The 107,694-nt window shown below is 40.9% G+C and overlaps 9 protein-coding genes across 16 annotated transcripts; 4 read left to right on the forward strand and 5 right to left on the reverse strand.

The window, feature by feature from the left end:
- The first annotated feature begins 4,808 nt into the window (after positions 1-4,808).
- LOC133923804 (phosphoglycerate mutase-like protein) lies at positions 4,809-9,313 on the forward strand. 4 transcript variants are annotated; one of them, XM_062369067.1, is made up of 11 exons: positions 4,809-4,964; positions 5,076-5,223; positions 5,392-5,488; positions 5,616-5,677; positions 5,772-5,879; positions 6,674-6,753; positions 7,433-7,595; positions 7,817-8,091; positions 8,426-8,545; positions 8,843-8,887; positions 8,999-9,313. In XM_062369067.1, exons 3-8 carry the CDS (start codon positions 5,458-5,460, stop codon positions 7,961-7,963), a joined length of 591 nt encoding a protein of 196 aa, XP_062225051.1. In that variant the 5' UTR covers positions 4,809-4,964; positions 5,076-5,223; positions 5,392-5,457; the 3' UTR covers positions 7,964-8,091; positions 8,426-8,545; positions 8,843-8,887; positions 8,999-9,313. The 4 variants fall into 4 exon arrangements, with proteins under 4 accessions (XP_062225051.1, XP_062225052.1, XP_062225054.1 ...); XM_062369068.1 differs by lacking the exon at positions 4,809-4,964 and having other exon boundaries at positions 4,978-5,223; positions 5,389-5,488; XM_062369070.1 differs by lacking the exons at positions 4,809-4,964; positions 5,392-5,488 and having other exon boundaries at positions 4,979-5,223.
- Positions 9,314-9,548: 235 nt separating this feature from the next.
- Positions 9,549-17,208, reverse strand: LOC133923741 (uncharacterized). The gene is made up of 8 exons (XM_062369014.1): positions 16,978-17,208; positions 16,671-16,913; positions 14,863-15,158; positions 13,514-13,859; positions 12,819-12,994; positions 10,398-10,581; positions 10,119-10,225; positions 9,549-10,034 (listed from the first exon to the last, which is right to left on the reverse strand). The coding sequence occupies exons 1-8, from the start codon at positions 17,206-17,208 to the stop codon at positions 9,953-9,955; spliced, it is 1,665 nt and encodes a 554-aa protein (XP_062224998.1). The 3' UTR covers positions 9,549-9,952.
- Positions 17,209-23,462: 6,254 nt separating this feature from the next.
- On the reverse strand, positions 23,463-30,097 carry LOC133923806 (fatty acid amide hydrolase). The gene is made up of 19 exons (XM_062369071.1): positions 29,740-30,097; positions 29,582-29,642; positions 28,951-29,141; positions 28,733-28,862; positions 28,500-28,577; positions 28,264-28,411; positions 27,971-28,083; positions 27,807-27,882; positions 27,431-27,502; positions 27,192-27,243; positions 26,799-26,879; positions 26,643-26,726; positions 26,151-26,254; positions 25,856-25,948; positions 25,562-25,630; positions 24,973-25,037; positions 24,359-24,420; positions 24,077-24,172; positions 23,463-23,762 (listed from the first exon to the last, which is right to left on the reverse strand). Exons 1-19 carry the CDS (start codon positions 29,959-29,961, stop codon positions 23,703-23,705), a joined length of 1,857 nt encoding a protein of 618 aa, XP_062225055.1. The 5' UTR covers positions 29,962-30,097; the 3' UTR covers positions 23,463-23,702.
- A 6,715-nt stretch (positions 30,098-36,812) lies between these two features.
- Positions 36,813-42,832, reverse strand: LOC133923807 (uncharacterized). 5 transcript variants are annotated; one of them, XR_009910659.1, is made up of 5 exons: positions 42,572-42,830; positions 42,081-42,256; positions 38,114-39,876; positions 37,122-37,659; positions 36,813-37,041 (listed from the first exon to the last, which is right to left on the reverse strand). XR_009910659.1 is itself a non-coding variant. In XM_062369073.1 (5 exons), exons 4-5 carry the CDS (start codon positions 39,869-39,871, stop codon positions 37,300-37,302), a joined length of 2,118 nt encoding a protein of 705 aa, XP_062225057.1. In that variant the 5' UTR covers positions 39,872-39,876; positions 40,327-40,425; positions 42,081-42,256; positions 42,572-42,831; the 3' UTR covers positions 36,813-37,299. The 5 variants fall into 5 exon arrangements, 4 of the variants coding, with proteins under 4 accessions (XP_062225057.1, XP_062225056.1, XP_062225058.1 ...); XM_062369073.1 differs by adding an exon at positions 40,327-40,425 and having other exon boundaries at positions 36,813-37,659; positions 42,572-42,831; XM_062369072.1 differs by having other exon boundaries at positions 36,813-37,659.
- A 9,308-nt stretch (positions 42,833-52,140) lies between these two features.
- Positions 52,141-55,881, forward strand: LOC133923808 (protein SICKLE-like). The gene is made up of 2 exons (XM_062369077.1): positions 52,141-52,572; positions 54,983-55,881. The coding sequence occupies exons 1-2, from the start codon at positions 52,245-52,247 to the stop codon at positions 55,624-55,626; spliced, it is 972 nt and encodes a 323-aa protein (XP_062225061.1). The 5' UTR covers positions 52,141-52,244; the 3' UTR covers positions 55,627-55,881.
- An 8,976-nt stretch (positions 55,882-64,857) lies between these two features.
- Positions 64,858-68,168, forward strand: LOC133923810 (probable glucuronosyltransferase Os04g0103100). The gene is made up of 4 exons (XM_062369079.1): positions 64,858-65,939; positions 66,368-66,620; positions 66,950-67,162; positions 67,834-68,168. Exons 1-3 carry the CDS (start codon positions 65,218-65,220, stop codon positions 67,118-67,120), a joined length of 1,146 nt encoding a protein of 381 aa, XP_062225063.1. The 5' UTR covers positions 64,858-65,217; the 3' UTR covers positions 67,121-67,162; positions 67,834-68,168.
- Positions 68,169-68,443: 275 nt separating this feature from the next.
- LOC133923809 (uncharacterized) lies at positions 68,444-71,925 on the reverse strand. The gene is made up of 9 exons (XM_062369078.1): positions 71,519-71,925; positions 71,295-71,433; positions 70,983-71,195; positions 70,728-70,872; positions 69,517-69,667; positions 69,301-69,410; positions 69,095-69,192; positions 68,904-68,973; positions 68,444-68,760 (listed from the first exon to the last, which is right to left on the reverse strand). Exons 1-9 carry the CDS (start codon positions 71,748-71,750, stop codon positions 68,671-68,673), a joined length of 1,248 nt encoding a protein of 415 aa, XP_062225062.1. The 5' UTR covers positions 71,751-71,925; the 3' UTR covers positions 68,444-68,670.
- A 1,522-nt stretch (positions 71,926-73,447) lies between these two features.
- On the reverse strand, positions 73,448-76,563 carry LOC133923811 (rhomboid-like protein 19). The gene is made up of 8 exons (XM_062369080.1): positions 76,263-76,563; positions 75,758-75,876; positions 75,612-75,672; positions 75,225-75,391; positions 74,730-74,844; positions 74,391-74,593; positions 74,195-74,305; positions 73,448-73,894 (listed from the first exon to the last, which is right to left on the reverse strand). Exons 1-8 carry the CDS (start codon positions 76,374-76,376, stop codon positions 73,798-73,800), a joined length of 987 nt encoding a protein of 328 aa, XP_062225064.1. The 5' UTR covers positions 76,377-76,563; the 3' UTR covers positions 73,448-73,797.
- Positions 76,564-94,435: 17,872 nt separating this feature from the next.
- On the forward strand, positions 94,436-101,743 carry LOC133923812 (zinc finger CCCH domain-containing protein 24). Its single transcript, XM_062369081.1, has 14 exons — positions 94,436-94,918; positions 96,240-96,332; positions 96,414-96,695; positions 96,793-96,865; positions 97,779-97,911; positions 97,985-98,138; positions 98,236-98,319; positions 98,429-98,551; positions 99,309-99,473; positions 99,550-99,684; positions 99,855-99,950; positions 100,099-100,605; positions 100,972-101,015; positions 101,286-101,743. The coding sequence occupies exons 1-14, from the start codon at positions 94,469-94,471 to the stop codon at positions 101,527-101,529; spliced, it is 2,583 nt and encodes an 860-aa protein (XP_062225065.1). The 5' UTR covers positions 94,436-94,468; the 3' UTR covers positions 101,530-101,743.
- The last annotated feature ends 5,951 nt before the right edge of the window (positions 101,744-107,694 follow it).

Below are 107,694 nucleotides of genomic sequence, written 5' to 3' on the forward strand. Positions count from 1 at the left end.
CCCCCCTTAACATTAATGTAAATGCAGTTATCCACTTCATTTTCTTGAAGCCGAACTTTCTTATGACTTCATCGAGCTTAAGGTATCATTGTGTGGATGCCTGTTTTAGTCCATAAATGGATTTCCTAAGTCTACACCCCATATGTTCCTTGCCTTCTACGATAAAACCTTCTGGTTGAGTCATGTATACATTCACATGTAAGTCATCGTTAAGGAATGTAGTTTTAACATCCATCTGGTGTAGCTCAGAATCATAATGAGCCACTAGCTCCATAACAATTCTAAATGAGTCCTTCGAGACAGGTGAAAAGGTGTCATTATAATCGATCCCTTCTCTCTGAGTGAAGCCCTTAGCAACGAGTCTTTCCTTGAACCTTTCAATATTTCCCTTAGAGTCATGCTTAGTTTTGTAGACCCATTTACAACCCACTGGTTTGATTCCGTTAGGAATTTCTACTAGGTCCCACACCTTATTAAAACTCATTGACTCCATCTCATCCTCCATGGCCTCATGCCACTTGGATGAATGCTCGCTCATCATGGCCTCCTTAAATGTGGCAAGATTATCCACCTTTCCTATATCGTTCACATCTTCATTCATGTAGATGACATAGTCATTCGAAAGAGTAGATATTCTTTCTCGTTGTGATCTTCTTAAGGGTTCATTAGCGACCACAGGAGTCTGATCTATATGATGCTCATCGTTAGGTATTGTGCTACTAATTCCAAAATTTTCTTCTTGAGGACGAACATCTTAAGGTGCAGTAACAACAGGAGGTGCAGGGCTATTAGCCTCTTGATAATCGGGATAGGAACATAAACCCGGTTCTCGTCGAGTGAAATCTTTCTTCCCTCAAAGCCCCCACTGATTTCAGAGTTTTCTAAGAATTTAGCATGTCTCGTTTCTACAAACTTAGTGGTACAATCTGGACAATAGAGGCGATACCCTTTTGATCGTTCTGGGTACCTAACAAAATGACAACTAACTGTCTTAGGGTCCAATTTTCCAATGCGCAGATTAAAGACTTTGGCTTCAGCTGGACAACCCCACACTCGTATATATCTTAAACTCAATTTTCCCCCGTTCCACAATTCATAAGGTGTCTTAACACTGATTTATTAGGGACCCGTTTTAGTATGTGAGTGGTTGCCTTTAATGCCTTCATCCACAAGTTATCTGGCAAACTGGAGTTATTAATCATACTTTGTACCATATCCATAAAGTACAGTTTAGCCTTTTGGCTACTCCATCTTGCTGAGGTTCGCTAGGCATTGAGTATTGCACAACTATACCATTTTCCTGAAGGTACAATACAAAATGACCAGAAATCTGCCCATAGGGAGCGTGTCTACCATAGTCGTTCCTCCTCGATCTGACCTTACTGATTATGCTGATTTTCTATTTTAAAATTATCGAGTGATTCAGATCGTTCGCGAATAGGAAAGATATATCCATAACGGGAGTAATGATCAGTGAACGTAATGAAGGAGTCATATCCATCCACACTGGTAACATGAAAAGACCCACATATATCAGTGTGGATCAATTCTAATAATCCCGTGCTGTGGGTGGCTCCCTTATTATCTGTTTAACATATTTCTCCTTAATACAATCAATACAGGGGCCTAAGTCAAAGAAATCAATAGGGTGGAGAATCTCTTCTTTAATGAGATGTTTCATTCTCCCATTCGAAATGTGGCCTAAGCAACAGTGCCACAGTTTCGACGAGATCTCATTACATTCATTAACCTTATTGCACACATTCAGAGATTCAGAGGGATTAAGTAATGCAAGTCTATAAAACTTATCTTGACGAAAACCATAACTAACATTGTCATTGCTAAGCTTTATTACATACTGATTGTCCCCAAAAATACATTCAAACTCATGATCGTTCAAAAGAGAAATAAAAATAAGGTTCCTACTTAAGGTGGAAACATAAAGTACATTATTCAAATGGAGAGTAAAACCATCATGTAGCACTAATGGAAGATCTCCTACTGCTTCGACTTCAGCCTTATTTCCATTAGCCACTCTAAGACTTTGCTCCTCTTTCTTCGGGTACTCACGGAACAAAATCCCTGTAATGAATTACATACATGCACAGTTGCACCGGAGTCAATCCACCAAGAATTAGGGAAAAAACTAACAAAAAGGATTTCATCAACAAAAGAAATAACATCATTACCCTTCTTGGCAAACCACTCCTTGAAACCCGCACATTCCGCTTGAACATGCCCTTTACCCTTACAGAATCGACATATTATTTCATTATGTCCAGAGGATGCAGGTGGTGCAACTGGTGTAGTAGGAGACTTTGGTTCCTTAGACTTTTGCTTGCTTGAAATCCTCTTGGAGGTGAAGTGCGTCTTCTTCTTTGACTTGAAGTCCCCTTGCAACTTCCTCTTCCCCAGACTTGCACTAACTTGATGCACACAGTCCTTTTTCTTAGCCTTCAATCTTTTCTCCTCCTTAACACACATAGCAGTGAGCTCGCTCATGGTCCACTCCTCCTTCTGAGTATTGTAATTAATCTTGAATGGTCCAAACTCATAAGGAAGAAAAATCATAATGAAATGGACCAAAAAGCCCACAGAGATCTCCATCTCCATGCCTATAAGCTTAGTAGTCATGTGATTCATCATCATCACGTGCTCTCCGACACCGCTAGTCACATCATATTTGGTTGTCAGCATCTTCATAATTAATGTGCTAGCATAAGCTTTTGAAGAGTCATTAAATTGCTCCTCCACTGAATCCAAGTTTTAGCACTCTCGAAATTAGAGATTGCTCCCCTGATCCCTAAGAGTAATTGTGCTCTTCATGATCATTAGGGACATGCGGTTAGACCGTTCCCACTTTTCCTTAGCTGCCTCATAGGCTCTCTTTCTCTTAGCGAGTTGTCTTTCACAAAGCATAATCAAGCCATCACTCCTAAGACAATCAAAATCTGTTCTTTTAAGGATGAGAAGTTAGTCCCGGTCAATTGCTCAATTCCGTTAAGGTAACTGGTGACAGTGGAAGGATTCATTGTTGTAATTTAAATATTAAAAAAACTATAAATATATAATTACAACAATTTAAGTAAAGTCTGGCATGAAATTAACCCATATTGGTTTGATTAATAACATGCTAATGACGGTTCAAATTTTCGCATCATCGTTGGGCAGAGATGAAAAAAATGAACAAAATAACTATTTAGTAAGAAAATAATTTAATGGCACATAATTATAATCAATTTTGGTCATAAAATAATTATGGTCATAAAATAATTTAATTAATATCCTATAAAAGCTTCTCGCCGGTTCCATTTAAATTGGAGATAAATATTCATAATTTATTTTGTCGCACAATTCAAAATTTTGCATTAACATATATTATAATAGTACAAAAAATCAAGATGGAATAAGTTAAAAGGAAAAATAAAATGTAAAGTACATTAACTGGGCTAAAAAAATATGTAAAGCATCAAAATACAACATAAAAGGAAAAGGCCTAGGAAAAAGAAAACGCGTGGCCCAAATTAATGCGCCAGTCCAAAACGTAATGCCGACCCAAAACTTCACCTGCGGCCTAGATTAATGCACCCATCGCGGGCCACCACCGTGCAACACGGCCCATCATACATGTGTCAGGCCATGAAAATCCTCGCGCCATCTCGTCCGTAGATCATGATCGTACGGTCGACATCACGCGCGAACGGATCAAAAACCGGCAGAAAACCCTAACTATCTCCCACTCTCTCATCCGCTCTTCCGAGAAACCTAGGAGCAAAAAAAGAAAGGGCGACGGTGGAGGCGAGAGCAGAAGCAGCAGCGACAACGATGGCGTGTGCGCAGGGAAGTTGATCCCGCTCACGGCGAGGATGAAGTTGGCTATTGCGACGGGCCCGAGAAGCAAGGGATGCACATCGACGACACATGCGCGGTTCGGATGGAGCGCACTCCCGAGGTGACAGGATGAGGTGGCAAGGCCACCTGCGACAACCACCGCCCAAGATGGCCGACAACAATGGCAACAGAGAGATAAGACCCAAATTCCCAAACTAGGGTTCGATGTTTTCGGTTCAACCCGATTTAGGGTTCTAGGCGATTTGAGAAAACATGGGGGAAAAGGGATCCAAAACTCTCGGATTTCGCCTAATTTCCTCTCCTTCTAACTGCTTATCCATCAATCCGAGAGATTTAGGGTTTTGGAGTTGGGATTTGGGATTCAAATTTGGGGATTTTGCGTTGGAGTTCCATATCCGAATGATCCCCTTATTCTTAATGCTAATCCTAAGCCTAATTGCTCGTAAAACATGAAAATCGACGATAAACAAGGACTAGAACAACGTAATTAACATCACATAAACAATAAAAAATATGCCTTGTTCGACACATATTAGGATCTAAACATGTTTAATAGACATAAATTTAGGGCTTAACCGACTCAATTGACAACAATTTGATCACAATTCGGACTTGATCAACATCAACTGAAGCAAAAACAACTTGATTAGAACAATTTGGACTTGATCGACATCAAACCGAAGCAAAAACAACTTAATGGCTTCTAATTTTGATTATGGCTTGGGTTAGGTTAAGATGGCTTTGATACCAAATGTTAAACCTAATTACTTAGCCTAAGCACTAAGCACATCATTAGGCAACAAAAACATTTAACTAGCCGTGATTAGGAGAAGCCATTAGTTGATTTTCGCGAAGACCCGTGTCTGTTTGACGCAGGCGTGATGCAGTTGTTGTTGGCAATTGTCGGTGTTGATGTACAACATGAGATGCCGTCTGTCTAGCCGTCGGCGATGGGTCAAGGTGATAGTCATCCTTCGGTCATCATGAGCGTCACGATTTAGATCGGGATTTTTAGGGTTTACACAAGCCTATAACATATATGGTGATCGATTGGCCGCCGGTTCCCCATTTTATTTGTGGCGTCACGTGATCGGGACTAAAACCAAAACAAGGTCAAGTCCACTGATCACCGGCACATTAGTGGGGCCATTATCCCCTAATTTTGGCCATATTGATGTATTGTGATGGCACTAATAGAATCATTGATGTTATGTCGTATTAAGAATTCTGAATCTAGAACCAAGGACGACTATCAAATGCAAGAATCGCCTTGATTTGGTTTTGACAACGGAGAAACCGAGGAGAAGCGCCGACGTGGAGAGATCCAGAGCGCAGAGTACCTCCGCCGCCGCATCCATCTCCTGCATCAAGGTCAGGGCAGGCTCCTCCGATCTGGATCTCCTTCTTCCTCACTGCTCTGCTCTGCTCTGCTGGAGTAATACTCACTCAGGTATGCACGCACACGTTAACTAACTCTTCTCTGCCTCCATCTCCCTCCTCTGCCGGGGCCATGTCATGGGCGGGTGACAACGCTAGCAGCCCCAAATCTGTAAGGATAAGGACGAGGTAGAAGGAAAACCTATCTTCCAGCTTTCGAAAAAATTCATGACACAAACTAGGACACTCACATTCTACGGTACCATCTTCCATTTTTTTACGTATTTTTTTAATAATCAAAGGGGCATGAATCAGTCAAAAACTAATATTGAAGAATGTTCTCTGCCTAACGCTTCTGTATGGATTAACGAATCTACCTTGCTCAGGAATGGAGGGCAACTCTGGCACTGCTGTGTACCCTATGCACCGCTGCAAAACCATACACCTGGTACTGGTACTCTGCTTCCTCGACACTGCACCAAGACCAAATTAATATGTTGAATTTGACTGATAATAATCATTCCAATATTTGATGCGTGCAGGTGAGGCATGCTCAGGGTATTCACAATGTGGAAGGCGAAACGGATCACAGTGCATACATGAAACCCGAGTTCTTTGACGCTCGCATTACTCCTCTGGGCTGGAAGCAAGTAAGTTTTTACTGCTTTTTTTACCTTTTCCAGAAACTAACAGATCCGCAAGCATTGCAATCACTGCTCTTAACTATATTTAGAGTTATCAGTTCCTACTAACGAAAGGTGTACATTGTGGACTGCTAAAAGTTGTGCTTCTTGTCGAAATTTTACTTTCATCGGTCAAATCTAATAAGCTGTATCCTAAAGGCATCTGTTTCTGATGTGCTAAAAGGTACAATTCAAGAACAAATTCTCGCATATCAATTAGCACCGTAGGAAACCTATTTTTCTTTCATTTGTCTCTCGAAATTTCACAGCTCAAGCTTGCAACTAGCTCTGTAGAAAAGTTTGCCACAATGCCTTCACTGGTTGTTATGTGGAACTTCCATGGCTCAAGCCCGCAGGAATTGCCCCTTTGTATGTCTCTGGCACTGATGGAAGGTGCCAAGTTCTCAATTTCCAGAGTCTTTTAAATGCAAAATATTGTTACTGTAAATAATTTGAAAGGTTCCAATAGTTGGCATCGACTTTTGGCTAAATATATTAGTCCTTCCCCTAGTTGCTTCGAAATGGAGCTACACTTTCCCTTCTGTGGATGAATTTGAGCTGCCTTTAGTCAATAATTTGTAACAGTTGATTCCTATTGTGGCTGTGATCAAATTTGAAGTTCTAAGTCTTTATGTGTAACCCCGCATACTGGTTGAGTTTCTGGGCCTGCAGGTAATTTTTATCAAAAATATCAATCAAGTGTTTTCATATGACATTTTCAAGTTCCAAATTCGTTGAGTAAGATATACCTAAATTTATAGGTTGACTGTCTGCGAGAGCATGTGAAAAAATGTGGACTTGCAAAAAGGATTGAGCTGGTTCTTTGTTCCCCTTTACTGAGGTATAATCTTATATTAACTTTTTTGTGTGTCTTTAGTATTCTGCATCCTTTTCTAAGCTTCCTAATGTTTGAGAAACGGTTGCCATTGCTGTCTTTTAGTCTCATCAACTAGCATAAATTTCAGCTTTGCTTAAAACAAGAGACTATGTCAATCCTCTGAACCATATTATCTTTTTCTTGAACTACCTCTCTGCTATGTATGTCACTTGTTTGCTCGGTGTGTTTATCTGTTTTACCATATAATTGTACACATTAAGTTGTAATAAGCAATGGACACAGAAACCTGGTTTGACCTAGAAGACCAAAGCCCTACTTGACTCTTTTGGGGATAGAGTCAAAACTGTGCAGTTCTGGTTCTCAGGGTTGCAGTAAAATCATGAGATTTAGATCTACATTTCTGTTTACAATCTTGACTTTTGTGCAATGATTTAAGAATGAATTTCAAGCTTTGTTTTTTAGTTTCATTTAAGAATGAATTTCGAAACGGGCATAGCTTGTTTTTATTTTCTTTGTTAGTGGAAATGGTGAACACAATTTAAGACATTCTATGTGTGTCGTTTGTGTAGCCCATGTGTCTAGGATCAATGCTGAGGCATAGTATACTATGAGAGTACATTGCAGTAGTATGTAACTATTAAATGAGCGTCACTATATTTAACCCTGAAGCAAAATCCCACAGGACTATGCAGACTGCAGTGGGGGTTTTCGGTGGTGAAAACTATACTAACGGAGAAAATGCACCTCCACTGATGGTGGAAAATGCTGGACATAGTAAACGTCGTGCAATTTCAAGTTTGAACTGCCCACCATTTCTTGCGGTTGAGACCTGCAGGGAGCGCTTGGTACTTCCTTTTCCTAAAGAATACATGTAAAAACATGAACACTCGTTTGATTAAGATGTTCATGTTATTTGTATCTTGCTAAATAATGAGACGATATTTCGGTGCCCCGTTTACATTGGTTTTTCTTAACAAAACAGATCATTTTGCCGTTCCTATAATACCTCCTTTAGAATACATTTTATTTATATTTCATTTTTTTTTTTTTTTTTTGTTCAATGCAGGGTGTCCATCCATGTGACAAGCGGAGGAGCGTAACAGAATATCGTACTCTGTTTCCTGCCATTGATTTTTCATTGGCAAGTTTCTTTCATTGTAAATTCATGAATTGCGTTGTGGACCTCTTCATTTCCAATGGTGTTCCAAACTAGCAATGTTGTATCATTTATATGTACACGATTTCTTTACAGATAGAGAATGATGATGATGTCCTTTGGGTACCAGATGTCAGAGAAACCTTTGAATCACTCACAGAGAGGGGTATGAAGTTCATTGACTGGTAATTTTCTTTTCTATGATCAATTAATATGTTTTCTATGAGTATATGATCGTGAAACCTTATACCTATGGTGTATCACTCATGTTTCTGCTGCCTGTATCATTAAAAAAATTGTTCATTCAAGTATACCATTCGATAATGGTATGCTTAGCATTTTTTTTTTGTCGCAAAACATCTAGGCTAGACACAAGTCAAATTAAGTTTTTGTGGCAAAGACTTCTTGGTTCCTCTTTAATTTTGTTCTAGGACCTGGAATTGAACACATATTATTTCATCCAAATTGACATACATGAAAATGGATTTATTTGCCCTTTTATCTTGAACATACTTGCAGGTTATGGACAAGAGAAGAGAAAGAGATCGCTGTCGTCACTCATAGCGGTTTGTTATGGCATACCTTGCGCATGTACAGCAAGGAGTGCCATCCAACCGTAAGACAGGAAGTGAGCAAGTAGTAAGTGTCTTCACATTGACACCCCTTTTTTTTGCCTTGTAGTTGTCAACTAATGAATTATCAGCCTAGCAACATTCTTCGAACTAACTTGATGTAATTACTGCACTTCAGACTATTATATTAACAAGTTCTTAATCTAGGTTGCATGATAATATGTGCAGGAGGATGAACATTTTAAGTTCCCTGTTTTTTTCTCAACATCTCACTGTAATTGTCCTTGCACAAAACAGTAAAATGTTTAAAGCATGTTAAAAATCATCAGAAGGATGTGTCTGACTTTCGCATGGTTTTATGCAGCTTTGCAAACTGTGAGCTTCTGTCGTTGGTGTTGGTTGACAGGAGGTCAGTTCTGCCTCCCTATGTGTGAATGTTGTGCTTTGCTTTTCTCTGGTGATTGCTTTGTAAATAATGTTTTACAACTTTGTAACAGTAATGATATTTTCCATGATGCAGTATGCTTGGGTCAGATTCCCCAAGTTGCAACTACCCAGGACAGATTCCAACCGGACTCGATCTGCCTAACGATGTTGCGGATAAGAATCACCTTGATGAAGCTCACAAGATCTGAGCCTGCCTGAGACTGTTTAGTGTTTAGCGTTGATACTTCGATTCTTTTGTCAATCCATTTTGGCATTTTTCAAGTTTCCATTGAATCGAAGATAAACATCTACAGATAAGAGTCGTCTTCGGCGCATGCTATTTTCATGTATGGTGATAGGATTGATACTCTTCTGTTGTTGATACTTGATATCAATTATGCTTCATCTATTGCCGTTCTGGCGACGTGTTTTATTGATCGTAAATTTAGCTAGGTTGGGTCTTGACTAACTGATGACAGACTCCGTTGTAGGGGAAGTTATGTACCAGCAAGTGTTACAGTTTTCTAAAAATAAAAAGCAGGTCCTAGTTTTCTCAAAATGTATCTTGTGTTGTATATAGTAGTGTTCGATAAGTAAAGTCATTCTGATGCTATTTTCACTTTGAATGCGATCCGTGCAATCAATTTGATGATAATTTCGATAATTTCTTTGTGTTTATTCCTTTCGATATCAGCATTCTTGATGGTTTACAAAGTAACTACACTGCAAGACGCAACAACCCGTCTGTCTATATACACAACATAACTTGCGAAGCCTTTATTTCCCTCTGATTTTCACCTTGCTAAAGAAATCCTTACTCTCAAATTCAAGTATTACAATCACACAACCGATAGCACCAAATAATGACACAAAATTGGACAGATCACGGTGCAGCAACCTCTGGATTATTTGTTAAGATGATTATTGACTTCTCCACAGGCAAACCGCAAACATCCCAATTGAGGTTCTACTTGAAGCAACAAGTTGCAAATAACAAAGTCCATAGTGACGATAAGTTACACCGCAACATGTCAAAAGCATCAAGTATCTATGTCTTATTATTCTTTGCCATCTCTTCAACATCAAGCTCTACTGCCAAAACTGGTGCATCCTGGTTCATGGCCATGCCACTGTTGCACAGACAGTAGGAACAAACATTCAGTTCATGCATAGGTGAGATGAGAGACAGCGCTGAATTTACAATAGGAACCGACCTGTTCTCGACTGGGCCGTGATCAACAGCTGTTCTTAAAGAGTATATCACTCGGCCAAGGATGTCAGTCATAGGCACAGGTCCAAACAAACGGCTATCCCTAGCTTCCTGTTACCAAAACAATCATGAAAAACTTCAGAAAAGGATTTTGCTGAAATGCAACATACTTATTCACTAAACCACACAATCTTTCTTTTACATCAAAGATATCTTGGGATGAAACAAACGAACAAAATTATGCATATTACTTGATGCATCAATAATACAATGCCATAATTACCTTTGGCTTTAGTGATTGATTGTCTGCCAGTACCCAGCATTGGTCTTTGTCAAGTACAAATGGCTCATCCTTCTCATCACTAGAGACCATCTCGTAGCCTTCCAGGGCAGCCAATCGTCCAACAATCAAATCATCAGACTTCTCTGGATCTTTTAACAAGACGACATCTCCAACAAAGACTTGTCTGTGAAGATAATTTGATGCATAAATGACTACGACATGGACGTTAAAGCTGACTCAATAGGTATCTTTGAATAATTCTATTCGAAAAGACGTACAAGCAATAGATGATGCTAAATTACACAAAAAAAACCCGCATAATAATACTTATTCCATGAGATACATCAGTTTATTTAAAAGGACATATCAGGTATTCGTCAGTTCAACACTTAAATGATAGAAGTTGGAATCTACTAAACGTCACATAATCAACACATTTGAAAATCATGACACTTTATACAAAACACAAAAATATATCACTAAACGAATAAGATCCAATGTCTGAAGTGATCTGCATCAAATTTACATTTAAAAAATGGCACCACCGATTCACAAAGATGTAAGATCAGAGTATCATGGTACATCAAAAGTAATATTATACTCCCTCCAGTCGGTTAAAAGTGACATTTCGGAGCCAAGTTCGCAGATGAAGGTGCAATTATGAGCTAATAATAGTGACCATGCTGCCCCTATTCTCATTTGGTGTGCATCTGTCTTAATTAATCCCAAGGCTCCAAAGCTATTAACTTCAACGCATGCTACCCCTGTGCTTGGACTTGGAGCGCAATGTTGATAACTACGCACATGCAGGCACATTATTTAGGGGTATAAGTGCAAAAGCCAGCCTTGGAGACTTAAAATGTCACCTTTTCCGTGATCTTTAGTCTCTTAGCATAAATGTGTGTTATTTCCGACTGGAGAGAGTATCTATGTACTACACTACTAGTTTGTCTGTCATCATATGGCAGCAGAATTAGTGCACAAACCAGGTGTGCAGGCTTTGTATTCGAGTTTCATAGAACAAGGATACTGTATTAATGTAAGTTCTCCTATTATGATGGCACATCAGATAATTCGCAAATTAAGCAACATTACTTGAAAGAAATGATCCCAAAATAGGCCCAGGCAGGGGCAATAGAGATTTGGGAGAGGGGGGGGGGGGGGGGATAGTCCCACCTTCCTATTGGAGTTGGTAAAACAAACATATAAAACTTACAAAGATGAAAATAAATTGTTGTGTGGTCTATCCAGCATGGGAGTGGGCCTGATCCTCGTATATCATCTATTGGGGTAATCCCAACCCCAAGAAGCAAATAACTTTACCAATAACCACATGAGTTGCAGCCATCAACAGCAAGCAAAACACTAAAAATGCAGTACTTCTAACTCTCAAGACTCTAGAGACCCTTGTTTGTTTATGGATAACTATGCGAACTTCCAAAGTTATTCTCCCAGGAATATGTAACATTTTGCTATTTTCCATGGGCAAAATTTCAGATTAAATTTCATATTCACGTAGTTGAGCTGTGATCAGATTCGGAGTGCATATCAGGTTTTTGTTTTTCCTTAGCTGAACCCTATTTCAAAAGTTGTCTAGTTACAGAGGGCTTCTTTACTATACTGTGCAATATAGTTTGTAGTGATGATGTATTTACCAGGTCCAGTATATTGTTTTGGGGGTTCTCAAACAGAAGTGTTTAACTGGTAACTGTGTGCAGAAATAGAAAATATAACTGTGCTTAAAGAAGTCACTGAAATGCCAAACAAAGCCTAAGTGCTTCCTTAGTTCTATATTAGTTTTTGTGGCAGTACATTTAACTGATTTAAGAAGCAAGTCACAGGGACCAATGTTGGTCGATTACTATATTCGATTGTATTCGAAGCTCGATATCATATTGATCAAGGCACCCTGATTCCCTGATTCCTGGTTCACACGATTCATGAGCAGCACCAATAAACAATCTAGCAAAAATCTCAGTGCAAGAAAGAAAAACATATAAATTTATGAAAAAATTGAGTCAGAACACTTAATAACTGAGGCAGAAATACTTTTAGAGTTCACAACGTATAATGTCATATGGACTAGTTTAGTGGGTTGTAGATGTTAAGAGGGTCAGGCAAGGTCTAAAAATGTGAAAGCGGGGCGGCAAAGGGAAATTATTGGAGTAAATATTCAAAGATGGCACTGCCAAGATTTCAATCAAAATTATGGAATGGACTAGTATTTTATCAATTGTGATTTAACCTATTTCCTTTTAATTGATTTTTGAACTAGGGTGCACATTTATTTTTCAGCCACAATATACAACTCTGGGACAAGCATAGATTGATTGCTAATGAATAGCATGCCAGCAATTGACAACATTGAAAAGAGAGCGCTCAGCTAACAGAGGGTATAGGGTAAGGAAATTAGGTGATTACGTGGGGCTTAAATTTGCGAGCTTTCTGACAAGGAGGGTTCCTCCAGTTGTAGATACGATGGGGGCCATGGCCTCTCCCCCTTTGGTCCAGTGTGTGAATGTGAGCTTGCCTTGGAAGAAGTTTTTCCATATCGCATCAGTTAGCTCCGTACTGTTGATCTGGCCAACATTATACTTCTGCATAGAGATGGACTCAAGGCAAAACTATTAATGCCAAAAAAATTGATCTACAATGTTGTCCACGAATTAGCATAAGATGATGCAAGAAAACGAAAAAGTCATCACACTGTGCTTAAATGAGTCCATTTATGGGATCCACACAAAAATCGCCAGTGAGCAAGAAAGGACCGTATATATAATCAAGGTATGAGGAGGAGGGAATAGAGTAAAGGGTATGGAACTACTGCTTAGTTGAGGCTGCCGGTGGATGGTTGGTTGCAAGGTATAATACATGCAATGTTATACTCGTTTGATACACTTTCCTGTGGTCTAGTTATTCCCTTGGTTAGCTTAATTAGCTCGAAATCCATGTGTGTGGTAGTGATCTAATCAAGGACAAATCGCACAGTGAACAAATGACAGACAGACAGGAGCAGCCAAAAGGAGGACGGAGAAAAGATGTAGATACTGCTAGCTTTGATGGATCTAGGGAGGAGAAGGAAGAGGAAGCATGGGATAGGAGATAGAGACATATACCTTCCATGAGAGGGAGATGGAGTACTCGAACTTGTGGGCGGCGTAGCGGAGCCACGTTGCCATCCTCCGCAACCTCTTGTTGAAGGAGTGCTTCGCTCCTCCTCCTCTGTACTGATCCCCTCTCCTTGGGGGATTGATCTCCTCCTGCTCGGTGGCGGCGGCGGCGGCTGGTACTCCCCAACCGCCAGTCAGGAACCTCCGAAATGACCCGGCAGGAGGACGACCGGAGCAGGGGTGGGGACTGGAGGAGGAAGAGAAGAGGAGGCGGAGGCGGCGGCCGCGTCGCCAGGAGAAAGATGTGATTTTTATTAGAACCCTTTTCTTTTTTTTCGCCAGTACAATATTGCTGGTGAGTTTGATACAAAATACAAAAGTGACTACAAACGTGATCTACTTGCTAAAATAGATAACGAATCGGTATATTTGTAAATCTAGTATATGTATTTAGCATTCAAAAATCCAAAAATCTGATTTCAGATCTGAAACATCGAAAAAACTGGCCCGACTGTATTGGACCCCTCAGGTGCCGAATACGGCATGTGCCGTGCGCCACGTCAGAAACTGAAACTTAATTCACGATTTTTTATTAAAAAATAGTTCAAATATTCTAAATATTTTTATGAGGAAACTAGAGATCACTGGTAACCATTTTAATTAGTTTGATTAAAAAATCTGAACCAATATTTAATTAAAATTCTCCAAATAAGCTAACTTTTATAAATTCTTCTAATATTTAATACCTCAAATAAATTCTCAAAAATTTAAAAAATTCACTAATATTCTTCTCATATGATGTACTAATTTATAAAAATATTTTTAATCCTATGTTATTTGGTGAAAAAGTAAATTCCTTTATAATACTCTATTTATATGTATTTTTATCATTTCATATGATATTCTCTTCTTAATTCAATTTAAATAAAAATAATTTAACATGCACAAAACATTGGTTCTCATATTAATATTAAGCCTTTGTAAAACTATATTTATATGTATTTTTATCATTTCATATTAATATTAAACCTTGTTAGAAAGAATTATGTAAGGTAATTTGGTAGTGAATTAACGTTAGGAGGATACAAATTTTAATTTATCGAACATTAATAGTTGTGAAGAACAATTATCATATAACCCAGCATAAAGATTACATACGCTGATAACCTTACATTTGATATGAGATTTTTCGTCGGTGTGTGAATAGACACTAACCATAAAGAGATGACGAAAACAAATATTGGTATGTACGATACGCTTAACGACTAATTTAATAGCGTACCGCTGCTAAATCTAACATACCTTAGAAAATAAAAATAGACCAGATTACAAAAGATGGTCTCTACTGAGTGCACCTAGGATATTTACTCTTCCTCAGAGCATCAGGGCCCGAAGCCTTAGCGCGACAGGCCTTCTCCCACTTTCTTTCCCTCTCATCCTCACGAGCTTCAGCCACGGCGCGCTCCTCCGCTGCCTTCCTCATGCGCTCTTCCTCCTGACGCTTAAGCCGTAGTTTCTCCTGCTGTTGCTTGTACTTCCGGCGTTCGTACACTCCCCTCCTCCACCGCATGCTCATTTGGACCCACTGCTTCTGGTCGTCACTTTGCTCCATATCTAGCCATTCTATAAAGTCACATAGAGGTGGAGGAGACTAGACAAATAAAAGAATATGAGAGATTAGTAAGACACTGCATGAAATCACAGGGAAAGTATCACATGAGTGATATATGTCGCTATACCGGTAGGTACTCATATGGTCCATGTCAAGACTTGTCGTACTAGTAGTTGGCACATATGAAGAAGCGTAGAACATTTGTGTAGGAGATGTTCTAGGACTCGCGAAGGCTACAAGGGTCGCTGCAGAAGCACATCGGCGGTTCGACCCTCTAAGGGATGAAAATCCTCCAATGTTTCTTAGGTGGGCTTGGTGGAGCTGAGTAAGGCATTGCAGTTGAGAGAGTTGAGGATGGACTGATCTATCCATGGATGAGGGTAGGGTTATTTATGGTGGCTGAGAGCTGGCGCATGGATTGAGTGCATGGGTATGGCTGGGGGCTGGAGCATAGAATTCTCTGTGAAAGCTGGAAAAGTTATGGCACTGATGCTTTGCAGAGATTCCCTGCGAAAGGTGTTGCTTGGTGTGGTTATTTTATTCTGAAAAAATTTAGCATGAGTTATTGCTGCCTCTGCATGGAGGTATGGATTCCTATGAAAACTGAGTTGTGTAGTCACTTCATGTCTATTGCATGACACACGACAGAGGTGTTGCCATTTCATGGTTAAAGCTGAGTCGTGCCGTCACTTCATGTCTAAAGGGTATCTCACAATAAATGTGTTTTTTTTAATGCTTAAAGCTCTATCATGTGATTATTACAAACATTAGATAAATTAAAGTTATGTGCCACAATTATTTGACAAACATTAGATAAATTAAAAGTAATTACAACAATAATAACAATAAATGAGATATAATATGGCTGACTATTATATTATAGTGAATAGTACATGTGTCATAAAGAATTATAAGTACTCCGAACAATAGCACTGCCTTCTCAACGACGACGATGATGACGCACGCAGTCTCTAGGAGTATAAGCGTCTGGCGGATGTGTGGCCCTCATCTCAGCGGCCTTTGTTGGCCCCTGCCTCATGTCCCCTTGATCGTCGTCGTCATCATTCTACCCTGTGTGATCCTCACCGAACGTGTATTCAGATCCGCTAACTCGGCCCTGCATGTACCATGATAACGGATCCTCATACGGAAGTGTCGACACTCCTAGAACATGCTCTGATGGAGTTCGGTGTCCCGAAGGCTCGGTCTGCTGGTACCACTGTGAACCCCCAGGTGCATCAGGATATTGGGGGTACTGTCCGCTGAGGAGATCGATGAAGCTTGTGACCTGCATTGCAGCAGCCCAGTCAAAATCATATGTACCGCTCCAACTAGGCGTTTGCTACGTACAGTCATGACGTCCTCATGATGCATCAAAGCTGCAGGCGGAGGTGTCATCGTAGCATGAGGAGGTTGTGTCCACTGGGGGGTCTGTGAACCCAGTATACACTACTCAGGCTCAGGCGCCTGCGTGCACTCCTCAGCGTCAGCACCGGAACATGACACATGATGTTTCGAAGCCGAAGGTGCCTCTCGTGACTGTGTGCTAACAGGTTCGTCACAAGCACTGGACGAGCGCCTGCTGTGGGAGGCATGAAACGGGTCCATTGCTGGTATGTCATACCCCCTCCAACGCGGGTCACAAACACCTAGACCACGTATAGCAGGAAGGAAGAAGGACCCTCTCATCCTCATGTACTCCCGGAGAGGGTTCCGATCCCTCCGCGTTGATGACCTGTTTGGTTCCCCACAAGCTTGCTCCACCTGCGTATGCATCATGTACGCCTCTTCAGTCTGTATGAGATGAGGAATATGTTAGTAATACGGAGGTTTAACCAATTAAAATCGTTATAAGTACCACATCACCTATCACAATATGAAGAAGGTGGGCACGGTTCTCAAGGAATGGTCTGGGGCCTGGCTCCACAAGTTCGCTGAGTAAGGTGGCATGCATGCGCGGACGGTACCACAAAAGGTACTCCCAGTAGGTGCTATCGTCGTATTGTCCAGCAGGAACAACGACATCTACCGCGGCTGACTCCGTCCACCTCTGTATGTGCTCAGCATTCACGGATGCCCAGTCCTGCATGCCTCCGCCCCTCTGTGCGCTCTCTTGTACGTGACATACACAGTTATAATATATTGATATTGATCACCTTGGACACTAATGATACCTACAATAACACATTTACTCGTGCGTTCGACCGTCGTCTCGTGGGAGAGGTACTGACACCACCTGTCAGTACCCGAACTGGCTCTGTACACGCTTAGAAGAATATACTTCTATGTTGTTCATTTACAACAAAAAAACATCTAGTCATCCATAAACCTGAGTCACGCCAACAACATGATGCGATGAGCCCGCCAGTCGTAATTTCAACCACTCATGCCATACGCCATGGATCCCACTCTACGAGATCTGCGCTAAGGACGTTCAAATCACTGATCACCCAAGAGTAACTACCATGGTCTTGTTGCTAACTCAATCTCAGCCTAGTATGCATCCACTGATACCCCATCATAGGTATCATATCATCTGCAATACCATCGGAGATGGGGACCGGATAGTAGCTCTTGAGCACCCAAGGCCGACAAACAGGAAGGTACTCCCAACTCCATAGCTGTAAGAGGTGTAGGAAGCATGTTACAGATCCTTTCTTAGCCTGTTATAGATGCTTTATTCGTTGATTGTTGGGTTGCATCACATAATCCTCTGTAGGTGGCAGCCAGTACAGCAGATCTCCAACTGTAAGATATCGGCTCATAAGGATGTGAAGTGAGCTGACTCGCTAACCATACAATATGGGGAACAACATAATCATCAGCCGTGTTACAGAACATGATACCTGCCAGTAGGACGTACAAGTATACCTCATAGTGTTGTATTACTGTAGCCTCGTCTGTATCTGGTGGGCATGAACCAGACTATGGCTGCCCATGAATCCAGGACATAGAGAGGCCAACATCCTTTTTGTTATATGGCACACCAAACCTACAAGATGCAGATGATCAATGAAACTTGAATAGCACTACAATATTTGAAATGCAGTACATAAAAAATAATTATATGCCCTCAACGTAACATTTCCATTGTTCCTTTGTTGGTTGTGAAACTACTAACGGGGCGCCCCTAATTGGCAGCCCAGTTAGCATGGGCATGTCCCTCAATGTTATGATCATCTCGCCAAAAGAAAAGTGGAACGTGTGCGTCTCAGGACGCCACCGGTCGACGAGACCTGCAAGAAGTAGTTCCTCAATTGACGGGAGAGGAGTCCTACCACCACCCGTCATGGGAGCTCTAGTCATCATGAGAGCGAAAGGTAGTAAGTCTGCCCGTGCGAGTGGCTCGTGGAATCGAGGGTCCAACTCCTTAATCGTGTAGACACTTTAGACTTGTAACGGAAGCAACTGTAAAAGGTATCTAATAAATGTACTGTGTTAGTTACATTATGTTAGCAATTAAAAAGCACATATAATCGTAGTACCTGCTGCCCTGTGAAAATCATCCGTTCTCTATGGTTCTAGTCGTACCGCTGCTGAAGAAGCTCAGGAAGACCAGCATGAGCCATGACAATGATTTCAAGCTACATGGTTCAATAAGTAGGTGAACAACAAATATGAATATATTACAAGCTTCATGGTTCAATACGTATGTGAATAACAAAAAAGAATATACTGCACTCTTTATGGTTATATAAGTATGTGAATAACAAATTAGAATATGTTACTAGCTTCATTGTTCAATAAATAGGTGAAAAACAAGCTTCATGGTTTAATAAAATGCAACAACTCTAAAACACTACATTTTGATAGTGCATGATAGTTTACTGCCAGGTCGGGCATATCCTCTTGTCATGACCAGGTTGTTTGCAAAGTTTGCACTTGCATAGGCCGTCAACAACATATGCTTCATCCATGTCACCTTGCAGCCTTGTGGATCTAGGCCTTCCAGGATCCGTGCGTCGTGCTCGGGGATACGGTACCCACGTAGGCCCCTCGATCGCTTTGTAGTTTTTTCCAATGTTGAAGGACCGCATCTTTGGCAGCCATGTGCTCCTCAATGCATCTATCGAGAAGTACCATGCTACATAATGTGATCCGTCATTGTCGTCCATATCCCTGCAAGCGACTAAGACATACGAGCATGAGATATGGTGCAATTTTGGTTTATTGCATGTGCACTTCGCCTCGTGAGGTCTAAGTTGACATTGCTGCACGGTGTCCCCTACGCTATACCCTGAAGCATACCTATAACAGCATATGACCTCAAAGTCATTGTTAGCCATGTCGTAGATCCTCATCCGATGAAAGTGTGCCTTGTTCCTTCTGGATAAGGTTGCCTCCACCTTAGGTGCGAAATGTGTGCTGCAATTCATAACAGCATTGCCACGGTCTTAAAAGTAGTCCGTCGTTCTATAAAATGTGAGCTCAATGATGGCACACAACGGGAGGGCCCGTACCTCTTTAGGATATTGTTGAACGCCTTCGCTATGTTCGGTGTCATGATGGTGTACCTAACATGGGATAAAAAAAATTAGAAGGCCTATTTGCATAAGATAGAGTTCAATATGATCATTTAAATTCTAAGTGCTAACCTGGCATCGTGAGTGTCATGGATTAGGGCCCAACACTCCACCGGCTTCCCCGCTATCCACTGCCTAAACGTAGCACGTGAATGGCTAACGATAGTTTATCCCCCAGCTATTTATGTTCGTAGATGGTCCTCCTGTTCTTGTTGATCTATCATCATCTTACGAATGGTCTCATTTAACTCTATTTATATCTCGTTGAACTTCGCCTGCTGGTTTTGCAGACACAAACCTTTGAATCTCTTTACAAGAGACTTGCTGTGGTACCTTGTGTACAGGTTCACTCCCAAGTGCATGCACCACTTTCTCTCCACATCAAGCCATACAATGGAGTAGTTTGTGTTATCATGCAGCACATCCAACGCATGCAGAAGGCCCTTTTTGCGATCAGAGATGATGCAAACTCGTTCCCTGTTGCCCACGACATGTATCCTCAACAAAGTGAGGAACCACAGCCAGCTATCATTGTTCTTACTCTCAACCATTGCAAAGCCGAGACGAATGATCTGATTATTTGCATCCGCCGCCATCGCTGTCATAAGGGTACCATGATACTTGCCGCTCAGAAATGTGGTATCCACGCACAGAACCGGCCTGCAATGTCTGAAAGCTTCGATGTATTATCCAAAGGACCAGAATAACCTAATGAGGTATTGGCCATTGATGTTGTATGACCCATCCTCTAGCTTGATCGGTTCATTCGCCATCGGTCATTGAGTACCTCGATTCGTCATGGCAATCTTCTGCAATAGCCTCGGAGCATAGTTGTAAGACTCCTCTAAGCTTCCAAATAACATCTTCAACGCCTTCTGCTTCGCTTGCCATGCGGTGTGGTAATTGATCAGCATACCCGTCTTAGTCTGTACCTCCTCCATAATGGATTTTGGTGACAAACAAATGTTCATGCCAACAAGGGTGATGAGGAGTTGGACTATGAACCTCGCATCAATGGTGTGGCTCATATTCCTAATAGCCTCTTCGCTACATGTATGTGGGGTGTGTCTACTGATCACAAAATAGTTCTCACATTTCGTCTTATATGCTCATACGAAGTAATGACAAATCGGGTATTTGAAACAACTAACCTCATACTCTGTAGGGTTAGATCGGGCGCACTTGTGTTCCCTTCTTGTCATTACATCATAGTTGCTAATAAAGTGGACGACTTTCCCCTGTTATGAAATTGTTGCCCGACTTAGATGTCTCTATTCTGGTATCTCCAGTTAGATAAGGTGTTATACTCATCGACGGCACAATCCAGCAAAACAGCACCAAGAAAGTATTGGATCGTCGGCACCGGATCGTCATTGTTAACATCTTCTTCATCCCCGCTACCACCGACTTCATCATCCATGCATCTTGCATCTACATCAGAATGGTCCACTCTAGCTCCATCTCTACCGGAACTGCCCTCCCTAACATGCCCTTCATCCTCTTCATGCATTACCTACTGGCCTGATCCTTCCATGGTACTCACTGCATCACCATGCATCAGTCGTGGCACTATATTTACGTATATCCCCATATCAAAGTTCTCCTCCAATATCTTGCGCGAGTACAAAGCCTATGCGTTGTTTCTTCTCATCTCGAACAACGTATGAACAACGACCGAGCTGTTTGGAACAACCTATGGCCACACACCCTCCAGGATAGCAATATGTGATTGCTGGTTTATAGGCAAAAGGCTCATAACATGTGATTTCAGGTCATCTAGGTCATTAGATACCTCAACCAAACTTATATGTGCTGGTAGTTCTGAATTATTATGAGCATCCCGTGCAAAACCGCGGGACGTTCTCTATAATAAATATGAAAAGTCATACCACATATGGTAAATAAAGGTACATCTAATAAAATTACTACTTATATGTTTGCGCGCTACACATGCTAAATATATAAGTAATTAACAATGCTAATTAAATCATCATTATTGAATAAAAATGAAATAATTAATATTCAATATTGAATTAAAATATTATTTAAATTAACATGAAAGTTACATCGAGTAAATATTCAATCTTATTATAAATTGACACTACACTATTAACCTATTCATAGATTTCTTTGTGCTGAGTGAGCTGAGCTGATGTGTCCCAAGTTTTTTTGACTAATCAATTTCGCGCTAATTACTATTATACAATCTACTAACCTAAGCAAATAATTATTATTACACAACACACACTAATTACTATTATACAAATTCACACTAATTACTATTACACTAAGCAAATAATCATATTCATATAATCAAACTAAGCAAATAATTGAACAAATGTAATTAACAGGTTAAACGCTCTATTACTATTATTGCTACAAATACTAATTAAAAACATAATTTAAGTACTTATTGTATCTCGCGCTGTTGCTTCTTCTCGTCTTGGGCTGATTCTACTCTCCTCGTGCTGCTGCTACTTCTCACCTCGCTGCTTCTCCTCTCCTCTCCACGCGCTGCGCTACTGCTTCTCCTCTCCTCTCCTCCTTTGCGCTTCTGCTCTCCTCTCGCACTGCAGCTCATGCATGCACATCAGCTGCCCTCATTTTATAGCAAAGAGTGGAGAGACAAAAAGTGATAGCGACATGACACGATTTGACCGGGTGTCGAAAGCAGAGACAATGCCATGTGCGCTGAAAGCAGGCAGGCCGTATTCGGCACCTCAGGTGCCGAATACGGTACTGTTATCTATATTCAACATCTCATATAGGAAATATTCAGCATCTGATATCGCACTGTTGCCTATATTCGTACCTCAATTGCCTAATATGTCCCGGACTCATGTTTTCCAAAATTTGAGATACCGAAGACAAGTATTAAATTTATAAATACATCGATATATTATCTCTTTTAGCAAATACGGTGACATATGGTCCATTTTTTCCAAAATCTGGGCAGCAGCTAGATACTGTTACGCAGCGGCAACCTATATTTTTTTTACGCTTACGCAGCAGCTAGATACGTAAAAAATGAATTACACATTGCCAGGCCGCTTTGCCAGCCAGGCAGCCACCAACGACAACGAAAAGATAGAAACCATCCCGAGCATCCAACAACAATCCGTACATATGTATAAGAAAGGGTTTTCAGGTTGTGACCAATTACATCTGAACTTAATAGGTCATATATTTAACGGGTTAGAACACAAATTTGGATTGGATTCATATATAGGCTATATGTATAGCGATATGTGAGGGATTAGAATTTTAGTGGGTTTCTAACATGCTAACCTATTAGCATGCTCTATATAAGTGGAAGGGTGATAACCCATAATTAATTTTAGTAACAAAACGTATTTCAGATGAATTGTCATGGAGCAGACAGTGAAATGAGTCAGAGCTGGAGCCATTGTTCCAGGAATAAAAAAGAAAATTCAAACAATATGAATGAACTTGAGACCCCACCGTATCTCCATACAAACTCCACAGCTTGTCCCTCTGTGGTATCCTGGAGCCTTCGTGGTGGAACAGCCTGCTCCACCATTCTCCTGCTTGCTGGAGATCGAGGCCATTCACCAGAACGTGTTGCATATATGCTGCCTGTGATGTTGTCACCGAGGTGCAGCAGGAGGAACTTCCTCCCTATGTTGACAAGGCTCCTATATTATGTTGACAAAGATGGAGCAATGTATTGATTTTGCAAGGCTTCTATGGCCCATTTACAGATTCATTATTTAGCCACAATACTAACCTTATGCACAAGCATATATAGATTGTTCGCTAGCAATAGCTAATATGGTAGTGATCTGACAAGGATGGTTCCTCCTCCTCCAGTTGCAGCTACGATAATCTTATAAAATAAGTTGCTATGGAGAATTGAGTTCTTGCTACATTACCATTATTATAGTTCTAGGGATGGTCTGCAGCCATGAGCCATCCCAATCGGAGTGATTATAATATTATTACAGACAACTTATATGGAGTAAGACGATAACACTCTTCTCAGTCACTATCAGCGACCCTTCATCATCCATGTCTCAGCAGAATTATGTACCATGACATTTCAGGCCTTCAAAATGTCATAAAACGCAGAGGGTCGGTTCCGTTTCTTCAGACAAATCTCCTGCAAGTAGGGAAATTATTGACAGATGTTTAATTTTCCAGAGCTCCATAGGCAGAACAAGAGAATACTTCTCCACCTTGTAAATAGATTAAATATATTTCGATGTAAGTACCAGAAGTCCAGAACAGTGCTACAGATTACACAACATACTTGATACTCATGGTGCTCGTGATAGTCATGTTAAAAATAATGCGGCACCAAAATAAATCTAGACTTACCGAACATGAGCACATTCTCCGAAACCCCAAATATGGAAAGTTCCATCTCTAAAAAACCCTTAAATATGAAAATTCTGTGATTCACATGTACAGTACCTCCACCGCAGAAGCCACCCTCAGTAAGCTAGCCTCGCCCCATGGACGACCTATCAGTTGCAAACCTATAGGAAGGCCTTGCTTGTCATGACCAACCTGAGAACAGAAGCAGTAGCATATCAAGTTATCAACGAACTACTCTCAAATTTGTCCTAGATTCTTTTTAAACTTCCACAGAAATTGTCTATCAGAAATAATGCCAATGTTATGCCTGAACATTTATGCATCAACAATCCAAAATTTATCATCTGAAAGATGCTACATGTTTATGACACCACTTACAGGCACAGTAATTGCTGGCAAACCAAGAAGGTTCCCGGCTATGACGAATCGCATCAGGTAAGCTGCAATAAAGGGTGGTATTAGAAAATGGGTACTTGATATCTGTAGCACAAACAAGCATACTAATACTAAGCATCAAAATGGGCATATATCCTTTGTTTAATAAACTGCTCAAAAGTAATATTGATGAACTTAGTGGTATTACTTCCATATTGCATAACTAATTTTTCTAGGACTTCAGATAGGAACAAAGCTACCCAGGTCCCAGTATAATGAGCATGATTCCCTCTACATAACGAAATTAACCCCTGCGAGTTCTTCTTTCTTCAAACTGAATGTCTCATTGAGCAAGCAAAAACAGATAAAATGACTGTAGCCCTATAGGGGAACCATGTTTTTCCCCTCTTATACCATATTGCTTCTCAATGTAAAACAGCATCACTCACTACCTGTGTCAGAACAACTATCTTAAATCCAGATTTCAGCAGCTTTTGTCCGGCATATAAAGTGTGAATTGTAAAAAAAAAAAAAAGAGAGATTAAACTTGATGTTATTTTCACAAGTTAAAGAACTAATTAAGATGCCTAAAAGACAATATCCTGCTCACAATTTACCTGACACAACATAATCAGACTCTCCTGACTTCAGAGCGCTTGGTGGTATTTTTGGAGCAGTAATGCTGGAAAAACAGCACATTTACTTAGTTCTTACAGCAAAGGATAATGCACTTCATAAAAGAGGGAAGGCATACATAGCGTTCTTGAATATGGTATAAACAAGTAAAATTACACATGCATCATCATTCTAGGGAGTATGCATAAATACTTACGGATTAACTGTGTTAGTTATTCGTGCCTATTCTGAACTTTGAATTGACAAAGATCAATTCAGGGGTGTTGTTAAGCATGATGAACATCATTTAGGTTGGAAACCGAATACTTTAACCATTTCTATATCACAACGCTTTACTTCCATATAGCTCTAGAGATCTCTCTTAGATTATACCCAACAGTTCAGAAGTATATGACGTTTAAGAACATGAGTTGTCAAACTTCCTCAAGTTTGACCACATATATACAAAACTATTTAGATTAGTCACAAGAAAACATTACCTTTATATTTGTTGTGAGAAGTACTTTAGAAATATAATACTTTTATATGAATATGCAAGGATAAATTATAAAGAAATTTGACGTCTATTACCCAGTTGTAGGGGTCGCTATGAAATCAACCTTCTTGAAAGCTTCCATGTGGTAGTACATTATCCTTCTCCTACATTAAACCCATCAACAGGTACAGTAAGCACATATTTAGCACAATATAGGAAGAAAGCAGCATGAAGTAACAAGAAAACTCAAGTTCCTGCAACCCTCACTCGTTTCCATGTTAGGTCAGCAACATATGCTTTACAGTTTAGACTTTTGACTCAATTGTGTAAATCAACATTAGGGAAAATAGCACAATGAATTCATCAGCTATATGTGTGGTCATGTTCACCTTATGCATTGAGAAGCAACATAATCTGTTGCAGTGAATGACCCAAAAAGTGCCAGACTTGTTCGAGTATCCAGTGTAAATTCAGTCCGCCTTCTGGAAGAGATAAGGAGAGCAAGATCAATAGTACAGAAAAGGAAATATTTTGTGATTCAGAGAGCAAATTCTAGCAAACAACTTAGGTTTTCTGCATGTTGGGGCCCAATAATTTCAAGAATTATTCCTTGGAAGGAAAGTTTTTAACAACTATTCATGGGAAGAACATTGAGAATCTGTTATCTGTCAAACAGATAGGTACCCTGCTTTGTAATGAGGATTCAGATCACAGAATGATTCTGAGCCAATTGAGACAACATGGGCAGTACGCATCTCTTCAAGCTCTGGTAATATTATATCTGCTATCTTGAAAGAAGTAAATCAACCCTTGTTAGCTGAGATTTCAAAGAAGAGTTGAACATGCATGTATAATAGATACCACATCATCAGCGCAATAATCAGTTATGTCTTACAAGAATTGTAAACAAATAAACAATGACATTTTTCAATTTACACTTTGTGATAATCACTAACTGAAGTAGGATGGCATTTATTGATATACACATAACATATTTGTATACATGGAAAGCCACATCAGAAAACAGATGCTTCCATTCAAAAAAGAGATTGTTCATCTTAAGGTGCATGACCTACTGGAACTGCTGTATCTATATGTAAATATAAATTGATAATTAGACTAGTAGATTCATGTATTCTTATCGTCTAAGGTATGTTGGGATAGAAATGGGCTTACTTGACATCCGAAGGTGCTGCAAAGAAGGTTAAGTGCATCCTCACATGTATTTGAGATCTCACAATCAGAAACATCATGAAACCACTACAAAAACGAATTTCATTTAAGAACAGATATATACATACCAAAATAATGTTTAATGTGAAAAAAATGTACCTCTGTATATTTTCCTATTTTCACTGATCCCAGGATATTGCTGCTGTCGGGAGACACCAAATTTGGAACACAAAGCTGTGACTATAGAGAAAAAATGGAAAGAAGCTGTGAGCTTGATGGAACGGATTAAAGTCAACATCAAATTTTAAGTTATCCTGTATTACTGGGGAACAATGGAGAAGGTACAAGTATAACAGCTCCCTGTAGTATGATTGCCACACTGTGGGGTTTAAATTTAAGTTTTGGAAAACAAGAAAGTTCTGTTCTGCCATCTTTTCAAAGAAAACTGGCTGAGACTGACTAGTACAGTGCAACGGCATATAAGTGACATGAAAGAATTTTCAGCATCCCTGGTATTTAGCAGGCAGGAAGAACTAGAACATAACATCTTACTGGTCTAAGGTTAAGCTTCTCCAAGGGTCTAGAGCCTGCTATTGCAGAGTACCTGAAATGCCATACAGTAAAGTTTACAAATACTCTGTTGTCAACAAGATAGTCAAACCTAAGGATATTTTATATCCTGAAAGCGAAAAAGAGCGTTGACAAATTTCCAATTTTACCAAAAGATAGCTGTCCTTAATGAACTTATGCAAAAGATATCATGGTATCATACAGCAAACCAAACTGCTTACACTAGCATTGCGTCCTCGACTGAGGCTGCAAGAGGAGAAGCAACTTCAACAGTCCCAGAGTCACAAAGCACCCTGCAAACAAGATGTCTAATTATATAACTAGCAAATGAATGGAGTTTGAAATACTATCTAATCAGATCCAGTGCAAGATAACTGCTAGTAGCAACTAAGTAGTCCGACCTAGTTGAATGTTGGGCAATATCATGAGTCCATGACAAATAAAGGCATAAGCAGTTTTGGAACACAGTGGACATTAACTTGTGACAAGAGCAGCTTATTTACAAGATTTTGAATGGTAGTATGATCCAAATGAATTATGATGAAGAAAAGAACAGCCATGGTAAGTATCCAATGAATTGGAACTTCTCTTTATTACCCAGTCATATCTGTTCGGCCATATGTTGTCTTGAAACCAACAATACCACAGAGTGACGATGGAATTCTAACTGAACCTGTTACCAGAAAAAAGGGGTATTAATGAGAGACTAGTACCGACAAAAATATAGTACCAATGAACCTCATGGCTTTATATGTACAAACCTCCACCATCTGTTCCAATCGCTACCGAGCATAACCCTGATGAGACTAATGCAGCAGGACCAGATGAAGAACCACCAGTATATCTATCAATTGAATGTGGATTTCTTGCTGTCCTGCAAGAAAGGTCAAGGAAAAGTGAAGATAAAGTGACAAACATCACAAATAGAAGAACAATAAGCTGGATAAAGATTATGTGATGAATCCATATACAATTTGGGTTCAAATAGAAAAGCAACTACGTAAGGCGTAAGCATTTTGAACAGAATGAGCAGCTGTGCAATTAATAATCATACCCATAATTTGGATTGTTTCCGGTTACCCCAAGACCTAGCTCATGCATATTCGCTTTCCCAATAAAGATGACACCACATTTCCGCAACCGAGCAACACACACTGCGTCTTTCTCCACGGTGCGGATTTGGTCAAAAAATGTTGTAGCACCTGACATCCAAAGAAAAACATAATGTGGAATGTGCTTCTCAAACAGCAACAGAGCAAGAAATGGCAGGTGCAGTCAAGTAAAACTTACCCTTGGATGGATATGGGAAGCAGTCAATGTCATCCTTGATGGCGACAAAGATCCCATCTAAAATGGAAATTGGGTTTCCTGGGCACAAGAAGCAGTGCACGTCATGAATTTGGATAGAGAGGAATAGAGTATTTACGTGAAGCCACTTCAATTCAACAAAAAGAGGATTTTGGCAATCATGAACTGGTCAAATATTAATAGAGAAGAACCCAAGTAGCCAAGTCGGGGCAAACCTTGCTCAAATCTCCTCGTGGAAGCCTCAGCTTGCTTCCTCAGATCATCTGCATTGAAATGGATCAGCATTGGCATTGGAGGCTTCTTGTTGTTCCACTCTTCGACACCTGCAATGACATGCTCGGCAACCTACGCATGTATCAGAGTTAAAACACCAAATAAGATGCAGGAGGGCGTGAAAGGAAGCAAGCAACAGTCTGTCCAGTGAGCTACTTACAGCTGACGGAGTTGTGATAGCGGACCGGTACGCATGCGCAAAGTCACGGATCTTCCAGTAGAGAAAAGGGGGCTTCTCCTCAGTCATCCAACGCGCTGAAGGGTCATACGGTGGGAGGCACTGCAGTGCCTGGTGAACTCTGTCCACTGGGTCCCTATCTTCCCCCACAAGCACAACTCCCAGCTCCGGGTCTGAAGAATTGGGAGGAACAAGAGCAGAAATTGACAAGACATCATGAGCAAGATAACATAGTTGTAGGCATAGAATACCCAGAAACTGGGGTGCAAATTAGACGTCCGTTGCAACATCCTAGTGGCTGAATTGAGCACAATAATGTGCTTTACTCTAACAGGAAAAAGTTATGGTTTTGCAGCATGTTTCGTGCTAGTAGTGCTGTTCTAAATTTATAAACCTCTCAAGGCCCGAATGAGATGAGAATGAAGAGAAGTAGAAGATCTGCCTGCTTATGTTTTTTTTTTTTTTTAAAGGTAGTACTAGTTATGTGCAAGTTGCTCATGTTGGAAGAAGGATAAGTCAACCAGTAATTTTGTTTTCCTTTTTCTAGTTGCTTGTTTGATGAAGAATCAATCAATGAATCATAATTCAGAATGAGAAGAAGGTTGAGGCGTACCCTGCGGCGGGTACTCCGGGTAGTACATGGGGCGCTCGGGGATGAGCGTCTGCTGCAGCATCTGCACAGGCACGCAGAGAGAAAGAAGAAGGATTAGGATTTGGGAATGGGAATGGGGGACAGCAGCCAAGAACCGGGGAGGAGGAGACGACGAACACCTGCTGCATGTTGTTCTGGGACTTGAGGAGGGAGGTGACGAGTGGGCCCAGCAGGGGGGCCTCCATGAGCCAGAGGAAGACCCTGAGGGAGAAGCCGGTGAGGTGCGGAGCCTGCATCGTGGGCGACCTGTAGCGCACGGCGGAGATGTCCACCTCCTCCACCGGCGGCATCGCGCGCGGGGATGGACCCTTGCCCCTCCCCGTGGAATTCGAGCCGCCCATGATTGCTATCTCGATGGAATCGAGGAAGCAGACTTGTGGAGGAAGAGAAGAATGGGGTGGGTTTATGGGAGGTGGGCGGGGGGGAAAAGGAAGGAATGACGCCAGCCAGCACGCCAGCCAACCAACCAAGACGACGACGATGGCTGTGCAGTAACCATGCAGTCCAGGAGCAGCTCTCCTCACTCATGTAATCCAGTCAAGTCAGACCTTCCGATCCTACCAGCAGCCTCCCCCCCTCTCTCTCTCTGATTTGCTTTGGTGCTCCATTCCTCTAGAAGCACTACTAGTATATTACTCCATCCATTTAGAAATAGTATTTATATTTTTTTATTTTCAAAGTTAGTTTTAATTAAAAAAATTCTACAAAATATATCATTTAGAGCTATAAACATATATAATGTGAAATCATTTTAATTTGTGAATCTAGTTGTATAAGTTTTATTATAATTTAATTAAATATTAGTTAAAGAATATTAAATTTAATTTTTCTAAAAATACATCTACTATTTGTATTTGTAAAGGAGGGAGTAGTAGCTTATAACAAAGGCAGTATTTAGACAAAGGCGTGCGTGATCCCTGTAGAACAAAACAACTATACTTGGTAGTTGATACTACTCCATCCATTTAGAAATAGTATTTGCATTTTTTTATCTTCAAAGTTAGTTTTAATTAAAATTTTCTTACAAAATATATCATTTAGAGCTATAAAATATATATAATATGAAATCATTTTAATTTGTGAATCTAGTTGTATAAGTTTTATTATAATTTAATTAAATATTAGTTAAAGAATATTAAATTTAACTTTTCTAAAAATACATCTACTATTTGTAAAGGAGGGAGTAGTAACTTATAACAAAGGCAGTATTTAGACAAAGGCGTGCGTGATCCCTGTAGAGCAAAACAACTATACTTGGTAGTGGATACTTACCATAAAAAAGCCAGATATTCTTTGCTTAACAAGCTGCTTAAAAGGCGACAAAAGCAGCTACCCAAATACTCCCTCTCATTGTAAATGTACGTCGTTTTAGACTTGTGCACAGAGATTAAGAAAATAGATCAAATGACCTTGTTGCCTTTTTATTTATTCTGCATTGGAAAAGATAACGCATTTATTTATGAGAGTGATATCATTTATTAAACAAGGATAAGAAAGGAATAAAATAGAAAAAGGTGCATAGAAATTCGAGAATAATTTATATTTAGAGAATAGTTGATAAGGCTAAAATGACCTATATTTACAATCAGGAAGAGTAACAAATATCTTGCATACAGATCTCAGCGGCTTTAGTACAGCATATTAGCATGAATATGAGAAGAAGATCGAACTTGATGTAAAGTCTATTTTCACATGTTAAAGTGCTAAAAGTTTACCTGACACAACATATCAGACACAGGGTTCGAAAATTCGATCCATCACTGGAATTTGCTACCCAGTGAATTTCCAAATTTCAAGAATATCAAAAATTCACTTAAAATTTAGTGAGGATTCCTTCAAAATTTACTCGGTCAAATCTATAATTTGGTGGAAAAATTCGGTCGATTCGACATTTGGTAACCGCTCGATTTGAACTAAAAATTGATCAAATTTGTTCGAAAACCGACTGAATTAACCGCTTTTTCTGAATTGATTGCATTGACTAAATTGGTCACATTTCAAATAATTTTGTAGAAAACCGGTCAAATTTTAGTGAAGTTCAAGGGAAAAAAAACAGAAAAAGTCAAAAAAAAAATAGAAATAAATATGGCATGAGATTTTCTATGTTTTGTTTAATCATACTATCTACACCATGCATATATCATACATAGGGGAAAATTTGTAAAAAATTAGGAAAAATTTTGGCATGACATTTACTATATTTTGGATATTTCTAAGGACACAAATAGATATTAATAATAATATGAGCATGACCATATAATTGTTTCATCGAATATATTCAAACATTACATAATTAGCACCTCTAGTTAACAAATATATCAAATTATCCGTACAACAGCTAGAAACACAATCGCATGCCACATAAGCTTACTTTATACTGGTATATTTCCATCCACACTCCAGTTCCTCTCACACCCACTAGATGAAGCGCACTGGGACATTAGACGTCTGGCAAGCATCGTTAGTGTAGGTGTAGACGAACTGAACATAGATCACCAGAGTGCTGCAAGTAAATAAAGATATGTAACGTTTAGAAACGTAGAAAAAGTGATGTAACAGTTAGATATATCAATGTAATAGTACCAAGTTGAGTCTTACTGTCACATGCCGTCTGTGAAGCGAACTAACCAGTGAATGATCGAGACTTTGCCTGATATATTTTAACCTAATCAAGTGCTTCCGCAATAGTATTAATATCGGTCATCCCCTCGAATGCCTCCCAGAGATCTTCGAACAAGGTTGAACCCATGCCATACACGTAGTGTGTGCAGGGATGCAATGCAGCTGCTGCAAGTTGATGATCAAAGCATTAGTACAATAAACATTAGTACTATAATAATGCAAGTGGCAAGAGTATATCACCGACATTCACGTAAGTCCCATACGTTAGATCATACATTGTGCGATCGACAACTATCACGTAGGTCCCTATCATTGTGGTACAAGGAATCAAACTCCTGCTTAACAATGTTGTATCTCTGGAGCACCTCACTCAATGTCAGCATCTTGTCTTGATCAGCAAATCAGAGGAAAGTATACAACGGCTGAATGGATTTGACAACCATTTTAAGGTTGTCCCACCATGTTAAGCTGGATAGGCAAGAATGTGCATACCTCCCAATGTTAGAAACAATATAGCAAGACTGATGCATCTCACTAGATACCATCCATTGCATAAACCTATTGTAGGATCAAGGATACCGACTAGAGGGGGGTGAATAGGTAGTTTTAAAAAGTAATTGCTAAGCGATTAAGAAAACATCCAAAGATAAACTAGGGATCACTAGAGCAATAAAAAGAACAATTAAGACCTAAGTTGAGGTTTGCAAACCTAGAGTGACATGTAATAATTTATAATCTAGGAAGATAAATTATTTGAAGTAAATTGCTTAAAAGTAAATGATAAGATAACTTGCTCAAAGATGACACAAGAGATTTTTTTTTCCCGTGGTCTCGGTGATTTGTCAATCACCTCTAATCCACGTTGAGGTGAGTTCAAGCTTCAAACCGCTTCTCTATCAAGTATTCAATTCTCATACGAGAAAGACCTCATCCGAGCAACTTGACCTTAAGCCGGCAATGAACAAGAACTACTCACAACCTCGATTTCACTAGGGAAGCATTTTACCACTCTGGCAAGGCGTGCTCAACCTCTCACAATTACCACCGTGGCACCTTCACAATCTTTCTTGAAAGCCTCGTCGGTGCTGTAACCTCCAAGCCGTCTAGGAGGCGGCAACCTCCAAGAGTAATAAGTTGACGATGCTTGCTTGAAGGATCACAAGTGCCAAATTGCTCAAACCTTTGAAAATTATGCACTAATTACTCTCAACCTCTCAAAGATGCAATCGCGAGCTAATGAAGAGGGAGAGTGGAGGGCTAGAGCTCAAAGAGTTGTATTTATGTGCTAGAGTCAAGATGTGCCATCAATGAGCCAGCCAACCCCATATTTATACCCACATTCACTAAATCTAGCCGTTACTGTCAAGCTGACAACTCTGCGCAAGTGGCCGTCAGACCGCTACCGTACAACAGTTACAGTAACGATCGAAATAAATTCTGACACATCCTGGCGGTCAGACCGCCATTTATTTTCGGTCAGATCGGAACACTCTGGGCGGTCAGACCGACGAACCCTGCGGTCAGACCACTAGAGTAAAAACTCTCTGTGTGATTCTCGATCAGACCAGCAGGGCCCACGGTCAGACTGAGACTAAGTTTTGCTCAAGATTTTATGGTTCTTTATACAGCGGTCCGACCGCCCAGAAGGACGATCAAACCGCCACTCTCATAAAGGCAAGACTGCACTGGATGTTATACAACAGTCAGACCGCCAACACGCAGTGAGCTCAAAAGAGCAGTCTTTTCGATGGTTTTTCTCAAACTATAAAATTTAACTGTAAATGATATGTAAGTTTGAGCAATTTGGTACCATAGAAACTAAAAGAAATCACTTCAACCCCTCTTAATAGTACGGCACTTATCCTATTAATCCAGTCAATTTTTCTTCTCTAATCTCCGTAGACCAGTAAAAGAAAAATGCCCTACACTTATACCTTTGCCTTGAGCTAGCCTTTCTTCATGCTTTTTCACTCATGAAACTTCTAGCTCCGCAACACCTTTGTGACTAACATTTTCATAACTCATTCAAACATGTTAATACATAAAGATATATTATCATTAATTAACAAAACTTGAATTAGGGGCCTAGATGCTTCACCTATCCCTTCGGCGTATAAAGCTTCCAAGAAATAGATATTTTGTGCCAAATCTTGTTGCATTCCACTTCACTAACTCTCCATCAATCGCGGTCTTCATCATTTCATGAAGCTTTTAATGATTGTAAAGCCATCGCGATATAGACCTTGCACTTTTAATGACAATGCTATGGTCTCTAAATTCACCAATTAATTTCAACATTAAATTTATCGTATGTGCCACACAAGGCTACCACACGATAGTGGGATACTCCCTTTTAAGAACCTAACAGGCCTTCTTATAGTTAGACCCGTTATCGGTCATGATCTGCACAATATTTTGTACCCCCACATCATTCACCACTGATATTATCTCCTGTATAAATGAATCAATCAAATAAATATGCAACAATTGCAATACTAAGTTACCAACTCAGCAAAACAATGTACCTTGTTTAAATACTTGGCATCTTAGTTGTAGCTAGTCGCATCTATGGACTTGTGAAAAAACATGCGGCCATTGCAATATAAAAGGAAATTAATAATACTCATATGCGTCGGTCCAATCCAAGAATCACACATGATGATCACACCATACTCTGGCCATTCTAGCTTTCACTTATCAAAAATCTTCTTCCAATCTCTCTCGTTCTTGTCCAGGTACTTACCATCTATATCCCAGCCAGTTGGAGATGAGACAACCTCTCCTGTTATAGAACAGATGGTCATAAGTAAAAAAGAAAGAAATATGACAACAATAAAATTCATTACAAGCTTTATCACTCACCCTATTTCTATGTTTCTCTCACTGCAGCAACAAAGAATGTGTCGTCCACCCTTCTACCAGGAATACTTGAAGTGTGAAAAAATTTGGACCATACCAAACCAATAGCTATCTTTGCATTCTTTCCCTTCGCACTCCATGGCCTGGTGTTAATCCTCTGCTGCACAGAAGCTTTTGTTGCAGCAACATTATAATCCCTGACATTTGGTGCCTCACTAGTTGAAGATGCCCTCCTAAGCATCCTCTTCAAAATATTGCTTCCTCTGGCACTTCCACTACCACCTCCATGTTCGTAGGAATCACCTGCCCTCCTCCTAAACTCTTCCTCCTCCCTAGACTAAGCCATGACACAATGCACATGTTCCTCTTCCGTCTCCTCTCCTCAGATCTTTCCTTCCTCTTCTCCCTTGTCCTATCAAGCTTACGCTTGAAGTAATCACACATATCTGGAGACACCCTATTGCAACTTATAACATTTTATCCACGCTCTGCCAAATGTTCTTTCAACCTTGTGGCATCATCACCTTTCTTTTCCTTATGGCAGTAATTGCACCTAAACTCCGAGCACAAGTTGTCCCCGTGCTGTTACACCATATCTCTATCCGCCATCGATTACTGCAAAATAACATATATCATCCTATTAGCACTCCACAAATTCCAACAATGAGTAAACATTGAACAAAATCAAGTACAAGGCGCTAACCAACGCTATCGGGCACTAACCAACCCTAACAACCTAAAAACGAACCCTAACCGACACTATCCAATTTGTATTGCCTCTGTTGAAAGAAGAAAGCTCAATGGTTATCCTACTGAATATACTATGTGAACAAAATATATGGATCTATTTTAAAAGAACCTTCAAGCTAAATTAATTACGTCCATGCTTGTTAAAATAATAAACATGTGTTGTCATATTGCTAACCGAGCGCACAAGAGCTAAAACTGACCGCATCGAGCACTAAATCGTTCGGTTTCACCGAATCGATAATTAACCGCCTTGACGAGCTCCTACGATCGCATACCGACCGCATTATGCAAAAAAATCGCTCGGATTTAGACTCTTACCGCTCGACTTGTGTCGATATTCGCTCAGTTGTCAGGCGCTCACGACTCCCTCTGCAAATCGCGAGAACCACGTCAATACGGTCGGTAACTGTCTTGTACTGACCGACTTCTTCGCTTTCTCCACCGCATTTCTTCAGCTCCACGGTGGATCTAGCTGGGCTCGCGGAGTTCGTGTGATTTTTGCTGTTGGCCGACGCGAGGGGACTAAGGGAAGAGGATAAGGACCTCCTGCCTTTATCCCATCGAGCTGGGCCGAAATGGACCATTTACACTGTGCATTAAGCTTGTTTCGATCTTTTCTATATTTTTCAACTTTTTTTCAAACTTTCAATGTTTGACCACATATTTCCTAATGCAAATGATATTTTTGTTAAAAAATTCACAGATATTTTAGAATTGTCTCTAGTTATTATTATTTTTTATTTTTTAAATCCGATTTAAAAAATTTTAATTCAAATTTAAATACTGTTCAACTTCTGAATGCGGACCGTGGCCCATTAGCCGAATACCGAGCGGTTTTATCGGACACTCCTAACTTCTGAGCACAAGGTGCGATTTTTAAATTGGTGCGGTGATGCTGAAGAAAGCAGCACATTTCCTTAGTTCTTGCAGCAATTAAAAAAGATCCACGTCACAAGGAACAGGGATGGTAACATGAATAGGAAACAGCGAAGCCACAATCTCTGTTGGATACAGTGTATTTTCTTACAGTTACACAACAATGTGCAAATACAGGAATTGCTGATATCACATTGGCGGCTTGCCACACTGCTACACCAACGAAAGAAAATATAGGATCAAGCAAGGCCGGTCCTGAATCTCCTGATACATGCTGCACATTTCTTGCGCCACCAGCTTGGGCGCGATCAACACTAGCAAACATATCACACATGTCAGGCATACACAACCATTGAACTAATATATCACACATGTATAGGCACGCTGGACTCACCTTGCAATAAATCTTTGAATGCAAAGTGGAAGTTAATCTTGCAGCATGTGGTTCTGTTATGAATCCCAGTACTTACTATGTTTGTTTACAGATAACTATGTGGGTTTCGTTAAAGTGGTGAATCCTCAGTTTTTCCTAGACGGAGGGGCCATTTCAGGTGACAATGGTGCAAATTCATCTAAACCATGTTTTCACCATTTTCACTTATGGAGTTATTTTTACTTATTGAGTTATTTTCACCAAGGTACTTAGTGCCCCTGGAGACCCTAGAGAAGTACTTGAAGTGGTGTGCCAGTAACGACACGACTGTAATGAACTCGCCGCCATTACTGAGCTGCCTCGCATGGGACTCTTGGCTGCAATGCTCCGCGGCATATAACAGCATCTCCACCCACACACCTAAGATCAGTTCCAAAGGGTCATGCTGCTCATGCCAGCGCAACTCTATGCTGAGAAGCTCATTGGCAAGCAAGACTGCATACATATTAGCATTGTCACGGATGGATGCCCCATGTGGTTGTGGTGCCCTTACTGTTCCCTGAGACAAAGGAGGCCGATTAGGTAAAAATAGTGCACATTTAATCAGGCGTCGACATGCACTATCTATGCCAATCTTCCATGGAGGTAAAGTAGTGCACATTTGAATATGTGGCTGGTATCATAATGCATGTGAGCACTACGAAATTCAAAATGAAAATTCGCTCAAAGAAATCAAATTGGAACTGCTTTTTAGGTGCAATTTTGACTATAGGCATGTGCTGGTTCTGTTAGTAAAGTCAGCAATTATGAAAACGAAACTTGTTTAGGATCTTTTATATTTTCAAACATATTTACTAACGAAATGTGTTCAGTTTAATTGTCATGGGAGGTATATTCCTGCAAATTGAAATTGCAAACAGGGAAATGAGGCAGAGCTTAAGCCATTGTTCCAAGAATAAAGAAACAAATTTTCAAACAATATGAATGAATTTGAGGCCCCGCTCAGAACATACCAGTGCAAATTGAGAGAAACTCCACACCATCTCCGCAAGCTTCTCCCTCTGTGGGATCCTGGAGGGATTGGGGCCATCGTGGTGGAACAATTCCTTAAGCATACAGTACGGGTTCCAGCTTACGGGAGATGCCACCACTGGGTTGTCCTTATCACCAAAGCACATACGACATTGTCCTTCTATTTGTTCGCAGGAGGCGAGATGTACATTGTGGCGTGCAGCGCCAGGCAGCATGTAGGGTTTTACCACCAGCAGGAACATCATGTAATTGGATAGCACCTCGGTAGCCTCAGTAAGCTCCTTTGCATGTTTGGCCTTGGATTTCCGGATGTACACCTCGGTTGCAATGTGCCAAACAAGGATGCTCTCATCAAAGTCAATGTTGACACTCCAGCGAGCAAAGTCAACGTAGACTTCCATACTTTTCAGTATAAAGCTGCCCCTTGAGTTCAAATCGGTATCTTTGTATTGCAGCGCTTGCTCTTTGTCTTGCAGCGCTTGCAAAACCAATTTCTTGAGATCTTGTATTGACAAAGAGTTGGTGCGTAAGAAAGTGCCAGAGAAATGCATCATGTTCCACCAGTCCTGGAGCCCCAATTTCATTGCCAGTCTGCTTCCTATCTCGTTCCTGTTGTGAGTGCACAGGTGGAACAAGTTATACTGCCCAATGGAGCCTGACCACAGTCTCCTACTTGCCGGATGGACACGCCGACTAAGGGAAGTGATAAAATGGAGAGGCCGCTCCCATCCCTTGCCCCTGCGGTGCAATAAAGAACATGTCCAGGTGGATAGTAGAGCTCTGCACACTGATATGACCTCCAGGACCAAAGCCCCAACCAGCAAAACATAACTGATAATCACATCTACTCCACTGTACCCATTTCCTCGACTGCTGATGGTGAGTTGAAACAACAGGAGCGTGGTGGCTGTGCCAAGCAGCGAAATGAAATGAATGCAGAAGCCATACCATGTGTGGATTACCGCCGCCTTGGTGTACAGGAAGTCATACATCAGAGACAGCTCCATCTCGACCAACTTGTATAGATCCTCCCCCAAGTAAGATATTACAGAACGCGGTTTAGATTGTGAAACAACTGAGGGATTTGGTGACATTATAATATCAGCGAAGACACCTTTGCAGATATCGAATTGGGAGTGGGCTCCAAGCAGGATTTCCTCTTCACTAGTACCCATACTCAATAAATGATAAGGGTTAGCCTTGAACTTTGACATGCTGATGCTGCTGCGGATGCTGCTGATGTTGCCACACTTGAGTGCCCATATCCTCTCACCATACTTGAGAAGACCGGCAACAAACATGGAGATGGAGGCCAGCAGAAGCAAGGTCCCGCTGCTGGCGATGTACATGTATATCACATAAGCAGCTGCTAGGACCTGCACAGCGAGAGTTTGCAGGTGGCGCAGCCAGAGCGAGTTGTCTTCGAGCGCATATGCTGTGATGTTGTCCGGGCCACCGAGGTGCAACAGGAGGAACGGCGCCCAGAATGCCACCAGCTGGTGCTCATCTGACCTGTTGTCAACGGATAGGTGGCCCAGGGTGTATATCGCCGTGGAGTCAGCCAGCAGGTATGCCGACCAGAGGAAGAACTTCAGCATGGTGGAGGAGCTACGCCGGCGGATCCCTCCGACAACGAGGAGGAATACTTGCAACATGAAGCTTACAAGGACCAGGATTTGTATCCCCCATTTGTTCCACAGGTGCACTAGCCGTCCAGCTTCCATTATTCCGCTCGTCATAATGTCTACAGTATCATGTCAAAGAACCCAACAATATTAGCAACTAGATCTGTAGATATGTGTTCTGTGCGTACAAAATATGCAAAAGATCGGATGTGTGACAGGATGGTTTACATAAGTGATCATAAGACAAGTTATAATGGATGTCAATAGTTCGCAGTGCATGAGGAATGAGTTGGGAGAACTAGCTTGGGGCATCTTAATCTAACTGGTACTTCTCGATGCAACAGTCAATACATAGTTAAATAATCAACTCCCAAGTTTGAGATTAGCTTCCCAGTTGGAAAAAGAACCAAGGTACCTAATGAAAGATTAAGCATGTATTAAACATACTAGATAAAAGGCGCTATCTCGTTCAGATGCAGCTCCTGCATTTTCATTTCGCAACAGAGGCAAATCAAATTATAACAATCTTTTGAACTAATAATGCTTTATACATCACTGTAAAAATGCACCTGTAATTAGTGCTTCCCAATTTCAGACTTCAAGACATGTTACATAATGTTTGGTATCTCCTCCTATCAGTTGATCTGTTGATGTGCATGTGCAGCTAGCTAGAACGAAATGGAGAAAGAGTTATGTCTTGGCTGTATAAGGCCATGAATTGCAAATAAAGTCAAACTCTCCTGAAATAGAGCTGTCAATTATTTATTCAAGCAAATTAATTGGAAAGATGGGGCAGATGGTGAGTTGGAAATTCAGATGCTACTCCTTGTAAGCTAGGACGACCTGTCAGCATCTTGGATCGTTTACTAGGATCTAGGCATCTCCATACACTTACATATGCAAATCGCTCATGGATGTGCGTGTTGCATTTCTCAAAGATAAGCGATTATGAGCTGTAGATGCTCGACAAAGAACAGGACTTGATCAAATGTCTCTCAACTAGATCCAGTCTTTCCTATCTAAAGATAAGCAATTGTTAGTGAATCAAATGTCTCTCAACTACCGCTAAAGAAAAGGACACGTGATGCCAATTTCTCAGCAATTAAATAGGCTCAGCCAGCTGGTAACTTGTGATGGTATTGAGACACATCATTAGAAGTATAACTAATGCGCATCAAAAACACAGTGTGGTTGTTCTAAGATTAGGTGCATTGAAAACAATTAATCCCTTGGTTCTTTTCTGGACTTTTTTGAGTTTAGTAAATTGTGACATAACCTTTAACCTGTTGCTGCCCGTAATAAACTGTCAAGAATGTTACTAATGCTGCCGTCTTGTGGACTGGAAAAGTTGTAATGCCGTGTTCAATAAGCAGGACTGGTCCAATTTGATACAGAAATGGGCACAAAGTGTAAGCGATGATCAGTAAATAGTGGCCCATTTACAAGGCTTTCTATGTTGACAATGATCGCAATGTATTTTGTATGATTGCAAGATTTTGTATTCCACGCCGCATCTGTCCCCTGGCTAGCCACGAACCCTAGCTCACCCTAGGCTGCACTAGGAGGGTGTTATTTGTCTTCGAGAAGCCAACGAGGTGGAGGAGAATAGGGGGCGTGTTGTTGCAAAAGAAAATTGGGTGATTTAGGGACGAATCCCTGTGAACCCAAGCCGTGGCATCCTCCACATTGTCTGCGGTCGCTAGCAAGCCGTTCTCCATATCAGCACCGTCCATGCGGGCTCCCTGGCTCCGTTTTCACATGACTGGTGAGAAATATCAGTGGTCATCATGGGAAATCTCAGTTTAGCAACAAATATGGGCCACAAATAAATCTGTTTTCAGGCATTTTGAGGCAGAAACACTTCCAGTGCGATTTTAATCTATTCCACAATCTACAAATTGCTTTTCCCCTTGCCTGCCTCCCCATGACGAATCCTTGCCCCCTTTCTCCTCAGTCCACAGAGAAGAAATATTCGTTCCTTAGGCAGATCAGTTTGGCGGGTTTAGATGTTAGAGGGTTAGGCAAGGACTAAAAAGGTAATAAGTAAAATCGTATGAGTAAAGCTTCAAAAGTGGTACCGCGCTACTGCCATGGTCTTGATCAAACTACCGGAATGAACAAGTATTCCTTTATCTGCACTTAAAACTATTCCCTGTTATTCAATCATTGAACTAGGGTACACGGATTCATTATTTAATCAGAATATTAACCGTAGCACAAGCATAGATTGCTCACTACGCAATAGTATGGCAGTGATTGGCAATAATAAAAGGAGAGGGATGGTTAGCAAAAGGGTAGGAGGGAAAAGAACATAGGTGATTACATGGGAGCTAAATTGGAGAGCTTTTCGACAAGGAGGGTTCCTCCAGTTGCAGCTACGATGAGGGCCATGGCTTCACCCCCTTTGGCTCAACGTGTGAAGGAGAGCTCGCCTTGGAAGAAGGTTTTCCATATGGCATCAGTCAGCTCTGTACTTGTGACCTGGCAGACATTATACTTCTGCATGGAGACAGATGCAAAGCAAAACATGAATAAACAAAAGATATTTCTTTTTAACAAGAAGGCGAATTATTCTAAAGAAAGATTGATGTACACAGAATTAGCGCATGATGATTGCAATCTACTTCTGCGCAGGGGCGGCGTTGGGCATGGGTGTTTACCTTAGTCGAACGCCCAAAACAAAAATAAAAATTCTTTTTAGAAAATTTTGGATTTGATTGATCGTAGAAGCAGGCAAAGAGATCTATCTCCCAGTCCCAGAACAAATAAGTCTTAGAAAACGGGGGGGGGGGGGGGGGAGTTAGGGATTCTTACCAACGAACCGTAAGTTGGGCGGAGAGGAGGCCTGGACAGGGGAGGGGAGGGGAGGACGATGGAGCACTGGCTCGGTCCAGCCAGTTGAGATTCTAGGGGACCCTGGAAATGAGATTTGAGGGTTCCCCACGCGCATTGCATCGTGCCCTTGTTCTTTTCGTTTGCTATCTCGTACTACTCGCACTCAGCCGGACTGGTAAAGCAGTGGAGGGAAGCAATCCTCCCGAGATGGTGGCCACAAGCTTCCTCAAGACAATTGTTTTCTGCGTACGTACCTTTTCTGTTCCCTGATTTTATTCCGGATTCGCATCCTCTCGTGTCACCGATGAACAGTAACAGTGGTATTAACCTCAATCTACTGGTAGATCTCAAGATTATCTGCTACAGTAAAGTAGTATATACATAGTAAAATCGCTATATTATTTTGCTACAGTAAATAATGTAACGATACTATTTAGCCAGTCTCAAATCACTGTTCATCGGTGACATTGCTCCGTAGTGTCAAAGATACAAGTCCAAAATTCCAGACCCAACCAACTTTGTTTTTTAGCCTTATTTTTAAAGTATATTAACTCACATATATACTTATTAACTCACGTATATACTCATCCCACACACTCTATACGCCAGCTAAAACCTATAGTTTATACTCACGCACGCGCAGCATGCCCTGGTGAGACATCCAAGTGCCGATCCGAGGAATGAACCCGAATGAATAGCCTACTAACGAGTAGCGATACCATCGAGCTATCATCTCGTTCTCTAGACCCAACCAACTCGCCTCATTTCCGTGTCCCAAACTATCATGCATCCAAACGTCACATAACATTGAAATAGTTTTCTCACAAGGGCTAAGATGATAAAAGGAAATAAAATCAAGAAGACAATATTTTGAGTGGCAATTCTGCAAACCTGTCTTTGATGTTTGGAGAGTAAAAGAGAAGCATTGAATAGAAAATGAAAAGAGTATGAGTGTACGGTATGAATTTTTTTGGAACAAAGATAATATGAGCAACGAAGTACTAAGTGATCCTATGTTATTGTAAGCGTGTCGTCAGAGTCGATTTTTCTTTCCTCCAATCTGTCTCCGGCGATGGCGTCAACTCCAGCGTGCTCTCCGGTGCTCCAATTGTAAGGTGTGTTTCCGCAGCCCTGGTGAATCGATAATGATTTGCAGCCTGTCAGGGAGATGAAGGTGACGGCCGATGTTCTGTCAATGGGCTTCATGCGTCCCTGCCTTTCTCGGCTCAGGCCGTTGTCTCTTGCAGCAAACCACGGATTGGGGTCCCTTCCTCGATTTGGGCAAGTGTTGTTGTGTCCCATCTCCCGTGTTCTTCGCCATGAAGCGTCAGCTCAGGGAACGTTTGGGAGTGGAGAAGATGAGCAAGAGGATCCCGGTGTTTTTCTACGTAATTTTGATCATTTTCATGGACTTTCTTGTAAAGTCAGGGAATGTAAGCACAATTATCCCTCTAATATAATCTAGGGCTTCCGGCCCCTTTTTAAAAAAAAAGAAAAAAAGAAAAGAAAGGCCCAGCTGTGCAGCAACAGTTCATCTCTATGGCTTTGAAATGGAAATCCCTATCGGTGGTTGACCGACGTATGAATGAGTAAGCTTTAGTTGCAATGGAAATCGCTATCACCGGTACTGACATGTCTCTTTACGAACGTTGCTTGTAAGGAATAAAGGCCCATGCCCAGCTGGGCACATGTTCACAAATTCGATAAAAACCGTGAATTTTAGTCAATTCGCAGCAGTTCAATAACTAAAACCGGTGGAGAATTTGGTAGAATTCGATCAAATTTAATTTTTTTTCTTAAGATGAGATTGACAAAGTAATTCAGCAAATGCCAATTGATAAATCTCCTGTCCTGACGGTTTTAATGATATTTTTCTCAAAGATGTTGGCATATTATTAACGTTGACTTTTACCAACTATGTCATGATTTCTTCTCGGGTTCTCTAGATTTAGAAGCCATTAATATTTTTTTTTCATTGCTCTGGTTGCTAAGCACAACAATACTTCTGGAGTTAATGACTAGGTCCATATCTTTTCTCAACTGCATTCTAAAGCTTATCACTAAACTTAAGTCTAATAGACTACAATCGGTTATCATCCCTTTGATACACCAAAAAATTAGTATGGTTTTATCAAAACTAGAACTATTCAAGACTGTATTGATTGGGCCTTCGAATATATTTATCAGTGTCAACACTTCAAAAGAGAAAGTGTAGTTCTTAAACTTGACTTTGAAAAGGCTTTTGATACCATTGAACATTGTACTATTCTCAGTATGCTGTCATATTTGTGCTTTGATGACATTTGGTGCAATTAGATAAAGAGAGTCTTAAACTCTGGTTCTTCCTCTATTCTTTTGAATGGTGTGTCAGGTAAATTCTTCTACTGTAAAAGAGGAGTTAGACAAGGGGATCCTCTCTCCCCTTTATTGTTTGTATTAGCTCCTGATCTTCTTCAGTGCATGGTTAATAAGGCCAAGAACATATGTCTCTTCAGTTTGCCCATTCCTTTGATGCAGGATGAAGATTTTCCAATGGTCCAATATGCTGATGATACTGTTATTTTCATGAAAGCTTCACAGCAAGAACTTTTCTATCTGAAGGGTATTCTTGAATCTTTTGCTCAATCTACTGTCTTGAGATTTAATTATTCCAAATCGTGTTTAGTCCCTTTGAATGTTTCTGATGAAAAAGCTAGGCATTTGGCTAGTGTTTTCGGTTGTAACTTGGGTGATCTTCCATTCACTTACTTGGATCTTCCTACCGAAAGTTCTTCTATGCTTATTATGGCTGACAGATATTATGTGCTTCCTTCAAATTCCAATTACAGTTTTGGGTTATATTGACATAGCTAGACGTCATTGTTTGTGGAGAGGTTTTTATGTCAATGCCAACAGTAAACCCCTTGTGGCTTGGAGAAAAGTTTGCAAACCCAAATCAAAAGGTGGGTTTTGGAGTGATTTGCAAACCCAAATCAAAAGGTGGGTTTTGGAGTGATCAACCTCAGGACTCAAAATTTTGCTATTTTGCTTAAGCATTTGGGTAAATTTTATAATCAAAGAGATCTGCCTTGGATTAGGCTTATTTGGAAGACTTACTATAGAAGCTTAACGCCTCCTCATGTTTCTCCTAGTGTTGGCTTTTTTGTGGAAGGATGTTCTTAAGCTTATTAATCTTTTTCAATGAATTGCCTCTTGCTCTATTGGTGATGGTTCAACATTTGTTTTCTGGTGTGATGTTTGGACTGGTCATGTGTTGAGTGATTGCTTTCCAAGACCGCTTTCTTATGCAAAAAACAAGAAAATATCATTAAAAGGTTTTCTTAGCAATAACTACATCCATGAGCAATTTCATATTCCTCTTGTAAGCAAGCATATATGGAATATCAAGCATATATATGGAATAAGATTGTAGGACTCTAAATGCTCGTTCCACATCCTTTCTATCTGCTTCATGTGTCTTGGCGAAATATTTTCTCTTATTACCTTGTGGAGATGGTATGATCTTCACAAGTGTAATCCAGTTAAAATATATACCATCTGTAAGGTAATACCCCATTATATAATTGTGACATTTATGATATAATTTACTTCTGGAGCTTTCCCTTTAGCTAGCTTTACAAAATAGATGAGAACTATAAAGAACATTAATTTTATTGTGAGACCCTTGTAAACCAAAGAAGATATGCAAAATCCAAAGATCTTGTGAAGCAATAGTTTCTAAAATGATTGTGAACTCATGCACATGGCTAGTATACATGCCTTGCCAAGCTGCAAGGTAATTTTTTTTACTTCCAATACATACAATTTATACTCCCAAGCATTTCAAAAAAACCTCTTTACTCTCCAATTGCAAGTAATCTAGCTGTATTATTCTTATTTAGAGATCTCTAGTACTCATCTCCGAATACTTCAATAATAGTTTTGACAAACCTTCTAAGACTCTCTAGAACAATACTTTCTCCAATATGAACATATTGATCAGTAGAATCCACTGATACTCTATAACTAAACCTTCTAAGACTCTCTAGAACAATACTTTCTCCAATATGAACATATTGATCAGTAGAATCCACTGATACTCTATAAGTTAGCATCATGAATATTGCAGTAATCTTCTGCAAAGATAACCCAAGACGTCCAACACTATCTCTTTTTTAATTAAATATTCATTATATTGTTCTACAGCTTGGACCATGTAAAGAAACAAAAGATGAGCCATTCTAAACCTAGACGATGAAAGAGAAATGAGCCATATCCAAGACGATCAACAGATAAGACAAACATAAAAGGACTAATTGCAAACCTGTATCGAAAGAAAGTTAGGTTATAGGTCATTAGGTTAGTTCATCTGAGAAGTAGTCGTTGTATAGCCTCCAATACCTGGTTTCTCTATTGTGATAAATATACTGACGTTCAGACACATAACTGCCATGTCGTGGAGCATTCATAAGCTAATATTGACAATGTGCTTGGTGTAATATAGCAAGAATGAGTTCGTTGTCATCATCATCCGACGACGACAATGACAATGATTCTAACAGAGATCAGTGACTCATTTCGTATATAAAAGGAACTATGGCGAATGATTTAGTGTAACAATCAGGTGAATATAGAATCATAAAATATAGCCGTTAGAAATATAGCCGTCGAATATAAAACGGTTAGAACTATTTGATACTTATAAGATATTAATAAAATATAGATGAGTGAAAAATAGGAGCCAAATTTAGGAAGTGGTTTAAAGCGCGTTGAGAAATAGGGAAATAATTAAGATTGAGAGTTTTGTATATGAAGGAAATATAAAGACAAATTTAGAGAATAGATTGAAGATGCTCTTCCGTCTACCTTGAAGTTTCAGAATAAGACATTGCCAGAAATGGTTGCACTCGGTACTTTCGCTAACACGAACAAACTTTACATATATCTCAAAGGCTAGACTAATAAACAACTTTAATGGAAAAATAGTAACGTAATGTTCACTACTAAAAAATGATGCCACTCATATCTTATGACTAACAACCGCGGTTAAATTCGAGTAGCCAAATGTCTCGATGGTTAACTAGATTGACCGTTTACTACTTTTATTAATCAGGAAAAAAATTGATCATCTTTTGAAAATATTAGGCTACAGTAAAACCCTACCACATCCATGTAGATAATGTTTGGTAGCTTCGTATAGGAAATGATCATATATAGAATGATTCGGCTGGATAGGTTGATCATAGATAGATTGATACATGCCTGATGTTTGGTGTGTGTGTGTGTCTGTCTCACACCCAGTTTTAACGGACAAAATCAAGTGCGGCTTATGTGTGTCCAGAAAGTTTAACACACATAAGGACGTCATTAGGTGAAGTTTTTTATTTGTAAGAAGTGAACGTTTATTTAATTAAAGTATTGCTTTTGCTACTTCACCTAAGCAACCTCAAAATTATCCTAAATGATAACATCTAAACGACGGCAGCGGGACAAAAATATTGGCGACCAACACTCCACAGGCACCGACTGGAAGACACGCTCCTTAAAACACCAGGTCGTCGTCTTAGAAATCCTCAAAGTTTTCCACTGAGCAGCATATATTTTTTAGGAGAAAGCAAGGGTGAGCACATAAAGTACTCAGCAAGTGTGGGAAAATAATGACATGTAGGCTTATATCAAAAATAGGCTAACACATGGTAATATTTACGTAAATGTGAGTAATGAAAACACATTTGGACTCAAAAGCATTAATCAAGTATTAAATAAATGTAACACAAACAATCCATCATCTAGCATACAAGTTTCCCCACCCTGCATACCACATCCGCCTAGTACTCCCTGTACTATGACCAAAATCACACCACCTGGTACTCCTTGTACCAGAATCAAAACCATCCACCTCCTAATCATGTGAGGATCCAAGTCTCTCATGTCCGTGAGCACGGCTATTATAACAGTTTTATACTCTGCAGAGGTTGTCCAGCTTTCCCCACGAGTCAGTAAATTCCATGATGCCGTGTTTGCAAGACATTTAACACACGCCAGTGGTGTGCCGCCAAGAATCATTGTATGAAATTTTCCACTAACCAGAGACTAATCCAATATGTGTCTGCCCACTAGATTTCACTGCCAGGCTTTACGCAAGCAAAGCTCCTACCCAGAAGCCCCCTTTTGTGCTGACCCAACGCACACTGGACAGACTCTAATCAGTATGTCACGCCTTACCCATATCAGTCTCGTGGTTGGTACGTTACTTCTTGGGTTGTCGCTCCACGAACCGGTCCTTACTTAGGTTATTTGAGCAAACACTAAACCAACATCATAACTATGACAACCATCAAAGTTACTTTGCTCAAGACCTAAGGTTCCATGTTGCTAGACCATTAACATATTAATCATCATTATTGCATATATTCATTAGTCAGATTATGACACTTCCCAATATCCCAAAAGCATGGCTAAGCAGTCTACCCATAAAAGACATCTAACCATAAACCATCTAGATTCCAAGGGATGATAAGAAAAAATCTAAGAAAAACCCTAACATAGGTAACTAACCATCATGTTGACAGATATTGCATGCAATTTTATAAAACAAAGCATTTAAAAACATAAGTTCAATATGATCAAGGACACTTGCCTTCTCCTTGCTGCTGCTCAGTGTATTCTTACTCCTGGTCTTGATGTTCCTCAAATTGATCCAGGACGTTATCGGCTAATCGCACAATAATCGGCAAACAAATAAACAAGATACACTAAGAACAACGAGATAAAAACTGTTTAGAAAGAAAGAGCATTGAAAAACGAATCCATCAACGCAAGAATCGCTTAAATCGGAGCTACGATGAAAAAGTTAGGGCTAAAACAAGTCTAGGGTTAAATCTGGAAAAGAAAATGGCTTATTTTGAATTAAACAAAAAGTTCAGGGACCTTTTTGTAAAAATAGAGGGACATAAATGTAATTATGAAAAAGTATAGAGACTTAACTGTAAAAAGACAGGGCTCTTTTTTATTTCAGAAAAGTCTAGGGGCTAAATTGCAAAATTACTAATTAAAAGAATTATCAGATTTATTTTTATACTAAAAAGGCTTGAAATACTGACTGGGCTGCTTTGGCTGATGTGGCATGGTGACAGAGACGACACATCAGCAGAGAGGGCTAGGTGGCTGGATGACATGGCATGGCAGCTGACTGGATTAAGTAGCGACACGTGGCAGCCTCAGATTGGTCAGCGAAGGGGTATAGATGCGATCTAATCTGGGCCATGGGTTTCGAATCCGAAAGCTGAACTCAAAGGGGACGGTCGACGGAGGGGTTCTAGGCAGAGCTGAGCTCGGCACGGTGGCGACACGCCGGAGCAGGGGGAAAAAGGTCGCCGCTGGCTTCAAACTTCGACGATGAGCGACGAAAAAGATTCGGGGAAGCGCAGGGTATCCGTTTTGAGGCTTACCAAAAGCGGCGCGGCACCGGAGAGGCTCGGCGACGACGGCGACGACTTCGGGCGGTCAGAGTTTCGCGGGGAGGGTGCTACGGCTTCGGGAACTCGTCGATGAGCTGAGGAATAGTTGTGTGGTGCTTCAGGGGAGGCGTAGGGGCGCACATATATAGGCGGGGAGGCTCGGGTTGGCCCGGCGAGTCCGAGTAGGGTTCGGCGGTGGTGGGGCCAAATCCGAGCTCGGTTTCCTTGTTTAAATGTGCAATTTTTTTGGGATAAAGCCGGTTAGAGATAGAGGAGGTCTAGGGCTTTGATTTGGTAATTTTCTAGAAGGTCTAGGGTTCAGGATGGCTCGGATTTGAATCGGGAGGCGGCGGCCGGCGCGTGTTCGTGTCCGAGTCGGAGTCCGACCGAAGGAAGAAGAAGGGCCTGACAAGCGGGGCCCGCATGTCGGCGGCTCAGGTGAAGGGGGCTCGGCGCGGGCGTCTTCGGTGTGTTGGCTGGCACGCGAATGGGCCAAGGCAGGGGCGCGGCCTAGGTGGAAGAGAAGGCCAAAGCGGCTGCTGGGCTAAGGCCAAAGAGGTCCGGGCCGGGAAAAAGAAAAGGCAGCCCGAGAAAGGATTTCTTCTTTTTCTTTCTAAATTCAAATCCAAACTTCAAATTTAAAATCAAAGCAAAATCTCTTCAAATAAATTTCATCAAAACCCAAATAAAAATCCTATTTGCCTAATTCAGCATGAATGCAAAATAATCATTTATATCCTATGTCAAATATATATTATTTCATATAAAATAGGATTTCTCTCTTTTAAATTATTTAAACTCATTTTAAATTTTAGCAAATTTTAAGAATTTCTAAAGGTGGAGAAATGTTTGGTTGGTTGTATGAAATAAGATGACTTAGTATAAATTTATGTTTGGTTGATTGAATAGGTTGATTATGGCTTGGTGTATAGGATGATAAAAATGTATATAAATTGAGTATTATAAAGCAACTCATTTTTTACCATATAACCTAAGACTGAAAATAATTTTAGAAATTAATCCATCATATGAGAAAAATATTAATGAAAAATTCAGATTTTTGAGAAATTATTTGAGGTCCTAACAATTGTTAAAAGTTATAGAATAACATTTTTTTGAGAATTTTGTTTTAAATTTTACATAGATTTTTTTAAGTGAATCCAATTAAAATAGGTTATATGTGGATTATGGAACATATAGATTTTTTTATGATTTTTAAAGTAACAAAAGACTAATTTTCAAGTACTGTTCACAACGGATAACTGGTCCTTGATGCCGATTTTTCTGTACCAGCTAGTTCAAGATCCGAGAGAATATTCTAATAATTTTGAACCACCTCGTCCTGCATGGAATGGTTGCATTCACTGATCCAAACATCGGATCGGCTGATATCTAGACCGCTTCGTCCAGGACGGAAGCCATACAGTTTGATTGATCAAGACTAAAAATGGCCGGTTTTAAAGTACATGGGTTAATTGGACTAACACAGTAGTACAAGCACCTAAAGTGGACATTTTTTTCTTCCGAAAAACAATGGTGCTGGTAAATGATCATGTATGGTAAAATTGAGGTATTCAGTGCAACATGAGGTTACATATACGGCCCAACGTACATAACCTTGTCTCAATAGTAAGGTATTTGTCACTGAGAAGTTGGTGTTTTTTCCCCTGTGATAATGGCTGCAATTTGGAGCAACGAATATGACTTTTCTGTCGTCCCATCTTCTGAAACACGGTACATGGCACCTTCAAATTTCCAAAACACCATCACGAGATTGGCTCCCCTGTTCCGCTTTACACCATGGTGTCGTTTACAATAAATAAATACAAGAAAAAGGGTCTGATATCAATATGTTTATCTATACTTTTAAAATCCCAACAAGTTTAATACACTATCTCAATAATTCAGTGCTTCAACTAAATTATGTATAAAACTATCGAGCATGCTATCATAAATTATTGAATATGACGTTCAAAAATGTTAAATAAGATCTTTTTAATTGTTAAATTAGGATTCTCAAATTAATTTTTAGTGGATTTTTTAATCCATACGAAAAGATAAAAAGTTTAAATTACAAGTGAAAAAAGAAAAATGTTGCTGCATGGGCCGGCCTATAGACTCTTCTTCCTCGTCACCTCCCACCGCTCCCCTTCCGGAATCGCCCAGAGCAGCAGGCCACGGCGTCTCGGCGAGAGAGAGAGAGCAGAATCGAGATGGACGGCGGTGAGCACGACGAGGTGGAGGAGACCTCCTCCATCCGCCGGGAGCGCCTCCTCGCCCTACGTTCCGCCGCCAACGCATCGCCGGCGGCGGCTCCTCTCCCGGCACCCGCGGGGAGCCTCCTCCCGGACCCTGACCTTGCGGGCGACCACCAGGCCTCCGCCCCGCCCCCGCGCCAGCCTCACCGGTTCGACTACTACACCAACCCCGCCGCCGCCTTCTCCTCCTCGCACACCAGCGGCGGCAGCGACCCCACGTGGTCCCACAAGCGCAAGAGTCCTCCCAATTGCTACCCCCCGTCTCCCGCCCCGCCGCCCTACGGTCCGTACCCTAACCTATAACCTACTAGCTAGGCTGCTGTTTCTCTTCTCCCTACTATTGTTGGATTAGGTTACATATATGCATACCGTGCTTTGCTTACTTCTTAGGGTTTAGTTCAATCGATTCTATTTTCAGGATTCCACTCCAGGTCCTGGGTCCTGACAGTTTCACTTCAGGATTAGTCCTAGCCTCTAATCTCTAGTATTCGATGGGCAGCAGTCATTCGATTTTGCCCTACTCCTAATTGAATTTAAATCTTACCAAAGCCTTTCCTACTTCAAATCTTAACCTATAGGCAAAGGGGAAAAAGATAGATGCAGGCTTGCTGGAAACCTACAAGTTGGCTATGCCGAACAATACAGCTCAATCTTGGCTCATAGCGTACGCACGCGTACGAAGGCAATAAACTTAGCTTGAAGTTAGTGTTTAGGTTCTGTTGTTCCATATGGTGCATATGGCAGTTCCCAATTGGGTTGTTACCTGCATACGTGTTCTAGATCATAGATTGGGTGAACCAACAAGTGTTACAGATGAATCAAAGCATCCTACCACTGTTTCGATGCTATCCATCATCTTTGCTTTCAGTTCAGTCCAGATTATTCGTCCGGGGGTTTGCATATTCTTAGTATTAGTGGTGTTTTTTTTCCTAGTTGGGTCATTCAGATTGGGCATTTTCTATGCGTTCTGGTGGCCTTGGCCGAGCATGCGCCTAAACAAGGCAGTTTTTTATACGAACTGGACTGTCAGGAATCAGGATAGCGTGCATGTTGTTAAATCAAGAACTGCCTTTGCTTGAGATCTGTAAATTTTATGTAGGATAACATAAGCAAGTAAGCACCTACTTCAGAATCTTGTCCTGACCATTTTCCTGACTTTGCTTGTTTAGCTGAACCAAGGGGCTATGGTAGTTACTATCCTCAGCACCAGCACCAGCACCATATGGCCCAATCACCCATTCACTACCCATCCCTGATGCCACCAGGGAGCAGCCCTTAGCAAAGTCCTATGCAGTTCCAGGCTCCAATGTCAGGATACCAAGGAACGCCAACTGGTGCTCCACCTTACTGGGCCCCACATTTTGCATCTCCAGCTCGAGGTTCATATCCAAATTCACCTAGCTTTGGGTTCAGACACACAAATCCTAGCCAAGGGGGTAGCCAGATAAATTATAGGCCAAGAGGTAGCCCATACTCGTCTTATGGACGAGGTAGAGGCCAAAACTGCCACAGAAGCACAGGTTCAAGGGGGAGAGGGAGAAGGTGCAGTGCTGGTTTTCGAAAACGTTCTGGATGGCAATACCAGAGGAGCTACTTCAAGTGCATGGTTGATGACCCTTGGATGGACTTGCAACCTATTGTTGGCAATATACTAATACACAGAGATGCTTCAAGTGTTAAAGGCGAATCAAATTAACCTACCGCTGTTTAGATCATCGTTGCTTTCAATTTATTCTAGGCCATCTGTATGTGGCGTACTTATTATGATATAACAAACTTATTATTAAGGATAGTGGTCTTGGTTGTGTGATGCATATAGTGGTGCCATCTGGGGTTTCTGCATACATAATTGTGCTTGAATGTGGCTACATTCAGATTTAATCTCTACAAGTGTTACAGTTGAATTGAAAAAGCTTGCTACTCTCTGTGATGTCTCTGTGTTTGATCTAATCATCTCTTGAGCATAATGTAGATTCTTTCAGTCGATCAGTTAGGAACCTTTATTCTGCAATTTTGACTATTGGCCTGTGTAATATTTGTTAGCTGAGGAATGAGATGGTTAGGCAGCAATGCATAAAAACTACTTCACCTCAGACTGATGTTATAGGATTCCATTTTAAAACCTTAAGCCCTAAACCCTAAACCCTAAAAACCCTAGTTTAACAGTATGTGTAAGAGAGATTTCTAGGCATTTAGACATGTTTCTTATAACACCATTTTCCTGCAATTCGGTTAACCAGAGAAAGTGAGAAACCAAAAGGATGGTACTAAGAATTGAATTGCAATTATGAAAACAGTTGCCTACAGTAGTGGCATAATGGATAATGGATATTGATTGATTTAAAAAACTTAGAATAGCTTTTTAGGTTAATGATTTTGATCCTTTCATTTTACTTATACTGTGTGCAGTAAGGCTGCTTACTGTTTTGGGTGGTTGATTCCATTAACATGTGACGACTACCATCATCTAGTGGTTCTCACGCATTTAGAACAGTGCTGTTTTATCCTTTGGTTATTGTTATGATTTGATCTTTGCTAATGACTCCAGCTCCTTTTAGGAGAACCGGACTGTCAGAATAGGGAGCATAAAAGCATTTTGTTAGATTGAGAATCTTCTTTTTTCAATCTTCCTTGTGGGTGTCACAGCTACTGCTGAATCTCATCCTGACCATTTTTTTAACTTGGCTGTTCAGCTGGACCAGGGAATTATGGTAGCAACTATCCTCTGCCACACCAGCACCATATGGCTCCGTCACCAATTCACTCCTCATCACCGATGCCACGAGATGCACCAGGGAGCAGTCATTGGCGAAGCCCTATGCAGTTCCAGGATCCAATGCCAGGATACCAAGGAACTCCTGGTGCTCCACCTCCTTGGGGCCAACATTCTGGTTCTCCAGCTCGAGGTTCTTATCCTAATTCACCTGGCTTTGGGTTCAGGCACCCTCATCCTGGCCGAGGCAGCAGCCCGATGAGTTATGGACCAAGAGGTGGCCCACAGTCATCCTACGGGCGAGGCAGGGGCCAAAACTTTAACAGCAGCCCAGGTTCATGGGGAAGAGGGGGGAGGGGTGGCGTCGGTTTCCAGAACCGTTCTGGATGGCAAGACCGGAGGAGCTTCTTCAACAAATCCATGGTTGATGACCCTTGGCAGGACTTGCAACCTATTATTGGCAACATACTGATACCTAGGGACGCCTCCAAGTCCTGGCTTCCAGAGTCGCTGCGTGCAAAGAAGGAAAAACCTGCTCAGGGACAAATCAAGTCGCCATCATCAGGATTGAGCCTAGCGGAGTACCTGGACTTGTCTTTCAATGACGCTTCTAACGAGACATGAGCATTTGTATGTATCATTAGAATTGCAGATTTGCTGTTGTTTTCCCTATCATGTAATAGATTTTTCTGTCTTTTAGTTCGTGTTCCTGTTCTGTTTCACTGCTTCCATGGAGATTCTGTTGATGGGTGTGAGAACTCCACCCCGTACCATTTGTTACTACCATTTATGCAACTTCACGATCCTGCCTTATCTTGATATAAGGCACTAATGCGTGGAGGAAACGAGATGGATTAACACTTTTTCTGTTTTTGTGCATTCTTGCTTGTAGTACTTTTTAGATCATGGTACCGAGCGTTTGGCATCGGGAGCTGGATGTTAAGTTGCACCCTTTGAAAGCATTTGCATGCATTTGTCAATTAGAGATCAATAAAGTTTGTCTCAGAGACAGACGCTGTGCAGAGGGGGAAAGTAAAGACAAAAGAAAAGATGGTTAGGTAGCATTATATTATCTGTGATTTTTTCTTGGTGCATAGTATGTCCCTACTGTTTTCTTGTATTGCATGTGGCTTTCAGAGGCATTGCAGTTGGCTCTGTAGGCCTGGGGGATAGCATCAGCTTTTGGAATGACCTTTTCAATGGAAACATCTTTGCTATGCAATATCCTAGGCTCTATTATCTTGTCAAGGACAAATTTGTTTTAGTTAAGAGAGATTCTAGAGAGAAACTGAGTTACCATATCTCTTCCATCTTCCTCTCTCAGAACAGTCATATGAGGAATATTTGCAGCTGCAAATTGACATTGAGGCGATTAGATCATCAATGTCAGAAATTGATCAATGGACATGTATCTGGGGAACTGGGGTGTACTCGGCAAGACAATATTACAACTTCATCAACAGTGGCATAAATCCGCCAGTAACCCTTGCATGGATATGGAGCAGCAAATGCATGCATAAACTGAAGGACTTCTTTTGGTTACTAATGAATGACATGCTCAACACGAGAAACATCCTTCGGAGGAAAAACTTCCACCTGGAATCCGGCTGTAACTATGTCTTTGTGCATGCAAGATGCGGAAGAAACTTTGATTCATCTTTTCTTCGACTGCCCCTTCAGTCTTGCCATTGGTATTCAATGGGACACTGCTATACACATGATGCTGCAGCGTGCAAAGGAGCAATTCACATCAGATCCATCATGGAAATATTTATTGTAAGGGCATGGTGCATCTGGAAACAACGCGATGAAATGACCTGTGATAACAAAGTTCCTAGCTTCTCAGCATGGAAAAGAACTTCAAGGAGGAAGTGATCCTACATTTATATAGGATCAAGGAGATCTATCACGATAGTATTTTACAATGGCATGATGCTCTAGGACAACCTGTGTATATTCTTTCCCCAAAATCTTGTACATAAACTCCTTTTCTCTTTGTATATAGAAAATGCTGCGGGGAACTCCACCCCTGTTTCGGTTCCAAAAAAAAAAAAATCTGGTACAGTTGACAGATTTGTAATCAGATTAGCGTTCTCTCCTTTTGTAAATGGTATTACCTGGTACCTGCCAATATAGGAAGTGATATTTTTTCTCCCAAACAATAGTGTTGGCACTAGTCATTTTAGTATATCATCTACATAAACAGGAAGATCAAGCATTGCAAATAAAAACTCTGAAACAGTTGAGGCAGATTTGTAGAGTGCCAATGCTATGGGATACGATTTTGCACAGAGACATGTACAATATTATCACCAGAATACTGAGAGATCAGGAAAAAAAATAAAGGTGCTGAGTCAGGGCAAACAGCAAACTCTCGTTAATTGGTGGCAGCAAATTTTGGATCACACCCAAAATATCAGATGCATGATTTCCACCAGACTTCTACCGTTTGAAGGGAGGCTGACAGCAAATTAGGAAGCTGCGAGCCAATGGCGAGCATTGAAACATTTTTTATCGCACTAATCGTTTCCATGCGACACAGCGAAGGGAGAAACTCCCCTCGCCGCTTGGACATGATGACAATGCACTGATGTTAAAGCAGAGTAAGACAGAGAAATCAATCAATTGAGAATGGCATCGTGTATTGGTAATTTTGAAGGTAATGGTTATCGTTGCTGATTTTTGTAAGGAAATATGTACCTATTCGGAAATCTACATGTGTTACCTTGTGATTAGATTTAAGGAAATCTTTAGATGAAAAGATGTGGATGCATTGGCAAATGATTGTGTTGGAGAGATAGATGCATTTGAGAGTAGGATTAGAGTTGAGTTATGGCACGGTAAATTTGACTGGAGAAGTGAGGATGGTGGCGGGAACTATAGTATCGGGATCTGTCACGGCACTATATATAGTTTCAGCAGAGTCCTCATTTTCTCCAACCATGTTTGCCCTGTCAGAACTCAGTGGAGAAGAGAAGAGAATAGGATTAGAGTTGAGTTATGAATTTAAGTTTCAATTTATATAGCAACTTTAGTTTGAATATAAATGTCGTTCATGTTTAATTTCAGTTTAAATTAAGTTAGAAATTTTAGTTGCATTGAATAATGGATGGAATGGCAGGACCCATGGCGAGCGATCGGATCCGTGGCAATGGCGGTCGTGGAGACGGTGCCTCATCTAGTAATTTCAACCTTGTCCCCCCCCCCCCCCCCCTCCTGCGTCAAGCGCTATGACGTGGTAAACATGTTCAAATTATTGTGCTCACGTTTATGCTATTATGCTAGATTAATAGCCGGAATCATGACTTCAACATTTACTGTTGATGTAGGTGATTCCTTTTATGTTATAGTTCATTGAAGTAATTCATGAGATGGGTGGTTCTACACCTTCGGTGAGATCCATGGTAGCTGATGATAAGAAATTGGAGTTTAATATCTCTTTTGAGATTATTGGAAGGGAAGAAACCAATGAAAAGATCGCTATTGAGGCCTCTGGCGAATTCGCATCAAATAAACTTGAGGCTGAGAGATCCGCTGTGATGGCTAAATTGAAAACGTTTGATGATCAAGTTAGGCACTTTATCCTTGACTATAGTTATTTCAAAATGGCGGTGCTGGAGGAGGATGAGGCAGATGTGGCTTCGATGGATTACAGGCTTCGCGATTATATGCGAAAAAAACGGTACATTAAACTTGTTGCTATTGCCTGGATATCTTTCAGTAAAATGATTTTGTCCCTCTGTGTTACTCTTTTCCTGGAGGATCTTTCAATAATATGATTCTTTCCCTCTGTGTTGCTCTTTGGTCGTAGGATTTTCTGCGTAATAGCTTCCTGCACACAACTATTAACCTGTATACAATCTTACGTTATGTTATGGACAAGTTTGTATTGGATAAAATAATATTTTTAAGTTTAACTTAACCCATAAATGAATCATGAAAATTATATGATAAACTAGCACTATTAAATTGTAGCAGCATATTTTAGATATGTATGTAACCGGGCTATATAGATCTCTCTCTAATATACTTGCTAATAGGAACATCATGATACTAAGCATGACTGCAATGACAAATATAGAGATTTGATCACAGTGAATGTACCGATCGTTCATAGAGGAGTTAGCAGCAGAGGCAGATGGTTGCATGGAGGTAGCGAGTAGATGGCGAGATCGAGAGACATGACGAGACGCAATAGCTTGGGGAGGAAGTTGAGTCGTGATGATGTTAGTGAGCAGTCACGCGGAGCGTTTTCTAAAAACCTTATTCGCCCTCTCCCAGTGTAGGATCTCGAGAGCAGTGAGTTTTGGAGACTTGCTCTCCCGTTCGCCGGTGCATACTGGCATAGATGGATGGAGTAGACTATGAGCGACAGCGCATTAGAGAGGAAGAGACAAAAACCCTAACTCAAATGTGCGTTGTGGTAGCGGTCAGTAGGTATACATAGGGAGAACTGAGATGTGTTGCAATTGAGCTCGTGAGCAAGACATTGGGTCCAGTTTCGGTGGACCATTCACGCAGGTATCGTGCACCTGCACCCTTTGTCCCGCCCCGCCTCGGCCTCGGCCACGGCCACGACCCAACCCAGCAAGGCGAGATGAGGCGAGTGAGCACACACATGCGTTCTTTCTCTTCTCTCACCCACACACAAGCTAAGGGGTGGAGTACAAAACTCTATTTAAATTAGTCTCCCTCCACATCTACTAGTAAGGTGGGACTAAAGAGTGGCACACTCTCTCTTGCATGAATGAGCTTTTGAGATTTCTTAGGAATCATATGGGCTTGGCCTATATAATCTATAAATCCCTCACCAGATCTCAATGTCCCATTAGAGATTTGCCTATTCCCACTACTGTTTGATATACCAATATTTTAGTGGAGATTGTTAAGTTGAATATCCACCTAGAATATTAAGCTATACTCATTCACAACTTGAACAATGGGCTAAGTCTTGAATTGCATGTTTTGTGCAAATAAGTTTCAATTAAAGTCATAACTGATACTTGACTGCCTATAGGCTACCCCACGCGTGGAGCATATAAGTCGTACTCCTTGGTCTCTTCATGAGTTTAATAGGGATCTCCCAAGTCTCGCAGACTGTGACCAATAATCGGACTCATATAGGTGTGTTCTTTGAAGAATGCTCTCCAGAACAACATCTTTGCTAATTAAAGCCAACATAACACATTAAGGTAATAGCCAAGATCTTTGAGAGCATTTCATTATCATTGGAGTAGGTTGTAAAGTACTCTCTTTCAGTTAGACCAATAGCTTATTCTTCCCAGGTCTTAATTCAGGATATCCGATCACATAGGTTGGGTTACTACTATGGTATAAGTCACATGGGTCGCATACCCATCTCTCTCAATGTATTATCTATCATATTCCATATTCTGTGATAACCCTTTTGTGAAGGGATTTCATAGGTTCTTAGCTATTTGGATATATCCAAGGTTATCACTCCGAAGTTTCTCAATTTTCTGACAGACTTCAATCATCTCTTTACATGCTTTGATGACTTATTATTATCCTTAGAACTATTTACTTTGATAATAACGGTTTGATAATCACAGTTCATAAGTATAGTTGGTATTGTTTTCTCAACCATAGGCAAGTTTATCAATAACTCATGCAACTATTCTATCTCAACAGTGGTTGTATCTAATATAGTGAGTTCTACTTCCATGGTTGACCTGCTTACACATCTATTTGTGGCATAAATCTTATTATCATCACTTCATCAGATATTCAATTTGAATCACTATAACCCTCAAATGCCGATGGATACCCTGAATAACAAAGTCCATAATTCATAGCACCTAGCAAACATCACGTGATCTGCTCAAGCACACGTCAATGTTCATCACCCAGATTAGAAGTAAACCGGCTTAATTTTCTCACAGCAAATGAGATATCAGACCTTGTAGCATTAGCTAGGTACATAAGTGATTCAATGGTCTGAGAGTATCTCAATTGGTCCCTACAAATTCTCTTATTCTTTTGAAGTATCACACTAAGATCATAAAGTGTTGGAGAAGGCCCATGTCCTTGTAGCCAAAATGGCTCAAGACCTTTTCAACATAATGGGATTGTATAAATGTCTCATTCGATCTAGACTAATCTAGGCCTGCTATCTTAACGTCCATCTAATGAACAATAAGATCACATGAGACAGCCAAGGAAAGTAGAGCTCGAATAATGATCAGACTAGCAATAGGTGAATAAGTATAAAAGAAGTCTTCATCTTGTTTTTGGGTATAACCCTTGGTCACAAGCCGAGCTTTATATTTTTCAATAGTACCATCAAACTTATGCTTCCTTTTGAACACCCACTCACAACCCACAGGAGATTGTTAAGTTGGATTATTGTTGGTGAAAGGAAATATTTTTCACGAATAAAGTATGACGAGAGCCTAACTCACTGGAGTGGCTCAAGCATAGAGAAGTAGTGGAGAAGAAGTAATTGCCTATATTGATCAATGAATACTTGATCGATCGCTGACTAAGGAACTAGTCTAGTTTAGCGTATCAGGCCAGCCCCCGATTAGACCAGTATTAAATACCAGTCACATCGTGACTGAGACCCACATGGCCAGTGGGCCCTCCTTTCGCTGATCTTTCTGGGTGACCCCTCACCCCCCGGTCTCCAGGGGTTAACGGCCTCCGAAGGTCCGAGCCCCAAAAGCTTGATCTCGTGGCGGTTCTGGAGCCTGAGCCCTCCGAAGGGGTTCTGAACCCAATGACCTTCGGACTTTAGGCCAGCGGAGCCAAAAACGTTGAGGGTATTGATAGCGATCCCAATAATTATCATGCTCCCTTGCACAATAAGATCTATTTCTTTTAGCTCCTACTTGTCGAGAGTAGTTCTGAAATCCGTCATCATCCCCCGATTCAAATTAGCATTACTCTTGTCTGCCTAACCTTGGTAGATGAGCCTTTGGTCTGATAGAGAGAAGTAGTTGCTGCGACAAGCCAAAAGGATACCTTCCTTGTGCAGGCAAGACAACAATTATCAATGCAATGAACTGATCACCCACTATTTCCAACAGGATACTTCTGCTACAACAGCTAATTTTCTCAACTCTCTCACTGCATTTTTTTTTCACTGAGAGAGTTCAATAACTCCTTTTTTTTGGATTAAGACTTCATGAGCATTTTGTATGAAGGGTTGTTGCCTAACCTTGCACTCCGTCGAGTTGGAGTTCAGTGGTTGTGGCGTTTGAAGCCTTTACTGTTTAATTTGGTGCATTCTCAGCAGAAGCAGCAGTTTTCAAATCAGGGTACCTAACATCGGGTATCGTGGAGCCGGGTGTTGAGTTGAAAAGCATTTGCATGCACATGTTAAATTACAACTCCATGAACTTTATTTCAGGAATAGACATCTGTGGCGAACAAATTGAAGAAGCAAATGTTAGGTAGCATGTCTGTAATTCTGTTGGTGCATAATGAGTCAGCCACTCTTTTCTTGTTCTTGCACTGCATATAAAGTCAGCTGAAAATGCTGATTTGGAAATCACAGTTTGGTGGCAATCCATCACAGACTGTTTGCGATAGTTCTGTTGTTGTTCTGTTGAAGCAGGCCAAAATCATCTATTATATTGCAGTTTGACGACAAGAGCGAAAAGTTGGCAAATTCTGTTAGGAAGAGAGAAGGGGTCGATGATCTCCTCTCCACCTGCTGCTATCAAATTGAAGTGTCTTTGACACTGATTGACTTGGAAGCGTCCGAAAATGAACGGAAAGTCTCGTCGTTTTTTGTGCTCTTCTCCAGAGTCATTGTGTGGTTTAAGCAGAGTGAGATCCTCTTGGATGATTGCTAAAAACAGAGAGAGAGTGAGATCCTCTTACGAACCTCGATCCATCATGTATGTGCTGCTTCCACGTATGAACCATTTGACTATCTTGCTCCAAGTGCAATCATCTGCTCAAACCACACACTTCTTTTCTCTTCTTTTGTAAAAAGAAAAGAAAAGAAAAGAAAAGGACAAGGAACAAAGGATAGATGCTCAACTCGGATGACGAACGGAACGAATGACAGAAAAGCACGGATCTGATGACCCTTTCCCCTTCAAGCACAGCTTTTCTACCATTCCATTTACATCTGCGCCAGACGGAGACTTTTAGGCTATGTTTGGCTGGACGTATGAGCTTCGTTCTGGATCGGATCGTCCAGTATCAGTATGAGCCTTTATCCTGCGTTTGGTTAGTTAAATTGAACCAAACCATCCCGTACGGAGCAGTATAGATGTCAGTAATATTCCATCCGGATGTTGAACGGTTCCATGCGAGAAAACCGGTCAAACAATCCCGTACAGGTTCCATCAACTGCGCTAATAACTTACGGTTAATAATAATTAGTAATTATCAGAGTTATTAAGAATTTTTAGTTAAACATTAACCATAACTAATTATTATTGTAATAATTAGAGATAATTATTGACAATTTAAATTATAATTAACTAGAATTAATAATGATTAGTACTAATTAGTATAATTTATTGATAATAACATATAAATTATTATTTCTGTAAAATAATTAAGTTATACATAGATGTAATACATAGCTTTTAAGCAACTAACACGTTCTCATATTATACCATACATCCGATCAAACATATTCCCATATAATAGCATATATCCAAAATAATAACTTCTAGAATGACAAGCAAAGCTCAATCCTGACTTGTCAGTGTAACATAGGTTTGTTAACAGAATACAAGAATTCCATATAATTATTTTCTTTTTAAAAAAAAGAAAGTTAAGGGGATAATATAATTGAACCCTACCAGAGTTAATCGATTGACAAAAATTCAGCCCTCCTTATCAGATTGTCTGGATGACGGATCTGTGTCGCTATCTGCGCTTAAGAATTTTTTCTCCAACTCCGGCGAGGTTAGAATTTGAGGTTCATCGGAGTCCGGCAGGCCGGGTCGGTAATGGTGGCGTTTCATGGGCGAGGCGATGCCAATTGAGTTTCATGGGCGATGGCTGGCGCATGTGTGGAGCTGCGATTTCATCGGTGACACGACGCTAAGGTTTCATCGTTGTGTCGAAGTTGTCCCGTATTGCGTCGTCATCGCCAAAGATACCAAGGCGCGTGGGCGGGGTGGGAGGAGGAGGAGGAGAGGTAGCGCCGCTAGCTTGGCAGAGACCATCGTCGCAGCTAGGAGCCCACCGCCCCTATCCGATGCCGTCTTCTTCCTGGCCCGACTCTCTCTCTCTCTCTCTCTCTTCTTTCTCTGTTTGTGTGTGTGCACACATTTCGTCAGTGACTTTTTTCAGATGGAAATGAATCCACGGAGTAGCGATCAAATCAAGCTACAATACCTCAAGTCAGTGATGAGGAATGGCTCGAACTGTAGGTGGAGATTCAAATGCGGAGCGATTTGGTGGAAGAGTGTCAGAGTACATTGCTACAATTCCCTACTTAGCTAGTAGGGCTCAACCGTGCTGTAACATAGACTTGTTAGCAGAATACAGAATTCCATAAGATCATTTTCTTTAAAAAAAGGAAATTAAGGGGACTATATAATTGAACCCCTACAAGAGTTAATCGATTGACAAAAATTCAGCGAGAAAGCAATAAGAAGATCTGGCAGAGCAGCGACCCTGTTACTTACGTATTTATTTGGCTTGACCGGAATGGACTGCTGCTGCTGCTTACGGCTAAAAATACTTGTAACTTGTCTACTCCATCCCTTTCTTTCTTTCAGGTAAAAGGAGCACAAAACTTGACTCAATTTCGTTTCTTTTTTCTGCTAAAAACTTTCTTGGAAATTTGTTTTTACTTGGAGCTGAATAAAACAAAACAGGCGCCATTTGGATTTGAAGGGTGGGTGGCTCCTGTCTTCTTCATTCCTTCCTTCCTTGGTGCCTGGTCCACGGCGGAGCGTCCTCTTCTCTTCTTCCTCCTCTCATCTCTCTCCCCCACGCTACCAACCCACGCCAAACTTCCTTCCTGCCTCCATCCGATTCGAGGCCCAACTCCTGCTGCTGACTTCAACATCCCCCGCCATTCGCGCCATCATTATTCCTCCCTCCCTCCCTTCCTTCCTCAGGACAAGAGCAAGAGCTACTTCCAGTTGAGTTGCCGATCCCCTTCCCTTCCAGGCTTCCACCACGACGGCATCGCCGCATAGCCAAGCCAAGAACAACCCATAGGGGGAATAGGAGATATTGATTCTTGCCGGAGAACTAGCTAGGCAGCCGGCAATAATGGCGTCGATCCGGCGGCCGCACTCGCCGGCGAAGCAGCACCTGTTCCGCCACAACCACCCCTTCGCCTCCTCGTCCCCGCCTTCCTCCCCTCTCCGCTACTCCTCGCCGAGAACCCACCACCACCTCGCCGGCTACCCGCACCCCTTCCTCTTCTTCTCTCGCCGCCCGCTCCCGCGCTTCGCCGCCTTTTTCCTCCTCGGCTCCTTCCTCGGCCTCCTCCACATCATCTCCCACCTCCCCCAGACGCCGCATCTCCGACCAGCTTCCCACAATTCCAGCCTTTCCACTCCCAGTCTCCGCCAATTCAACCGGCAGCAACTCCCGATCCAACAAGACGCCGACGCCGATGCCAGCGACCAGAAGAAGATACTCATCGTCGTCACGCCCACGCGGGCCCGGGCAGCGCAGGCCTACTACCTCAGCCGGATGGGCCAGACGCTTCGCCTAGTGCAGCCGCCCATCCTCTGGGTCGTCGTCGAGGCCGGCAAGCCCACGCCCGAGGCCGCCGCAGCGCTCCGGCATACCTCCGTCATGCACCGCTACGTCGGATGCTGCGACAAGCTCAACGCCTCCGCCGGTACTTCTGTCGACTACCGCCCGCACCAGATGAATGCCGCGCTCGACCTCGTCGAGAACCACCGACTTGACGGCATCGTTTACTTCGCCGACGAGGCGGGCGTCTACTCCCTCCAGCTCTTCCAACGCCTGCGCCAAATAAGGTACTGCACCTGCCCATCTTCTGATCCATTCAATTCTTGCGTCCTCTAGATTCAGTGATGCACTTGCGAAAGGGTGCAATCCTTTATGAATTTTCTTACTACATCGTTATGGTCGGATAAGATTTCAGCCTTTGGCCCTCTTCTTTAGGAATTAGGAGGAATGGCAAAGCGAATTTCGTTATCTAGTTGTAAAGAAAGGAACCTCCTTTTGCTGTTATGTTTAATCCAGTTGAAAATTGCAGGTTCAGTAAACATCAATGATTTGCTTTGCAGCATTTCCTTGGTAATCTGTACAATTTCGTACCATTCAACTTGAGAAATAAAGTTGAATGCTGCATAATTTGTGCATTGAAACCTCATATTTTGTGTTACAGAGAAAATTGTGATGCTGCATAAGTTTTTGACTTATCGAACTCTGTCATGATTAGGAGGTTCGGCACATGGCCTGTTCCGGTGACCTCTGAAAACAGAAAGGATGGTGTGGTGCTGGAAGGCCCAGTGTGTAAACAGAACCAAGTTGTGGGATGGCACACAGGTGAGGATGACAGCAAGCTCCGCAGATTTCACGTTGCTATGTCGGGTTTCGCATTCAATAGCACCATGCTCTGGGATCCCAAACTCAGGTCCCATTTGGCCTGGAATTCAATCCGGCATCCGGACACGGTGAAAGAGGGTTTCCAAGTAAGTTTCTTGTTTCTTTTGCAGTCTCCTGAGTTACATACCAAGTCCTTAATGCTCTAGAGATCAGTACTGCATTCTTATCCATGCTGCGAAGAAGCTATGTAGGAACTTTATCAAAATTGTCTTTTTGAATAATTATACCCACCCTGGATATGTGAAAATTATAAAAAGAGGAGGTTGCAGTGGAATAAAATAAGAACAAATAGCTGTGTAGCCATCAAACACATGGTGATCAACAAGCGGGAGACCTTTGTGCTCCCTTGTTTGGACTTTGTTTCTAATGCCTTTCTGCATGTAGTATAACAAATGAGATGGCTGTTGCTTTGCAGGGAACCACGTTTGCAGAGAAACTAGTGGAGGATGAGAGCCAGATGGAAGGCATACCTGCTGACTGCTCTCAAATAATGAACTGGCATGTGCCGTTTGGATCTGAGAATCTTGCCTATCCTAAAGGATGGCGAGTTGCGACGAATCTGGATGTGATTATCCCTCTTAAATAGTATCACCAGCTATGTTCATCAATGCACTAACTCCTTTGACAGGTTTGTTTTGTACTTTTCATGAAATCTGCTTCGGTTCTTTACACATGGATTCTTAGTTGTTACCCATTTCTTACATTCTTCAACCTGACGCTAGCATATATACAAAAGGGTTATTCGGTCCCCTTCACTTGTCTTTTGTACCTCGATGGTACCGGCTCCACAAAATCACAGAAAGTTTGTCATCTCAGGGCACACTGTAATAGATTAATTGGCTTCTGATTGCTACGCCTTTCACCTTTCATTATCTACCCTGATCCCATATTGTTGATTACAGCTGGCTTTTACTTTCTATACCCTCTTTGTTAGGTTCAAAACATTTGTGTCATGTCACCTATGCTTTTTCATCTGTGTAACTTAAAGTATTTGCTAGATTAGCTCGACTTTTTGGAAATATAAAAGAATTCAGATATAATACCCATTTCAAAAGCATCCAATAATTTGTAGTAGATTTGCTAACATGATTGATTAGGAACGTGATCCAAATCTCTAGAGTGCTCTAGTTGAGTGATTAATTGTAAATGAAAAACAAGTTATCATTACGTTTTTTAGTTTCCCAGAATTGGGACTGTTTGTTTGTTTCTTTCCAGTTTCCACCTCTGTATAAGTTTACTTCATATCGTAAATTCGTAATACTGTTTGATCTCAGCTAATTTGTTGGTACTGTATTTCAGGCATATACTGTAGAAGTTAAGCCGTTGAAGCCTTGGCTTGACCAGTGCAGAGGAATCCCAGGTTGACTCCTTTCGAGAAGCAGCTCTTGAGGAGGGTTAGGTTCTGCGCAACCTCGCGTGGAACTCTGTTATTGTAGTCGAACTTTTTGGGAAATATTTTGTAGGATGAATTAGTGCAGCATCAACAAAGAAGCCATCTAGCTGCCGTGTATATGTTCAAGAGCCAAAAGGCGATATATACAAAGTTTTCAATCTTCTGCATAGTTCTCCAGTAATTGTAGCAGTCTGAATTAATTTTTTGAGTTCAAAAGCTAAAGTACTGAGATTTTCTTCCAGTGAGATGATTATGTAAAATTTGTTATCGTAGGGAGTAAAATTGACTCTTGAGATTTTCTTCCAAAGTACTGAGATTTTCAAAAGCCAAATTTTTTGATTATGTAAAAGCCAAAGTACTGTGACATTTGAGCACAACTCTCGGTACAACCATGCCGGAAGCAAAATTCGAGGCAAAGCAGTAAAAATTTAGTGCATCTAGACAAAGCAGTAAAAATTGACGCACCAGAAGATCCAAACAAACATATGAATCATCAGAATTTTGAAAAGATAAGCATTAGCAATGAAGGAAAATTATCATGACAATCTGCCATCCTTTCAAAAAAAACTTGGTACATGTGCAACAGCTGGTTTGATGTTGATTAGCGCATGCCATTGCAACCCAGATCTAGACACAGCATGGTCACGGTGATCTAAGCAGCTCACATTACAAATTGTCTCACAAAAAACGATTGCTCATCTAATCTCTCAAGCTATAATCGCAATTCAGAAACTCTGCTTCGATCAGCGGATCGTCAAGCCTTGCATCCCTTGTGTCCCCTCTTCAGTGACCTTGCTGGCTTGGATTGTGCTGATAGCACTGGCAATGTTTCCCTGGGATCATAATTTTCAAACAAAACTGAATCAGGAGCACCGTAAACGATAGCAGTTAACAGGTCAATGTACCACAGTGGTCTCTCTAAATAAAATGCTTGAATCAAGTTACAAATTCGATATGAAATAAGAGGTTACCCTACCCTCCAAACTCCAAGCTTTGTGCGCAGACCCTGCCACTGTGGCATTCCAAAGATCCTCTCAGTATGCCGACTGAATTTGCACAGAAGATCACATGTTAACTGAAATAAGAAAATAATATCACAAGAACAAAAACATTGATCCACAGCTAAAATATGAAGATCTTCTGAGAAAGTCTTAGAGAGGTCAATACCTGACGACAACAGTCTGGTTAAGCTGATCAACCTTGCAATCCAATATCTTGTAGGTAATTGCTTTCACAATCCAATATTCCACCTCATCGTCATTGATCTAACAAATCATTATAAAAGTCGATAAAAAATTTCAGCGAGAGAACAATAGCAAGGTCAATAAAAGTCATTGATTGAACAAACAGAAGCAAGTGAAACAGTCAATTACCCTGAGTACATCTGTGATTGCAGAATAAGGGATATCGCCAGAGCAGCGACTGCTCAGATCAAGCAAAGACATCAGCCGCATTTTGGTTATGCACTCCTCATGAACCAGTCCTATAGATTGTTCATTAAAAATAAAAAAATTAAACCAAAATGTTTGAGATACTTGAATTTACACAGGGGAAAAAATCACTAGTACTGATCCAGCAGGTGAACATACCATAATCTTTCAGCAAGGTAGCATTTGCAGTCTGAAACTCCAGATAGGAATCGAGCCTTTGAGTAAGGAATATCTTTAAAAGCTCATAAACCAATTGGTATTTTTCATCCTTCTCAAGCTGTGCAATAGCTGGCATATTGAGCAGATCACACTGCAATAATAATATATTTCCATCAACCAGCACACTTATCCAAAATATAAAGCAGGTGCAGGGTTATAAAGCTCCATTACAACATATGTATAGTTTGACAAGATTCAAATTTGATAATAACTCGGGATATATTCAAGTTACTGTTGACAAGCATGAGATAAGTCCATATAATGCAAGAGTAGTGGAACAAGTTGATAAAATAAATTATCCATCCATCCCAAGTAGAAAGCTTTGAAATTCTACTGCTATGTCAACTCAGTTAATTCATAATCACACAAGGTTTGAGAAGACAGAGAGAGCACAGACACACGCAAACTATATGTAAGTGGATGACATTGGAGTATCTTTTTTCATTCGTGAAATTAATGCTGGCATATATTAACCAAATTCAATAGTCTGATCAGCCAAATTCACATTTGGTTAGTTGATATGAGAACAATATGTTGTATTGCAATTCTGAAGGGGATATCCTGATGAATAGTTCAGGACAAATCATCATATTTAGGCACTATATCCCCCGAATTTTTTCCCACAAAATTAATAATTACAGAAACGTAAACTGGAGTCAAGTAGTTGTCAAAATTAAAATTTGATAACTAGATATATTTACAGTTATTGTTGATACACACGAGACAAGGCCACATTATGGAAGAGTAGGAAAGTAGTGGAACAAGTTGGAAAAATATATGATCCCTCCATCTAAGCAGAAAACTTGTAAGTCTACCAATATGTCAAATGTGTCAATTTATAATCACACAAGTTCAGAACTGAGAAGATACTGAGAGCACCAACACACGCTAGCTACATGTAAGCAGATAACATTAGAGCATCTTTTGTCCGAGACTAATGTGTCATTTTAATAACCAAATTGATTCTGATCAGCCAAATTCAAATTTGGTTAAATGATATGAGAACAATACAACAATATGTTATATTGCAATTCTGAAGGGGGGACAATGATGAATAGTTCAGGACAAATGATCCAATTTAAGCACTATATCCCCTGATTTTCCACCACAAAACTGATAATTACATAGACGTAAACTGGTGTAAACAATACCTGAAAGAGAGTAGGTGACTTGACAAACTCAATGATTGCCGCAACAGCCTCTTCCTTTGCATCACCAATTGTATCAGAGTCATCATCTGATCCCTTGAAAGTGGCAAGGTACTTGTTCAGAAAGTTAAAAAACTCCTTGCTCATGCTGTCAACCATAAGAAAAAGATTGAATTGCATCAATTCAAAATCTCGCCAGGTTTCTAAGCAAATGAAAGGAGTGAACTTCAAAGTAGTAAAGAGCAACAGGCGCCGCACCCCTTCTGGTCTTTGAGGATCTTGGTGACGGCGAGGAACAGCTCCCTCTGCTCCAAATTGCCAATTCCCCAGTCGCTGACAAAGCTGTCGATGTTCTTGAAAGATGGGATGATGAACTCGGCAGCCTTTCCGGCAGTGGCGAGTTCAAGAGCCTTCTTGTAAACAAATGCCTTGCCATAGGGGCTCGGGAGCAGATTGTACAAGCTGAAGAGACTACACACATACATACATTGGGAACAACCCTGTAAGCCGACCTTGGATCCAAGAAATAAGCAATCCAATTGATCGAATGTTCTGTTATTTGTTCCTTACACTTTGAGGCGAAGGGCCGGCTTGTCGTCGGGCTGCTGGGTGAGCTTGGCGCAGATGAGCTCGGCGATCTGCAGGGCCTCGTCCTCGGATCCGGCCTTGGTAACGAGGCTGCAGATGACGGATAGGATGCACTCGAGATCTACAGCAACGGAAGAACAAGGCTCAATCCAAGAACAAGCAAGTCTTTATTTGGAATCGAGAGAGCAACAGAAAGAGAGAGATGCCTTTGTCCGGGACGCGCGGCGGGGAGGTGAGGAGGAGGTCGGCGGAGGCGAGCATGAGGGAGGCCATGTCGAGCCATCGGCCGGCAAGGATGTGCTCCTGCGCCTCGATACAGAGGCGGGTGACCTCGGGGTCAGCGACCTCGGGTCCCGCGTCGGCCCAGGCGAGCTCGGCGGTGAAGCGCACCACCGCCAGCATCGGCTCCTCCTCCGTCGTGTTCACGATCGTCGCCATCTTGTTGTTCCTTCGCTGTGCGTGAGCCGGAGCTGTTGCTGCCGCCGCCGGAGAGGGTAAGGGAGGAGGAGATGGATTGCGAGGTGGCGGCGAGAGGAGCAAACCCTAAAACCCGATGCGATGGCACAAGTCAGGCAACGAGCCTCACACTGCAGCCGTCAGATCAACAATCAACGGTTGGAGTATTATTTATATAGGAAAGAGCGGTGGTTTAGAATTTAGAGATAGCAGGAGGAGATTTTTAGTAGGTTTGATGGTTTATACATGAAAGAACCATGGGATGGGTGGTTTGGTGGTATAGATTAAAATCTCATAATTCCTAATAATTAGGGGTTCATTTTTCGTATTTTTATAGTTGATGGAGGTTTGATATCTTGATGAGTTTCTAAGTTCGGGATGGTTTGGTGTTCGGGATTGGGGAGGTGGTCCTTAGGCATATAGGGATGCCCGAGGTAGCAGGTTGGTCCAACGGTGTCGGCGAACACTAGGTGGGGCGATAGGGACACCACCAATTGCAAGAGGCAGAGGAACACCAGTGATAGTCTGTTGAAGCTGGATTAGCACGGTTAGTGAAATTACTCAGATATGAAAGTTTCAGGTTTTCTTGTTTTCAAGTTAATAAGTTTTCAAGTTTTTTTTTTGTCAAAGTTGAAACTTCTGTGTTCAAAGTTTTGAGTTCTAGTTCAAAATCCTAAGTTCGATTTTTTTTATCGAAAACTGAGGGGGTGTTCCCCACAGTGCAAACCATTTTATAAGTTTTGTAGAGTATATATATGTACAAGCAAGAACAAAATAAATAAATAAATAAAGGCTTTAGACAAAACAATCTGACCATGATTGAGGTACAGATGCTAAACTTGATTTTGCTCTAAGTTCAATTTTGGAGGCTTCTTCGGTTTTAGTTCAGAATTATCATATTGGATGTTTCTGCTTAGTCAGAATTGAAACTTATATTTCTTTTTACTTTACAAGTTCATGTTCTTTTCCCTGTGTAGATAGCTTGAACTTTTAAATGTCATTAATATGCTCGCGGGAAAGGGGACGCAAAGGAGCATGAGATTGGAGGTTTGCTACAAGATCTAACCTTAGCAAACTATTGCTATGGGCACTTTTTAAATTAAGGACTCGTATAAAACCTTTGATCTTATTAGTAGCTTAGTTTGTATAACCACCGAAGAAATTTCATCATGAACGTAGTATAAGAGCATCTCTAATATTATAGTTAATTACTAGTTATAAGGGTTATTCATATCATATATAGTATGATACATAACCCTCTAATGCACTGGCTATAGCATGCTTTTCAAGTTTAATATGAGTTCACATATAACAGGATGTTAAAGTCTCTATACGTTTTGAAGTGCTATATAGACTGATTATTAATTAGTAGCTGGTTTTTCTCACTTCTTTTCTCTTCTCCACTCCACATATACAAGAAAAAACTGAGTGAACAAACTTATAATCTGACGTGAACACATTTATAGGGATTGTCCATAACTACAAATTCTATCAGTATTGACTATACCGACCCCCATCCGTAACATATTAAGGCTCCATCTTGACAACCGTTTCTGAACCCTGCTGTAAATCAGAATAAAAGGTCGCTTCGGTAGCTTCTTGTCTGAAAAGGGAGCAAGCCCGAGTTGTTTGCAAAACAACAATCTTGAATTCTTGATTCTACACCATAAGCCCACAAATTCAAGGCAAAGATGGGCACCATTTTCATCTGTGAACCCTATTATCGACTCATCACGTTCACCAGAAAAAATCATCTCACAATGATCCAGACAAGCCATTCTACTTTCTACATTACATCTGGCTGGGAATGTCACCCTTTTCTTCTTTCACTATAATAGTAATCGGACTAGAACAGAATTTAACCAATAAATCTTTGCAACCGAAGAAACAAAAAGGAGAAAAAAAGAGTAAGACAACATATTATTGGTTCGCTGTAAACTGAATGCACTCTCCAGAACACAGATCTGCAGAGTTATGACGGTGGAGGGAAGCCGTGACTCCTATAAAGGTGTTGAGCAGGAGAACGTTCTCAATCTTCTGCGGTGCCATGGCCGTGAGCTGGGGCTTCTGTGTCATCCGCATGATCAGCAGCCAACCTTTCCTCAAGAACCCTCTGGCCACGCTCCCTGTAACAATTAAAATGGATATGCTGAGCTCTAAAGCGATAAGAAATTCTTTCTGAGGCACCACAGTTTCCAAATTTTCAGTCACGCAGCACCAGTATCATTGAGCCGCCTGTAATTGGTTTTGCGCTACAGTTTAACACTGCTGTTATGATTTTAGCTATGTTAAGTCAAATACAATATAGATGCCTCACTCCCGTCATCAAGTATTACCATTATAAATTTATAATCGAAGAGAAGCATGAGTAGCAAATATGATTGGTATGCATAACCATCAAACATATATACAAGAGAACTATATACCTTCTTCTTGATGCTTTGGTGGGATCTGAAACAGGGAGGGCCAGTTCAGAAGGCCTAGACCTTGCACACAGCATCCGACCAAATAGGTTGGCGACAGGGTCTGTGACTGGTCTGCAAGGAAAAAAAGAAGGGGAGATATCAATACTGAGATCAATAGTGGGAATTTGCTGGTGTAAATGAAAGATTGAATATTTACCGCATGGCATCTGGGAACAAACTGGGGAAGGAGAAGTCATCGCTTGGATCACCCTTAAGTCCTGTCAGTGGGTTCCTTTGGAAGTATCTCAGGTAAAGCCAGCTAACATACATCCCGGACACCAAAGTTGGCAGGAAGTTGATGGAATCGGGCACAATGAAGGCCATGATAGTTGAGAAACATACAACAAAGAATGGCATCCACTGCAGTTTAAGAGAAACAAAGAGATAAGAGAACTCAATATCGACAAACTTGTAACTTGCTGTGGAAGAAGTATATAGTAATAGTGCAATACAGTTGCAGGCTTGGAAATTGCAGTACAGTGGTCCATCAATATACCTTTGCCTTTATTTTCCAGAAAAAGCACATGGGGAGCTCAAGGTTTGGTAAGAGTTGCTTCAGGGCCACAAGAAAACCAGCAAGGCAACCATGGAAGCCAGAAAGTGGTGTGACACTGCACAGCGTGGCATAGCAAGGTCAGCTAGTGATTGTAACATACAACACTTCAGACACTAATGTTATTTTCTCAGGCAGTACTGTACTGTGTTACTTGAATGATGCCAAAATAACCAAGAGTAATAATGCGGTCTCAATATGTCCAAAGACTATTCACTAGAAGAGTAACTGCATGATACAGAGTATTCTTAATTTCTTATTAGCAGACCTAAGAGTATGGTTTTAACCAATAGAACCAAATGTGAACAAGAGCACATCAACTGGCCATTTTATGCAAAAGGACATGGGACAGAAGCACATCAATAGAATTAAGAGCAACGCCTGGTAAATGGTAATCAAGGCACATTTTAATAGAGTGAATGATGGCTTGGAACTTACAGGAAGCTCTCCTTTCCAGTGACATAGTACAGTGCAATAGCAAAGCAGAACGCGAGGACGCCGCATATGGAGTTGACCAAAATAATGAACTTCAAGAACTCCTTGCGGCCCCATGCTGGTTCAATGTCCTTCCCGCAGAAGAGAAGACCAAGAGAACTGCCTATAGCCTATAAAAGCAAAATTTTGTCTGTTACCATTAGGCATAGTCGCATAGAACAAAGAAAAGGGGCTTAATTTATGCTGTGGTGAGTCACTCAATTTTGCGAGCATATGTTTTGCTTCAGCTCAAATGTTTTATTTGGGGTTTTGTTGTACAAGTACTTACGATCTTACAAATATTTGACAGTAATGACATAACAGAGTAATTTGGGGGGAAATTTAGCTCACCCCTGGAAGGACTTGCTCGATGTAACCAGCCGTGAAGACGGTCCATACATATGGGATTGTCCTGCAGGATGCATAAAAAGTTTAGAAATGTACTATGCGATGTTGTTTCTTTAGTTGAGATGAAATGCTTTGGTTGGCGTACGTACTTTGAGGGGATGATGGCGAGGTAGTTGAGGGAGGAAGGGAGGAGCTGGAGCAGGACGTATCCGCCGATGAGCACGACAACGAGGCCCTTGCAGGTGCGGGTGAACTCCTTGCCGGGAACCTGTAGACGCGCCAATAAACATGGAAACCATCATCAGAAGGCAAGCAGTTGGGATTCGCAATGCAGCAAACACAGATCTCATGCATCTCAATCGGTCAACGAGTGCGAGCTCTCAGATCCCAAAGCTATCCCGTCAGATCTCAAGGTTCGCAGCAGCAGCACCAAGAAACTTGGCTGGTGAAAGAAGTTGGTAGGAGTAGGACAGACAGGGTGGGTGGTGGAGCAAGAGGAGGCAGTGCAAGCCACCAGATCTCTGTGCTGGCTGAATCTCTAGCAACGCAAGATCCAATCCCCTCCGCGGCCAGGGTCCGGATGAAGGCGTCGCGGAGCTGAGCAAAGCAAAAGGAGTTGGAATTCTGACAGGACGGAGAGGCGGCGGTGCTTACGACGGCGGGCGGAGCTCCGGCTCCGGCTCCAGCTCCAGCTCCAGCTCCGGCTGGTTCTACTCCTGAGGCCGGAGCCGTGGCCGTCGGGTCCTGCAGGGGCTGGCTCTCCATCATCACTGCTCCTCCTTTCTCAAATCTCCGGCCTCTTCTTGCCTCGTTTGTTTGGTGGAGTGGAGGCAATAAGAGCTAAGAGGAAAGGAGGGAGGGTTGTTGGGGGTCAACCACTCAACCCTCGCTTCCTTCCTCCCCCTCGGAAGCAGAAACCTTTCCCTGCTTCCTCCCCCTCGCTCTGAAAAGAAAGCAACACCAAGACAAGACACAGGGGAGGAGTTCACGGAAACAAATTTTATAACAATTGGTTCTTCAAAGAATTCTCCTTTTTAATGTGACATGTAACCTTATTTTTTTTCTTATCTTTAAGAGTTTCTTTTAAAAAAGAAAGAGAATCTTAGATAAAAAGTAAAAGAGAATCCTTCTATGAAAAGAATGTCTTCACAAAAGAACATAATTCACGAAGAAAAACCGTTAAAAATAATCTTACACTCGTCACATGACCTCGACAAAATTCCTTAAATTTCTTTTTTAAATATCAATATTTCAACAGGCCTCTTTCTAAATAAACCACGTGATAATATATAGTTAAAATTTACTTATCACATTAATTTGCTCTATCATTTTCGCTTTTCAAGAACAACGGCTGATCGTGCTGGCTACGTGAAATGGGTTGCGCAGTGTTCCTTTCAAGAGCATTGCAGGGAATACATATTAGCTTCCCTTTCAAGTGTTATTTTCACCTTCAAGTCATCCCGAAAACAGTCATATAACAAACAGAATGGTTTTAATCTCATCTGCCAACATTTTATTTTACTTCAGTCAAAACTCCCCACTTATCAATGGATTACTATCGTACGTACTAGCCATCTAAAAGCATGGTAATCGGTTTTTTCATTTGTACTGATCAGTTTTTCTAAGTGCCATATATACTCTTGTTATATAGTAAAATAGAAACACCCTTGCATAAAATCGACCAGAATTAAATTTGTGAAATGAGACGTAGACTAAGCATGGAGGAGAAGAGGGAAAAAGGTTGATAGTGAGTTGGGAAGCTTTTGCTTTCCTGATCCTAACTTTTCCTCACTTTTGTTTCTGTGAAGCGTACAGGCCACCAAAAAGTTATCATTTTCTGTGACTTTGTTTAACAAGCACTCCTACTGCCCCAAAAAATTTGTTGTCTTCTCCTTCTTATATCTCATTTCTATGCTTATTCCAGATAATACTCCCTCCATTTTAAAATATAGCACGTATTAAGATTTGAAAAAATAAAACTGCATAAAATTTGACTAACAATTAGTCAAATTATACATATGTTTAGTGTAAAAAATTATATCAATAGATTCGTATATCATATATCTATTGATACAATATGGATTTTATAGTAATTGATAATATGTTGTTAGTCAAAGTATATTTTTAAAACTTTTTTCAAATCCTACTTAATACACCCTGTATTTATAGAAACGGAGGGAGTATAGACAATATCATTGGTCTTCTAGTTGTAAGAGCATCTTAGCAGGGTGGTCTTCCGGCGCACGCATCTCAAATATTCTAGTTCAAAACGAGCTCTAACAGAGTAACCAACCAAATAGCTATAACTGTAGACACACTATCCACTAGAAAAGAGTGGCCATATTTGATTGCCCCGTGTGGCTTATCATCTTTGTCTGCCTTCGTTCCCTCACGCCTTCACACGTAGTCTTCCCTGCGTTTTTTCGTTCCAAGACTTCTAATGCCTTCTCTTGTTATTGATTATTTGATAACTGCTCTTATAACGTATGTGCTTATGTGATAACTGCTCTTACAAATTCTTACAGCATGTGTGCTTGTGTGGTAACTGCTCTTACGGATTTTTACAACACGTGTGCTTGTTTGGTAACTGCTCTTACAACGTGTTGCTTGTGTAGTAACTACTCTTATAAACTTTTACAATACGTGTGCTTATGTGGTAATTACTCTTACAAATTCTTACAACACGTGTAATTATGTGATAACTGCTCTTACAATGATCCGGTACATTGTTAGAACTACAACCAGATGTCTACCCATGTATAAAGCAAAGATATAGCCGTTAGGAAACTATTTGAAAAAGTAACCGTTGGAATATAGCTGTTGAATAAAATAATAGTTAGAATAAAGTCGTTATAAGAAATAGTCGTTATAAATAAAATAGAATATATGAGATATGGATAGTAGGATTTAGTTAGTCTGTTAAAGTGTGAAAAATATAGAAGGGAAATTATTTAAAGTGAATAGCTAAATAGAAATATAACTAATCAAATTTGACTAATGGCCTGTACTATCAGCATCACCAAACGTGCGTGCGAGGTTGGTGAAATCAAACGTTTCAATACTGAAACCAACACGCCGTCTTCTAATTAATCATTTTCAATGCCCGTGCACGTGTATATCGAGAAAATCCTAAGGACTAGATCATTATTGGTTTTGCATTCCCACTTCCCAGCATCAAATTTCCAGTAAGTACATAGTGTCTATAGTTATTTTTAAGAGGAGAGAGTACAAAAAATACATATTAAGAAACAACATTTCCAATGCATAATGTCTACTACTTGTATCTAGAGAGTTTTTTACCAATAGATAAATACAAGAACATATATAGATGACAATATCTTTCTCTCAATACATATTTTGTTGTCTATTCTGCCTTTGATTTTGAGCTTAGGTTGTTTCTTTCATAAGACACTAGCTCTTTCTCTTTTCTCATTTAGTTGCTTGTCATATCAGTTTTTATCCTACATGGACGTGTATTTAATATCTAAGACATAAACAAAGTAAAGTATTAGAAGTAGCCTTACTATACTACATATGGGAAAATTGGAGAAATTGAAGCAGAGTGTTGTCACAAGTTTGAAGAGGAGAAAATGACTGCTCATCTACCTGTTGCTGGTGTAGAAAATATGTTTATTTAATAGTCTTATAATTAGCATAGTAATTATTTAATTGTCCATCAGTTTGATTAGACTACTTTTGTAGAGGAGTTTTTTAAATACAATTTTAAGAGGAGTTTGATTAGGATAGATTGTCTTGTTCCTAAAAATCGATGCCACGAAATTAGATAAGAGGGATGAATGTGATGAGGAGGGTACTGAACTTGTTAACCTAACTCTTGATCATCTTTGTGGTGACTTCACGGAGGAGGTTATGGATGAGGATGGGAACATATAAGCTGTGATCCTTAGGTTGGCCTTAGGAAGAAGAAAACCAAATCCAAAAAAAAAAACAAATCTATTTCTAAATGAAAGAAATTTTCTGTAATAATAGAGGTCTTTGAGACTTGACTAAATATAGGTTTCTCTTGGATACTTCGAGAGAACAACAACTAGATTTTATTGGTATTTTAGAGACAAGCGGAAAGAAATTTTCTAACACATGTCTGGATATGTTTGGTTGGGGAAGAAACTCCCCATGGAAGGTCTAGGGGTATCCAGCTACGTGTTAATCTAGAGGTGTTCGATATTGGTGGCATTTCGGAAGGGGATTTCTATGTGAAGTTTCATCTCAGAAATAAAAATGATGGTTTTCTTTGGATTCTGGTGGCTATATACTTTCTCATTCAGAAAAAAATCAATTAAAAGTATATTTTCTTCTCTAACCGTTTCCCGTGGCTCTATAGAAACATGATGCAACTCAATCAGAATACAAAGGCTGCCTTTTTTCAGAATTTCTACACTCTTGTAGCATAGAAAAATGGTTGTTAATGATTGAAGGGTATTCTAATATTGTAAGGAACCCTATTGAGAAAAATAATGATATATATGATGATTGCTGGCCATTCTTGTTTAATACTATAATTGATGCATTGAACTTGAGAGAGCTAGATCTATTGGGCCGAAAGTACACTTGGGCTAACAGAGGTACCCACTTTTGAGAAGCTTGATCGTATCTTGTTATACGGAACACTCGACCTTCTCGACATAGAATTTGGGTATACCATGAAACCCGATGAAGTATATGAACAACACACTGCTATGCAACACGCCTTCACCTCAAATTCGCATAACCACACGCTATGATGGATAAACCCACTCGACCATGCATAAGTGGATGAATTGCTTCCTCAATTCCTAATGGAATGGCAAGAACAATCGACGGTAGCTCCTAATTCCCTATCTAGTTTTTGGTTTGCAAGATGCTAAATTCTAGATTAGAACAAGAGCAATTATTGTGAGTTTTTCTGTAGAATAAACATAGTCTGACCTGAAAGTGATGTACATGAGTTTATATAGCATGTAGGACATTTGGGACTGACTTGGACTCGAATACGAAACAAAATAGAAAACATAGGTTACAACCGATACATTATTTTGATGATTGTGACCGACTCATGATGAATATGATAATAGGGCCAAATCTGTTGGAAAGCTTATGATATAATCTTTCCAATGAGCACTTATACAACCTAAACGAACATCTAACATAAGGTGGAAGTCGAATCCGACTAGACTTCAAATCTTCTTGTCTCTAATTTTCTAATTTGTGTCAACTTGAAGCAGTGGAGAATGTGGTAACAAAGGCTCCCACGCCCTTGGAAAGCCTTTGTATAGGTGGACATATTCCTTATATGCACTGCAACCCACGGACTCATCTTGTAAGGATTATCATGTGTCCTCCTAAACAGCCCACACACCTTCTATTTAAATTAGCACAACTCTTTGTAGAATTATCCAAATAATATGTTGTTTGATCCGTTGGAAAGTAGACTTTGAATCATTTCCAAATATGTATTCTTTTGCACACTAGAATGTGTTGAAGTAGAATTTACATTGAGCTTCATAGACAGAATTGCATTACTTGTGCGCTCGTACCTCCCTCCCCTTTGGCTGGGTCAACAACTTATATTTGCATGTACTCTCAATTTTGAGCACAATAGAATTACAAATGTTAGGTAGCATCAAATTCTCATCAATCTCAAATGCATATTCAGTAGGGATAGAAATCACCTTAGTATACATGCTTCCGATAAAAATCACCTTAGTATACATGCTTGGCAAATACACCAAATCACCATAATAGATTTTACAGCTCTTTTTGCGAGTTCATGACATTCTTATGTACTTGAATGATTGAACACAATTGATGGAACATCAACACTAGAAATATCTGCATCACATGCAGTCGATGCCTCCTTAAAGATGAGGTCAGTAGAGCTGCCTCCGTATGGCTCATAACCATCATGGAGTAATAAAAGGCATGCAGATAAATATCAGGTAGGTAATTGTACCCGACAAGGAAACATCCACATACCTAATAAGTCTCTCTTAGGTATCTAGAGGATCTGTGATTTAAAAAGATACGAGAGGAGGAGTTCGAATAGATTACACCCACCTTGCCTTGACTATAAAAGGAGATGAGGGGGTACGTCCAGGTAGGGATGGAATTCGGGTATGATGAGTACAGTTAGTGCTCACCCATACTCGCCCGCTGACAAAGAGCGAGCACCAAATCTGTCACCCGCGGGTATACACATTTACCCACTGGCCATTTGCACTCATGTGAATACAACAGTCAGCAATACAGGCATACATCACATATAGCAGGACATAAGGTCTGAATTTATTTATTTAAATAAGCCTACATTAACTTTTTGCTTGCATACACTTAATATTTCTTAATCTAATTATGTCAAAACGTTGGTTCTAGAGAAATACTTTTCTAATGAATGCATAAAGAAAAGTCTTAACTCTTTGACTTGCGAACAAGTTAATTTAACAGAAAAGCTGGAGCTCTTTGACAGTTTGACATGTGAACAAGTTCATCTAACATCCAAATAAAGGTTAGAATTGAAACTTCACATATAATTCATGTGGGTACAGGGAAGTACTAGTATTACCTGAGATGGTGGAGACGGGGACGAGGTGGTAGAGCTTGAAGCCGATGCACTTGAGCGCAAAGGCGGCGACAACAGACGAGTATCTGAGCTTAATGGATCTATGTCGAGGCGGTGGATGACAGACGACGACTGGGCAGCGCACTCAGGTGGGCGGTGGATGGGATCTGGGCTGGGCGGGTCGGCGCTCGAATGAGATCTTGGCTGGGTGGGTCAGCGCTCAAATGAGATCTGGGCTGGACAATGGCTGATAGGTCCCGGGCGATGAGGGCTACAGACGGGTGGTGGCGGACAGGCAACATGGTGGTGGATAGGTGGAGTAGTGGAGGATGAAGGCAGGGATGTAGGATGTCTGGTGGGCTTTGGGATGGTGTGTCTGTGTCTCTGTGTGTGAGTAGCGGGCTGGCAGCAGGGGTGGAGGGTGGAGTGCTGGCGGGTTGGAATATTAGGGTTAGGGTAAGCCGAGCCCACCTATCATACACACACACACACACACACACACACACACACACACACACACACACACACACACACACACACACACACACACACACACACCGGTTAATGGGTTCCACAAGTATGAGTATACCTTACCCATACCTTTACTTGTAGACCCGTCAGGTAGCGATTTGCGCTTATGAACATACCCACGTGCAACAAATAAGGAATAAATCGGACCCTATTAGGGTATTTACCCATGGGTAAACGAGTAAAACTATCATCCATACGTCCATGGCATGCCAACACAAGCATTTCTAAGCCTTTCAGCAACATAGCATCTCGCGCATTCAAGATCTACAAAGTCACAAAACCCTAGAACAAGCCTAGCCATGTAGAATTTAGAGACACCCATTGAAGATCCAAAACAGAAACCATTGTCATCCGACTAGGGCTTTAGAACCAAGAACACATAGAAATCCGCCTAGAGCATTAGGACTATATCTATATACCCCCTAGTTGTAATAGGTGGTCTTGAGGTTAATGAAGGCATGACATGATATAGAGTTGTTATCTTCTTGGAGGCCTTAACCTGTATAAAAATATGTGTCTTTTTTTGTGATATTCATCTGTGACCAGCATGTATCCCTATATTACTTATAAATATTTGCATTCACTTTCATAAATTATTGACAATTGGCACTGTCTGTGGGGATACGAGTAGATCGATCATCAACAGAGAATATCACATCTCCAATAATGGGTTACATAGATCTCAAGTCATATAGTGATTTTGGACTTGACATATATGTCAAACCCGATGAGTTACCGAAGATTAATCAACCTCCAAAAACACCTACGACCAACAAACTCCCAAGTTTACTGATCAAGATGATCACCCAGGAGATCATGTGTGTGGGGGGTCAGAGCACCCAATCACTGAGCCTTTCCCACCTTCTGATGGCATCTGCTACCGAAGAGTCGATGACTTCAATGGGGAGATCCTAGAGGACGAGCCTCAATTTACCGAGTTTGACACTTCCTCCTCCTCTGATGATGAGGAGGAGGAGCATTATAAAGCCAATGCGCTTACGGCAGGGGGCTAGTCTGGTGATAGCTTTGCGGAGAGTCCCGCGAATCCTAATGGCTATGGCAACCTACCCATAGGAAAGCCTCGTCTAGCACACCTTGCTGCGAATGCTGGCAATAGCCAAGGCCATGCCAACGAAACCACTCCTATTAACCAAGAACTTTTCTGAATATTCGATGGCCAACAATCTGCCTCAAGTACTATATGACAATTAGAGTGCTCCTCCTCAACCTTCCTCAGGGAGGATTGAATTCCCTAACCGGTGCATGCTAGGTGCAAGAGATAATGGGATGCATTACTGGGGCCCAAAACAAGCAGAAGCCTCGACTACCTGTGTCCAAAGGGACAATGCACCTCAGGGCCGCTAGAACTCATCCTCGGATAGAGGGTGTGGAGCAAGGATTGCCCCTGAGAGGACTCCCTCTTGTTTCTAACAGGAACTTCATTCTAAGTCCCACATGGAACACTTAGGGAGGAATTATGCCATGAAGTCGGAACTTCCACCATTAATAAGTATTTGGTTTACCTTTATAGTTGTTAATGGTGGGATCAACCACTATCATATAGCGGCCCGTATGGTTGATGATGTTGGCGCAGTCAGACTAGTCGAAAAAAATTGGAATCTCCACCCACTTGAGGGTCTTTGGCAATCTAGGCATTGTGGCGTAGACCTCATGCTCTTGTACTACCTCTTGGACTTATAGCTAGATGAACCACCAAAAATGTGATCAAGTATGTGCTGATCATTTTGGATTGGTAGGTCATCATCCTCCCCGTCACAGTTCTGTGACTTGGAGCCGGTATGTTTGCATGAGGATTTTTCCTTATGGTTCTACTCCTACCGCTTGAGCACTACCCGATAATTAGCCAAGTCATGAGTCTTCGACTGGTGAATATGGCACCACTTTGATTTGGAGCCGTACTCTGATGAAGTTTTTTTTGCCTCTGTTGGGAAACTTTCAGAGCTTGAAGTCCTTGTTTTGAGACACTACCATAACATTAGGGGTATCCATCATTTTTTCTTAGCTTTGTCAGAATTCTTCTTGAACTTACACTTCCCAGTTGTTTTGGAATTACCAGATTCCAAACTGGGCTGAGGTAACTTCTCCCCTTATCGAGCGAATGGTTCCAAGTGTCAGCCTCATCTGTTATTGTGTAGCAATCGACTAACCCTAACAGATAATTGAAGGTCTGAGGTGGGTGCATTACCATGTCCTCAGTTAGTCTTCTGTTCTGAACACTTTGTCGGAACACCCGAGTACCAATGAATCAATAATTTCTGGAATCATATTCCTGATGTTGCTGAGCCTCTTAATGAATTATCGTAAAGATTTGGTTGCTCCTTAACGGAGATGCTGGAGATCGCCTTCTTTCCTAGGACACTCTTAAGTCCCCTAGAAGTTGGCCAGAAAAAGATCACACAGGTGCTCCCATGAGTAGACCAATTCTTGTGGTAAATTGGTCAGCCATGATCGGACCAACCCTTCAAGCGATGTGTGGAGGTAATTGGATATGACCTTCTCATCTCCCCCTATGGCCTGGATAACTGTGGTATATATATAAAGGAATTCCAATGGATTAGTGCTTCCATTGTACTTCTTGAGCATACCAGTTCGGAACCTGGCCAGCGCATGACCTGATGGTTGAGCGCGAAAGCCCAACACCCAGTGACTATAGGAATCCTCCGATAACAATATCCATTGCCCTGACCCTCAGGAGTCAAGCAGTCATGAACCTAGGAAACTTGTCAGAGTCTTGCAGAAGATCTGGATCGATCTTCTAACCCACTACAATGTCTTTCGATTCCATGGCGCATATCTTCTTTTGGGTGTTCCTCTTTTGGGTGTTCCCTATGGGAATTGACCTCATATTCCTGCTGGAAATGAGAAGGAGGTTTCTCAGTGGCAGGTTTTAGGCCATGTCTCTAATTTGAAGATAAGCCTTGGCTGCCCTGAGGTATATTGTTCTGACGGACATGGGTGGCTGAGTACTGCTAGGCTCTGGTGATATACCTTGTCATCTCTTGCATCCAATGTGCACCAGCTAGAGACTCTAACCCTCCCCGAGGAAGGTTAAGGAGGAGCATCATTGCATGTTCCATCTGTTGTGCTATGTCAGTGGTGAACTGTTGATTGTTATATACGAAACTGAAGAGTACTCAGTTGATGGGAGTTGTAGGCTGGTTACGGCCTAGGCCATCACCAACAGTCAGGATGGGGAGAGACAAAGGAGGTTGAGCCCCATGTAAGTTATCACCGCTGGTTGGATGGACATGATTGTCCCTAAGATCACCGTATGAATGACCTCCTGCAGGGCCAGTCGAAAGCACACTGATCTCATAATGTTCCTTGTCGTCATCGGAGTAGGAAGTGCTGAACTTAGTAAATCGGGGCTTATCATCTGGGATCTCCCCATCTGAGTCATCGATTCTTCGGTAGCGATCACCGCCAAAAGGTGAGACTAGTTTGGTAGTCGAATGTCCTAACTCCCAGTGCATACGATCACTTTAGTGATTATCCTAGCTAGTAAACTCGAGACTCTACTAGTCGAAAGCTATCTTCGAAGGTTGATTAATCTCCGACAACTCGTTAGGCTTGGCATAGATGTTGGATCAAAGTCATTGTAGGACTCAAGATCTATGTTGCCCATTATTAGAGACATGATACTCTATGTTGATGACGATCTGCTTGTATCCCCACAGACGACGACAATTATCAATGATTAGTAAATTGACTACCAAATATTTATAAGTTGTATATGGATACCTACTAGCTATCACTGAATTGTACATCTATTGGATATCTAGAAGTGTCAGGACCCCTACCTCGGGTTCCCCTATACCTTCTGTATCAGTCCCTATATTAAGTAGCTGATATGCACAAAATTCAATAGAATAGTATCAAAAACATACTTCGAATAAAATAAAGTAAAATAATTACCTGAACGACGGGAAAGATGGTCTGGTGGACAAGGATCCATGACAGACCAGCTAGGCAAAAGAGCCTACAGAGGAGCGGAGCAAAACAAACGATGCACCTAATGCCACAGGCAACTCGGGTGCGGACGTGATCTTAGACTTCTTCTCTTACCTTTGACTGGGTTTAGGTTGACCTTCATCTTGACAATCTGAAAGTGGCAAGACTGAGTACAAAAGATACTTAACAAGTCCTATACTACTTCAAGGGGTTGATAGATGCATAATGGGTATTTCAAGGATAAGACTTTACGGTATAGTTTTAAGCGTAAAGTAGGTTTTATGCAAGTATCCAGTTATATTATCTACTGTAAACCTTTTGAAACAAAGGTAACCTGGCAACAAAGCTTTTGAAATAGTTTAAAACAAGGTAACAAACCTTTTGAAATAGTTTAAAACAAGGTAACAAACCTTTTGAAATAGTTTAAAACAAGGTAACCTGATAACAAAACTTTTGAAATAGTTTAAAACAAGGTAATCTAATAACAAAACTTTTGAAATAGTTTAAAACAAGATAACTTGGTAACAAAGCTTTTGAAACAACTTAAAACAAGTAAATTGGTAACAAAGCTTTTGAAATAGTTTTAAATCCAGAAAATAGTAATAAGTTATATCTGAGGTTTTTCGGTCCTAGGAAGGGCTACACCACACTCCGCAATCGCTTTCTCACATCCGATGTACTTCTAGTACCACACAGATCCTGGCGAATTGAGCTAGCAATCTCATTACATAGACATATAGTTCATACACTCACTCATCAAGACACACGCACCTAGAGTCTAGTCAAAACGGTTACTACTGTCGCATGTCTATGACTATGGACACGGCTATTTAAATAGGTTTACACTCTACAGAGGTTGTATACTGTACCCACGCGATATGCTCAGCCTCCAACCATTGCAAGCGGAGGAGCGAATCATACCGAGACACTCCAATCACCTTTCCTGTCGGACTTTTCTATGAGATTTACCTTGAAGCGCCAGATTCCATGTATTGAAGGTCAGTCTCACTTTTTAAGCCTAGACTGGTACTATCAACCTTCAAGCAGAGGCACAGATGGTCACTTGACTACTCGGTGCTCTCAGCCTCCCAGTATGATGCCTAACTTAGTCCGGTGAAGGAGAAGTCAAATCCTGCTCATTCAGGACGTATGGTTGCACAGAAGTGGCTAAGCATGATGACGCAATAACTCGGTCTTTAAATGGTCAGGGCAGGTATCTTTTGGCAATGAACACCATAGAGGTAACTCAAGTCCCCAGGAGCATCCACATCGAGGGTACTACTCCACCCGCCTCCTCCAAATAGTTTTCACTCATTTTACACATCACCCACCATATCCCATATGACATTAAGGATTTCACTACCATCACGGAATTCACAACCATCAAGGATTCATAGTATATGAGTTATCATTGATAACTGTAAATCTTATCTCCGATGAGAGATATTTTAAAAGTGACATCTCCGAGGAGACGTATTCAATCCTAGGCATGCTAGATATCAAGACATCGTCTATCATTAATATATATATATATATAATAATAGGTAATCATAGAGTGATATATATTGTGGATGATAACATTTAAGTGTGACAAGTGTTGATAGGATTTAGCTATTATAAACAGTTTAAAGAAAACGTGATACATAGCACATGCGATAATAAGTTAAGTTCTAGTTGATCATGTAGATTATTTGAAAACATGGGTTCAATATGATCAAGTAAATATGACTTGTCTTCACGAAAGCCAATTCATGATTGGTCTTATCGTTCGAGCATCCCGGATTCTTCATCATCAAGCCTCATCTTCAGTTCCTTCTTTGCGTTCTTGCTTAGATCCGTGACTTCGAGCATATGTAGATTAACAACAAAAAGCGCACACCGACTAAGCAAATGAACACCAGAATAAAACCAAAGGAAACATCAAAGCGAAAGAAGAACGAATGAGAAAAACGACAAAAGCTAACATAACGGGAAGACAACGACAACACTAAGCTGAGCGAAATTAACATACAGAGACTAGCAAGATTATCTAGTAGAGCTAGGTTAGTTGTTCACCTAGTTGTTTTATTAACTTAAGAGGAAACCTAAACAAGTTACTAACGACTAGGTGAGTGTTTATTAGCTTAACTACCGAAGGGCGACAATTATGATTTCTACATCTATATGTATGTGAGCATGTATACATATATACGTAAGTATAACTCTAGGCGACTATATATATGCTTAAGTGTTGAATTAAACATTCTAACATTGCACTAACTAAGGTTATCCAGTAATTAATCTTAATTACCTAGTGTTGCTTAATTGCTACTCTAATTAAGCTATAAACTATTGTTGTTGCTAAAGCATGCATGTAATTAATTAATTAGGTTAATCTAATTAATTAATTATTAAAATTATATTCAATTAATTAATTATCAACATTAAATGATTCTATCATATTCTAATGACTAGTATTTATTTATCTAGCAACTACATGAGTTAATCTTATTACATTAATTAAATCAAGTTTAATTTATAAACTACAGTATGGAATAATAAACCATTCTAAACATTAAGCAAAATATTAATTATTTAGTTATTCTAATTCTAAACTATACTTTAATTATCATAAGGATTAAACATATACTTTAAGCTATATTAACATACGCGACTAAATTACGATCATAGCCTAAGCATAGTTATTTAATTATCTAAATTCACTTTATTTAATAAAAGGCAAAATATAATTCTAGGTTAAAAACCATGATACAAGGTAAATACCGAGCGAGAAAATAAACATAGCTCCAAAAATTACAAGAATTGGCAAAGAGATAGGTTATAATTTTAGATGAATATCGGTGAAGGAATCGCCAAAATCAGAGTTAAAACAGAGGAGTTATGGCTATCAGAAGATTTGCTAAAAATGGAATTTCTGGAAAAAGAAAAGGTGCATTGTGCTGTGAACTCAGTTTATGTGTCTGTGAACTGGAAGGAAGCTCGTGAGTGTGGTGCATGATGGACCGAACTCGTGGGCTGCTGGGGCTTTGTGAGGGAGTTCACCATGGACTGATGGGGGACTGTGTGGTGGGCTTGGTTCACGGGGTTGTGGATCGGGGTTGGTTTGTTGGGCAGTGCATGGTGGACCAGAGCCATGCGGCTGCTGGCCGGCCTGACTAGTGGGGTCCATGGGGTGAGGATAAGGCCCGCCGGGTCTTATCCTGTGGGGCTCACAGGGAGGGAAGCTGGAGAGAGTGAGAGACAGAAGGGGGGGGGAGGGGCGACTGGAGGAGATGGGCTCAGCCGAGAAGAAAGGGGTGGTCGGCCTGGGAGCAGGAGGCCGGATAAGAGGGATAAGGCGACACTGGGAGAGAGGAAGGCGTGTTGGAAGGAGGTGAAGGCCGGAGGAAGATGGTGGAAGGAGGTGAAGGCCGGATCACCTCCTCCACCCCTCCGGCTTCGTCCTCCGCCTCCGGCATCACATGTTTGTCCGTCTCGCCTAGCACCAATGCAGCCTGCAGCTGGTAATGGGAGTCATGTTCTTGTGATGTTTTGCATTCGCATTTGTGAGTTGCAAAGTGATGATGCAACATGCGAGTACATAAACGGTTAGCGTGCGTAGCAACCTAGTTCAACTCGTTATAGCCATAAGCTGACATTCTTAGCCTAAATCTTAGGGCCTGTTTGGTATAGCTCTCCCTGATTCAAATTCTCTGCGGGGAGTGATTCTCTAGAGGAAGTGGTTATGTAGCTGAAAGTGATTCTGTAAAATAAAATATATGGAGGAGGTGATTCTCTACGGGAAGTAAATCAGGGGAATGTGCTTTTTTTAACTCTCCAACTTCTAGTTCATTTCAGATAATCACTCCCACGGATTCCACTCAGGGAGCTAAAAGATGAAAGCTACTGTTTGGCAAAGCTCCCCTGATTCCAGCCGGGAAGCTGCTTTAGGAGCTCTGCCAAACAGGCCCTTAATAGATCTACTATATACACATGCTTAACGAAAGTCATATCTAAGGTTTTAGACTAACTCAATTTAAAAGACTAATTTGATAAGTAAGAGATCCTCCACTTTTTATGTTATACTCCTTCGTAACTCTAATATCACTGTTAGGATACATAGCAGTCTGGACCAGCTCGCTATGCCCATGAGTCGACGCCCTCTGATACCACTTGTTAGGGTATGCAACAGTCTAGCCTAGCTCGCTATATCCACAAGCCAACACCCTCTGATACCATTTGTTAGGGTACACAATAGTCTAGCCCAGCTCATTATATCCACGAGTCGGCGCCCTCTGATACCACTTGTTACGGTACGCGGTAGCCTAATCAACTTGCTATACTCACGAGCTAGCTCCCTAGCTTAGATCTCAATGAGCCTGATATACACATATGTTTAACCGGAGCAACAACTAAGTTCCTGAGCTAACTCAACTAAAAAAAAACTAGTTTTATAGGTAAGACTAAACCCTATAGGTAAGAGATTCTCCACCTTTTAGGTTATACTCCTCTATCATTAAATTTTTATCATTAATTTATGAGGTGAAACTAAATTCGACATGAACATATGTAAACTAAAGTGAGGTTGATCTGAGCTTGATTGAAGCAAAGAGAATCTTCCTGATGCCCCGCCGAGGTAAGTAAGTCTGGTGTTCCGTTGACGACGCCACGTAGCGACAGGGCGGAGGAGTGTTGGGCTTCTGCTTTCTTCTCGTTTCTGATTCTGGCCCTGCTGCGTGCCTGCCGGCCACGCATCCATAACTCTGTTCCATAGTACTCAGTGCAACGCCAATTTGCCAAAGCCAGCCAGCTTTGCCGATTGTACAGAGTATTAATGTCCTCCAAAGTCTATAACTATTGCACAGTGGACCGAACTCGTGGGCTGCTGGGACTTTGTGAGGGAGTTCACCATGGACCGATGGGGGACTGTGTGATGGGCTTGGTTCATGGGCTGTGGACCGAGGTTGGTTTGGTGGGCAGTGCACGGTGGACCAGAGCCATGCGGCTGCTGGCCGGCCTGACTAGTGGGGTCCATGGGGTGAGGATAAGGCCGGCCGGGTCTTATCCTGTGCGGCTCACAGGGAGGGAGGCTGGAAAGAGTGAGAGACGGAGGGGGGCAATTGGAGGAGATGGTGGCTGGTTGGAGATGGGCTCGGCTGGGGAAGAAAGGGGTGGTCGGCTTGGGTGCAGGAGGCCGGATAAGAGGGATAAGATGGCACCGGGAGAGAGGAAGGCGCGTCGGGAGGAGGTGAAGGCCGGAGGAAGATGGTGGCTCGCCGGAGAGAGAGAGAGAGAGAGAGCAGAGGGGGCTTGACGCGAGGGAGAGGAAGCTCGGCGGCAGAGAGAATGCCATGATGGCAAGGCTTCTCGGTCGGGCTGGGGCGAGGAGGAGACGGCCGACCGACGGAAGTTCAGCGATGGCGGGCTCCTTGGCCGAGCCCGTCGGGACGATGACTCAATAGGGAAGGGGCGCCTAACTGCGCGGTGGATGGCGTGTGAGCATGTGGCGCAGCGCACATGACGGCAGAGCAGCGTGATGTCACGGGAGACGGGCGGGCGAAACGATGTGGGTTGGTGGTGTGATGTGGCACGACATGCACGACCTGACACGATGCGCGTGGTGCGGAGGGAGACGCCGGAGATGAAGAGGGAAGGCTCACAGTGGCTGTCGGCACTGGGGAGTGGCGCGGTCGGGACAGTGCAGCTGCGGGCAGCGTCCTAACACCATGGCGGCGCAGTGTGGCGCACGGGCGAGCGGTGGCACGTGCGGGCAGGAAACGCCATGAGATGCGGTGGCCTGGAGGTGGTTGAGCACGGTGACGATGAGCACGGCAGCGGCAAAGAGGGGAGCGGCTCACTGTTGCGCACTCGTGGCCGAGCGGGCTACTGGCCAAGGCTGCACACTCGCGAGAACGGTGCCATGGGTGAGGAGGAGCATAGCACAACGCCGGCTTGGACGACACGAAGGGGCAGAGAGGGGAGGCAGTGGTGCTCACCGTGTTGCTTGTGTGTGTATGTGATGTATGCATGTGTATGCTTGTGGTTGGGAGAGTCTTACAAGTGAAGCAATAGAGGAGAATAGAAAGGGAAAGGCAAATTTGCCTGCTGCTCTGGGGTGAAAGATCAGTGGGAGAGAGAGGAGGAAGAGCAGAGCTGCTGCTCTGAGAAAAGATCAGAGAGAGGGACAGAGAGATGCCAGAGAACAATGAGATGAGAGAGTGAGATATTTGTGTGACAAACCAATTTGATGTATTTGAATTGTAAATGGAATGTGTGATAATTCAAATAAAGGTATTCAAATTTGAATTAGATTATATGATAATTCGATGAATGACTTGAATTTGATATGGATTGTACTGAAACGAATTTGCGAAAAGATAAAACTGGAAAGTATTCAAATTTGAAATCGAATGAATGATGATTCAATTGAATGATTTGAATTTGAATTGAATCAGGCAATTCAGATTGGATTTGAATTGAATATGTCTTGAATTATTCGAATTGCATTTGAGTACGAAATCAACGAAGATTTGATCAAATCTGTATTTGAGATATTTGGAATTAAATTCAATATAGGTGTATTTGGATTTATATCTAAATTTTGATTTGGCATTAATCCAAATAAGAGTATTTGAATTTAGGATTTGAAATTGATTCAAAAGAATATTTGAAGTTGGATTGGAAGATCGATTTTCACGGATGGATTTGGATTAGGAAATTGATGAAAAGAACTTAAACGGTTATGAATTTGAGAGACATTCAATTTTGAATTGCCACACAAAGAACCATTAAATTAAAAATGCATATGCTCAATTTATTACAATGATTAATTTAGAAATTAGTTTAGTGATCTTTGGAATAATATATTTAATATTTTTTAATTTATAGTGAATTTTGCTATTTTTCTAAAATTGTAAAACTCAGAGTGTTACAAGAAGATTTTTACCAAATACGGAGATACTTTTCTTATCAGATATGATTATATACCTGATACTTATCTGCGCGCGTTGATTACTACATGGTGGCTACAAGCCATACCGGAACAAATAAGGGATACATGCTGTGTGGATACCCTTTATAGATATACTGTATTTATAGAATATATGATAAATAATTTTATATCCTCATCATATTAAATGGGAAGTACTCGGTGATTAAGAAGGAAAATGCGAAGATGGGAAAATACTTGGTGATTGCGATTTATGTCTGATTAAATGGGAAGTACTAGGTGATTAAAAGGAAATGCAAAGATAGAAAGTACTCAGTGATTTATCTTGGAATAAATGGAAAGTACTCGATGATGGATCATTTGTGATTGATCTCTAATTACATGAAAAGTATTCGGTATTAAGAAGGAAAATGCAAAGATTTTTGGTCTTTTATAGAGGCCTGTCAAAAAATCGTCCATCCAACAGGCGATCCATTTCCTGCACAATGGCCTTGGTGGCAACTGTGCAAGCCACAGTGGTAGGTTAGTGGACTATCTTCGTCCTCTGATTAGTTGAGGATATGAATCGCTCTCTCATAGGATGATATTTATTCTTCACTATCTGAAAGGATAATTTTTATATATCTCATCTTTTCAGTGAGTTAGATTTATATATCGCTCATTGAACAAACTAGAAACGCTTAGTTTTGTAATTTTTGAAAAGGGACGCATGTATAAATGAAAAAATTCCCCACACCCCGTAGATCAGGGAAAGAATGGAAACTGGCGGCCCAGTACGTTGACGGCCCACTTGTTTTCCAATAAAAAAGCCCAAGACAAGCCCTCCTTTTCGTTGCCCTGCAACGCTCCGCGCACGCAGCCGCCAACATCGCCATGGAGGACGACAAGACACAGCCGCCGCCGCCGCCTGCACTCGCCGGAGAGAAGCACAAGAGGGAGGAGGGTTCGCCGGATGCGCCCACCGAAGAAGGACCAGCCGCCGTAGCTGGTGGGGAGGATACGGCCAGCAGCGGCGGCGGCCGTCACCCGATGTGGAAGACGAGCCTGTGCTCCTACTTCCGCCGCCGTGGCGCCGGCGCCGACGGGTGCAGCCACGGGGAGTCCTGCCGGTACGCGCACTCCGAGGAGGAGCTCCGGCAGCGGCCAGAGGGGACCTGGGATCCCACCTCCGACCGCGCCAAGAAGCTCCGCAAGGTCACCGCGGAGGCTGAGGAGGAGGCCGAGGAGGAGGTGACGGTGGATGAGCAGTCGCTGGACAAGTGTCTCGTCGGGCTCCCTAGGGGATGGATGGCCGATAGGCTCAAGACCTTCCTCCAAGACCAGGCAAGTAGTACTAGTGTTAAATTCCTTCTTGGTTTTATCCAGTGTCTCGCAGTGTTAAATTCTACCATGCTTTGTCGGCATCAAGAACTAGCATTAGTTTGAATTTGTGTCAGAGCTGGAAATGATTGGTTAATGATTCTATCTTGCAGTCGGTTCTGTGTTTTCATGATCCATGAGTATTTCAGGAAGCTGGGGGGTGATTAATTTTGGTATCTTTACTTGACATTCTATGCATACGACCGGGCATGAACTAGTGCTCTGTAGCAAATCCTTGTAAATTGGCAGTAAAGAAGTACCATGCATGAATCTCTGTAAAGCATGTCAATGAAATTAGAATATGATTTCTCGCATATACATGAGAATATATAACATGTATATATTCTGTGACATATGGAATCTTATTGTTTTTGTTAATCTTTGTTCTTGGTTGTTTGGATAAGTAAATGTGATACACATCTATACATCGAAACTTTGAAAATATGTAATTTTTTCTACTTTTGTTACAACATTTTTTATTACTTTTTTGACAACTTTTGATGAACATGGACCAATTTGGACTGTATTGAAGGTTTAAAGCCTTTGCCGATGGGATTAACTACATCCCAACAATCCTATTAAGTGCATTTATCACTTTGGGTAATATTGTCTTTAGCTTCTTTTCAGCTGGCCCAAAGTTGAAAATGTGATTGGAACTAGTAATGCATAAAGCATGTTTGTGTTGTGAAACTTGACGGGAAAAACCTTTGAATTGCATGCTTATCTTGTGCAATATACTCTTGTGATGCTTCATGACCTTGGCTGAACGTTTTCTTTTCTTTCTGTAAGAAACGGTATTAGTTTGCATCTGAACTATCAATGCGTAGAACTTATTCATGTGCTGGGTGAAAGCCTTGAAATAAAATCCTAGAGATAGCTTTGAAAAGAAAACTAAGAATTGCATGCTTATCTTGTCTAATAAATCTCATGATATTTCAGGACCTTGGCATTTTTCCTTTGGCAAAATTTGCTATGGGACACTTCGAATGTGTGCAATTTCTGAGGCACACTGTTGATTCCATATTCATCTATGGGACACTGCAAAAGCATCGCTATTTGCTGAAAAATATACTCTAGTAATCAAATTTTCGTTTTCACTGTGTCCATTAGCTAAATATCGGTTTTACAGTGTGACATAGCAAATCCCACACATTTGGAGTGTCATGTAGTTAATTTTCCCTTTTTTCCTTTCTAGAAATAAGGATATGTTTTGGCATTTGTGAATCCTGCTGTTTTATGCTGAGTTTCTAACCTAATTGCTACAAGTCAAATGATGGTGCTGCAGGGAATCTCGTATGCGACAGCAAAGAAGAAGAAGGGAATGACAGTTGGTTTTGTGACTTTTGAAAGTATCGAACAACTGAAAAATGCTGTTCAGGTAATTATCTGTCTTTTATATTTGCGACCTGTTTGGTTGTCCTGGCAAGGAACCTTGACTTTTACCTCTTGACTTGAGTAGGTCCTTAAGGAGAACCCTTCTTGCGGAAAGGAAATAAAGATAGTAGATGCCAATCGTAGGTCTCATCAGAAAGTGCATGTTAGAAGGCCTGTATCCGATAATGGAATGGCAATTGAAAATGGTAGTAGTCCTGCTACTCCTGCCGGGGAAACATCTGCACCTGAAGCGGCTGGATCAAGTAAAAAAAGTGCCCGTGATGCTGTTACTCCCCTTGCCCATATGCCTTACAATGATCAGCTAGAACATAAAAAACATTCAATGGCACAGATACTGAAGAGACTTGTAAGATCACTTTCATATCCTTGTACTGTTTTAAACAATGATCGACTATGTTTCTGCAGAAAATGTTAATCGCTTTTCTTATTTTCTTCTAATGTAGACTCGCAATGCTAGGAAGGCTTGCCCACCTGCCATTCCCCTTCCTAATTGGATCTTTAAATCAAAGGAAATCGGTAACCTCCTAATCTTATTATGTTGCATCTGTACATGCTATTCTCAGTAATTGTGATGATCTCCAGTGATGGAGGGCTTTAGTGCTTAGTTAATATTACTAATGATCTCTAGTGATGGAGGTCTTTAGTGCTTAGTTAATATTACTAATAAGTAATAATGCAGTCTCTAGTCAAAACAGAAGTATTAGTAGACAGGTATATGTATGTGATGATGGAACAACTTCTTGTCCATTGTGTTGTTTCTGTTTATTATATTTTGCAGTATTACCTACGGTGATTAAGTTAGCCCATCTGAATGTCGAGGACTCTTCCACTGAAACACCGCTTCTACCTTTCAGACTTCCATGATCCTATTGTAGTAGCAGACTAACTCCTCCAGTTCCACTGACGCATTTCTTCTATCTTCCATGCTTCCATGATTCACATCGGTAGCAGACAAACAGTTATAATCTCTAGGCAAAGACATAGAAAATGTGTTGCTTGAGTGTAAAATGAGTGTCAGACAGGATTTATTTTGGTGAGTAAACATAAATAGCATGCAACCCAAAAATGCTCTTAACAAAAAAAAAAAAAAATTCTAATGTATTTCACTTATCAAAAAATATAGAAATATGTTTTGGTCCAGTATCTGAGATTCTGAGCTGCTTGGCAATTAATCTCAAATATTTGGAGACAAACAGGATTGCCTTCTAAACAAGGAGGTCTGCAAAAGATTGCCTTTTCAGCTTTTCGATGTATTAAACACTTATTTATGTATCAAATCATGATGTTCTTCATATGGTAATTGATGTTGACACAAAAAGGATGCACTTATTGTGGTCTTTGCAATGGCCTTTTGTGCTTCTATTCTTGGAAATGGCCTTCTTTTGTCTGCTCTATTTAGCCTGTACTAATGATATGTTCAATTGTCCAGGTGGTCTTCCTTGCAAACTTGAAGGCATTCTGGAATCCCCAGTTGTTAATGGATACCGTAACAAGTGTGAGTTCTCTGTAGGATATTCCTTGGAGGGCAAAAAGACGGTAGGATTTATGCTTGGAAATTTCAGGTTGGTGTATCTCTTTCTCATTTTCTTCACTGCTCTTACTCCAGTAATAATGACTGGTACAACAAAATTCTAGGGAAGGTGTGACTGCTGTTGAGGAACCTGTGAACTGCCCAAATGTCTCAGGAATTTCCTGCAAATATGCTCTGATGTTCCAAGATTTTCTGCAGTCATCAAGCCTGCCTTTGTGGAGCAGAATTGATAATTGTGGGTTTTGGCGCCAATTCACAGTATGCTCTCTCGAACTTTTAAATCCTCAGCTAGATGCTTCTATTTTATGTTTGTATTGGGATTCAGAATTAACTTCTTACGCTGGGATTGTATTAGGTTCGTGAGGGAAGGAGTCCAGCTCAAGCTGTTGTTTCACAGAATGCAGAATCACAAATATCAGAAGTCATGCTTATTGTGCAGGTAATTTGGACTTCAGAGTGAAAATGCATTTGTAGTGTTACTTCAATGCAGTATAAACTTTCCTATTGGTGATCACTGATGTTCTATCTAACTTCACCTATACTTTCAGGTGTGTTCAACAGGTGTTGATGAGGTTCTAATGAAAGAAGAGTTTGACAAGCTGTCCGCTGCCCTGCTACAAGGAGCAGCAATATGCTCACCTCCATTTCCGCTGACAGCTATTGTAGTGCAAGTAAGTTTGCCCTGCTGCTTCAGAACTACGGTTTCTGTGCATGTTTCCCTTCATATGTTCTATGTAATCTGGATATGCTGTTCTTTTTAACTTCATCTCTTTTACCGTCTTTGCTTGTATAGTCTATTATATTTCCATATGCTGTCCAGTAAAAGACGTAGGTTGTTAATGAATTACTGTGTTATGGTGGTATCTGTCAGCTCAGAAATCTTGATTAACATTAAGCTGGGAGTACTTTAAGAGCGCTGGTAGCATTAAACTGAACTTTACATAGTACTAATTTGTATGGTCCTGCCTAGCACTGCACACATTTCTTGATTTGTTTTTAGTGGTTGTTTGGATCATGTGGTTAGAAATAAGTTTTCAGAGAATAGGTTTTTTAGGATTTTTAGGAAAACTGATTTTTAAATCGTTATTCTGTCTTTATAGAGCATTCTGTTTGGTTGAGTTGTTCAGCAGTTGAGAACGTTAGACTGGAACTGATTTCATGAAAAACAACTAGGGTTGGTATTTCATAAAACTCATAATATGAGTGTTAGCAAAAAATTGATGTTTTTTTATCCTGGCTTTATTTTTCCTAACCAAACCAGATTTTAGGTTGTTAAGCCCTAAATCGCGTTTAATGAAATCTGTTTTTGATAAAACTGGAGATCAAACTACCCCTTAGGAATGTTACATCCAGTTTATGTTGATATGTAGGCTGTCTTTGTTGTTCTTGAAATACTTGAAGAATAATGAAATCTACTTATGCATGCAGGATCATAAAGGAATATCAAATGCTGCATCTGCTGATTGTCCACTGATCCCACTATTGGTGGTGCCAAAGGGAGATAAGTTGGAAGACGGAGCAGAGGATAAAACAAGAATTCATGATCACATCAGCAATTTAAAATTCTCCATATCACCGACAGCTTTTTTTCAGGTCTGTAGCTGAAACAGTAAACTACTTTGCCAATTGTTTTTATCGTTAGATATAGTAATGACACACAATTACACAGGTTAATACTCTTGCTGCAGAAAGATTGTATACCCTTGCTGGTGATTGGGCCAATCTCAATTCAGACACATTACTTTTTGACGTATGTTGTGGGACTGGAACTATTGGCCTGACCTTGGCACACCGCGTTGGAATGGTGATTCCTTTTGAACATTTATAAATGACGAGTCTTGTTTTCTAGTGCAAAGGACAACTACAGCTGATCCCTCTATTATCATTCGTTGAATTTTGGATATGTATCATGTTAGAAGACTCTGCATTTTCTTTGGAAGAATCTTTCTCAAATCTAATTACTAAATGTGCCAGGTTGTTGGGATTGAAATGAATGAATCGGCAGTTTCAGATGCTCACAGAAATGCTCTTATTAACGGCATAAAAAATTGCCGCTTTGTCTGTGGGAAGGTGAAGCTCATATTCCCTACATGAAATTTATTACACTTATCTCATTTTTTTAACTACCATCGTATCATTCTGTTCAGTTTCACTGATTTCCTAATCTTTCCGCTTGCTGAAATAATCTCATTTGAGTTCATATGTTTGGATTAAACAGGCCGAAGATGTGATGGGGTCCCTTCTAACAGAATATCTTGGTTCACCACAGCAGCACATTGCAGCTTCTGAAAGTAATTCAGAAATCAATGATGCAAGCAAAAATGAGGATATAGTTGATTCCTCAGAGAACAATGGTGAAAATATGGATAGTTCAACACAGAAAAGTGACAATGGTGAAAGTCAGCAGCCTAGGGGCATGTCGGTTGACCATCCCACTTGTGCCATTGATGAGGAAATAAAGGGAAATTCGGTGGATAGGGTTAACATGGAGGCTGATTGCATTCATGATGAATACAATGAGGCTACTGGTGAACAGAAGTGTGGGGAAGCATCGTTGATCAATGATGAATCCATTGATGCAACATCAGCTGATAATTTGGAGCATGGCAAGACATGCCAGGATGGTTCTTCCATTCCAAACAACGATGTGCTTGCTGCTACTGCATGCCAATTCAAGAATGTTGTTGCTATTGTAGACCCTCCACGTGTTGGCCTTCACCCTACTGTAAGTAAATATCAAGCTTTCACTGAAAGATTGTGGTAGTAAATTTCTGAAACAATCTGCTTTCTTTTCCTTCTAGTAGCCTTTGAATGAGCTGTGGCTTGCCCTTGTATTCAATCAAAGGGCTGGTTATCTTAGTTTATTCCTCCATATGCGGCCTTGAAGCTGTTCCTTAACTATGATTCATAGAAGAACGGGTCTTGTTATTTGTCAAACATCTTCACATTAATAGCTAGCACCCATTAGCTGACCAAAGCAATGATTGAGTGATTGTACTTGTACTATGTTTGTTATATATGATATTCTAGCTCTTACTAAGCTGGTAAACCTTCACCGAGGGTCAGACTCACATCATGAGTACCTTTATAGGTGATCAAGGCATTGAGGACTCATCCACGAATTCGACATCTAGTGTAAGTATTCCACATACCTGCATTCTACCAGACTATCTTAGTCGAATAGACAGTAGACTTCATGAATTCTCTTGAAGGTAAAATATTACTAGAAACATATGCACCGAGTGTTTGATGTTGCCCAATTGCATTGTAATTGAGGTAGTGGTATCAGGTGGTTGCGTTCTGAAGATCAGTGGAAGCTTCCAGAGTTTAAGCAGATAACATAATCATGCGTTAACCTGTTACAGTTCTGAAATTCACTGCTTCTTTTCTTTTCTTTTATGGCAGGTACATTTCCTGCAATCCAGATAGTCTAGTCGCCAATGCAATTGAGCTCTGCACCCCGACATCTGAGAAACAAGAAAAGAACAAAGGCAACCGAGGATGGCGATCTATGAGCAGTGCCGGTCTTGCTAGGCAGAGGACAAAGTCGATGCCCAACTCTGAGCCTTTTGTTCCAAAGAGGGCGATGGCCGTCGATCTGTTTCCTCACACCTCGCATTGCGAGATGGTTATGCTTTTTGAGAGGTGATCGAAGTATCTATAAAAGGCAGTGTCCATCAAATTCTTCTTAGAGATTTTGACCATTGTCGAGGATCATATCAATTTTCCTCGGTTTGGTCCTTATGTTGTAACATCTATTTGATCCAGAAGCCATGACAGTTGGTTGTTGCTGTTTGAGATTTGTGCTATTTTGATAGGATTGGCTACTTTAGCGCTGGTATTATTATCACACATTTCATTTTCTTGTTACTTGTTAAATGGATGCCATAGAACCTACGTACCGCAATATATGCTAGCACTAAATTAAAGTTGAGACTCTACCTTGACCTGCCCCAGCTCAAATTGAAATCAAATCAGAGAAATTGAGACATCACTATTGAAGATAGCTGTCGCTTGCAAATTTGCAACCTTGTCGTTTGAACACTCAGTTCTTACTGATTGGCCAAGTTTGCTTTAATATGGCCCACACAAAAACTATAAATATCTAATGCATGATGATGGTGGAGACATGGAGCAGATTTTCTGGTGCTCATAACAAAGCAATGTGCAATTTCATTCCAAAAACCAAAAGGAGAATAAAGTAGAAAAGGCAGAGATTGCGGTAGGTCCAGGCATGAGGCATCATATCTGCTGCCGAAGTTGAGAGGAATCCATGCCATGCCTTCATTTAAGAGCACTTGGCCTTACATTGACTCTGAGAACGGTTCTCTTCTAACATAAATTTTGACCTAACAACTACTCCGCTTGACTGCCGGTGGTGGTTACGAAAACTGCATGAACCGAACCGGCGGCAGGTGCAACCTGAAAAGTCAAACCCCGAGCCATAGGCAGTAACTTAATAATGTTTATAACATTTTTAGTGTTCTTATTTCCACTAGCAACCCGCACGTGTTACCCACACATTAAATCAAATATATTGTGATCCGAAAGAGTGTAGGACTTTGGACTCCTCCTTAGATGAAAGCGCAACCAAGATTTTGTTGGATCAGTCGTTCAATTGTTTGACTGATTAGGATGACAAGAAATAAGCAAGGACAATGCAAATCAAATTGAACAAAAGGATGAATCATAATTTTTTATACTGATAAAGATTATTACTCCACCAAATGCTCATTGATCTGCCGGTTCATTTGAATAGCGCAACACAAATGTAGTTCATTACAAGTTGATTGCGTAAACAATAGCCTATATGTAAAGTTTCGTGCATAATGACTTAGGGTGCATTTAGTTCGAGGGCGAGGTTGGATGAGATATGGTCATTCATATTTTTCTGGATGGGATGATTCAATTTTATATTTAGTTAGGATAGATGAGATGAGCTAATTTTATATTTGGTTGATGAGATTAGGCTGGATATAATGAACTAGTTTTCTGTTTAGTTGATAGGATTAGAGTGAATATGATGGTACATTCATATTTATATATTTATAGTACATCACATGATAAAAATATTAATGAATTTTTCTAGATTTTTTAGAATTTATTTGAGCATTAAAAATTGCTAAAAGTTACAAAAGTATGCTTTTTTAGAGAATTTTAATTAAATATTAGCTCATAATTTTTGGATCAAATCAATTAAAATGAGTTCTGGTGAGCTCTAGTTCGCTCATAAACCATTTATAATTTTTAAACCTCTTTTATACTTCCAAATAAAATCGTGAGTTAAATAAAAAATCATAACACGCATGTACACGAACGAGCATGGATGAGCATGTGAGCCTGGATGGCTCCATCATGCCGATTTGGCCAGACCGAGCCATCCAGCATCTACAGAAATATTCCCCATGCCTGGCCACCCCCATCCGCTCTCTCGTGCAACCAAACAGAAGGTGAACGTGGATGGCCATGTCCCAGACAACTCCGTCCAGCCATCCAAACATATCCTTATTGAGGCAACTGACTCATTGCTAGTTAGAGTGAATATACTGAATTGATGCACAACGAAACTGGAAAAAACAGTGTTTATTGCATAGTATAGATAAAGGATTCAGAAATGAAAGAGAGGCAAAATTCAACTTTAATGAGGTAATAAGTACTGATGCATTCACAATTTAATTGGATAGGAGACATCACTGTAAATGACACATGCTTTCAATGAACAGAATGCAAAGAACAATGATAAATGCTATTTAAAAAGGACGAGTGAATAACAAACTGAAACAGAAAAACGATTTTTGTAATCTCACTAAAAAAACAGAAGGATAGAATCGGCTGCCATTTCACAAATGTGGAAATAAGAATATTTCTTACTTGCCATGCATAGGTCATATGAAATATCTTTTTTTCTCCTTGACATATATTGCATTGTTGTGAGGTAAACTTATCAACATATGTCTACCGGCCGCCATTTCACAAATGTGTAAATAAGATTTTTTTTCCTTACTTGCCATGCATAGGTTACATGAAACATTAGAAGTCTAGATATGGAAGTCAAATATTAGACGTCTAGGTATGAAAGATAAATAATAAGATATTAAAAGTATTTTTGGAAGGGGGAATGTGATCTGACTTTGTACGGTGACCGTTTGATCAACTTGAGTGGATGATGAAGATCAATCGAATCTATCATAACTTATGTATTTTATAGGAGTATAAATAAATTGAATGTCCACATCTCACCTAGGCACATACCATACGTGTTGACATGTAAAATGCTGGACGGCAACTTTAGGAGTTCGTCAAAAACCCCTCTATGTCAATCGTTGACTGCATGATATGCCTTCATTTACGATCGAGCACATGACCTTATATTGCCTTTGAGAACGGCGGCAGAAAAGTCAAACCCTTTGCTTCTAGAGTCATAGGCAATAATTTAATAATGTTTATAACATTCTTAGTGTTCTTATTTTCATGAATTGGAATATCCACATCTCACCCAGGCACATACCATATGTGTTGACATGTGAAATTTCACATGAACTACAACTTTAGGGGTTTGTTAAAAACCCCTCTATGACTGTCGTTGATTTTACAACCATATGTCTTGCATGACTTACTAAGTATTCCTAGGGTAGCATAGCGGTATTTAGCTTTGCTTTTGACATATCGAGGACCATTTAAATTAGCCTAGCATTTAATAATTTGGCCTTCCTATTCACTTACTTTTGAATACTAATACTATTTACACTACTATAGAAAGGGTCATGCCTGCCCTCCTTTCATTACAAGTTCAATAATAATTAGCAGTGACATATTATCACTGCTGATTTATAAGCTCAAGGCGGACATAAAAAGCTAAGCTCAAGACAACTTTAGTGATCATCACTATCAGTTTTTTGCTGGAACCGATAGTGATACCAGTTTATAAAAATATGTGTCTTTAATAACCAGCAATGATAATGACTACACTGTCAATTGTATTTATAAATTGGCAATGATAACCCAAAAAACATATGAATTCCAGCGACCGCTTGCTTGGCTTCTCCCGAAGGTCTTTAAATTTCACTCGATCGCTCATCTCACTCGCTCTCACACTTGATCTCTTCCGCCCTCTCCCCTCCACCGCCGTCATCACCATCGCAATGGATTACCCACCACCTTCTCCTACTTCGGCCACTCCACCGCCACCTCCGCCGTCACCTTCTCCGTCCACACCACCCACACCTATGTCGTTGTCCGAAGACGAGGCTCCGGCCTCGCCGAAGAGCTCGAACGAGGCACCGTCCTCGGACTCCCGTGGATCGATAGGGTCCCCCTCTGAGGACAACATTTGGGACTACTTCCTTGATGAGCTAAAGGCAAAGATGCCCTGGAGCTTGGATGAGGAGGAGGAGGAAGAGGATGAGGCTGACGCGCGGGAGGGAGCCGCATACAATGATGTTGACGACAATGATGAGGATGAGGACAATAACTACTTCTTCGTCATGTGATATAACCAAAAATTCTAGAGATTAGTAATATAAAGCTCGGTTAAATTATTACCTGCTTGTTTAAGCTTTAAATTTTTCTCCCTGGATTGAGTATCACTGTCAGTTCATAGCTGGATTCAGTAGTGATAAGTATATCAATCGGTAGAATCGGCTCAAGAACCGACATTGATAGTTTGTATCACTGTCGATTCATATTACAAACCGGCAATGATATTCATTATCAGTGCCAGTTCTATATCCGTAAATGATAATCCATGATCATTACTGCCGATTAAATAACCGACAGTAATGTAGTTTTTGAACCGGTAATAATGATCATCTTTAGTAGTGTTAAGTGTGCAAATCAGAGTGACAGATTAAATTTAATGGTTCAGGAGTCTAGAAAAAACATTGTAGAAGACACCATGTAATTTTGGAAGTCACACCAACACCATATCATACGGTCAAACAATACCGGTGGATATTTAACACCAAGAGTTGTAGGGGTTAACTGACAAAAAAAGAAACCCCAGCTGTAGGGGTTTTGACAAACCCGTAAAGTTACATGTGTGTTTTTGAAAATTTTCCTATCAAAATTGATGTCTCGTGTGGAATGAGAACTTTTTTCTACATTCGGATACAAATTTAGTTGTTCCATGTGAAATTGATTTGTGCAAGTAGCAAAGTCTATCCCTTGTTTACTCCAATAGTCTAGACAACAATCATGTTGGGAATATATTGGTGGAATTCTTCCCTATCTTGTCAGTATTGAGCGGTTCATGTGAGATTCTTGCGTACCGTACAAATGCCTTTAATCCTTAACTTTTTTGAGAAATACTTTAGCACTGGTGCTTATCTCTTCGAACCCAGTGGTCCACAACTCAAATTTGCTGGATTGATGCATGCAGGCACATACGAGCTGCGTGCTGATGTGAATTCAAGATGCATGGGCGGCTGATTTCAGTTACTTAGGCTATTTTTAACAAATATTTTAAAAATTTATTTTCTATAATACTATTACATCATCTTTTATTTTTTCTATACCTAATAGTTATCTGTTTCCTACATTTCATTACTCTTCTACTTTTTTTGAATCTACAGACATACTCTGTAAACAGTATCGATGGATAGAGAGAGGCAACCAATTTGCTTCTTCCGTAACACTGTTCACCTCCGACCGTATCACCGTAGAGAGTGATACCGTTGCTCGGACTATCGGTAAATCACTGTAGTGCTAAAAAATAGCGGAGACACCCTTAATTTGTTGTTTGTGAATAGTGTTGTTTTCACACGTATGATTAGCATGCATGAGCAGATCGATATCAAACAAAGTTGTGGCCAGAATATAATGCACAATTTTTTTTTTCTTTAAAGCAAGCATGCACGTGGCTGCTGATTAGCGTTTGTTCCTATAATGTTAATCTGCATTAATAAAATATGCGATCGAATTGATCCTCCTCCAATAGTTGCCGCCGTCTCAAGGTTAACAATACGTACGTACCGGCTCCTACGTGTCACGCAATCTTTGCAGATCATCACGGCACGTCACGATCCTACGTGTCATCCCCAAGGGCCACAATATGGAAACGGACTCTCATCAATCTCCAACCAAATCTGCATGCGTACCTACTAATGATTCATAAGTCGTGACCTAGCTGTCCAGGCAGAAATCGTTGACATTGCACACAATGGGCAGTTGAGTTGGACACATGTCACCCTTCTCACTAAACAAAAATCGATGTACGGAAACAAGATCACATATTACTATTCTAATCAGCAGTGAATACAGTACTTAAGAGGACTTTCTTAGGTAAACAAAGATGAATGGCTGTCTGTGTTGGGCAACGGCTAAACTATGTTTTAGCGTAAAATAAAATTTTAGTTTTAGAGTGGCTCAATGTGCACCTCTTCTCATGCCTTCCCTTATATACATCCTACGATAAGCTCTCACGTTGAAATCCCATTAGTACTTTAGTCTCTCATGAATCACAATCCATTTTAAATCCTCTTACAGATCAAATTCGTATGTTATATTCCAACTCATTAAATATGTAACCTGTTAGGTTCATATATAAATAGCTACGCGAATGAAAATCAACAGCGGTACCTAGCAGAGCTTATTGACTCCCGAATATGCATAAAGATCATATTGACTGAACCTTAATATACACATGTACCAATCATTTAGCCTCAGCTTAAGGCGAGACCCGTGCCATCTTTGTGATAGCTTGACCTTTTACTCAATCTTGTAGCGAATTACTGAACTTCATGATTAACTCTTTAATCACATTGACATAGCCATGCATTTTATAATCCAACTACATTGAGGGCCCCGAAGATATTTC

This window comes from Phragmites australis, chromosome 7 (genome assembly GCF_958298935.1).
Source record: "Phragmites australis chromosome 7, lpPhrAust1.1, whole genome shotgun sequence".
In the NCBI taxonomy this organism is placed as follows: Eukaryota; Viridiplantae; Streptophyta; class Magnoliopsida; order Poales; family Poaceae; genus Phragmites; species Phragmites australis.

Coding starts and splice junctions, on each gene's coding strand:
- LOC133923804 (XM_062369067.1), top strand. CDS start 5,458: ATGACACAAACTAGGACACTCACATTCTACG. Junction 5,489..5,615: donor TAGGACACTCACATTCTACG/GTACCATCTTCC, acceptor TACCTTGCTCAG/GAATGGAGGGCAACTCTGGC. Junction 5,678..5,771: donor GCTGCAAAACCATACACCTG/GTACTGGTACTC, acceptor TGATGCGTGCAG/GTGAGGCATGCTCAGGGTAT.
- LOC133923741 (XM_062369014.1), bottom strand. CDS start 17,208: ATGCAGGACTGGGCATCCGTGAATGCTGAGCACATACAGAGGTGGACG. Junction 16,914..16,977: donor ATATTGTGATAGGTGATGTG/GTACTTATAACG, acceptor CATCTCATACAG/ACTGAAGAGGCGTACATGAT. Junction 10,035..10,118: donor CACGGCCCAGTCGAGAACAG/GTCGGTTCCTAT, acceptor TCTGTGCAACAG/TGGCATGGCCATGAACCAGG.
- LOC133923806 (XM_062369071.1), bottom strand. CDS start 29,961: ATGGGCGGCTCGAATTCCACGGGGAGGGGCAAGGGTCCATCCCCGCGC. Junction 28,863..28,950: donor CTATCACAACTCCGTCAGCT/GTAAGTAGCTCA, acceptor ATACATGCGTAG/GTTGCCGAGCATGTCATTGC. Junction 25,631..25,855: donor GTTGCTTCTCAATGCATAAG/GTGAACATGACC, acceptor GGTTTAATGTAG/GAGAAGGATAATGTACTACC.
- LOC133923807 (XM_062369073.1), bottom strand. CDS start 39,871: ATGACGAGCGGAATAATGGAAGCTGGACGGCTAGTGCACCTGTGGAAC. Junction 37,660..38,113: donor GTTTCTCTCAATTTGCACTG/GTATGTTCTGAG, acceptor CCTTTGTCTCAG/GGAACAGTAAGGGCACCACA.
- LOC133923808 (XM_062369077.1), top strand. CDS start 52,245: ATGGACGGCGGTGAGCACGACGAGGTGGAGGAGACCTCCTCCATCCGC. Junction 52,573..54,982: donor TCCCGCCCCGCCGCCCTACG/GTCCGTACCCTA, acceptor TTGGCTGTTCAG/CTGGACCAGGGAATTATGGT.
- LOC133923810 (XM_062369079.1), top strand. CDS start 65,218: ATGGCGTCGATCCGGCGGCCGCACTCGCCGGCGAAGCAGCACCTGTTC. Junction 65,940..66,367: donor CAACGCCTGCGCCAAATAAG/GTACTGCACCTG, acceptor TGTCATGATTAG/GAGGTTCGGCACATGGCCTG. Junction 66,621..66,949: donor CGGTGAAAGAGGGTTTCCAA/GTAAGTTTCTTG, acceptor GTTGCTTTGCAG/GGAACCACGTTTGCAGAGAA.
- LOC133923809 (XM_062369078.1), bottom strand. CDS start 71,750: ATGGCGACGATCGTGAACACGACGGAGGAGGAGCCGATGCTGGCGGTG. Junction 71,196..71,294: donor CCGGCCCTTCGCCTCAAAGT/GTAAGGAACAAA, acceptor GTATGTGTGTAG/TCTCTTCAGCTTGTACAATC. Junction 70,873..70,982: donor ATCCTCAAAGACCAGAAGGG/GTGCGGCGCCTG, acceptor TATGGTTGACAG/CATGAGCAAGGAGTTTTTTA.
- LOC133923811 (XM_062369080.1), bottom strand. CDS start 76,376: ATGATGGAGAGCCAGCCCCTGCAGGACCCGACGGCCACGGCTCCGGCC. Junction 75,673..75,757: donor CTCGCCATCATCCCCTCAAA/GTACGTACGCCA, acceptor TGCATCCTGCAG/GACAATCCCATATGTATGGA. Junction 75,392..75,611: donor TCGAGCAAGTCCTTCCAGGG/GTGAGCTAAATT, acceptor TTGCTTTTATAG/GCTATAGGCAGTTCTCTTGG.
- LOC133923812 (XM_062369081.1), top strand. CDS start 94,469: ATGGAGGACGACAAGACACAGCCGCCGCCGCCGCCTGCACTCGCCGGA. Junction 96,333..96,413: donor AACTGAAAAATGCTGTTCAG/GTAATTATCTGT, acceptor TGACTTGAGTAG/GTCCTTAAGGAGAACCCTTC. Junction 100,606..100,971: donor GTGTTGGCCTTCACCCTACT/GTAAGTAAATAT, acceptor GTACCTTTATAG/GTGATCAAGGCATTGAGGAC.